General features: G+C 41.3%; 5 protein-coding genes and 1 long non-coding RNA gene across 18 annotated transcripts; 3 read left to right on the forward strand and 3 right to left on the reverse strand.

Moving 5' to 3' along the window:
* Positions 1-3,909: 3,909 nt before the first annotated feature.
* LOC119888992 (gamma-aminobutyric acid type A receptor subunit pi) lies at positions 3,910-9,264 on the forward strand. The gene is made up of 10 exons (XM_038699821.1): positions 3,910-4,206; positions 5,376-5,455; positions 5,588-5,700; positions 5,833-5,900; positions 5,994-6,211; positions 7,063-7,145; positions 7,310-7,447; positions 7,566-7,718; positions 8,318-8,511; positions 8,606-9,264. Exons 2-10 carry the CDS (start codon positions 5,403-5,405, stop codon positions 8,936-8,938), a joined length of 1,353 nt encoding a protein of 450 aa, XP_038555749.1. The 5' UTR covers positions 3,910-4,206; positions 5,376-5,402; the 3' UTR covers positions 8,939-9,264.
* A 137-nt stretch (positions 9,265-9,401) lies between these two features.
* On the reverse strand, positions 9,402-35,254 carry afap1l1a (actin filament associated protein 1-like 1a). Of its 3 annotated transcripts, none has more exons than XM_038699819.1 (19): positions 34,865-35,254; positions 20,577-20,702; positions 20,073-20,150; positions 19,877-19,956; positions 19,296-19,500; positions 19,089-19,184; positions 18,788-19,002; positions 18,502-18,681; positions 18,280-18,363; positions 17,714-17,789; positions 17,130-17,249; positions 16,835-17,046; positions 16,595-16,740; positions 16,422-16,494; positions 15,786-15,900; positions 14,064-14,231; positions 13,037-13,212; positions 12,823-12,948; positions 9,402-10,493 (listed from the first exon to the last, which is right to left on the reverse strand). In XM_038699819.1, exons 1-19 carry the CDS (start codon positions 34,884-34,886, stop codon positions 10,467-10,469), a joined length of 2,325 nt encoding a protein of 774 aa, XP_038555747.1. In that variant the 5' UTR covers positions 34,887-35,254; the 3' UTR covers positions 9,402-10,466. The 3 variants fall into 3 exon arrangements, with proteins under 3 accessions (XP_038555747.1, XP_038555746.1, XP_038555748.1); XM_038699818.1 differs by lacking the exon at positions 34,865-35,254 and adding an exon at positions 24,071-24,245; XM_038699820.1 differs by lacking the exon at positions 34,865-35,254 and adding an exon at positions 24,071-24,244 and having other exon boundaries at positions 19,362-19,500.
* Positions 35,255-36,760: 1,506 nt separating this feature from the next.
* Positions 36,761-38,363, forward strand: LOC119889175. Its single transcript, XR_005442022.1, has 2 exons — positions 36,761-37,827; positions 38,122-38,363. It is a non-coding gene; the product is annotated as an uncharacterized LOC119889175 (long non-coding RNA).
* ablim3 (actin binding LIM protein family, member 3) lies at positions 38,287-84,800 on the reverse strand. Of its 8 annotated transcripts, none has more exons than XM_038700076.1 (23): positions 84,333-84,800; positions 77,006-77,140; positions 63,238-63,421; positions 59,842-59,957; positions 57,226-57,352; positions 57,015-57,108; positions 50,564-50,651; positions 50,368-50,426; positions 50,187-50,258; positions 48,561-48,722; positions 47,792-47,821; positions 47,548-47,674; positions 46,458-46,553; positions 46,083-46,133; positions 43,012-43,128; positions 42,756-42,826; positions 42,383-42,551; positions 41,193-41,222; positions 40,783-40,838; positions 40,461-40,527; positions 40,353-40,363; positions 40,175-40,255; positions 38,287-39,566 (listed from the first exon to the last, which is right to left on the reverse strand). In XM_038700076.1, the coding sequence occupies exons 1-23, from the start codon at positions 84,343-84,345 to the stop codon at positions 39,453-39,455; spliced, it is 2,070 nt and encodes a 689-aa protein (XP_038556004.1). In that variant the 5' UTR covers positions 84,346-84,800; the 3' UTR covers positions 38,287-39,452. The 8 variants fall into 8 exon arrangements, with proteins under 8 accessions (XP_038556004.1, XP_038556005.1, XP_038556003.1 ...); XM_038700077.1 differs by having other exon boundaries at positions 40,353-40,360; positions 77,006-77,143; XM_038700075.1 differs by having other exon boundaries at positions 77,006-77,143.
* Positions 84,801-88,769: 3,969 nt separating this feature from the next.
* Positions 88,770-109,815, forward strand: sh3tc2 (SH3 domain and tetratricopeptide repeats 2). Of its 4 annotated transcripts, XM_038699790.1 has the most exons (23): positions 88,770-89,022; positions 93,490-93,606; positions 94,389-94,487; positions 96,025-96,156; positions 96,856-96,983; positions 97,202-97,307; positions 97,548-97,691; positions 98,744-98,945; positions 99,085-99,158; positions 101,361-101,556; positions 101,796-101,932; positions 102,156-102,206; positions 102,340-102,644; positions 103,471-103,665; positions 104,023-104,883; positions 104,998-105,218; positions 105,315-105,481; positions 106,382-106,559; positions 106,676-106,826; positions 107,042-107,164; positions 107,343-107,493; positions 107,636-107,841; positions 108,599-109,815. In XM_038699790.1, the coding sequence occupies exons 2-23, from the start codon at positions 93,582-93,584 to the stop codon at positions 109,529-109,531; spliced, it is 4,785 nt and encodes a 1,594-aa protein (XP_038555718.1). In that variant the 5' UTR covers positions 88,770-89,022; positions 93,490-93,581; the 3' UTR covers positions 109,532-109,815. The 4 variants fall into 4 exon arrangements, with proteins under 4 accessions (XP_038555718.1, XP_038555717.1, XP_038555714.1 ...); XM_038699789.1 differs by lacking the exon at positions 93,490-93,606; XM_038699786.1 differs by lacking the exons at positions 88,770-89,022; positions 93,490-93,606 and adding an exon at positions 93,047-93,489.
* A 16,944-nt stretch (positions 109,816-126,759) lies between these two features.
* On the reverse strand, positions 126,760-132,727 carry adrb2a (adrenoceptor beta 2, surface a). Its single transcript, XM_038699406.1, has 2 exons — positions 132,568-132,727; positions 126,760-132,215 (listed from the first exon to the last, which is right to left on the reverse strand). Exon 2 carries the CDS (start codon positions 132,213-132,215, stop codon positions 130,962-130,964), a length of 1,254 nt encoding a protein of 417 aa, XP_038555334.1. The 5' UTR covers positions 132,568-132,727; the 3' UTR covers positions 126,760-130,961.
* Between the last annotated feature and the right edge of the window lie 11,452 nt (positions 132,728-144,179).

A 144,179-nucleotide genomic window follows, 5' to 3' on the forward strand; every position in this document is an offset into this window, starting at 1 on the left:
CTAGAAAGCTCATACATAAGCCACGTTTCCACCAAAAGACCTCTTTTTAAGGAACTAAAAGGTTCCTTCAGCCTATTGTTGTGTGCGTTTCCACCGTGGACTAAAGACCTGCGAAGATTAGGCAAATTAACCAGTTGACGTAGGCTGTTGGCCTATACTCCGTACAAAGCGATGGACTGGACATCATTATTTAGTGACCACTATCCATGAGCAAAATTCATAAATGAACATCAGATTTAAAAGGAAAATAATGAAAAACTAGCTTTGCTTGACCATTAAAAACAGCCTTTTTGTGTGGGAGTACAATGAAGAGATCTGTTGAACACTGACGCCTCCGGTAACAAACTGGATAAAGCCATCAAGTTCATAAAACAACTTCAGCACAGAGAAAGAAACACAAACATAAAATTGCGGCAGTTTGGAAGGTTATTAAAACGTTTACAGCCAACAAGAGCTGCAGATCAGCTGCAGCACTCACGTCTGTGTCCTCCTGAGTGTCGGGATTTTTAACGAGATTTATCACCTGTTGTAATCAGCTGTTCCGCTTGTTCTGGAGAAGAGGAGACTTCGGCTCCATGTAAAAACTTTCTGTATAACTTTGGACCCAGTATTAAACGTAACTCCATCAGCTGTTAGCTGTAAACACACCGCTGCATACTGGCTGCTATTCCTGAGCAATACATTTAATGCTGACGCACGATCTCAGGCGGACATCAGCGAGACTTGTGTGACTATTTGACTGTTGATTGTGATTTACTGGTTTGCAAACAAAGGTGGAAAACAAGAACAGTAGAAAAAGAACAGACGACAACCTCGATTTAAACCCCGTAGCCTCAACTCACCCATACAGAAATTCACTGAAAGGCAAGCCCCACCCCAAGTACGGGTACTTTCGGAAAGTACAACCCTGGTAAAATAAAGACCCTAGAACTAAATTTAGACCCTGGTGCATGCAGTGGAAATTTTGGAATTTTGAGTGTGTTCCTCCAAAGATTCCTAGTTCCAGGGTATAGTTCCTGTATACTGTACTAATGTACACTCACACACCTAATGCTGGCGCTGCATCCAAATGGGTATATAATGATGTGGACTAGGTTGTACCAGTCATTCATAAACCCATTTGTGTGTAAAGTCGCTTGTAAGTTCTCAGTAACTACTAGCTAGTTTCTAGCTGGTGGTATTTATTAAATCAGGTTGCACCATTAAAGCTTATTTAAGCAATATTTTAGAAGTATAGGCTACATGTCCATAATATATAAAACTACAGCCAGCTGTCAGTTATATTAGCGTAGCATAAAAAGGCAATGGGGAAACAACTCGCCTAAAACATTTGAGATCCTTCTGTTTCTGTGGCTGTTACCTTCAACATCTCAATTTTGGGATGTGTTGCAGAGCTACAGTATGTACATGTCATGGTTGTAATTTCAATAGCTTGCTCATTTCTGAATATATTGACATCAAACCACCTGTCGAGTGTCTTGGACATCCTCCCACAACTTCAAAATTAATTTGTCTCTAAAAAACCCTTTTGCAAATCCTTTAACACCATAATATGTGAACTATTGCCTAAAATATGTTTAGCTTACAACCTTGAAATGTGTGTGGTTGGGTAATAGGTGACTGGAAAGCTGTTTGGGAAAAAGCCCTTAGCAAATCTATTAACACAGTTATCAGTCACCTATTACCCAACTACACACATTTCAAGGTTGTAATTTCAATTGCTAAACATATTTTAGGCAATAGGTCACCCATAATGGTGTTAAGGTATTTCCTAAGGGCTTTTTCAGAAATTAACAGCTGTGAAAGTTGTGGAAGGGTGTCCAAGACAAATGAGATGTGGTTTGATGTCAATATATTCAGAAATGAGCAAGCTATGGGATTTACAACCTTTAAATGTGCATAATTAAAGATATGGGTAATTGATAACCATGATTTTTGGATTTAAAAAAATGTAAACTTTATTTTACAAATATTGAGGGCTGTGTTTCTGATGCCTATGTTTAAAAAACGAAAAAGTTATTCAAGATTCAGATCCGGTCGTATTGCACTTTTGCAACGGTCCCTAACTATGCCTGTGTTGGACAGTTAACTGTGCTCAACTGCATCGTTATCTCTGGTCATTTCAAAACTGTCAAACATCTGCCTAAATTAGCTCTCCAACATATCCCAAAACTGGGAGACAGGGCTTTGACATGAAGCTAGTGAAGGTAACAGTCATTCACTCCGGTTCACAAATCCTATTATGTTGTTTTTTTATAACCTATACAAAAACCAATGGGACTTAAAAAACTTCAATGTTAACATCTTTATTAAACAGCATTTTAATCAAGTGTGGGACAGTTGTGTTGACAAAATCCCATTTTCTCTTTTACTCCTCACTCCTGGTCCAGAAGGGTTTGAGGAACCAGCAGATGCCAGTTGTGTCTCAGCCAGGCTCATCAGCCAATTTGGCATGTTTATACCTGGCCATTTGGATTTAACCTCAGCCACCACCAAACTAGTATATGAAGCATCTATGCTTATATATGAATATGGGACTGGCAGATAAATAGTCAGATGGCAAGGTAATATAAAAAGTGAGCTAGCTAATAAACAAGTTAGAGGAATGGACAGGTAGACAGGATTTCGTGGGCATTTAAGCAGTGAGAGAAATAAAAAGGAAAACAAACCTAATCACAGGCAGGTAGGCAGAGGCAGGCATGTGGATCCTGACTAACTCTGACTTGTCTGCCACTCCAACAGTCCTGCCTGCAATTATTCATTCGCCCCCTGGCTCACAGATTAGACATTTGCATCCTCGCCCTCAGGTGCTTCACAGACGTCTCCATTTGTCTCTCTCACTGTCAGGGACTGTGAGAGCTCTCTGGTTTGTATGATTCCTCAAGTTGGATGCACATCTGATCATGTTCGATACACAGTGCTCCTCATCGTTATCATTAGGGTAAAAATTATTGTTATTCAAGAATATATTGCCATCAGAGTGACTACAGTGAGTTTAATGATGCAGTAAATTACCCAGGATAGCAACATATTGGCTTGTTAGTGACCAGTTAACATTAGTAGACAGTACTGGGGAATACAGGCTGGGAAAGCAATAGGCTGCAGCGCCTGCACTGGAATCTCATTAAGTTGTATACCCTCAAGGCCTTCTCACATACACTGGAACTCCTACCATAATTAGTGATATTGGTCATGTCTTTCGTGTTGTGATTGACTGCAGTGTTTGTGGATAAATCATCACCATCATCATCATCACCACCATCACCATTATCAATACCAGGATTCTGCGCCTGGTTATTTTTTCCCCCAGTAATCATCAGCAGCAAAATCAAGTGCAACACATTTCCAGTGGCCAAAATGTAGACAAGAGCAGCTCTTGACGCGAGGGATGGAAAAGTAAAATCATCAGTCACAAGCTACAGTAGGGGGAAAAAGGACAAGAATGCATTTTCAATAAACTTTTATGAAAAGTAGTCCAAAATAGTCCCTTTATCTCGTATGGGAGCCGCACAAGTATTTTAAGGAAGTGAAGATGGAGATAGGAGACAGAGCTGAGAGGACACTAATTCAGATGATGACACTGATGCAAGGGAACGGAGTTGGAGGTGAGGAGGGAGAGGGCATGAGGGAACAAGACAGAGGAGAGCTTCAAAGCCCAGAAGGAGGTGCGGTGTCAGTGTTAATTGGTGGAGAAAGAGGTAGATGGAGATTAAGGGCAAGAAGAATAAGACCGTGCGGGAGGAGGAGAATGAGCGGAAGATAAAGAAGTGATATGGCTGGATCAAACTGGATGCTAATGTATGTGTGTGTGTGTTTGTGTGTGTGTGTGTGGAGGTGCAGGGGCAGTGGGGAAAAAAAGGGAAGAGATGCAGCGCAAATGAGAGTGGCAAAAACAGAGAGGGAGGGAGGGGGGTGCACAGAGGCTGTGTGTGGAGATGAATACAGCTGTGCAGAGACCCAGAGGGAGATGCAGAGACGGTAAAACATCCAACAGGAGCCCACACTCCAGGAGCAAATAACACAAGCAACTGCTAGACGGTAGATGGAAGAAAACTGGGATATAATCATAGATAACCGAGGAAGAAGACCAGTCTCAGCCTCTCACAGCATTTGAGGCGGAAGAGTGGGGGGCAGGAACAAAAGAAAGCGTGGAAAGAGAAGAGGAGTGACCTGAGGTGGGAAAAGAAAAGCAGAAGACTGAAACAGGTAGGAGAAAGAGAGAAACACGCGATGACTCCAAACATGAAGAAAACTGTGTGTATGTTGAAGAAATACTTACAGTATAAATAGATGAATTGTAAAGCCAAATATCTCTTTGGAGAAAAATGAAAAGAAAGGAAAAGAAAGAGATATTCTATCAACTAATATGTTATTCTGTAGTTAGACAAAGTGTGGCTTAAGGGAAAGAGGTGACGGGGGAAGTGTGGACTCAAAGAGGAATGAGTGGAGGAAGGGAGCAAAACAATGCAAATAATCAACTGAGCCTTAAGCTGCAGCACTGTAAACAAGAAAAAGAATGAGAACTGAGAAATATGGTGGCATGCGTAGAAAAACAAGTAGGTTCTAATAACATTCTACAACTCTTTCATTTTGGCCGACAGAAAAGGAAATGAATGGTGTTCATGCGCATCATGATTTATAACGGCAGTGCCATGTAAATAATACATGGAATATTTAATGGAAAATGCTTTTCTGAGGTTTTGGCAATATGTCAATATAATGTTTACAAACATTGCCTGGTGTATAGCTGCAAACACAAACACACGCAAGAGTGATTAAGATTATTTGGATGGAAGTTAAGAAGGGAAGGAGGGCTGAAGTCTATTACTGACTGAGGTTAATCTTCAAGAGGAGGAAGGAGGGAAGTGATGGCAAATAACAACTAGACAGCGGGGGGGATCCTCAATGAGTTAGACAGGATTTTTTACGTGGCTTTGTGAATAAACCATGAGGTCGTAGCCACATCAATCAGCAGGCGACTGTGTACAACACAGAAACACATAAATGCAAGAATGTCAATATGCAGGTGCACCCATGTAGCCTTATCTAGACACTGCCTTTATCTCTTTCTGTGTTCTTAGAGCCGAATGGAGCAGCAACTAATATATTCATGGAACAGGGAGGCGGAGATCAATACAAGTTTCCCCTGCGTTTTACAAGTTTGAGGGCAGGGAGGAGACAGTTTATTACATCAAAGGGTGAGAATGGCTGCTGTGGGCACATCTCCCCCTGAGGTGTGTGATCAATTTGGTCAGGTGCTGCCACCCTATGGTGAAACAGTGTTATCCCATAAAATGTAAATGTGTAGGAGAATGATTTGTGGTTCAGCGGTTTAAGTGTTCCTGTTTTGGTTTGTCACATCTCCCTGAGCACAGTTGCTGACCTCTGCCTGCTGATCCGCCATGTCTGTCCAGCTGCACGTGCTACTGACCCTCTGCATGACCTTCACACAGGGGTGAGAGACCCGCTGTCAGATGCTGATGCTGATATTCATATTGATTGGAAGCGCAATCCCTTAGCTTGTGCTCTGCACTGACTTTTATGGTCCAATTCCCATCTCTGTGTCATCTCTTTTCATTGTTTGCAGTAGTTGTATGTATCCTAACCACCACTGGGGGGAATGGAACGACTCACAGCTTCTGCCAACAATTCAGAAGCTGATGAAAGGATACAACCGCTACCTCAGACCTAATTTCAATGGTAGGAATGATTGTTTCAGTTGAAATTGACTGTTAGAAGAGGCTGCTCTACAGCGGTCGTTTGTGTACGTGTCTATCCCCTAATTGAAAACAGACTTATTTCCCCAATCTTCCTGTGATCTGTCTTTGACAGAGGGCCCTGTGGAAATTGGAATGAGTCTTGACATCGCCAGCATTGACGCCATCTCAGAAATCAATATGGTACACCACTCTCCTTACTATTTTTTTGGCAGTGGCTGAATGAATTTAGAATGGAAGAATTGAAGCTTTATCTTCTATATGTCAACTTTTTAGGACTACACTGCAACTATCTTCCTCCGTCAGCGGTGGCGTGATTCCCGGTTGGTGTTCCCGGGCAATGAGAGTGTCAGCGTGGACGGACGCCTTGTGTCACTGCTCTGGATCCCTGACACCTTCATCCCCGACTCCAAGCGTTCCTTCTTGCATGATGTCACGGTGGAAAACCGCCTCATCCGCATCTTCAGCAATGGAACCGTTCTCTACGCCCTCCGGTACATATTTGGTGAAATGTTTAGGTTGTTTTTCTATTTTTTTTTTCTTAACTTCAAGCTGTTTTCATGATTGTCGTGGTAATCAACCGTTAATTGGCCTAAGGTTATACTAAAAAAAGAAAGCATGTATGTATCATCACTTAGTCATGTAACTTACGAGAATGCCACCAAATTTCTGTATTTCTCCTGCCCTTCAAATAGTTCAAATTCTGTTAATGAAGATTCGTAGTCCCCTACGGCCACAGTAAAAGTGTTTCCTGATGTCTAATCTACCATGTCACACTGATGCAGAACGTTATTATGACCAGACAGGTTTGTTAGTGACAGATAGGGCAGCATTGCACGGGGTAGTCTGGGTATTACTAATTTATTATTAGGAACACATTTTGATTCATGACTGTTGACATTGCATATACGTTGTATGGTAGAGCCATGTTGTCCATATCTGTGTTTGTCAATGAAAAATCTGCCATGTGCCTTGGTTTTCATATTAAAATTTGCATATTTTGCTATAGCTAGGCCCCATATACAGAATGGGACACTTTAATGTCCTTAGCAATAGCAGCATTGTTAAAACCTATTCTATTTCTAATGCTCAGAGACTGTCACTGAATTCCAATATAATATAATATAATATATATATATATAAATTCCATAATTCCAATATGTCAGCCACTTCTACATAATAAATGCATCAAATACAGTGGTCTTTTATTCTTTTGATAGATTCTCAGGGGGAGAGTTCTTTGTTTATTCATTATTAATTGCCTTGTCCTACATCAAAACCTTAACAACGTTTCATGCGGGAGTTTTCGTACGGTTCTAATGATCTTGCTATGAATTCACAACAGCATCACAGCTACGATTGCCTGCAACATGGACCTGACTAAGTACCCCATGGACAGACAAGTGTGCACCCTGCAGCTGGAGAGCTGTGAGTAACCCCTCCCCCTCCCCTCCACCATCAAACATCCAAATCATCATCATCACCATCATCATCAGTGTAGTGAGTACAACTAACTGAAGAGACAATGTTGTCTTAAGCAGGTTGTATTCATCAAACCTTAATTGCGTGATTGTGAATGTGTGTGTGATCAGGGGGCTACAACCTGCAGGACGTGGTGTTCTACTGGACCAGAGGGAATGACTCAGTGAAAGGTCTAGACACACTGCGGTTGGCCCAGTACAGTGTAGAGAGCTACTACACCTCAGTGTCAGAGGCTGTGTATGAGACAGGTAAGACACTTCAGCTCCCAGAATTCCCCTTCCCTTGTGCAGTAGTAAAGGGGAAACTTCTTGTCGAGCACAAATACAACACATTGTCTTTAGGATCTTTTTTTGTGCCTCTTCACAGGACAATACCCCAAGCTGGTGTTGCATTTTGCACTGCGCAGAAATGTGTTGTTCTTTATCTTGGAGACGTATGTTCCCTCCATTCTGCTGGTGGTTCTCTCCTGGGTCTCTTTCTGGATCAGCCAATCCTCTGTCCCCGCTAGGACCTGTATTGGTCAGTATCATATGTCTAACTGCATTTGTTAAAGCATTATGATGTTGGTACATTTCAGTGCATCCACTTAAATTAAAAATTTTAATTATTATAAAAATTCATCATTATATATTGATTCCATGTATGACCTTATACTTTTTAAAATACCATCTCACCAACATCATATGGTATATATATAATATAAAACCCCTTTTTCATTTAAAATTGCATGTTTATACTGGTTAAAGTTTATGTGAAACACATTTTGCGTTTTGGTGGTGTTTTCACTTCAGGACAATAGGAAGACCTGCAGTAGTCAGCTGTGCATTACAACTGCCCTGCTGTATCTATAAAAATATAAATATCAGTATATCATCATTGCTTTAGCACCAGTGAAACACATATTTTGATCCTTAGCTATATGGTTGACTGAGGTCAGTACCCAATGAGATCAGACAAGAGCAAACGTTAAGAAAAAACAGCCAATGAAGGGAAGAAGGACTGATGAAGGGCTGGACTGACACACATTTTTACACTTTAATTCATTACCGATACATGGATTATTGATTCAACCCCTATCATGCATTATGAACACAGCAACACTGTGATCTGCTTTCCAGGCGTGACAACAGTCCTGACAATGACAACACTGATGATGGGCGCCCGCACTTCCCTGCCAAACGCCAACTGCTTCATCAAGGCCATAGACGTTTACCTGGGAATCTGCTTCACCTTCATCTTTGGTGCACTGCTGGAGTATGCCTGTGCCCACTTCTGTACCATGCAGCACCACACCTTAGAGGATTTTCACAGGGTGAGGAACATGTTAGTATCATAAATATAGGCTAAGTAGTGTTTTAAAAACACGTTAGATAATGAAAACATCTGTCTATCTATCTATCTATCAGGATCTCCTGAGGGAGTTCAATGAATCCAATGGAAATGGTTCTATCCCCATCGCCAGCTCCACCCAACCAAACCAGTCTGTGGAGATTGGCTCCACTGCAGAGGAGCCCACAGAGCAGTCAGCGAACAGTGACACTCGGAACAATGATGGAACGAAAGAGAAGACGCCTGGGCAGGGCTGCGGCCTGTCTTCAGTGAAGGATGCGTCGCGTAGGGCAGCATCCGTCTTCCATGTGGAAAATCCACACAACATTGATCGCCACGCTCGCACTGTTTTCCCCACTGCGTTCCTTTTCGTTAATATCCTCTACTGGCTTTATTACCTCTTTCTCTGAGAGCCCGTTCCAAACTGCTGCATTAATTCACCATCCTGAAGCTGCTCTACCTCTTCAATTGAGACCCAATACCAGTTGCCACTGCCTGGATCTATACTGATCATAGAACCATTTTGTATCACATATAAGAAACCTTGTTGTCCCACAGACAGGGCGACAAAGTTATGAAAAGCAGTGGAATTTCCTCTTTGTATCACACTCTGAATTATAAGCTAGTATTGATCACATATGAATGGATTGCTACTAACATATTAACAATTAGGATTGCATTAACTAGCTGTAAACAATAGGCTGCCTGAACTGCATCACACTATACTGTGCTGCTCTGAATTGCCTTCATTTAGTGACTGATGTAGATGTAGATTTTGTTTTCTTGTTTTGGCTTTCATACATTGTTTGTATGAGACCATTTACTGTATATTTACTTCACAGCATATCATGTGAAATTAAAAGAATAAATCAGTTACTGAGAATTCATTTTAATGAGGAATAAATTCAGTGTCTGCATTGTAACAAATGATTAAATGTTTGAGAATAAGACACACATTTATTATTCCCTTATCCAGGTAGGAGAACAGTAAAGTGCAAAAGTCAACCACAGGTTCAGCAGAACAGTTGTTAAAATGACATATAGTGGAGATTTCCCCCACTCAGAAAGAGATTGGTTTGTATCACTGAATAGCACCACCTTGTCACTCGTTCAGTTCTCTCTAGCAGGACTAGTTAACTACTTTATTTGCATGCGTGCCAAAGAGGGTCAAGTGGATGTAGGATCCAACCAAATGATTCAGCAGATGCCAGATAGCACAACTTCAACCTCAGAGGAGAAGCTAATAAGTGCAGTCAATAAATGATAATACACTCCATGGCACATAGCAAGTAAATTAGGCACGTCTTGTGGCGATATTGAGAAATGAATCATTGAATGGTATAAAAGTATAAAACAGAACAAAACAGTAGTCATGGCTCACTCTGTACAGGCAGAATAAAACACCATTATATTTTATAAAAGTAACATCACGGCTTGAACTGCCTCCATCCTATTTTTCAAACACATCCCATTTCTCACATGACACCTTAGCAATCAAACATTCCACCATATGCAACACCGGATGAGAATGCAATCCTGCGTTGCCTTTCCATTACAACACTTGTTGTGCTTTCCAGTACACTTTTTCTTGCGTCTTTTCTTTCATAAACTCTGCTCTCTCTGTTTTCCGTTTACCACATTTGAATCTGTGTCACCAAAGACAATAAAAAATACTTGGATACAGAGAGTGAGCAGTTGTTGGATTCCTCACATATGGAGTAGTCCTTTTAGGAAGGCAGAAAAGTAAATATTCAGTGAGATGTACCTCCACCTAGTGGCAATGTTCTTTCATAACAGTTTATTTCCTCTAATCCAAAATGAAGCAAGGCTGTGCTTTGGGTTGCAGATGGAAGGTTATCCTTAGTAGGACTGAATGTCACGATAGTCGGATCCTGACATCCATACATTCTATCTCCAGTCCTGTCCATGGCACTGCTCTTAGGTTCCTTTCTTTGACTCCCATTCCTGTACAAACAGAAAACGTATAGGTGATTTAGTAACAACGTGAAAATAAGGTCACGTTTCCAGATTACAGTTTTTCGCGTGCATTTCTCACATCACTATTAACATTTGCACAACAGTTAGTTCACCCTCCACAACATTTAGTCATTTGTGCACATCATAGTAGCAGTTTCTCATTCCTTCCAACAAATTGCAAATGCTTTTGGACATGCATCAATTGCTTTCATACAACTCTCTGCTGTTTTATAACATTATCATTTGCTTATGTCATGTCAGTCAAAATGAACTATACTTGTGAATGCTGAATAGTCATTCCATATAAAACTAATAGTCCTCATTTCATTGCTTGAATCATTACATACAAAAATGTTGAACTAGTTGTCAAAATTTGTCAAGCAAATTTTACACATTTTTTAAAATCTTTTTTTTCCTGAACAATTTCTTTCAGGTGAACCTCAGCTTTCACTGATGAGAAGGGGCGTGTGAAGCATTAGTTGCAACCGATGATAAGCCACTTCTCTACAATCACTCAGAGCTGAATCCCATAAACCCCCACTTTACAAGCATATATGAACAAAGCAGGACATAGTGTGTACCATTTCTACCCCCTCGTGGAAGAGGGGTGAGGGTGCGGGGAGGAAGGGGAAGAGGAAGAAGAGGCCAAGTACATAGGCGGATTCCTGATGAAATCAGGGCTATAATTGTGGATCATGTTGTCAATCATGGCCTCACAATGGCTGAGGCTGGTCGAAGGGTGCAGCCAAATGTTGGGAGAACTAAACTAAACTAAACTGTTTACTTTGTGTAGTGTCATGCACTACACTTACATGACAGTTCTGTGTATGTGTATTCACAGTGCATACTGTACAATATGTTGTCCAAAATGCATTATGTTACACAGGAAAAGTTGTTATAGTTTTTCTCGCTCCCTCTTCTGTAATAAAGCATGTACTGAAGCTGGAGGCCAGCGAACCGCTGCACACATTCATATACCTTGATGAGGCGGGTTTCAATCTGGCAAAAGGTAGAAGATGTGGCAGGAATTGCATTGGACAGAGAGCAACCATTGATGTCCCTGGCCAACGAGGAGGGAATATTACTATGTGTGCAGCCATCTCAGAAAACGGCGTCCTCACCCATATCCCCAGTCTTGGTCCATACAACACACAACATCTGCTGACTTTTTTTAGACACTCTTTACAGGGACATAATCCCTGAGAATGAGAGAGGTCTAACTGGAGACCATCTGAACAAGCATGTTGTTGTTTGGGATAATGTGCGTTTTCACCACTCAGATGTCGTCAGACAGTGGTTTGCAGCACATGATAGGATACTGGTGGAATATCTCCCTCTCTACTCACCATTCCTAAATCCAATAGAGGAGTTTTTCTCTTCCTGGAGTTGGAAGGTATATGACCGGCATCCAATACACAAATGGCCCTGCTAGAGGCCATGGATGTAGCATGTGATGACATCACAGCAGAGTCCTGCAGAGGGTGGATTCTCCACTCGAGGAGATACTTTCCTCTCTGCATTGCAAGAGATGATATTCGCTGTGATGTAGATGAAACTATGTGGCCGGACAGAGAGGAACGTCTGGATGTCCATGAATGATTTACAGTACTATGTATGTTGTATGTTCAGTTCCAATATGTACTGCAATATTGTTTACAGTTGTGCACAGCTCTACCCAAAGGGAGTTTATATTTGTTGTAAATAAGGGTGTGTTTTTTCTTTTGCACAATGCTGTGAACAAATTAGAATTGCAAAGATCATATGCAGTAAAAACATGAAACATACATATTCAGTGTCTTGTACTCAGTTACCTAACTAAATACAATAATGTGTAACTTTACTATAGTTTTCAAATGGCTGTGCAAATAGTATATAGTGCTGTCTTGAGCATTTTCAGGTAGTGTCACCAAGATCTGACTTTTTTGCAATGGAAAACACTACACTGTCATAATGAAAACATGACAAAGCCATTTGACTATCTTGTTCATAAACAATGGTGTCAGGACTTTTTTTTATCTTGATGACACTGACACTTTCAGTGACATGAATACTTGCTTTTGAGGAATGACCTATATAACCCATTTTGAGCAAGTGACACGCTTTTGCAGGTTATCAACTAGGTTTTGCAGTTTGTACTAACTGTTTTGAGAACTGCATTAACTGTTGTGCAAATGTAAATAGTGATGTGAGAAATGCACCAAAGCGACTGAGAAAAACTGTGTTACTGTAACTGTGAAAAGCCATTTGATGATGACACAGGACCTGAACTCTGAGAATGAGGGAATCAGTTAGTTAATTGGTTAGTTAGAGTTTTTACCTTTGCCTTCTGCATGACAGTTCCTGCAGAAGAAGCATAAACAGATGGAGGTCTCCTACGCATCTCTAAGGCACAGTTCACTGGTAAAGACTCACAGTAGATATTCTGTGTCTTTTTGCTGGAGCCCTACATAGAAAGAAAAAGTAAATAAAAAAATGTGTATGCAGGCAGATATTTACTTGTGCAGCCTTCTACATACAAGCAACAAATATACCTTAACAGGGGGTTTAGTCTCAACAGGTGCACCCAGTGCTCCGCCAGCCAGGCTCTTCTTGAGGTTTTCTTGGACCTGAGTCAGCCGGAGCTCCAAGTCCACCCTCTCCGCCTCTTTACCTCGACAGGCGTCCTCCAGCTGGGACACACGCTTGTTCAGGGAGGATTTCCTCCTCTCTGCTCCACAGAAACACAGATGGTGTTAAAATTCAGCATAACTCTCAAAACAAAGTACAGTTATTTAAGTACTGTCCTTACTGGAGTACTTTTACTTGACTTGTGTGTTTTCTTCTTATGCTGCTTTATACGAATATTGTACCTTTTACTCTACTACAGATAAATATAATATTCTTATAGATTAAACAACCCAAAAGTAGTTGATGCCTGATTCTGATCTACTTGAGTACTTTTACTTATTTTATACAATCTAGTAGGGCGGCACGGTGTTGCAGTGGTTAACACTGTCGCCTCACAGCAAGAAGGTCGTGAGTGGTTGTTTGTCTATGTGTGGCCTTGCCCAGGGTGTACCCCGCCTTTCGCCCAATGTCAGCAACCCTGTACACAGGATAAGCGGTTGACGATGGATAGATACAATCTAGTATGTTCTGGTAAAAAAAATAAATCTGAATACTTCTTCCACCACTGCTGGCAGCATACAGTACTATGTGAAACTACAGGAAATTAATTACATTTTGAAGGAATTATCATAAACATGTTTTTAGTTAAATAATAAAAGCAATTAGATTTTTTAATTATCCCTGTAGGGTAATTCTTTTCTCACATGGCCCTCTAATAATGGAGGTCAGAGTGCAGGGTCAGATACAGAGCAGGGATACAGAATGTGCACTTACAGTATAGTGCAAGCCTTCTGGTCAATACTCGTCTATCCAGCAGGCAAAAATAACTTATTAATACTTTTGCTTAGAAAGACTTAGTGCCCCGATGTCTCTCAATAGCAATCAAGCTATATATACACATTAGATGTATGTTCTAGCCCTGCTTTTTTCAAGACTCTGCTCTGTCCTTACCAGAGGCAGTCTTCAGCTCTTCCTTCAGCAATTTCTTCTCCTGTCGGAGGGTCACTAGTGCATTTCGTATCCCATCCCTCTCTCTTTCCAGCTCCTCTTTCTCTTTCAGGTAACGCTTGGCGTCCTCTTCAGCTCGCGTTTTCCCATACTTTCCATATTGGTTGGCGTCTGGGTGGAGAGAGCAAAAGGTGAGGGGTCAAATGTTCAGGGGTTATGGGAAACAGACAAAAAACATCTCACAGCGATATTTCTGCCTGTCTTTATTAATGTCATGCTCCTCACATGAGGAGAATGACGCCAATTCTACAACTCACACAAAAGCGTAGCCCACAAATTTGACATTTTTCCTAACTTTAAACAAAGATTTTTGGGAGGGAACACTTGATGTGATGCACAAATAAAAGATAAACACACACACCCCTGCAGAGGGAGAGGTCAGGAGACAAGACAGCGAATCTAATGTGAGTGTCCAATAAATCTCAAGTTACATCCTTAAGCTCTCAGCCATGGAGAGCGCTGCCTCTTTGATGTGTCAGAACGTCACATTGAAGGCCTGTGAAACAGCACTGAGAAGAGCACTGAGGCAGCCGACCACACCAATATCTCTTTCCTAAACTCAGGATACTCATCTCATTTATTCGTATGGCAGAGACCGTCTGACACAACGGATCAAATGGGAGAGGGGAGGGGAGAGGGAAGAGATTATGAATGGAAAGTGAGAAGAGAGAGGAAAAATGTAATATTGAGCTTGATAAAAGCTCCAGTTTTATGACTGTCAATGGATTGTTACACCACTGAAAGGACTGAAAGAGTGTAAGCTCCAACAAAACTAGACCATTGCAATCTAACTCCTGTGTGACAACATTATTAAGAGGGTTGCCATCTGTATTATTCTCACTGCAGGCAGCTAACCTTATTTTTTTATTTTATTTTTTTGAGAGCGACAGATGGGTAGCAGAGAGGGGCCTAAAGATGAAAAGACACAGGAGGGAAGCCTCTAAAATATTTGGTCTTAAGGTACATTATACTCCTCAGCTGTCTGGTTGGTTGTGAAACAGCTGAAATAAAAATTAAAATTGTGCAGCTCTGTTATTGATTGATCTGTCATAATGCCTTTGATACAGTATGCATCACAACATGTGCGTTACAGATTTTGGCTTGGTCAGAAATTACTTACTTAACAATTAAGTGTGTGCTGACACAGTTCAGCATGCACATTTACACTCTGAGATTATAAAGTCATTAATTTGCAAGAGAAAGGCGTGTTAGTTAGTGGGTGAATTGAACACAGCACTGGGCTCCTTTTTATTTTTACTGATTCAAAAGCTGTCTACATATCTCAACAACCTCAATAGCCTCAATAACCTGCAAACCCCACATATGCACAGTGCAGTCTGCTTTTTGAAGTCCCTATAATTAAGACCATCCTTGGGAAATCAGCTTTTAGTTTCTCTGCACCTTTCAAATAGAATAACATTCCGAAAACTTTGGACATAGCACACTAATAAGTTTCTCACAGTTTGTCTCTGTCATTGAAATACCATTTGATGTGAATGTTGTATTTGATAACTTTGCCCTTATCATCACTTAATTCTCTCTAAAACAAGGCACTTCTGCAAAAGAGAACTTTCTCTCAGTGAGTTTCTGCATAAATTAAGGTTTCAATCAACCTGTCAGTATAGTTCATGAGAAGAGACTCAGTATCCCTGGAGGTACACTTACTTGAACCTGTTCGTTTTAGGGAGACTAAAGGCTTGGTTCTGTCAGAGTCGCTGCTGGAGAAACTTGAGCGCCGCTTGCCCTGATTCCCAGACTGCTGTCTGCGGTTCTCCTCTGACTGGGTGGAGTAGAGAGGGGGTGGGGGAACATGACAGATGTGGAAGTATGCAAAAAGAAGGATGAGGACATGGGGAAAAAAAGAAGGCAACGTTTATATATTATGCTAAGCAATAAATTAACCTTCAGATTAATTAGTTTGAGATGATGGAGGTGTGTGTTTGGGGCTAGAGGTGGTGAGAGGTATTTGTTTAAGTACATGTCAGTGGGGTCAAGAAAGGAGTTTACAGGCTGTAAAACTGCCATGACCTCTTGCCTCCCTGTCACCAGATTGATCACTTTTTCTTTTTTTGGTCTGTTTTTCCTTTCTCCCATGCCCACACACTGGCCTACAAAAAGCCGTCATTGATAGACGTGCAACAGAGCGCTGTCTGTCTGTTCGGCTAACTGATATGGGGTGTCGTATTCAGACAGTGACAGTCCCCAACAGCTGCACACACACAGACATCTAGCCACATCAAAGTAAACCATTATGCATGAGGTTTAAAATTATGTGTGTGCGTCTGAGCACTTGCGTCCCACCTGCATGTCCTCATTGGGGACCTCATCATATGTTCTGGAGTCTGTGGAGGTACTGCTGGAGGATGTGACCCACCTAGGATCAGAGTAAAAGGAGAAATGAAATCTGTGTGAGGGCTAAACATCACCGCATTGGTCAGTGGCCTTTGGCCTTGCTTTGACCTCGTCTCACTCACAGGAAGGAATGCCGAGCAGCGTCGCGGATGTTTGCGATGGTTTCCACGTCAACATAGTCGTAATGCAGTGACTCTGGATCTGTCGCGGAGCCTGTCTCTGCCAAGAGGACTCCGAGCCACCTTCCAAGTTCCTCAGAGCTGCTAGCCTATATAAAATGTGATTATTAATAATAATTATTAATATAAAAGTACTGATAAGTGCAGCTTAAAAATAAAAAGAACAAATGCTCATTATTTTACCTCCAGAGCTGCCACCTCTGTGCTGTTCCGTAGGATTCGGAAGGCAAAGGGATGTTTTGGTCCCAGCCCCGGGACCACCTCACAGCCGTGCAGAGGAAGTGAAGGCAGGGAGGTCCGAGGGTCTCCTTTGTCGTGGTAGAAGTGCAGGGAGCCTCTGCACACACAGCACCACTGTTCCCGCCACACCTGATTCACCAACAACGACAGGTAGCCTACATGGTGAGAAGGAAAAAAGAAAAAGTGACACGTCTGCAAACCTGAAGAACACAACAGTGATAGTGAAGTGAGGTCTGACCTTGTCGAGGGTCGCTGTAGGATGTCCTGGGATCTTCTGGCCGAGGGGGCTTCTTCTTGGAGAAGCTGATGATACGTGTGATTTTACGGCCTGCAGCGAAAGCACCCCGTTTCACCTTGCCTACATCAAAAAATTAAGGACTAAACAGTTGCTTTGGGTCCAAATGTATCTTAAACGGTTTAAACTGAAAAGACTGTAAACAGTGGTTTGACAAACAATATCTTAACTCAAGGCCCAATTACTAGTTTTATTTTTAGAGAGCTATCAACTGCATCTTGTAGTCTTGTAGTCTAATACGTATCTGTGTTATATTGTAAGTATTTTTTAACACTCACATGTCCATCTCTGCAATCACACAATTGTCTTAAGTTGTCAATACACATGAGTCGTCCCTGCAACATCCATCCCGCATAACATGAATGCAATAGTATTGAAATTAAGCCGAATGATGACAACTGAGCAAACTCCATCCACAGCTGAAGATAAGTGCATTTGAAAAAGCATGTATCTTGGTGGACTTTGAGATAATATTCTTTTGTCAAACAGCTGCTGTATTGATTTGAGGCTGGGTGTCTCTGTCTCACCGTTCTCTCTGCAGTTCTCTGCAGTTGACACACCCACACTGTCTGAATCTGACGTGTTCCTCTCTGCAGATAACCTCTGAGGAAGAGGCACAAAAACACAGGTTTAGATTTTTCCTACACAGGATCTGTCTGTCCGCCAATATCAAACTACAGCTGGGCTTTTCTACACTTTTCTTTATGAATGAGACAAACAGTCTCATCCTCTGCCCTTTTCCCTACCACCTCATTACTGGCTCTTCTCCCTTCCTCCTGCACTTTAATATAAGGCAGTGTCTTTTGCAGTTTATGTTCTGACAGGTTGGTAACTTGTTAAAGAGGATGTGTCTGTTCCAACACTGTCTTAACACCCAATTACGCTACATATCTCCTCTTTGTTCTGCAAGCCAAATACAGGTATTACGGTGTACTATGTTGAGCCAAGCAATTGTTTAGGAAAATTGATGGTGACAACACAATTGCTGCCTGTCAACGACTTTTCCTCACCTCAGCTGTGAAGATAAATTATGTCTTGAGGATAAAAACAAACAGGGACGTGCTGACACAAACATCCTCTCTTCTACACTTACCTTATCAACTTCAGGTTTTCTTGGAAGGACGGGAGACGCAGATTCCTCAGGCCCTGCGCTCTGACCGCTCACCTCTCTAACAACCTGTGGGGATATTTTACACGTGTCACTCTCGACTGTATGGTTCCTTTTGAGATTTGTTTTTGCACTGTGATTGTCAACTAGATTGATGGCCTGTCTCCATGCCTGCATTCACAGATATAATTTCAAAGTGCAGCTTACTCTAAGCCATCTGTGGGCCTGCTCCTTGCTTTGTACAGCCAGCACCAGTGTATCTCCATTGGGTAAGGTGAACCGGAGTTCATGGTGCTTCCTCTTGCTGTCTTTGGGTGCGTAGACCGCAGTGCACTGGGGCAGCAGCAGGTCAACATAGGGGCATGTGTCCTTAGAACTCTTATAGCACTACAGAAAGGAGTACGAACACAGGATACTGTAAGATGCAAAGGAAAAGAACAATAGCAATATGTATCCTGAATGTGTGAGTGTATGCTTTCCTGAAACTTTTCACCTGTAGTCTGTTCTCCCGTATGACAGTGAGCTGTTTCGCCCACTGGCCGAATCGCTTCTTGCGTAGCAGGAAGGCACAGATGCGACAGTCCCTGGCAGGAGGCATGGAGCTCTCATCCGAGGGCCACTGATGAGTGAGTTGGACGCTGGGGCTCCTCTCTTCTTCATCCTCCTCGTAGGACTCATAGGAACTGCTCAGAGCGTCAGAGTCGTTGTCTGAGAGAGCAATGACAGAGAAGATAGCATGTTTTATTTTTTGTTATTTGTAATCTTGTTTTGGGGTAACTTTATTCTCAACTCACATGAGTTTTTGCGGCGTGAGTTTATGCAGGTAGTTGGGTAGTTGTTTTCAGCATCTTCATACCCATCCTCTATAGAGTTGGGGGGACTAGGCCTGACTGAAAATGGAAGAAAAACCCTAATTAGTCCTTATGTTCCATCATGCACTTTAATGTAACTTGTACTTTGTAATTATGGAAGGTCTGTTAGATTAAGTGCTTAGTACTGACTTAGAGGTTTTTGGAGCAAAATGACATTAAGGGCACTGAGTTCATCAGAGGTAGGAAGACGCTGACCTCGTGTAATGATATATTCGGGCATCATGCCCGGACTGAGTGGCACTGCCTCCTCATAGTAGTCCTCAGGAGGAGGCGTTGTGGGCAGAGGGGGTGGAGAGTCAGCTGAGTGCGGGGCAGGGGAGTCTGCACAGTTCTCCTGAGGGAGACACACAAAAACAAAGCTCTCAAATTTCCTCCATAACCACGAAATATTTTTTTATTCACAGCCCAGGAACTACATCATCAAAGACATACAGAGCATAACCCTCAAAATGATATCCATAAATTAGACACATGGGCTCAGGGCGTGTCTCTAAATCTTTACTCTTCCAACAGCCTGCAGATTGATGAGCATGTGTGAATGGGAAACCCCCACAACATGGAACACAATCCCTGTTTTTCCTTTCTAGATTTTGCAAAGTTGAATTTGGATAGTGAATGCTGAAAAGGACTGAAAAGTCAATGCCTTCACATGCAATTGATATTTCTGAAACGGGGATACATCAACAGTTTGTTATAAATTGTCCACATGCCTGTTTTAGAGTGTCATTTTGTGTGTTCTTGTCTTCTTTCAGATCATCTGTGACATCCTTCAGGTCCCCAAGCTCACAGTCTATAAACAAAACATACATTTAAACTCACACTCTTGTACATAAAGACAACATGGTATTTGCAGCTCATAAATATAGATAGGTTCACCCATGCACCCATGTTGAAGCTCAAACTCACCAAATGTCTCAAAGAGGGACTCTACAAAGCTGGTGCCATTTCTGTACACTGATGAGTTCATGTAGATGTAGTCCGTTCCTGAGGTGGGGAAAGAGAAAACAGACACACTTACAGCATGGTAAGAAACATTACTTTGGATCTCTGATATTTTAGGTTTAAGCTTGGGGTGGTGATGGCGCAATGGATAGGACACATGCCTTTGGTGTGAGAGACGTGGGTTCAACTCCCCACTGTAACCCATCTACAATTGTGTCCCTGAGCAAGACACTTAACCCTAGTTGCTCCAGAGGCGTGCGACCTCTGACACGTATGCAATTGTAAGTCGCTTTGGATAAATGTTAACTGCAATCTAGAGAAGTGGTTCCATTACCTCTGTCCCACAATATAGGCCTATACCTGAAATGAGTGCATTCTACATTTTTATTATGTGGAAAATCTCTCCTGGGGGTCTGAAATAAAACACAGACAAAAATCACTTCATTTGTCTTTCCTCCTCTCACTGACCTGATGGCTGTATCTGCTGCAGGAGGTTCCACACGGAGGTCTTCTTCTCCTGCGTGGAAGAGCTGAGGTTCTCCTGGTCCAGCATCTTCAGCAGGACGCCCAGCTCACTCACCAACACATCCATCGCTGCACAGAGTGGGAAGGGGGCAAAGGTCAGGGGGGCATGGGTTCAGTGTAACAGCAGAGAGGGCAAAGGTCAGACTGTCTAAACAAATCCCAAGGTGTATGTCTGCTTTGCTTTCCCTGTGTCTTTCTTTCATTTTCTGTCACAGTTTGTCAATATCAATCTGCCACCTTATCACACCTCTATCCCCTTCTCCTCTCTCGCTTACTAGCCAGACTAAACAATGAAAAAAGGCAGGAGTGACAGGAAACATGTTTGCTAATTGCTCATTAACCCAGAAGTAAAGTGGAAGTGGAGGTACCAAAAATAAGAACTCTTACACAGTATTATGCAAAGAACATCCTGCACGAGGGGCAAAGTGTTGTCTTTGTGCAGCAGCTCTGAAGTGTTGCTGGCTCAAAAGACTGACAGACATCTCAATTAACTGTCACTCTCAATGCTAATTATCCATGCTGCAAGACTGTAAAGATGTTGACAGAAATATGAGATTCTGACAAGAATAACTGAAGGACCACTTTGCACAGCCAAATGTATCAGCCAGCAGAGTTTCATTCACAGGGTCCTGATCTTTATCTAAAAGTCGTGCACTACAAGCTGGCTCAGACAAGCAGACCTCCTTCAATACACACTCTTCACAGGGCTGATGATGATGTGAGGACTCAGCTTATAGGAATATATGTTTCACATCACATGTTGATCTGAGAGGCGGGACTGGTCCACTCCCTGTTTTCAGAACAGAACTTAAATAAACTGTCTCCCTCCAACAGCTGCTGGACCTCCTGAGAACAGGTCCGCGACCTGCTGCTGTGCTTGGATTCCTCCTTTATCTGATTTTCTGCCAGAAACAAGCGAGTTGCCACCAATCAGCCGACATGACTCTCCCTTCCTTGCTATGTTCATAGCTTCTTTTGTATTCTTTCCCTCTGTATTGATGTATCCTAATGCACTTTCCCCCCCCCCTCTATAATCCTAAAATCCTCCACAGAACCTGACATCTGGCTGAGTCACTGCTGGCACACTTGTTTGCCCCCCCGCCCCCCTTTTCACAATCCAGCCACATTAGACCTGCTGAACCGTGCATCTCGCTGGGTTCAGCCACGGGACAGCCGCTGAGCCAGAAAAGCTTTTGTTCAGTGGGCAGTCATGTGGCAACAAGGCCTGATGCAGTAAACAAATACAAACACACACATACCGACATGCACAAAAAACATAAAACACACTGGAACGCTTGTATGATGTGTGTTTAATAGTGAACTTTGGCACAGGCCAGCCTGTTGTGTGTGTGTGTGTCAGTTTGAGGAGAATATTAATGAGTTCAGGCAGACTGTTGGACTATTACTCAGCAATCTTGTATGTAATCACCGCTGACAAGCAGAAAGTCTTGATAAGCTGGAGATATATCTGGTGTTTGTCGATGATGTGTGCACTACATGTGAAGCTGCTCCCACTCCTTAAAGACAGGCATACTTTCCTGAGGTGGGTCTTCCTATGGGCTTAACAATGCCCTGCCAAGGCCACAGCCAAGAGTTACAAGAGCAGTAGGTGTGTTTTTGCCTGTGTCTGTTTGTCTTCTTTCCTAGTGTGGTTTCCTTGTATTGTAATAAAAGGAAGATCGCACTCGAAGTGGGCATGAGGCATTAATCCACGGAGGGACCTGGAATGTCTCCTCATTAAGATCCGATTCACTTTGGAGAAATAAGGAAGGGGAGGAAGGGGAAGGAGGGGAAACCCATGTGAGTGGGATGTCTTGGCCTGGTGAGCGCTGTCTCTCTGCCAGAGGTTCCAGCTGTTGAGATTCTGGCTTCAGTGCACCGCTGGGCTTCCCCTAACTGAGTGGAAGACAGAACCTTATCCACAGCATGAGTCATTCTCAGCAGAGAGAAACAGAAAATGTACACCAGTCAGCACTAAATAAAATATAACACAGAAATCAAGGCGTTGCTTTCAAGGAGTTTGTGTGAATTGGGTCACAACACTCATAAAACTATTTCACTATTTCACTTGGACCAGATCTCTGAAGAGCTGATTATCCAATTTGGCGATTACAGTGTTATTCTGCTTGTGCCAAAATGAGCAAAGAGGAATTACTACGTAGTGTTTGGCATGTGAGGCACATAAGACCACCCTTAAGTCCCCAGTCATGCCTTTATTATCAACACACCACACTACTCACACTACATGGTCCCCTACATCTCTGCAGTAACTGTTATTCTGTGTGTGCTTGTGTGAGTGCGTTATGTGTGCCTTTGATGTCTTTAAAAGCCAGATAAAACAGATTTTGAGTCTAGCACCTGAGGGCAACTACACACAAGCTTGTACAAGATACGAATGCTACATAAAAAAAACAGGTTGGATATGGTTTAATTAAAGCCAGGCCAGAAGCCATGGAATATCTGGAACTACTAGAAGGAGTATTTGACTTGAGAAAATTGAGACAAAACATGATGAGGGATTATTAAAAGTTTAGAAAGCACAAAAGATGGGTGCAGGAGTGCACCATGCCGGCAGGAATGTGTTTAGCCATTCAAAGCTTTGGACACACTCAAACATTTACCTCCTCACACTAGTCTGACAATTGCTGTTAAACACTAAACACATTCCTCACTTTGTTAGTGCAAGACTCTGCAGAGTGTGTTTGTGAGTGTTTGACGAAGCAGAGAGAATAGTTTGTTTAACAGTGCAGACTCAGACCTTTAAAAGAGGCTTGAATTATCAGATTTTCTTTGAGGGAGGGAGAAGGGGGGTGGGGGTTGGGGGGTTAATAATGTCAGCGAGTTGAGCACCTGTGCTAACATGTCCAACAAACCCTGATATAAAGAATAATGTGACCTCAGTCGGGTGCACGCTTTTTTTTTTTGACTCCCTCCTTTCATGCCAAAGGCTTTCTTCATACTGAGCTTACTTATCTTGCCACACATCACTCACTCACACACACACACACACACACACACACACACACATAACTTCACAGTATGTCGAAAGTGACAAAATTCAGTCATTTGGCAGCAACCTCGTTTCACAATATTGTTGCAGGCAGGCGTTCCAGCTAATCACACAAGAATTTGCAACCCACAAAGAGTCTCTAGTGACTCAAAAATTGCAGTGTTTCACTATTGAGTCTGGGTGGCAAACTGTTGCTTTCTCAACACTTCAACATTACTGCCTTTCTTGGCATTTCAGCAAGCTGGCATGATGCTTAAAGCGTAGAGTAAACATCACCTGATGCTAGCATTCAGTCTCATGCTAACAACACCTTTACTGCTTCACAGTGTTCCATATTTTAACATATCTTTACAAACCCTCACACCTTCTTTAGCTTTAGATTCCTGCCTATATTGACAAGCTATAAAGACCTTCCAAAGACACTTACCCTCGACAGCAGTGGATGAGAGTCCCACCATTTTCCAAGGTTAGGAAACCGGTTAATTCATATACATGCAGATACTGTAGGAGATATTCCAGAGTCTGTGCCTCCCTGTGTGCGCTGTCCTGTGAAGTCTTTGTAGTGGAGGTGAGCTAAAGTCGGCCTACTACTGAATTCACGCTTCCTTTACCTCTCCCTTCCTCCTTCTGATCTGTTATCTCCCTACCTCCCTCCCACCAGTCTCCCCTCCTCTCTTTTCTTTTTGGGGGGATGGGGGTGCTCTGTGTGTGTGTGTAGCCCTATTGTATCCCCCTCCCCTGTAATCCTTGGGATCGTATAGCACCTGGGAAAGACTTGCTGTTTAAACACACACAACGACTAATAGCTAACTCACATTCTTTATTTTTTCCACATTCTTTCCTTCAATACATTATTAACCTTTAACTAGTTGCACATAAAGGCTGCCATCCAGATGATGCCAGTGACATACCAGATACAGTTAAGGCATTGTACTACAACTTTATGAGAGAGCATCTTCAACACTGTTACTCACTGTTAAAGACACAAGTGAAATGTTCCCAGTGAAGCTGATGCTGCAAGTGGTAATTGCTACATTTTAAATGTATTCATTTGAAAATATAACGTAAAAGATACAGACGAGATTGAGTAAAGGCTGTGGACCGGAGGTAGAGGCAAGTTGAGACTTTTCAGAGTTACACGTGGATGACTTGTTGCCTTGAGGCAGACGCATGTGCCCCAACACGATGCAACACGCTGCCTTCAATCACACGGGCACTAACACTACACAAACAAACACACACGAACAAAACACACTGCTTAGTGTAGGCTTTTACTGCAAATCAGTTGCAGAATGAAAACAGTGTCAGCTGGCTATAGGGCTGCCTGGTGCACAAGACTGAACAATCACTGTGATATTAGATTGATACCAGCATGTAAAATATGATATCACCTGTTGTTTTGAATCTTGGTATGACCCCTTTTGACAAGGGGTACATGAACTTTGCCTAAAAGTCTAGGAATTCAATACCAACTTTTGGTACTTGAAAGTGTTCTGATACTTGATGTGGTTTGGTCAGCACCAAATACTTAGTGAGGTTTGAGACCTACTACCACCAAAACGGCTTATAAATGACTTAAAAAACTATAAAAACTCTTAGAAAAGAGACAACAGATACCTGTAATCTTGGTGAAGAACATAGCAGAAATACTACTAGACAATAAGTGACAGACAACGAATAATATAACTAGCCATACTGTGCACATATATTGTAGACAGAGGATTTAAACATTGAAATTTACACTCCCAAGGATGACAGTGTTGCTTAATTAAGTAGACAGGAAGTCCTCCTACCATCGAATTTGTGACACACCTAAGAGCTTCCCTGAGTGTTTCCCAACCTTTCCACAATCCTCTCATGACAAATACCATAGACACAGCCTGCTAGACTTGATTATGGCCAAACCGCTCCTCACTGTGACTAAATGTGAACTCTGACCTCCTCAGTAAAGCTGTGAACTCACACAGGACGTGGATGACAGAGGAGGGACGGGAAAAGCACAAAATGTTGTGAAAAAGCACATCTCTTTTCTTCACATTACAACTGGGTACTATAGCTGTCATGTGTTAAAGTAAAGCAGATGCATTCAGGGGAATTGCTAAAACATGATGGACTATTAATCTAGGAAATAGATGCATTATCCAGATTAACAGTGAGTTCCACTAATCAGTCTGCAATACAAAACATTGTTATAACCGCAAAGAGCTAAACTCCTGCTAGACAAAGCTGCTGTTAGAAACTCAAATGACTGTACCATCTGTGTCTCTGCAAGAGATCAGCATCTAATGAAAACTGCTGGGTTTTTCTTGGAAGTCTCCCCTTCCTTATTGTCTTTGGACATGTTGGATATGTAGCCATTTCCCAACCTGATCTGACATGAAAGAGTACTGCAGGTTGAAGACACAGAGGTGTCCAGAAACACAGTGTGGGAGCGTTTCTTTGTCTCATCACTAAAGCCAGCTGAACAATATGACCCAGCAACTTCTGAAAAGAAATGAAAAGCTTTTTTTGAGTGTGTGTTTGTGCGTGAAAAAGCATAATCTTATCTCATGTTAAGTGAGTCACAGGAGAGTTTTTTCACTTGAGAGACAGCAGGGTTTGAATGTTATCGTCATGCCGTGTGAGGGTTATCTAAATACCAGCACCCAACTCATAATCATCAAAGCTGGGGCAAGCATGTTTTAAAGAAAATCACCAAATCAGAATACAGAAGAATACAAAAATGTCACATCTGTAGTTAAACCCCCCCACCAATTTATTACACCAGTGTGCTCTATATAGATCACTGAGGTGTGTGTGTAGCCACACATGCCAACAAAGGGGAGGTAAACCAGATGTGCTTGAGGTTTTTAATTGCATTAAGAAGTGTGCCAACAATGTCTTCTCTCACCAGCCTGTGCCCTATCATGATGAAATCTCCTCCCACTTTACTCCTCACATTCCAGGCATTTCCCAAGACTGATGGTTCTTCTCACCCCAACACACAACATGTCTGGGCATTCACAAACTGATATCTCCGGAGCCCGCAATAGGTAAACAGAGACAGTATTGGCTCATTGGGAATATGATACAAATCAGCATGATGACTGCAACTGTGACCTAACTGTCTTTCCTTTTGCTACTGTTTGGCCTGTATTTTTGTCATTTTAGGGTAGGATTTGAGGTGGATGAACACAGCCTGATTCCTATTCATTATTATTTTATTTTTTTTTTACAGCTGCTAGAATCAACATTTTAATACTAGCATTAGTAGATCAAAATAATTAATGTATGTAAAATGTCTCAGTCGTAGTGATAACCTCACAGAGAATTTTCACCTGTCTCTGCAGTTCCCATCAGCTCTATGAAGCATTTTAGCATCTTTCAGGTTGTTTTTGCATTGTTTTTGTTTTGCAGACGCATTTTTACTGTTCTATCTCACACAGGCTCCGCCCTCTACTGGACTCAATGGGAACTATCTCCTCCAATCGTACACAAGCACTTGCCCACTAAAATTTTTATGTGCATGCAGCCAACCAATAGGACGTTGCTACCGATGCACCCTCTGTACTCATAGAGTCCAGTATAGGGTTCCGCTTGTGCTCATAAAACCAGGGTTACCATATGTAACCTTTGTTTTGGTTCAGTCTCACTGCTCTCATCAGTGTTGTTTTCAGATGCAGCAAGCTGCTGCTTTTAGGAAAAACCCACTGTATGCCACCTCCCCTGCACCAAACAACCGATAGACAAAGTTAGCAACTAATCAGTGAACAAAGTGGAATATTTACCAGCTATTTTCCACAGGAGTTGGCGGACCAATGAACTAATGTTGCTCCGTATCTGCTGAATGTGCACATAAGCAACTGCTTGCTAGCAAGTTTGACATATCAGCTTAAAAGGTGTTGAGTTCAACTTGTTTCCCAGACACACTGACACAAACCCAGACGGCAAATAACATAGAGGCTTGTCATGGTATGTCAAATATACAGTGATTAAGGGGAACTTGATCAAATTAAACATTTAAATAGCGTGCCTGCTCTGATAAACTAACTACTGAAGACCCTTACAGAAAGATTTTGATTTTTCCTGTATGCTGCCAACAAAAAAACTTTTCCTGTCCTACATTAGTTAATAGGCTGACCAACTGTAAGTGGATGCCCCATATGCCCCCTATAGAGATGGACTTCCTCCCTCTAGTGATGACATCACTTATCACCGCCAGCCTTCTGTTTCCTCTTCCTGTCAGCTGACCCACTCCCGCTTTTACTGTACTGTCTCTGGTGACCACCATTCTCAATGCACTGTCTAGATCCTACGCTAGATAGAATTGAATGTTTCTGCTTCTGCAACTGTATTTCAAATGGTTGACAATATAATGGAGCTGTTCAATATACCATTATTACAAACCTTTATTTAGCTGCTGCAGGTAGTCCTGCATGGGAACTCCTTTCTTGTGGCTTTGGGATGAACATTTGTTAAGTGGGTGGACATTTTAGACAAGCATACAATAATCAACCATGTACACACTGGTACATACCAAACGCACACTGGAAAACATGTTGAAGTTGAGCAGCAGGTGGGGGGAGCATGTGGAAAAACTTATTTGGTTTGGAGGAGTTGTAAAGGTAAAAACATGGCCTCCCCACTGTTTTTATTGTACACGGTAAGATGCTTCAGGTTATCATAAAATAAAGCAAGGATCCCACACTCTATGATACTCACACATGCACATCCAAATACACTAGAGATGGAAACAGTCCTGCAAAATAGATGCTTTGAATGTCTTTGTTCATACAGAAGGTATTATTCTGTCCTGGTTTACTTTAAATAATCAGCTGCTACATTGACTTACAGACTGACACTTAAAGTGAACTGATTGCCAACTGAAGGCTCCATGTCATGATCCCAAATTAGGTAAAACCTTTGGAGCACGCATTCCGCAGCACAATTACTTTCCAGGCTTACATCTTAGTTTAGATCTCCCTTAAGTAGACCAAGGCCTGGGTTAAATTCCCCCTATCGTTGCAAATATTTGTAGACATCATGTAAACGGTCTGTGTGTATGTTTCCTGCAGTCAATGTTTATAATAAAATTCAGGCTTGAACGTGCATCCTCACTCCTTCTAATTAGGCCGCTCTAATGAGCTCCTCACAGAGAGAAATCTACTCAGTCAAGTCATTAGGCGTCTTAAGTGCCTGGGATGTTTCCATGGTGATGGAGTGGGAGAATTATGGGTTTGTGCAGTCCCGCTCACCTGTTTAACCATTAACTGACTTTTGAAGGGCACCAATGGAGCGCTAAAGCGTTTGATGTTCAAACACACATGCACACTATACTCCCACAGCTACCTGTGGCTATACTGCAGCTGAGTTATCTGGGAAACAGCGGTGATAGCAGGAAGCTGCTATCTCAGCAGTGAGAGATGGTCCACAGCCCCAGTTACAGGTCAGGTTAGTAAAGCAATGCTGCCCGTTTCCCCATCTGACATCCAATATGTTTATGCACTGTGCTTTTGCATAGGAGTAGTGGAGCGTAAACCTGGGATCAGACTGCATGCCATCAGCCCAATAAGGGCCAAATCCACCAGATGTGTGGCATCTGGACATGTGCCACAGAAATTATTTCATGTGTATTGTGTGTAACATGGAGGAAAAAAATGGATAAAGAATATATTCAAAGTCAAAGATGGGCTTTTCCAGGATTTTTTCTTCGTGTGAGAAGAATCCAAGAAGACTGTTCACCCGTAATCCTTCACTTCCTCCTTATCATGTCAGATCTATTGTGTCTGATAGCCAATACACATCAATAGCTGATCATCACATGTGCCTGTTTTGCACTGTGAACGAGAAACTCTCAAGGGGGTTTCCCTGTCTTTCTCCAGTGCATTATGGGATAGGCTTCCCAGTGACCGTCAATGGAAAAAAGCAGGTATAGAAAATGGACAGATGGGTAGAAGTCTGATCATAGAATAGTAGCACTGGCCAGGTGGCAACAGTTGCATCTGGGTATTTCTCAGTAAAGAGTCAAGTTAAAGGTCACAGAACAGACCACGATGTAGGGGATGTCTGTCTGCTAAACCTCCTTCCCCTCTTTCCCATTTTTCATCTTCTGCTCTCTGATTTATTCAGGCCTGAGATGGCACAGAGGGCTTGACTCAGCCTGCTGCCAGACAAAGGCCCTACAGTGCAGTGAGTATTATTCAGATCCCGTATCTGCCCTGAGTCCTATGAGATCACCACAATGCTATGTCTCCCCCACAGAATAGTATTCACATTCTGAGAAAGATGCTATTCTGCAAGTGGAAGCACTGCTTTACTGATGTTGCACAGACAAGGGTAATATACACAGAACATGCATGCCTGCAAACACATCTGCGCGCACCCACCTAAACACACACACACACACACACACACACACACACACGCACAACCGGGGATTTCGCAGTCACACATTCACAAAAAGGGAAAAGGAGCTGCTTTGTCTCCATTTGGGATTTTTTCGTTTTAATGGGATTTTGACTGGAGCGGAGCTGTTTTCCGTTGTTCACCAGAAAACTAGGACACTCTCTAAGTGTCTTCTTGCTGTTGTGTGAGTCTAACCATCATGTAGAGCATATGTCCTTCATGAGGATGATCTGAGGAGCCTTGCATTCTCCTTGTATTATGTTGAGTAGTTTAATTTTGTAAATGTAACATTTCTGTAGTTTATTGTGTAAAGGTAGTCTTTAAGAAATAAACATTTATGTACAGTATATCTTTATATACTTATCAGAAGACTAAACAGCAGTTACAATAATTTTCAAATCACCATTAAATGCCTATTGTTAGTGTATGTGCTTCAGGATGAATGTAGCATGAATTAGGCCACACAGAAAAGCATTTCATATTTAAGGTTTAACATGTGAATCCTAGCTTGGAAAATGTGGTATACATTTTGTCAGTGCTATCCGTACACAGTGAACTGCTAACCTGGATTTATTCCTAAAATATTACAAAGTCTATACGTGCATATTAATAAGAATCATATTTCAGTGCTGAATAATAGCTGTTGTCAAGCAACATATAGTCAAAATGATAACAGGCTAGGCCAGCATTATTATAACTGCCAACCCTCTCTAATAAATCTGAAATGTCCCTGTGAGTATATTGCTTGTACCCGTATGCATGCACACCCCAGGCAGAATCACTTTTCACCCTCTGCAACTGGGGAAATGTTGTGCATTATTTCACTATGGTAACACAGCTGTGCAGGGAATGACCATTGCCTATACACGTCTGCACGCCCACACGTGCACAGACACACGAATACACTGCACATATCTCAGCCATATGAATCACAGTGATCTCCTCATCTCAAAGGGTTAAAGAGGGGAGTTTTTATAGGGCTAGCCCACAATTAACCATTATTTACAGCCCTTGCATGATGGGGCATATACTGTAGGCTATATGTCATTGTGTATATAATATAATGTACAGTAAGTGTGAGCATCAACATATCTACTGACTGATGTCTGACAGAGCAAACTAAAAAACAGAACGTATTGAACATGTATATTGTATAAATAAAATTTAGATGTAAGGGAGATCCTTATATATTTTATTATTATAGTGTTCCAGTTGGTTTGAATAACACTGCATTTACCAAGCACTGTAGAGAGAATAAAAAGGACCGCTCCACTGGAAAAAGCTTCACAACAGTCTAGTAAGGCCAAGGAATCCAGACAGCTATTTAACAGTCAAATCATAGTCCAATCAAAAGGTGTTATTTGGATGTTTAAATGAAGGTGAACACTGTGAAATTTGTTACCCAAACAATCTGCAATGGCTGTCTTTTGTTTTGTAAAGCTACTTCCCGATTGAACCTACAGGTTTACAGAGGGGTCTGAAACTGAGAAGTCAAACAGAATGAAAAGTAGGGTCGGCATCAAACTAAACAACAGGATGAGTTTTTTATTGCTGTGAAGGCTCCTGTTTCCTTGGCCCCATTGGACTCTACTGGAAAGCTGCTTCCAACTGACCACTGGCGTCCAAAGCCTGCACTATGACAGCATTACATTTTAGTTAAATTAGCTAAAAGTATGACTGTAAGATCCAGATTGTAAAATATTGGAAAAGTATTTTAAGAATGATATGAACCCTGGGGTTAAGTTACTTCCACAAACTCTGCTTTTGCTATGTAAAAATGCATTTTATAGCATACGTAATGAGAAACACGGCATAAATGCACACAGTGAGGTCACTGACCACTGGCTAGATGACGACAGCAAGCTGCCTTTTAATTATGCTCTTTTCCCCTGCTAACCCATACCCACTGAAACCATGTTTTAAGTCAATTTTTCACAATTCAAATCCTTGTTTACTCTCAAAGACATTCTCCACAAGCCTGAAGACTGAGATTGGTGTCAGAAAAAAATAAATTGTTACTGAGAGCCATTGGTTATTTTGTATGTGAATAACATATTGGAGGGGAACAAATCTGATTCTAAGACAAGGCACATTCACACTCCCAAACACACAGGTTCTCTTTTCATACATTTCTCAGAGGAATGTGGATATGCGGGGCACTCTAACCATCTCATTAGAGGGAAACACATGGCTGGAGTAGGGATTTCATGCGCATGCAGCAGATTCGTGCTTACATGAACAGTATGTTACATTTATGCATCATCGTAGAGTCCATGGCAGATCAAGGTTTCGGCCCACAAGTTCGTCCATATGCTCCAAAACATCCTGACAATAGCCACCATTCATCATATCTGCTTGACTAAATCACAGGCAATCCCACCACTGAAATGCATCTCTGGTGGGACAGCCTCTCCCCTCTCACACCCACCTGATGCTCTGCTTCTCACAGTGCACACTGAGGCGACTGTGGAAACCGAACCTTTGTTCCACTGCTGCTCCAGCTGGCTTGGATAGAGCATGTAACGGAGCTCCCACCATTCAAGATCATACCTGCCTCTCATTACCATCTTTACCAAGCTTGATATTTGAACTCATGAACTCTACACAGCAAGCTTTGATGGTCAAATGTTTACCAAAAGCAACCTTTGAGACAATTAGTTGATCAACTGATGAATAAAACTGCACTAATCATTCTATTTATATCAATAATGGCTAAAATTACCCATGACCTGTGATGTGGAGGGGTTCACCTGTAATGAATAATCCACAGCTCTGGGAGCTTCTTCTAGCTCATTGTTTTGATTTTATGGTCCACAACTTCACTGTTTTGGTTCACTCTCTCTCTAATCAACTTCATTTCCAACAGCAGCAGACATCTGCTTTCAGCAAAAAAGCTGTAACATGCCCACTGTACGCTACCTGCCTGGTGACAAAGCTGATATTTCCCATGGGAGTTGGTGGATAGCAAAACAGAGCTAAAAGGAGCATGACATTCATCAGGTGGACACGGCAGAGGCAGTTTGCCAATAAGTTTACCGTATCAATGTGGTTGAATGGTGATAATATGTGTCTAAGATTATCTTTACAGATTGCTTCTACTGTCCTAAACACCAGGTAATTTAGCACCAGCAATTTAGCAGTTCAGTACTGCACTACTAATTATTACTAATACGACTTTAATAATTCATTAATTACTTATAATGTAATATATCGAATTAAAACGTGTTATTTCGAGCTCCTCAAATATGAGATATTTCTCTATGTCAAATTATTATAAACTGAATCATTTTGGGATTTTTCAATTGTTCAGAGAAAATAAATGATTGGAAGGTGCCCCTTTGGAATCACTTAGCTTGTGAAGAGCATTTGTCTTTATTGACACAAACGTAACAATGAATTGATAGATTGTCATTACTTGTAGCCTTATTTAAGACAAATTGAGGAAAAGTAATTCAGCAGCAGCCAATCAGAGGATACAAACACCATATAAACAGTAGGGTGCTCCCTGGGGATCACTAGCCGTCACCGTGTGTTTTTTCCTGTGGCATTTACACAAACACAAAGCACAGATAGAAAGTCGTGGGTTGAGAGAGACACCTCCTACTTTAGATCCTTTGTGTACACACCAAACTCACTGGTAACATCCACATAATCCACACACAATGACAAGGTGAGGAAGGATGGAAACGAAGTAAATCATGGAAGGGAAAGGCAGAAAAAAAGGTTGTTGTTTTTATGGGTAAAAGTGGCTGTGATGCTGGGAATAAAATAAAGTACCATGTATGCAGATTGTACCATTTCCTTTTACCTCTGGTCAGTTAAGTAAAAATGTCCATTAAGTTCTTAATCACTATCACCTGCTGGCAACAAGTCTATGAAAAGTGCTTAAGACTCTACAGCTCTAAAAGCAGTACCATGATACGGCAACATCAGTTCAAACACATTTACATCAACTATAAACTGAAATTTATATTTGAAGTTACAACTTATATGAAGTTTTTATTTGGTGGTGACCTCGCCCTGTGAATGCTGTTACTTCTAACCTCATGCCAAAGCCCACAAGGAGGGCAAGTGTATTTGTTTTCAGTTACAATGTGGGAAAATGTTATACTGTGCAGGGGGGCCACTGCACCCCTCCCAAAAAAAAAGAACACATGGGGCGGAAACACATTTTGTATTTCTAACTATTTCAACACAAAAGCACTGTGGCACTCCAGAGCAGAAGGAATTCTTTGCTGGTGGTGTCCAATATCAAACAATGTCCGTCTAATCTCCACATCCAGATATTTGACTTGACTCAGGATGAGTGAGATTCACTTTCTATAACAACAATCAAACTTTAGACAAGCACTTGGTTTTCTGCCTCTTCAAGCAGCTGGGGAGAGACCAGAGAGACCTTATTTATATTTTCAGTGCACTACCATTCTGTCTTCTTAGATGTATTACAGGAGGGGAAGTGTCCATTGCACACCTTCATGGGTGTTCTCAGACAATAGATTCCTGGTTGTTAGGGTCACATGGAGATAATATAAATTTTGAGAAAATTATGTGCAACTAGGGCAGAAAAAGCTGTATGATAAAGTATAAATTCAAAACAATAATGTTAAACCAGTGAAGTATAGGGAGCCTGGGGGTGCTGAAGTCAGAGGTGTGAGAAGAAGGAAACACACACAGTGGGTGTCTGAAAGGGTTGAAAAATGACCAATTAACACATTAAACAAACAAGCATATCTAAATCCACCTTAGCAAACTGCACAAAGAGTCGCAGAATAACCAGCACTCATCATACCAGCCAATCTCTTTTGCAGCCCTGTTTCAGGTTGAAAAGTAAACTTACATTTGGTGGCTTTTGTGTCCATTCCGCTGGTGATGCTGTCCCGGTGAGAACTGCTGAAGTTTATTGCAGGCCCATGAGTGAGTGTGTGAGTGAGTGAGTGTGTGAAGCTATGGTGTGCAGGCGTGTGAAGCCACTGCTGACAGATACAGTCGCTACTTTACAGGTCCGCTGGTCGGGAGCTTGAGTCAGGCTGCTTCTCTGCTGGGTCCTAGCGTCAGCTTCAGTTATGAACTGCCTTTAACAGCTTTGAACAGGTATAATGATTTCTAATAGTTTTACATGTTTGGAGTAGTCTTATTCGCTTTCTTGCCGAGAAGCTAATAGTAATTAACACTTTGTATCTAGTGTGTTTAAAGGTCCAGTGTGTAATATTTAGGAGGATCTATAGACCGAAATCGATATAATATACATAACTATGTTTTCAGTGGTGTAAAAAGACCTAACATAATAAACTGTTTTGTTTCTATTACCTTTGAACCAAGCCAATTCTATCTACACACCGCACTTATTTCGGGAAAAATATTTCCAGCAGTAAATGGCGAGGGACAACAAATATTGTGATCCCGTTTGAATTACACATATGATGTTTGTGAATTTCAAAGAAAAATTTTAAATTCAAGCCGCAGTTTGATGTAAAACAGTTTAGGTATAAGACTTTAAAAATACATTACAAAGACCACAAACCCAAAAGACATGTGTGTGACATCGTAACTGTCTCTCTCAATGACTGAAGCTAACGTTTCTGAAGCTAACGTTTCTGAAGCTAAGGTCAAAAAACTTACATGAGAGGATGATGTGATAAAAGGACTAAGAGTCGTTGGATGAATCACATCAGGTGAGATATATTTCTGCGTGGAACACAGCTAAGTAATCCAGCTAATAGCAACCAAGCAATGAATGTTAACTAGCATTACCGCGCTAACATGTTGGTGACGTATATTGTGCGAGATGAGAGATGCAGTTCGTTGAACGGTTTTCACACAAAACGACATGTGCGACTTTCTCGCTTCAGTTGAAAATATTCAGCTCCCACGCAAGCCTTCGCGTCGCCTCCGCCTCGCCAGCACCGCCCCCTTCGCATCGCTTCGTGCCGCCCAACAGAGAATCGTGGCTTTGCATTGACTTTGTATGTAAACGCACCCCGACGGTCACTTCACTTTTGGTCTGAAAGCACCATTAGAATGGAAGTCAGCATGTTGCGCCGCCACGATTCTACAGTAGCCCAAACGGACAAACTGCTCTATAGAGTGTGTTTCTTCACTACATTAAATACGTACAAGAAGAAGAAGCAGTAGTAGTATTAGTCCTCTGGTGTGTTAGAAGTAATAACAGAAGTAAATTGTGGACAAACGGAGGGGTGAGCGGTAATCGAGCTATTAGTTGCAATCTGCAAACCCTACCAGCAGATGGCACTAAAACTTTAACTGAATCTTTAACTCATATAAAAACAACAAACTGTAAAAGCAATGTTTTACAGGGATTATGCAACTGCGTCAAGCAGAGCACACATGGTAGCTCCGCTTTATTCTTGCGAAGCTAGAGAGCTGCAGTCTCTCAATGACTTACACGTTACATTTACAGCTAAACGGAGGCTTAGTGTCTCCCAAATATGGTACACCACACATGCGCACTGGCACTCCCCAACTTAAGGGTGTGGGTTACAATTTTATTCACTCACTTTAAAAAGATTTATTTAATTAATTTATTTTTTCTTTTCACATTTTTATTTACAGCATTATATGTTGATATTTACTGTCCAGGGTGTACCCTGCCTTTCGCCCGATGCCAGCTGGGATTGGCTCCAGCCCCCCGTGACCCCGTACGCAGGATAAGCAGTTGACGATGGATGGATGTTGATATTTATGCCTAAAGTGTTTCACCTGTGTGTAATGATCCTGCCATCTTGTGTGTGTGTGTGTGCGTATTCCGTGCGCTGCCCTGGTCCGTCTTCATTTAGTGTCTAGTGTCCCTGCCAGCTCACTTGCATGTTTGTTTGCTGTGTATTTTGTATCTTTGATCTTGCCTGTCTACCATCCCTGGATTGCTTTCTTTTGTTTATGTACTTGGAATAATTACCTGTGCACTGTTGGATGTATTTCATTTCTGTTCTGGACTTGCCACTTGGATTGTTGGACATGTGAACCTACCACCTCACTGTAAGATTGTACCTTTGTGTTTCTTTCAATTAAATTAAGAAAACGAACTTGCTCTACCTAATGTTTCTGCATCTGGGTCCAAATCCCTGTTTTTCCCGTGTCTGCACACATGACAGTGAGGACTGACCATGATGGACCCAGCAGACTATCAGTCTGCTTCAGCTGGCCAGCGCTCCAGAAACTGTGCTAGCCAGATTCCCAGAAACATTGATGGCCAGCTCCACAGAGACTCAGGTGACCAGCGCCTCAGAGATTATGCTATTCAGCCTCCCAGAGACTAAACTGGCCATCTGAACAGCTTCACAGTAATTCAGTTGCCCTGTGTTCCAGAGAGTCAGCTGATCTGCTCTTCAGAGACTTCTCCATCCAGCTTCACATAGACTCAGCTGATTAGCAAGCGAGAGACTCAGTTGCTCTGTTCCACTGGATTGCCACCAGTTTCGTCTGGTTCTCAGACACCTGCTGGGCTGCAGCAACACCCTGACTTTGTTGAGCTACTGCTACTTCCTGTCTCTACTGAGTTTAAGCAACCCCACGTCCCTGAGCGAGAACTGCAGCCATGCCTACTCCCTCCTGCCTAACTCCCTGTTGTAGCCAATCTCCAATCCTGTTGCCCTGTCGCCGGCCTTCAGCTCTGACTCCAGATACCAGCTAACCAGCCCAGCTGCTCTGTCACTGGCCTCCAGTCCAGCAATCCTGCCTCCTGGCTGCCCTCCCTCTTGTTCTGTTCTGTTCTTTGACTCAGACTCCTGGTCCTGGTTTTCAGTCACGTTGCCGGCCTGGGAGCCATTCCTTGATGGGGGCAAGGTACTGTCATGGTTTGGTTTGGACTTCTGTTTATTTTGTGTCTTCCCCTTCTGTTTTGTTTTACTTTACTTCCTGCGTGTGTGTGTGTGTGTGTGTGTGTGTGTGTGTGTGTGTGTGTGTAGTCCGTGTGCTTCCCTGGTCCTTTGTCAGTCCGTCTTTGTTTGGTGTCTAGTGTGGACTTTGGAATAACTACCTGAATGTACTACCTGTTTTTATTTTACTTCTGTTCTGGATTTGCCACATGGAATGTTGGACATCACCTCACCATGAGAATGTACCTTTTGTTTCTTTCAGTAAAAATAAGAAAACTGAACTTGCTGGCTTGGTGTTCCTGCGTCTGGGTCCAAATCCCTGTTTTTCCCCTGTCTGCCCTCTAGTAATTCCAAAAATGTCAAACAATTCCTTTACAAAAATACAAGTGGATGGTTCCCAGCTACAAATAAAAAAGAAGAGACAGAATTTGATTAAAGTTTAATTTTCAGTGACAAAATCAAAAATAACAGTATTCAAAGGAAGTAAAGTCTTCAACAACCCTGGATCTTTGTCAGTGTGTTAAATACCTTGCAGAGCATTTCATTGTGAATGAATATAATCTCTGTAGCTACAAAATTATTGGATTATCATTCTAAAAGTAATATAAATAACAGTGAATGTGAATGTATGGACTACTACAGTCCTCATTCTAAAACATTTAGTCATTATTCTATTGCAATGAGCTGGAAAACATGGAGCAGGAGGACTGAATTTGTGTTTACTTATGTATTTAATCTACTGGATTGCACATTCTTTTAGGTTACCATACAGCTGCACAGTGACCTTGAACTATTTAACCAGAACATTAAATGAAAGTGATCTGCTAATCTGTATATTTGCATTCTCACTTTGGTTTTCATTTTCTCACACATCAATTGACTTGAAAAGCTGCGTCCAGCTCAGATTGTTTCTTGTCTCATTCTATATCAATTAGTGTAAACCAGAGGGACACAGCATTTAAATGTGAAAGAGCAAACGCAGGGAAACGGGTGAACAAAACGCATCCCTATTATAAACCAAAGCTAGGTGATGCTGTATGCTTACTCACTCATTCTCCTCATCTAATCATTCAAACTGATAAAGTGTCAGAAATAATATACTGTATCTACATTCTACTCATTCAGATTGCTGGTGCTGCACACTCATAACTAATAGAGCATAACAAATAAGGCAAAGCCAAAATTCTCCTCTTTATGTTTTAGTACTGCGGCTCTGGTCACAGACATCCCCACAAGTGGCCTTATAGGGGCGCAGTAACACCGTCCTTCATCCTTCAGGCTTAAGAAAAGCACAACACTATTGTACTATAGTCTCTATTGCTTAAACACCACTCCATCATAACGCCACAGTTGCACTGGCAACCATGTAACAGTTTTAATAGTCCAACTGTGCATAATGTTTCTGTGGCCTTCCCTCAGTATCTCAGTCCACACTGGTGTGACCAGAATTTTTTTTGTCGTATGAGGAGATCTAGAACAGGTTCTCAGCCATGGCAGTGAAACTGAGTAGAAGTCTTCCTATCTCTTTCTTTCCCCTTCTACAGCCAGTATCTCACTCTATTTATGCCAGTATCAAAGGATGTCCATATGTTATTAAAAAAGTCGGGCCTGTTTCTTGAGCTCATTTCTCTTCCACAGAGCCAGCCGGTCAAAATCTTCCATGGTCATGCCAAACACTTGGGTAAACTCCTCTGGGGAAAGGTGACGCTGAGAACACAAAGAAAGACAAAAAGACAACCCAGGTTATCACATTGTACCTGTCATTTTTTAACACTTTCCAAGGACGTCTCACATTCCTCTACTACTATTCTTTTCAACTAGGCCTTAGTTGCCATTCAGTTTCAATTAAATGTTATTTATAAAGTGTCAATTCATAACAGAAGTTGAGGACATCAAGGTTATACTGACAAAAACACACACATAAATTAAACAATTACACCCATACAGTAGTTTACTTGTTGGGTTTTCTAAGGCTGATACTAACATGTTTAGACCAAAGTCAGTCTTCTAGGCAAAAATGAAATGTATCAAAATAAATAATATAGAAATAAAGTCTGTACCAGACCACAATATTAGATCAAATTTTATAAGATATCATTTAACAGTTAAAATTGGGATGGGAATTAAATATTTATTTTTATATATGAAACAGAGTTTGATTGGTGGCTTGTCAGAAGTCTTGTAGGCGGGTGGGCTTCTACTGTGGGTATAATCTTTGTATTTCTAAAATCTTGTCTATGGCGCTAGTTTTTAACTGGACCAGGGACAACTTCTTTCCTGCACAGGTAGCCTAATGACCCCATGCATAACCTTACCTCCAGCCTGGCTCTGTCTACATCTTTGGGCAGCCTATTGCGACCTCTGGTGGTGACAATGAGCGCTTCATAGGGGTAAATCTTTAGAGAGAGAGAGGCAGCCATGCTTTACCAAATTTCAGACACCTAATTACAATATTGGAACTAATTTTTTCTAGTGATTATTTTAAAACCTTACCTTGTATTCTGCTGGGAGGACAGAGAAGGAGAATTTAAGTCAGTACAATAGAAAAAACCCATTAAATTAATCGCTTCAATCTAATAAGGGATAGGTGTTTTAAATTACCTTTGCTTCCCCAGTTGACCTCGCTGCCACTGTCATACTGGTACTGGTAGCAATCTGCACTCTGAGGCTGCAGGTGTAAAGAAGGACAACTTATACAGATACTGGCACATTATTATTATTTTTTTAAATGGAGACATATAAACAGATGGAATGAGATTTGGAATAACAACAGCCCTAACAATAATCAACTCTAGTGCCTTGATGTTGATGTAATTTTCATATAACAAATGCAATTTTAAAGATGTGAGACCAACTGAATATAAGCCCCAAGTCTGTATAATAAATACACCCAATCGTGGATTGTTGTGTCTTGTTCACTTACCCTCTGGATGCCGTTGCGTCCATATCCTGGTAGCGAGGCGGACTTACAAACAAAATCTAAAATACAGAAAACAACAGATAATAGTACCTTAATCAAGACAACAGTTTCTTACATCACCACTTATTTTCATGTAGTTTGGCAAGTTGAAATCAGTGCCAGAAGATGGCGCTCCTGACCAACCAAACAATTCCTAACTGTTCCAGATGTGTGCACATAATAATGGAGCTTTGTTGATGTAAGGTCATTGAATCCAGCACAAACACATCATTTATGATGAAATGCCAACCTCCGTTCAAAAACTAAACATAAAAACAACTTCTATTTAAATAAAACAGAAACATGAACGGAGGTGGTCTGCATTTAGACAAAGTCATTTCAGAAAATGCATGAAACATAAATGATAAACTCACCACTATCAGCGCTGTACTGAGATCTGGGAGCTGTGAAATAAAGAGATCATCTTCCTTATTACAACAAGAAAACAAATGCAGCAGCATTTTTGGTCTGCCCTGACCTAAATGCTGATTAAATTCTTCCAAAAAATATTAAGGCAAAATTTCTGTGGAGATTTGACAGCCGTCTCTCTAGTTTGAGGCATAACAAAAACAACAAAAACAGAAAAGGAGCAAGATGGGTACCCATCAAGCCCTGGGAGGAACCCAAAACATCAAAGGGGCAATAAGGCAGAAAGAGGCCAGCCAGGACTGGTTCAAGGAACAAGGGGAGAAATACAAATTAGGAAAACAACATACAAAGACACAGTGCACCATCTCATCGCACTACACAGCTTGTGTGGTTACAAAGCTTTGTTGCCTTTCAACTGTAGACAACAGAGTCCCATGCAGTTGTGTCCCCTCCCATCAGAGAAATAGTTTTAATGAGAGATCTTATTGCTCATAAATAAACCAGGATATGGGACACCAGCTGTGAGAGGGAGAGAGAGAGAGAGAGAGAGATACACATATAGATGGAAGGATAGATAGAGAGTTAACAGAGTAGAATATGGAGAGCGATATTAGGAGAGAGGAGCTGGTGAAGAAGATGGAGTAAAGAAGAGGGAATTGCTGAATGGTGATGAAGACAGGCTGGTGGTGTCTGACTGTCAGGGGCTAAAATAACAGTCCAGTGAACCAGTGAAGCGTGGTCCAAATAGAAACAACTTTGGTAGCTTCAGGTCCGGCTTTATCACATCTGGCACATTTGCACCTAGTTGAACACTTTTGGTAGCTTGAAATGTTCAGAGTCAGCGTGATCAGATACAACAATGACAGGCCACAGCTGCTCCTGCTGCTGTGCTTCCACAGGTTCGGCAGCAGCTGTTCAGCTATCTCAACATCTTTCCATCTCAATAAAACACCCTGCCTGCAGCAGCCATGACCCTCTCTGACCTGCATCCACAACTTCACCTCCCTCACCCCAAGCCCCAATGACAGCAGATATTGAGTCTCATAAAAAGATCTTTTGGCAACATATATGATCACACTGGAAAGGAATGGCTACACAGGAATACTGTCAGCAGTACAGGCATTCATGAACTTGCACAAACAGAAAGAACAAGAGACAAAGAGGGAGCTGCGAAGGGGGCAGGGTGGATCCTTACATCCGTTGACAGTGTTGTTGTACACCGTGGTGCCGTAGCCTGTAGTGTTGAGTGTTTCCTTGCTCCCACTACGAGAATTCCTCGCACTGCCCCAGGGGTCGTTGTCATAGGAACCAGATCTGGCTTTCATCTCCTCCTTTAGGATCATCCTCCCAATGCCACTCCCAATCTGAGAGGGAGCGAGGAAAGAGGCAGAAGGGGGAGGCAAAAAGAAAGAGACACAAGGGAAAACTGCTAATTTAATGTACAGTGAATGGAAAATGGGGAAAGTACCATACCATAAGGAGTGCATTATTTATGGTTGTTTCTGAGGAGGTGACTTTCTTCAACCAGATGTTGAAGAAAGAGAGAAAGAAAATAATGAAGCTCTTACTCTTTGAAGACTGTGACTCCAACTCTCTTCATCTCCTCCTGTTGAGAAGCGTCTTCTCGGCATCCGATAGGCTGAGAGAGGAAACAGATAAAAGAGATTCCCTTGTAGGAATATAGAGCTGAGAGTGGAACACATTAATAGAGTGAATAAATATGACAACACAGAGTTACAAGTACAGGAACTGTACTTATATGTCTGTGCTTGGCCCAGCAGCGAATAAAAACAAAATGCAGCTTGCCATTCAAAAACTTCCTACCCTTGGGGGAGCTGGTGTATGGGTAGTAGTCAGACTCTGACTGGGTATATGGCTCAGGTGAGTAGGTGGACAGTCTGGAGGATCTGAGGATGTCCTCGCTGGTCCTGCTTTTGGTGGCTGCATCCACATGATTGTCTGCGAAGAAATAAATAAAGTTAGGAGAGAAAAGAAAAAAAACACACGGAACCAAAGTAACTGGCAATTCTGTGAAATAAATAGTTTGACATTTTGGGAAATATGCCAATTCACTTTTTTGCCTACAGTTAGATGTCAAGATCGATACCACTTTCGTATCTGTATCCTATTGTTGTCGAAATGTAAAAAAAAAAAAAAAATCTGCCTACCAGCATCTCTAAAGCTCACTAACGTGTTAACGTTACAAGTGATTTGTATAATCCACACAAAAACCAAAGTGTAAAAATGATTTTACGGTTCTTGGCTGGGAGCGGTGACTTCCGGGAGTCTCCGCTAGCTACCTCACAACAAGATTCCTCATGGTGCTTGGTTTCTGTGTTGATTCAATAAACAAGATAGAACTTGTGAACTGGTGAACTTTAGAGGTGCTGGGTGGCAGATTTTGTTACTTTTTAAAAGAGCCAGGCTAGCTGTTTCCCCTTGCTTCAAGTCTTTATGCTAAGCTAAACTAAGCTAACTGAAGCTCCAGCGCCTCATATTGAATAGAAATACAATATACACTATACTTTTGGCCATGTAGTGTAGATATGACAGTTGTATCAATCTTCTCATCAAGCTCTCTGCAAGAAAATGAATAAGCCAAAATGTCAAACTATCACTATTAAGTGTAGTGTGCTACGGAGGAAAACGCATAAATGAATATCAGAAAGATGTACAGAGGGAGAGTACATTAAAGCTACATATCATGTCATCATATCCACCATTCCTGTCAGAGGAGATCAATATTTCAGCCAACAGCATGAAAATAACATCAAACATCAGTTACTGCTCAGCCTGAGGCACACAGCCGTTTCATGAGTGGTGTGAGGCGATGATATTGATGCCACTCTGCACCAAAGCACAGTCAATGGAAGTCAATGGGGTGACATGCAGTGTAATGTCAGATAGATCGCCCTTCACTCTGTTAGCTATTAGCCATGCCAGCCCCAATCCATGGCCCATTGAATTCCCATATACATGATGCATGAGACCAACGGCAGACATTCTCATATTTGCAACACACACTCAGATTGCCACTACACACGCGCGCGCACATTCAGAGCAAAGTTTTACAGAAAATTGCTTGACTTCTGTCAGAGGAGATATGGATATACGTTATTGACGTGGCATGACAAACACGGGAAGAGATACATATTTGTGTGTATTGTCCACACACACATACACACACACACACACGAACACACACAGACATATGCAATATCTATCTACAGACAGTGAGTGAAAGGTGAGCGAGAGGAGGGAGGTACTTACAGTGGCAAAGTCACCAGGGAAAGTGGAGCAGAAAGTGGAGGGAAGTGAATAAAAGTGATTGGATACAATAAAAAAGAGGTGAAAAGAAAAGGGAAACATTATCGGAACGTCCCCAAGGGAGATGTGACATTGTGAGAGCTTTGCTATCCACACAGAGTACAAGGACAAAGCCCAAAAACAGGGGTCAGATACAGCCTCTCTTCTATACAGGTAACAAACTTGTTAACAGAATAGTACATAACAGGCCTTTGATGTGCACAGCAGCACAACTTCACATGTGTCTGTTTTGGCTTTGGATCAATCCTGCTTAGTGTTGAAACAAGATCAAATGATAATCAATAGCTGTTTAGGAAGACATAAAGTAAAAAGATCAATATGACTGATGTTGAAGCTGAAGCTGAACGTCAGTATTCTAAAAAGGCAAGCATAAGTTTTGGTTTTAGCACAAGGTTTTTGAACTTGTAACTTAAATTAGATGCTGAAATTACTACTTACTACTATTCTACATAAACAATGGTGTGTCTGTGCACTGACACACTATGGCCAGTGATGTACTAATTAGAGCTGATAAAACATAGAAGGGTGAAAGTGTCTATACACAGATCCACACAGTTTACTAACTACCCCACAAATACCAACACATACAGTACAGAAGAACATGCAGGACAACAAAGATAAACTATCCTCCATCCAGAGATCTAAAGTCTTGTGACTCTCAGCTGAAAAGCCTTTTCCAGCATAATGTGACAAGGGGATAGTGAATCTCTTTCTTATGAATGTTTATACCGTAGCATCCAGATGGCGAAAGTGTATTTAAGTTTAACGACTTAAACGACAAAAATAGCATCTTGTGTTAACTGTGCTGCCTTGCTGTTTGCCTGAATGACAACATAAATCCACACAATTAAGAAATCAGACTTCCCCTCTCACTTGCTCCCTCTGTTTTCTATTAAACCCCCCCCCCCAAAAAAACAGCTGTCTCCGGATACTGCAGATTCCTTTCAAATAATTATGGTAACGTCTCCTTAAATCACACTGGTTAACTAGACTAGCTGCTGAAATAAAAGAAGTCTCTACAGCAAATATAAATTCTAGTTATAATACAGGTGTCCACTGTGCTTTGTTCCAATGTTCTGTTCTATTCTGGTGAATTGTGACTCCTCAGAGTCCCATGTATTCGACACTTGTCACGCCTGAGCAACCTTCACCTCATTCATGTTCTATCCCAGCCGTATTTGCCGACAAAAACTTGTCATGCTGCGGGGACCTGCGACCAAGAAGCAGGCATGCGTGTGTGGTTGTAGCATGCACGCTAAACACACACTCTTTTGCATTCAGCCACTTACTAACAATAAGTCTAATACATCTTCAATCTCAATTTTGAATAGGGTCGTACAAGTCAAACTCTATTTCCTTTGTGCATTTTCTAGCACAGTCAATCCTTTCCACCCATCTGGTTTTGTTATTGATTGACTTTAATTTCAATGATAACTGGAACATCAATACTAATAAATCACAAGGGGCTGTTGAAAAACATCAATAGGTTCGACATCTAATACTGAAACACAACATGACTAAACTGACAGGAGGTCAGGCAGGCTAAGGCGGGGCTAACTGCACTGTACCCGATCTCGTATAGATGGGAGGCTTCCTGTAGATGTTGGGGTCCCCTGTGGCTGAGGAGAGAAAGAGGAGATGGAGAGGTGAAACATGGAGGAGTAAAGGAGGAGAGGATGTGAGCTAATGTTGGGATGGTGGAGGAGATGGAGTTAAGTAGGGATGGTTGTAAAGGAAGGTAAAATAAGGTAAAGGTGCAGTATAAGTAGATAAATATACCAGAGCAATTATGTGTGGTATAAAAATACGACTTAGTCACATTTTCACACACCTCCATTCCCACGGAACTCAAAATGACTCTTCTGTATGGTTTGTATTCGTAAATAATGGCTGATGAAATCTTCCCCACGGAGTAAAAAAATCTATGAGATGAGAAGTCCTACCTGGTACATGAAAATGTTTAGGGGGCTGGATTGTGGTGGGTGTGCTTGAACGCCCCTCTTGGCCATAATAAGGTGAACTCCTGCCACTCTCAGAGCCTGCAGCCAGCCACAGCCAATCACAGCAAAGGAAACATGAGCATGAAGGAAGGCCTCTACAAAAATCTGTGACACTGGATAACTTTTCCACTTGTGTGATGACAAAGGTTATTGACATGTCTCCTTATGACAATGATTACAGTGTCAATACACATGTGTATGAGTTAAATGAAATGACAGCCAAGGAGCAACTGCAGCATATGAGATAGCCAAACAAAGACATTCAGCCCCTAAGGCTGTGAATGTGTAAATCTTTTGTCACCACTGAAATCTATGATGGCATATTAGTTAAAATGGAAATGACAGGCAATTTGATCTCAGTCTGAGATTTTGCAGAATATGCTTTTTTGTTTTCTTGCCGAGTGTCAGATGAAAAAAAGTAGACCACTGTCATGTCCGTACATTAAATATGAGGCTACAACCAGATGTTGATTAGCTTAGCTTAGCATAAAGAAACAGCTAGCTAAATCTGCCTACCCGCACCTCTGAAGATTAAGTAAAAATAAAGTATAAATGACAGTTCACCGTTTGATGTGAAGTTACATGTGGGACGATTTCTTGGCCAGGAGCAGTAAAGGCCCGCTACACCAAGAATGATAACTACAACAATTAACTTTAACGATAACTACGTGAGCATCCACACTTATGAACAAAAATGTTCAGCACAGTGTCCCCAAGCATGTGCTGCACACTCCAGCGGCGTCAGGGTTAGCAGCGTGTTTCCACTCTTTTTGTTATGCTAAGCTAAGCTAACTTACACTGCTGACGGTATTGTCCCATCTCAACATGAGCAAGAAAGCAAATACACACAGCTATTCCTTTAAATGACTTCAGTAGAATGATTCACAAAATTCAAAAAATACTCGGCTCAGAAAATCTTTAGTACTTTAACTTTGTACAAAAGTGCAAAAGACTTAATTTAATATTATTGTTCAATAGACTTATATTCTTAGGTTATAAGCAGCCAACTAGGAGTGAATACCATCTGACTCACCAGGGTAACCATAGTGCTGTGGAGAGCGAGGCATGATGGGTGACATGCCTTGACGACTATACGTCGGTGAGTCAATATAACCTGGACTGGAGCACCTCCTCTGCTTCATATCCAGGCTGTCAAAGTCCTGAAAAGACAAGGGGGATGAGGTAGAATGAAAAATGAGCAGGGGGCATTGGGGAGACAAATAGCTTAGTGACATCCTAAGTGCTCTGCTACTTACGGTGGGAGGAAGAATGCTTACCTGAGAATAAGGAGAGAGTGTCCCAAGTGACTGAAGAATAAGTAGAGAAGGAAAAGTGAGTATTTGCACAGTCAAGTACAGGATAAACGATATTTCACAAGTTAAAAAACAGACAGTCTTTTCAAATGCAATCTATGCTTGGTGCGGTTTTCTGCATGGACAGATATGAGAGTGGTATCATTCTTCTCATGTAACTCGGCACGAAAGCAAATAATGTTTAATTGTTCCTTTAAGTATGGGCACTTATAATATAATAGTAATAAGACACTGATCAGAAACAAATGTGAATTGTCTGTATGTACGCAATAAAATCCACCAATTTGTAACTTAAACTTGAAATATTATAAATGCACAAATAAGAATTTTGATTGATTTGATGATTTTTACCAAATTTCACAGAAAAATTCCCAGTATTAAAAAACAAAAATCAATCTAAATATTTTCATCTTGATTTTATGTCCCCATGCATCCAAAAATTATGTTTTACAGTAAACAAGGTCATCTTTCGACGTTGACAGCTCGGTTTCTGCTTATATACAAAGTATTTTCAAACCCAAATTTCCCTTCAAATGTCCAGTTTCTTAATCACAGTTTACCAAATCAAAACAATCCATGCAATACATTTTAGAAAAATGAAAATAACGAACACAAGACACGCACTTTTTATCAGCACAGCTCCATCTAAAAACTAAGCAAAGCGTTTTCTCCTGAAAACAGACCAATGATGAGACAAATGCTAAGTTTGGCCTGGAGTGTGTAGCAGTAGTACCTCCCCATAGTTGTAAGTGTCTAGCCTGTCATCAGAGGTGTATCTGTGGTAGGGCTGGTATGAGGAGGATATGAGGTCTGGCTGCTGGACCTCGTATATGGCCTTGACCTTTGGCAGGGCAGCTAGGTCCTTATAATCTAGGAAGTCATCCTTCACTCTGGCCTGGAGAGAGGACACACACATACACCCACCAAAGACAGAGACAACAGCAACAAAACCCAACATCAACCACGTGGACGATGCACAGGTACATAGCAGAACGGAAACTCCGACAGTAAGCAGATCGTGCAGCAGTGAGAGGAAGTGAGAAGGAGCTGATGAAGCACACAAGCCTGCACACAAGCACATCAACGTGTGTGTGCGCTCATCAAAAGTACACATGTACGATACCGGGCCTGACAGCAGTAGAAGCTGTTGACCTTCAGGAGCCCAGCATGTGTGAGAAAGAGAGCAGAGGAAGCAAAGACAGCTAGAGAGAGAGAGCGAAGGAGACAGTATGGACGACAAGCATGCTTACACTGCATTTCTCCCTCATCCATCACCTTAAACAGAAAGGTCATTGATTATGAGACGAGAGCAGAGCGGTGCAGGGCTGTGCAGAGAGCGGTGACTCCTGCTTGCATGCAGTCAACCCTTGACACTCTAATATTGCGGACATGCAGCAACACGCAGCAGACTGCCAAGCAGCACAGTTGGGGCACTGTTCCATATCTGGCTGAATGCTCGTTTTGAAATGGAACCAGTCCAATTCTGCAATGCACAGAGTAACTACCTTCAAATTAAGCTGGTTTATATATATATACATATACATACACACACACACACACACACACACACACACACACACATATATTATGGGGTTTTAACTGACCGACTAGGAAGCACTGAGTTGGCGATTTGCACATCAAAACATGTCTTGGTGTCTGGGTTAAAACTACAATGAATTTGGTTGAAATATGAACACTTTTAAGATGTCTAGGTTATATTTAACAATTTTCAAATTAAATCCACCCTGCGTCGTCTGCTGTCAGTTAGGCTGATGAAAGTTTCAATAGTTTGAGGTCATAAACCTGAAGGATTGGCCACTTAAAACTTTGACCTGATGTTCGCACTAGGATCATTAGGATTCATCCTCTAGGGACCATGAATGTCTTTACAACATTTTATGGCCATCCATCAAATATCTGTTAAAATTACACTGCCACGATGTTAGCGTTGCTGAAAATCTTTTTAGTTTTCATGCAAATTTTGCCAAGTTTTAACTTACACCTCTGGGTGTTTTTCAACTTGCAAATCTCTGTATCAGTACTTTCTGGGAACTGATGACTGAAGATGGTCATCACAGACATAACACATACTATTGTGTTGTGCTGTAACAGTAGTTCACATTGTGACAACAAGATTATAGTTTTCTCACTTCTTTTTAACTCCTTAAACATCACTAATGACAACAGAGGTTAGGACACAGACAAGTGAACAGGCCAAGGGAGTGAGCAGCCTCTCAGGATGGTGCTTAACCATACAAGCCTATGGGTTGTGCTTGTGTTTCTGGTGTGGCGATTGGGCTTTTAAACTCGGTGGCAGCTAAAAGTGACTAAGAGCTGTTATAAGGTACACGCTACTTACACATATAACCCTACTGGGAGAGCCTATGGAGGAGCCTGGTGGAGAGATGGAGGCCTCTGACAGGCGTCTGTGCTGTGAGGTACAAACAGACAGAGAAAAAAAGGAAAGGGGAGAATGCACACGTTGTAGAAATTACAGTTTTCATTTTACTTTGACATTTTTATTTCAAACTCTATCTCACCCTGAGTCTCCTCTCTGCCCTCGCCGCCTGCTTGCATAATGGGTGCCACACCTCACATCCTGAAGAAGAGCCAGAGAAGGAGAGAAGACTGATTATTGTAGGGTGTTCCCACAAGCCATGCATTCATACTGGCCAAGTGTACTCTACAGTATGTGTGTGCATGTCAGAGTGGGGAGGTATAGGCATCGAGTTTCACCTGTCAGGTACATTTCCTCTCCCTCTTTGAACATCATGTTACAGCGGGAGCATCGAGCGCAGGTCGGATGGTAATGTTTCCCTCCCGCCTGTGAGGGGGAGAGAAGAATTTGTGTGACTGAACATAAAGTATCATCATAAACTGTTTCACAGAGTGAAGGCTAATCTACAAAATGCGGCCCCACCTTGAGCAGGTTGTTATCTCCGTATGCGTGCTACTGTACATCCCCTGACCACCAATAGCAGGTACCATTAAGTCATTTATTGATGATTAAAACAGAAAGATGTACGAGGCTTGCAGTTGCTGAATAGACATTCGAGGCGTTGTGGGGAAGCTACGATAGGGAAATCCGCCGTAGTACCCGGGCACGACAGACCCCCAAAAGCTTCTAGTTACGTGAGAGCATTGGCTGATCTGAGGTCTTGAGATCTGAATGAGTGTGATGATGGTATGTTTGGGAGGATCAGCGGCGCATGATATGTATTGGTGCTCAGGAATGACGTTGTAATGGATGGGAGAAAGCATGACGAGAGAGTACTTGGCGGGAGTGGTGGTGGCACCGGTAATCGAGAGGCCACTGGAACTGACTCGGAGACAATCTGGCGTGTTGTACTCTGGAATCCCAGAGTTGCAATGGTTCACGAGGGTCTTGCAAGGAGTCAGGGTCATTGGACTCCAGAGAAAAGACAGATGTAAGCAGGCCCAATTATATGGTTTCTTTAGTAGAAAGCGGTGTTGTTTGGGTTTGAATGACGCCAAAGGTTGACATGAGGGGAGATGCAGGGAGGTGAAAACCGAGCAGGTGTGAACGTAGCTTCTAAGCTTCTTCTGATTACGTTGTGATGTGGCGGGAGCTCTTCAAGCTGGCCTCTAGTACGAGAGAAAGCTATGCTGTTAATGTTAAGGTTTTGGTGACCATTCCGCTGTGAACCATCTATCAATATAGAACCCCCAAACCGTGGACTGGGAACGCTGGTAGGCTTTGGCATCCTGGAGCCGGAAGCCCCTTCTAATTGTAACAACTGTTCCCTCGAAATAACTTTAGTGTGAAACTTCTGTTCACCTGACCAGTGGCACAGTTGGGTTGGCAATGACTGGGAATGAGCCGTGGTGGGCTCCGGCATCCCGGTGCTGAAAGCCCATTTTAGTTTCGAACAACTGTTGACTCAAAATGATTTTAGCTCGAAATGACTATTAAAGGTCTGTTTGCTTGAACGACTTAGTTGAAGAGACTGCTCGCTCGAGACAATTTTAAGCTCGAAACGACTTTAGCTCGAAATGACTTTGCTTGAACACTTAGTTTAAAACACTTGTTAGCTTGAAAGACTGTTCGCTCGAATGATTTTGGATTGAATGAAATGACTTTTTGCTCGTGATAGCTCAAAAGCTGTTAGTCTGATGTTCGCTCGAAACGACTATACTCGACGTAAGCTCGAAGCGACTAAGCGTTTAAAGAGACTTTTGTGCGAAGCAACTTTAGCGCAAAACGACTTAACACGACGTAAGTGACTTAGCTTGGATTGACTTAGGTTAAAGACGACTGTTAGCTTGACCTAAGCTCGAAACGACGTTACCTCGACGTAAGCTTGAAGCGAGCGAGTTCAAAGCGACTGAGACAACTTTGGTTTACAATGACTTGTTTGTTGGAACGACAGCTCAATGTTTGCTCGAAACAACTGTATGCTTGATGTGAGCTCGAAGCAACTGAGAGGTCGAAGTGGCTGGGAGCTCAAGCGGCTGATAGCTTGAAGCTACTTTAATGCAAAAGACTGTAATGCAAAACGACTTTAACGCTAAACGACTTTCTTGACGTAGGATGGAAGCGGCTGAGCTCGTAGGGACTTTAACTAAGGGTGACTTGGTTTAAAAAGACTGTTAGCTCAATGTTCTCTCGAAACGACTGTTAGCTCGAAACGACTGTGAGCCGGATGTTAGCACGAAGTGGCTGTGACCGGATGTTGGGTCGAAACAACTGTTAGCCGGATGTTAGTTTGAAACAAATGTGAGCTCGAAACGAATGTGAGCCGGATGTTAGCTGAAACGATAGTTGGCTTGAAACTATTTTGGTTTAACGACGGTTGGGTTGAAGGACTGTTAAAGCTCGACATTCGCTCAAGGCGACTGTTAGCTCGACGTTTTCTCGAAACGACTTACCTTGAAGACGACTTAACTGGAAACTACTGTTTGCTTGATATGATTATAACGATTTAGGTAAAGACGACTCTGAACGCCTTAGCTAGAAAATGCTGTTGGCTCAAAATGACTGAGTTCGAAATGACTGTTAGCTGAATGTTAGTTAGATCCAACTGTGAGCTCGAACGACTATTTGCCGGATGATGGCACAAAATGATTGTGAGCGGAATTTAGTTTGAAACAACAGAGCTTGGAGCGACAGTGAGCTTGAGATGACTGTTAGCCGGATACTAGCTGGAGATGACTGTTAGCCAGATATTAGCTCGAGACAGCTGTTAGCCGATAATAGCTTGAGACGGATGTTAGCACGAAACGACTGGGATCCGGACGATAGTGCGAAGTGACGCTGGCATCCCGGTGCCTGGAGCCCCGACTGAAGTCAGTTGATGGTAGGCGGCCGGGGGCACTAGCATCCCGGTGCCCCGGCTGCAGCCGGTTGCTGAAATCACTGCTGTGGTTCCTAGAAGTGTATGACTGGAGGTGATGGCATCTCGGTGCCAGTAGCCCCTATTGGGACTGGCTGCTGTATAATGTAAGCTGCTGGTGCTGTTGCTGTAAGCACTGATGCGAGGTGGAGGCTCCGGAATTCAGTTGTTGGAATTTTCCTGTGATACAGACGTTTACTATCTTGACCTGGAGGAAATACTATATGTGAACTGTCCCTTTAACAGTGGCGCTGACGTCACGGCGTGCGTAATGCGTCACACGGAAGGGAGCAGGAGTTGACGGAACTGTGGGCATGCCATGCTGACATGATAGCATTGAAAAGTTTGTTGTATTGTCTGTTCTGTAAACGGGATTCTTTCATCTTTGACAGTTTTCTAAAGAGTGACTCTAGTCCGTTTCAAAATCCTTTATAAAGACTGTTCGATGCAGGACCTCACTGGAGCAGGGTAACGCTGTGATGGGCTGTTCTTGTGAGGCGGAGGATTCTCGGGTGAAATGTTCCCGATTGTTGAGATGAAGCGGATAATGGAAGAGATGGAGTTAAGCTGAACTCACCCACTTCCAGGCCGGCTTTACGATTGTGGAAAACGGGGTCTCAGCATGGAGACGGAAGAGAAGAGTTCGTCTTCTGGCGCAGGGTCTGCTGCCGTGGACGTTGAAAATGACGTTGTGATGATGTTGTGAGTTCGTCAGAATAATTCATCGCCTGATGGCGATTTACCAACATTTCTCGAAGAGGTAAGTGAATGGATGGAGTAGCTTGTGATGATTCATCGTATGGTATAGCGTTAGCATAGCGTGCTTGACAAGCTGTTGCTTGGTCTGAGTTCGGGTGGGGAATGCGAGAGCCGTGCAGGATACGAGAGCAAAGAAGAGGAGTCAGGACGTGTGGGTATTTATGGAAATGCTGACGATGATGTGGTTGATGTGTGGTCCCGCTCCTGAAACTCTGCTAATTAGCACCTAATGTATTGAGACATCATTGCATAGCCTGGAATGGTTACATCAGCATACAGTGACTCACGTGACAGCCACCACCCATTTTACTCCATGCCATAATTAGAGCAAAGATACCTGTAGGTCAGACACATGAAGATGGGAGTGTGTGTGTGTGTGTGTTTGTGTGTGTATGTCTACGCTACAGAGAGAAAGAGGGAAGTAGGTGGCCATGTAAGTGAAGGACACGTGTCCTTGGACAATCAGAGCTCCCCGAGGGAACACATCCAAACACACATGGTGCAGGTGAAATGGACACATGAAATGATGCAGTATGATGTCACTCCATTAATCCAGCCCAGTTCAGGGCACCGATGTTTCTCACATGTGTCTCGGCAGGGGCCGATGGATCCCGTCACCTCCGCCTTTCTGAAACACCATTAGAGAGTTTCTATTTATAGAAGCACTGCTGACATGTGGCCCGTGTCAAGGAGACCTGAACTGTTCCTTCTGAACACATCCAGTATGTGCGTGGTGGGGTATCATGTCATTTTATGCTGCCCTGCTTTTCATAAAACGGATACTTTTATGTGATGTACGGAAATCGGGCTGGTTCTTAATTGTATCTATGCTGCATTTGAACCAATCCCTGCACTGCTTGTCTGTCTCAGGTTACTCTGAAAGGAAAGGATGCAGCATTTCCGTCTTGTGCTTTCCGAGCAGCCGAGCGTTTACCGTCTGTGGTCAAACGGTATCAGTTCAACAACTGGTGTTACCATTTCTAATGACGCTCCCATTCTCTCCAGTGGCATTAACAGGCTGCTATATTGATTAGCTTTCAGGGGAAGGAAAGAAGTGAAATTGAAGAAAGGAGGTTTTATGGTTCTCTTTCCTCTGCTTCCTGTCTTTATTTCTCCACTTCTCCATCTATTCTAAACTACTCATTAAATTAACCACCCCTGGCTCTGGAAAGTTGGACTGAAGAGAGGTTCCAAGCCTATTCATTAAAACAGATGAAAACATAGGCAGATTAGTCTGGGTTTTCAGTGTCGGAAAGTAAAGAAATCAATACGGCAACTCCACCAACATTATAATAAAATTATACTTTTAAACAGATAAACAGATGATAGATGGCAAATGATGTGTGCTACTGATTGAAATGGTTAATGTGAAAACCAGGTTTTTAGAAAGCTGTAGGAGACCATATAGGCACAATATAATTTGCTTGGAAACAAAGGCGGTGAGTGTAAAGTTAGCTTGGCCCATAGAGTCACAATGGCCACATTTGGGAAAAATGGCAGGTTAAAATATACCCGATTTTTCCTTTAAATTTATGTTGACTAAACAAAATTTAAATGGCTAAAATTTTACTAAAACTAATATTTTTGTCAAAAGAATAAAAGTCACTTCAAGTCAATTTTATATAGCTTGTATTACAAATCACAATTTTTAAAGGGGCTTTACAATCTGTACAATATCTGTCCTTAAATCAGTGGTTCACAGACTGGGGGGCACAAACCCCTGGGGGGGGCATAGAAACACTACGAGAATGGCAGAAAGTTTGAGAACCACTGCCTTAGACCCTCGATTCTGATAAAACACTCAAGAAGAGCAACAGAGCAGGGATATGTACAGAATGGGCCGCTGTAAAATTATAGTATGAACAATCAGGATGACAAAATGATCAACAATCAGATTTATAGATAAAACTAAATTAAAATCAGGTGCAGTTAAATGGAATTACTATGTTATTCCTATCCTAAATACATACTGTATGTTTGGAGAGTTAGTGTTACTGCGTCAGACTTTCTGTGAGTTGCACGCTGCAACTTAAAGGAGTAAATCATTATAATATCAAAATTCGACAGGTGAAAGGGATGAGCGACATGCATGCAAGCGCACACAAATGTTCAGAGAGTGAGAGAAGAAGACATGGAGGGAAAGGAGGGAGAGAGGGAGACTCACAGATAAAAGCTGACATGTCCCCATATCTATAAATAGCCCAGAGAGGCTGATAGTCAGGAACAAAGCACTTTACACCAGCCATTCTGACAACCAAAGGAGCGCAGGGACAACAAGGCCCAGTGTGTGTGTGTGTGTGTGTGTGTGTGTGAATGTGTCCCTGCGCGTATCTGACAAAGTTTTACTACGTCTGCTCACTTTCCTCAGCTCCCAACAGACACAAGACACCCTCCAGAGCCTCCTCCAAAACATTTAATTAGCATCTGCACTTTATCACTTTTATTATTTTCCCTTCACTTCTTTCTGAAACCCATCTTCATCTGTCCGCCTCAGCTCCTTCTCCTCTGCTCTCCTCTCGTCACTGTTGACTCCTTCGTCTGTCTCTTTTTAAAATTGCTTCAGAAAAAGGGCATGGAAAGCTAAAATGTGCATTTCAGTCACTGTTGGATTTGTGTTCTCTCCTCCTTCCATCTTTTCCCTTCACTCTCTACCCTCTGATCTTTTTATAACTCCCCTTTCCCTCTCAACTCCACGTACATGGTTATGATTCCATCTAGCTTTTTGCCTCTTGCTTGTGTTCTGCTTAACTGTGCCTTTAGACAGTGGAAATGGTGAAAAAATACATACACACCAATGTTTGACCAGGCTTGACCAGGCACTGCAGAAGAATTTGTTTTGGTTTAGAAAAGCAGAACAAAATTCTTATCGCCCCCCAATCTTAAATTGCTCACTCCCTAAAGCACAGCGGGCTTAAATGGAGCCGAGGATACAACACAACTGTTCAGTTCTGATAATGCTGAACACTCAGTTAGCACAGTCAACTCCCGATTTGGATTTCTGGATCGCTGCAGAATTCTGTGCTGATAAATCTCCGTTAACACCACCTCATTTTGAAATCTGGTCCAGTTCTTACCTCCAGAACCCTTCCACTGATGTATCTGCTGCAGGTTTCACATTTCACCCCATACTGGGCGTGGTAATCTGCCTCACAGTATGGCACTCCATCCCTGCAATATAGAGAATCAAAAAAAAACAAACAACTGTATGTCTTTTTGAATGTCTTTTCTGAGTGAGACAGGAGAATCAAATGCTTTGAAATGTTCTTTTTCTCTTTACACACTCACTTGCTGATGTACTCTCCGGTGAGGACCATGTTGCAGGTACGACATCTGAAGCAGCTGACATGCCACTGTTTCTCCAACGCCAGGAGAGACTGACCCTGCTTGATCTCATCTCCACACCCGGCACAGTCTGGAGACAAATAGTGTGTCAGGGAAAAAACAAAGAAGAAGGGTAAAAGAAATAGGAAGAGGGAAGGATGCAGATAGAGAAGAGAGGAAGAGACAGGGAATGACAAAGTGAGCCATGGTGTTATTGTACATCTTTAAACACTGCTCCTAAATGCAGTTTTCTACCCCTGTGGCACAGCCACCTCCTTAATCAATAGCCGTACTAATGCGGGATATTGCAGAGCTGTGAGGCTTGTTCTTTCAACTGTAAGCACTGTTAAACATGATTGAATACAGACAGGAAGCAAGTATCACTGAAATAGCCTCAGGGCTAAAACAGTTGCATAAAATCCCCCTCACATGAGACATGTATGAATCTCCCTCTGTCTATTTCTCGCTCACACACACACAAGCATGCATTCCACTTCCCGCAGTAAGACGTCTCAGCAGGCATTACTGACCGCCACTAACAGTGCAAGAAAGAAGCAGGACAGCCAAGAGCCTGCAAATGATATATGGCTACAGAGAGTCGAAATGCTGAAAAAAGGTCAATGCTCCATTTGTTTCCATTTGGAAGGCGTTCGGCTTAGCTTAACCTTTTCTGACCCGGTCCACTGCCCCTGAGAGAAGCCTAGCGTCACAAGGGACCACTACACTCTGCCCTGTCGGCCAAGACAAACTGTGTTTTGTAGTAAAAAACTGCAGTGTATTGAGTCATCTGCAGAGTGGGTTTCTGCAGTCCAGATAAATCTTAACTGTCATTAGGTGGTGATTGTGCTGAGTCTATAGTGCCAGGATTTTAGCCCCAGACTGTAACTGTGCACAGCTGAATTTCTTCTGAGTCATGATACATTTCCTATTTTAGCCAACAAATGAAATCGGTATTAGATCATGTAAAAATGATGTAACAGAGCTTGTGACAAGAAATTTTTAGGTATGGTTACATAAACTTCACACTGAATGACAGAGGAAAGAAAACAGCTTCTGTTATTGCATTTCTGGCCACACCCCAGTCTGTGATGTCACAGCAGGTGTTTTCATCAGCTGTCAAAAGAAAAATATGACATTACTAATTGGGGCATAGCCAGATGTGCAACAGCACAGACATGAGTGCAACAACAACAGCCTCATGCTCTCTGGGATAAAGTGCTTTTTTTTTTAAAGGAATAGTTTGACATTTTGGGAAAGAAGCTCATGAGCTCTCTTGAGTAAATGAGAGTTAGATGAGAAGATCGATTCCACTCTCATATCTGTCCATTCAGTATGAAACTACGATAGCAGAAAGTTAGCTTAGCTTAGCATAAAGACTGGAAACAGGGAGAAACATCTGACTCTGACTGAAAAAATCCACCCAACAGCACTGAGAAGCTCGCCAATTAACACATTATATCTTTTTTGTTTAATCACAAAAAAAAGAAAGTTGGGGCTGATAGGCAGATCTTATTTTTAGACAGAGCTAGCAACTGTGCTTAGCTAGCAGCCTGCTGATGATTGTAGTGGCATATTTTGAGAGATTTGAATGTTGGAAGAAAGCGAATAAGCGTATTTCCAAAATGTTTAACTATTGCTTTAAGGAGAAAAAAATAAGTATTAAGACAGGCAACTAACACTTTGATTAAGGTTAGACAAATTTTCAGGGTAAAGGTTTGGTCAGTGATGCATAAATAAGGGAACACCCACTGGTAACACCATGTTATTTAATGCCTGTTCCTAGCCTTTCCCCCTAAAATAATCATTTTGCACAGCCTAAAAGCATTCTTACCACTTTTGCACACAGAGCATGTACTTGCATTCTTAAATATCAAAATAAAGAGGAACAGTCTGTAAAAGCCAGTGCATTACATTTAGTGTCTGCACTCTGTGTCCCGTCTCAGAGACTGCCTCCTCATAAGACAGTGATGAACATGTAACTGGGGAGCCATTTGGATTTTATTCTCCTGAATGGAGCGATCTGGGGAGGACAGTTATTCACTGCCTCTCCACCATCTGTTATTACTGCACAGCTAGTGAGCAGCGGCCTGCTGTCTGTGTGCCACGCTGCTGTCTGTATGCCACACTTAACAAATGATTCACTATCAATCCCTATCACTCTTTTGTGGGATCGTAATTTGTCATTTTCCTGCTTTATATTGAAAAGGAGGGGGCTACGTTCACTCTTCCCACATAATGTTTACCAGTGTAATAATACACAGGAAATCCAGTTCATTATTTGCTTATGTAAACTATATAGTACATGTGTGAAAGATGTATGTGCCTATGCAGATGCACAGTGAAGACATAAATTCCTCTATGCCCTGCTTGTTGACAGTAATAAATGAATGAATGTCTGTTTGTGTTGCATAATTCTCAGCTGGCAGATCAGCACGACAGGTCAGACCACTGATTTGACAGACACTGCATTAGCTAAATGAGCTAAATGGGCCTCATGGACACATTGCATTAGACTCGGCGCACTCCAGCACCTGGTGGCCCTAAGCAGAACGGACAGAGCAAGGCGGATGCTGGACTTACGGCTGGGTCCGTGGATCTTGATCGGTTCATTTGGCTTGACGAGTGTGTGCGAGCACTGCTGGCACACGCAGTCCTTTCCGCTGAACGTCACTCTGTCTCCAATGGGGAAGGGTTTACTGTGGTTGAGTGGGAGAGAATTAGAATAAAAGCACACAATAGAAATAGAAATAAAATGCCTGCAGTGATTGTGTGTTTACATTACATCCAAGTGTACATATGTGAATAACAAATGGGTGCTGGCAGAAACATGATTGGGTGAAAGTCAGGCCATAATCCTGCTGACACAAGTTTAATACAGTCTGACATCCTCTATGAACCTGAAAACATATTTCCAAACAGTTGAGGCGGCGAGTTAAAAAGTTGTTGCAGGAGCACCTGGCTGCTCTGTGATTAAAGAGCTGATAATGTGACGCTGCCACAGGCTTCCAAAAGGAGAACTGGCTCTCTCAGAGAGAATGAAAACTTATTAGGGAGACTGCGTGGAGTGAATACTGATCTTAAGTGCCTCGTTCTCTCTCAGCCTGTCTGCCCAGTTCGCTCTGCCTAGCTCACTCCCTACACAGCTGGTGCCACCAGGTCACTGATTTCTTCCCCGCCTTCAAAGCTAAACTAAGATTAAGAAGAGTAAATACACACGCACACAGACAAGCAGAATACATGACAGCAAAACAGCACCTACTAAATTAAATTTACCATATCATGATGGTCTTTTTTGTCTCTCTTTCCTCTTCTATAGCATTTTCGTACGGATTTATGACTGGGGAGGCTGCGAGAATGAATGGGGATCTAAAAGGCTTAGGAAAGGCTGTTTAAAAGACATAGACAGCAGTAATCCTTTTACTCACCCGCTGAGGCCTGGAGCCCAAGCAAAGACTCAGAGGGAGGCTAGGGTCTCAAGCACAGCTCACAGTCAGCACACAAGAGTGCAGTACATCCATGTTAGAGATATACAGAGGCCAGCGTGAATAAAGGCTTATGTATACACGCAGCTGCGGAGTTTGTGAGCCCTAGAAATCATGTTTCTAGGAAGCTAGGAGTATTTTACAACTGTTTCTCTCTGAATATGTGTGTGTGTGGAGGGAAACGGCACATACGGTATTGTAGGTTTGCTCCTTTGTGCTTTTATATTATTCAAAGAATGACCGTTTCCATACATAAAACAGAAAGTATGCAGAACAGAGGAGACATTTCACCACACAAATAATTCAGTAAATTCACAGGTAAATATTGAAAGTCAATGAAAACTGATAATGTGTATTATTCATTTAAACATAATGTTAATTTCACCCTTCAGTTGGTCCCAAGGTTAACCATCTGTTCAGAAACTCAAATGATTTACAGTTACTGACAGGCCACACTGAGCAAATTGCTAAACACAGAAAACTAGTCTGTGTTTGACATAAAGCCTGTTTTCGAGGTTTGTATGTGTCCACTTCCAGACATGACAGGCTAAATCTTTCACACGTGTAAGTGCCTGACCATAGCTACCCGAATAATAGTCCAACTTAAGCACACGAAATTTAGTGGTAGTGCACAGAAGAGTGCGTTTGACCTTGTCTTTACCTGTGCGTTGCTCTTCCTCCCTCAAGACACGCTTGCCTTGTCAGCCTTTCTCAGCACTTTAAAAATTTACTCTGTTTACATATTTAATGCATGTTTCTTTTCCCCATTTGAAAAAAGAAAAAAAGAAAAATGCCCACAGAAGTAAAGCTATTTCTGGCTTCAGCGACACGCCCTCTAGTTTCGATCACCGCCGCTTCTTTAAAAACACCAGCACGGAAAAGTGAAACTTGCAGTCCGCCTTCATTAGAGCTGAGGGACGATGAGGAAGACATAAAGGAAGACGATGTGATGCGGATGATGATTTAGAGCAGGATGATGGTAATGATGAGGATGAGGAGGAGGGTGGTGTGGCGAAGACAGACAGGATGGGAGGATGAGGAAAAACAGACGAGGTACAAGAAAGGACTGTGAGCAATGTGACAGAGGGCAGACGGGGCAGGAAAGAAGAGATACATCCTTCGGCTTCTCACTGTCTCTTCCAGTTAACTCCACATACACTGACACACACACACACACACACACACACACACACACACACACACACTTCCCTGTCACTGCCAGGACTGCTCCACTAACTGTCTCCGGCCAGTTGGTGTCAGTTCTGTTTTTTTGCCCACGGCTACTGGGCATGACCGCATGTTTATCAACCAATGTCAAGCAGATATACGACAACAGACAAACACTACCCTCCTGGAGGGAGGTGGGGAAAGATCGCCCTTATGTAAACCCTATAATGCATCAAAACAGATGGTGAGGGAGGAAGAGCAAAATGAGATGGGCGTTCCAACGAATACAGCCGTGTACATGCGAAACAAATAGACAGAAAGGAGCATGAAAGAGGAGACAGAGTGACAAGAAGAGTGAAATGGTGAAATAAAAAGAAGGAAAAAAGCCAAGAGGGATGCTGACTCTTCGTTCGTTCAAGAGGAGCTTAACATGAACACTGATGGAGGTCAGAGGAGAGATGGCCTACTTTTACTAAATCTAACAGCATGAAACACCAGGTCAGCTCTCTTTTGGAAGCGTGTCTCGACTAAGCAAGACGACTGCTGGAGCATTTATTGACATTCAGGAGGTGAGATAAGACTGAATCATATAAGCTGATTGGCATTTTAAAAACTCTACTATGAAGAAATGAGTCACCTTTGCATTTCTCATTTTGCGTAGCATCGTTTAAGGAACGATTGCATGGTCATGGGGCAAAAAACAGTGACTCATGGCAGAGTCATACATTTCTTAGTCAGTAACAGGCTGCTTTCTTTATGGATAAAATAACACGACTTGATGTTTGTTTTTGGCTAATCCTGAATTTTTAAGCTGCTCCAACAAATATTTTTATGTTAATAATGGATTAAATTGCTGTGCATAAAGGTGCCTGTCATGACAAACTCACAGATAATTATCACCCAACTGCAGTTCCTCTCAGCTCAGTGGTGCTATTAGCATTTTTCAGCTGATGTGATTTACGCCCATTTCTCTGTTGCTTCGGAACTGCTCTGATGAACCTTATTTCAGCAAACAGGTGTTTGATTTTGTCCAGTCAATTCTAAAGTCATCAATTTGTGACTCGAGTCTGACTCGAGTCTAAGTCACGTGACTCGAGCCCACACCTCTGCTGTCTTATACCAAATGGCAGACAGAAACTAGCTGGTGAACATAGTGAGGCATTTAGCAGCTTACAGCCAGATATTTTTTGTCAGGGACTGGAGACAAAACAAAGCTTAAAGTAAGAAACACTACTCCAAATCAATAATGTTGATGCATTATTGCCCAATCATATGTATTATTGTAAGCTTGTATATACAGTAGGAGATTGTGTGTGTGTGTGTGTACCTGCAGAGACTGCAGACAAAGCACTTGGGGTGGTACGTGCGCCCCAGAGCGGAGACCACCTCTCCTGTGATGAAGCTGTCACAGCGGTCGCAGCGTGTGCCGTACAGACGCTGATAGTCTGCCGTGCAGATGTACTCGCCCTTCTTCTGGAAGAAGCCAGATCGCGCCAGATCACAGTTGCACACTGTGGAGAGAACAGGTTAGAGAAAATGGGAAATCCGGACAGTCAAACACTAAAGCATATGTCTATGAAGATTCTCAGTCATCCAGGTCATAGTTATCCAACGAGGGTTAAAATCAAGGGCAACTGGACTTGGTTGAAGATACTGGAAGACGTTTCGTCCCTCATCCAAAGGACTTCTTCAGTTCTGATTTTAACCTTCGTTGGATATCTAAAGCATATGGAATTACCTGTGGATGAAGAAGAAGTAGAAATGCTATTTTTTGACTTCCATTCCAAAAAAACATTGGGGTTTCCATTTTCTGTCATGTACTCTTAAAATGAAATGAAATTACAAAACACTCAGCAGTATTAAGTATTTTACAAGTCCTATTTTTCAGTTGTTCCATATTTTGTTTAATTACACGTGTGTTTGCATTTAGTATGAGCACCCTCCTTTGTACCTGTTTGGGTATGCATGTGTGCTTGTTTGTACTGCGTGTGTATGTTTGTCTTTACACATGACTGCTAGGGAAGTTATTCGATTCTAGACAGTGGTGAGCCAATTTACTCTGATGGGAATATAATGATATAATCAGTGGAAAAGTCATTTTGTGCTAAACAATGTGAAGAAGGAGACAAAACAACAGACCGCAAGTTCCCAGCGTCATCAGAAAATCGACTCATTAAATACCAATGGGGAAGACACCGAAACCATTTGCTTTGTATGCAGAAGGTGAGTGCTCAGTTTGTGTACGCATGTGTGTCTCTGTACTGTGTACCCTAAGCAGAGAATATGTGCTGCAGCACTTTGCCATGTAACTGAGAGTGAATTCCAGTGGGTGTAACAATATAGCTAAGAGGCGTTTTCACAGATCAGTGGCTAGTGTGGTTGCTGGTCTCTGGTTTCTACTAGTTTGAGGTTTACCACCAGTTATTGTAAACACTGGCTGGAAAAAAATGCTGTGACCTGACACACATGGTACTGATGAGGGTCACATGTGCTGTAAAATTAATCCCAAGATTTTGCACATGTACATGTATAAAAAAAAATGTATTAAGCCAGTAAGAATTTCTTGAAATTAGCATAAAGAGAACGTAAACCTTCACCACTATTGAACTCTATTCAACTACAATTTCAACTAACACAACTACCACTGGAGCTATTTAGCAGATTCTCAGGAGCCAGATCACACCTCAATCATGCCACTCCCAGCTTTTCCATAATTACCCACCTAACCCATCTCCTTTTCTTCGCTCTCATATTGTGCACCCCATTCCTTTCTCTATCTGGTTTCCTCATCTCCTTCTTCCTCCCCGTAGGGTTCAGAGGGGGATCTGTCATGGGTGCTATGGTGGATTCCCCACATAAGCTTCCTCACAACGCAGTAGCAAACCAAAGCTGCACAGCAAGTCCAAGGCCCGCAGTCTTTTTGTGTCATCAATAAATAATTTAAACACATCTGTTGATGGTGTGGTCTTTGCTAGTGAACCATCATCTAATAGCTCAGCTGGTAATGATACAGGTGAACCAATCAACCATTTCTGCCCAACAGAATACAGGGGTGAGGGTTGGCTTTTCGTGAAAATATCCAGCAGCTGGTTAGCTTAGCTTAGCATAAAGACTGGGGACACAGCTAGTGTGACTCTGTCAAATTGCAACCAAATCTGCCAAAATTCACAAAATTCACCTATAAGCTAGAGCTGAACGATTAATTGCATTTGTGATATTATTGCAATTTGATAAAATGAGATTTTCTGATTGCAAAGGCTGCGATTACACATAAAGCAGTGTGCAGACAAAGCATCAACTTTGCACGTTATGCTGTACCTTGACTTGTACAATGGCCTTAAGCTTGACAGAGGCAGACACTACAGAAACTTTAGTGTCACACAGGGAATGAAAGTAGCACCTGCCACCTGCAGGTAACTTGGTGGTGTTGGTGGGTGAAATCGTTGGGCTGTCCGCCGCTTTGGCGAGAGGAAAAATGCACAACAGAAAGACACATGTAGTAAGGTAAGCGTATTATGACAATCGGCGCCTGCGTCACCCACACAGCCACCAGTCAGCTCAGGAAATATATTCCGAAAGAGGCCCAGTCTATCCTGAGTCACAGCCTGGTTACAGCCAGTACGCCGCTTACCAGCATCGGAGGCAAGTGGGGGCGGGGAACTCCGGTGTTGCCGGAGAATTACTAAGCATACCTATTAAACGTCACTTGGTTTTATTTTCAGTGGCCAACTTTTTTTGCTTACTGGGATATAGAAAAGGAGGTTTTTGATGAGAGATGGACTCCTAGGAGATGTGATAAGGGCTCATTAATTGGTTGAACTGTGGGTTTTGTATTGAGTGCTTACTGTACTGTGTACTGTGGTGAACTTGTGGACTGTAGATAGGCCGACCTGATGGTTTTTATATCATATTATTTAATGCAATCACTTGACTCAAATTATCTTTCTCATATTATTAAAATTCAACCTGTCCAGGGTGTACACCGCCTTTCGCCCGATGTCAGCTAGGATTGGCTCTAGCCCCCAGCGACTCAGGATAAGCGGTTGACGATGGATGGATATTATTAAAACTTGATACTCCTTCTCAACCAGTGTTCATAATAATAATATTATTATGAGGGTGTGTCCTTAAATTCTGTATGCAGAAACAATGAGGCAGAAACTTTAGCTTGCGTTCAGCTCGGCTGCAGTATTTATTCTGCAGCGCTTGCCTCCTACGGGTTTTAAGTTCCTCCCACGCACTATGCGCCACCTAGTGACCTCTTTAAGTATCGCCCCACCAAAGTACAATACAATGAAATTGGCCTTTTAGTAACTATTTAATACACAATATCATGAAAATAATTATATGGGTGTCATTTAGCGATGAATGGTAGTATAATGAACTGAACTAATTAAATTAAATTTTTCTCTCTAATGCCTAACTGTGAACACATTTTTTAACCCTTTACACTACCTCCATTACATATTTATTGTGCAGACATGAGAGAGTAGTATCAATCTTCTGCCTTTTTTCCCAAAATGTCAAAACTACTTCTTTAATGCTACTTCCTGCATCTAGATCTACAAGAATATTAAAAAATTGCCAAACCGTTCCTGTCCACCAGAAAGTGGTCCAACACCCTACTCTACTGAAGACAGAGACTCTAACCTAAATGATGAATGGACTTTGGTTTTCTTAGAGAGTGGTGTCTTGCTAGAGAAAGTGTCTTGCTCAGGGACACATTGGTGTCTCACAGGGGATTTGAACCCAGATCCACTGCCCCATCACCACCCCAATACCACAACTCAATATTGTGCACATTCTTGTACCTGGGAGCACTGGAGCACCAAAACACCAGAAATACAGACAATCTGAAGGAAATATTTATATTTGATCAAACCTGAGTCTGTATGCATTTTTTCAACTGCTTTAACCAAAGTCTTTTCTAAAATTGGTTATTCATATGACTGTAGGAGGTTTTAAAAAAGAAATCACATGCAGCAACAATTACCCCTGAAAACATATTCTATTTCTCCACTGAAGCCAAAACTACTGACCATTATCATAGCATGAAAAAGTGGAAATATAATCTACGAGGAAAAACTGCCACTCATGAGGTTAACTACTGTATATCAGGTCCAACTGACAATGCTCAAAACAGCTTCCAACACACTGCCAGTAAATGAAGGATTGTGCCACAGTTAATGAAGCTGTATATGCTAATAAATCGCTTCATCCTGGCAATTCTATAGTGAGACTTGCTTCTACAGGCTAAATTTGGCTCCCTTTAGCCACCAGTTTTCAGTGTATGCCGACAGGCTGAGGGTTCACAGACACAGACAGACACAGACACAAGCACATAAACCCTTCAAAGGGGCTCATTTAATCTCAAGCTGTTTATGAGTGAAGCGTATTGACTTAATGGTGTAATAAAAGATCAATGAGCCCCCATTTAAAAACAAAACAATCTCGGCTCCCACAGGAGGATGGAAACACATAAATCCATCCCCGATGAGATGGCACTGTGCGTATGCAGTGATAGGATGATGAAATGGGACAGTGTGGAGAGGTATGATGATGGATCTTTATCATTGTGACAGGTCATTGGAATCAAGGCAAGGCGGCTGCAGAAGAAGGGAGGAACGCAAAGAATGAGGGAAAGGGGATGCATTAGGAAGACCAGAACCAGAAGATTTAAAATAGCCTGTTCATAAAAATGTGTGTGTGTGTGTGTGTGTGTGTGCAAACCACATTTCCAGAACCACTGAATAATGGCACAAAGCTTGAAAAAGTGTCCCTGCTGCATTTTCAACCAGACTAACTAAGGCTCCTACCAGAAACCCAAATCACAGGCTATCTGGTGCCTTCATGGAAAAGGGGAATGGGAGAGTAAATATTTCCACATCTAAACTATTCGCAATAGCAATTAAATCATTGTGTCGTGAAATGAAAAGTCCATTGCATTATTTAATAAAATCATTCTCTTTCTCACTATCTCTTCTGCCTTGCTCTTTTTTTTTCAAACTGACTTGCTTTTCAATCTGCGCCCAGATTGATTTTCAAATTACTGGAATCTGCTTAATTAGCCTAATGTATTTCATTAGCATATGGACACCTGACAAAATCGGCTGACTGGATCTGCTCAGACTGGATTGGATGGGCTGGCTGAATGGTTCACCGGTTCTGGCTAATCATGTTGTTTTCTTCTGACTGGACGATTGGCTGCATGCATTGTAAAGGACGTCCCCCTTCCTCAGTTGCCATTGGAGACATAAACCTTCCACAGTTGCCCTAGAGACAGCTATGTCCCTAGTCTGAGTGATGTGGGGCTGGTGATGGCACATGTGGTTTTGTTGTGGTTGAACTGGTGGCTGTCAATAACAAATCATGTCAGTGATGAAACTATAAGTTTTAATCAGTTTGAAGCAAAAACATTTAGCTGAAACATTAGAAATCAAGTTTTCACTTAAATGGGATGAAAACTAAATGCTCACTCATATTTAATTTGTTGGGTTCTCAATATACTAGCAATAGTGTAAGTAAAATGTACTAAAGCTGATTAAAGGTATCATCAGTAAGACGTTGTAAACTACACTAAGTATATAGCTGTGATGTACTGCAGTGTTTGCAGACATTACAGACATAAACAAACCGTTTAAAGTCTAAAATAACATTAACTGAGATTTAGTTACTGTTTTCCTTGTATTTATAAACCTGTCAATCAATTGGAGAGTTACAACCATACTTTCACAACCGCAGTCTTCACTTCAACCACCATTTGACAAGTACACACATACTGCATATTCATAGACTAAAACACACAGACCATACACACTTATATATATTTCAGGTGACTGTCCAAAGAAAACTATGTATTCTTAAGATAAATAAACCATTTATAAATCCAAGGGATTAGCTAAAGAAATTGCATTGCATTATCAGAGCTCATGAAATCGGAAGGTCGGCGGTTCAATCCCTGGCTCCCCCTGGTTGCGTGTCGAAGTGTCCTTGGGCAAGATACTGAACCCCGAATTGCCCCTGGCGGCTATTCCGCCAGTGTATGAGTGAGTGTGAATGTTAGTTTCCATTTGAGCACTTAGGCTCAGTGTATGAATGTAGTGTAAAAGACTAGAAAGGCGCTATACAAGTACAGAGCATTTACGTTGGAGATACATAACGGAGATATGTATAGGACGGTGATTTGTTTCCAATCACAACTATTGGTATTGTTACAAATGTACAAATCAGATTTCGTAATTTTACACAAAACATAAAGTTATATTTTGTATATTTTTAAATTATTTTAGCAGACCACACTATCTTGAATGACAAGACTGTATTTCATTTTATGACAATAAATTAACTAAATAGAATTAAGTCATCGCAAACTCTACTTTAATGCTCAGATTAAACTACAGATTGCATCATTGAAAACTTGGTGTTAATACATAAATTAAGTGTGTCCTACCAAAAGTACAATAAAATAAAGTAAAGTTAGGAATCTTCTTTTGCATCTGTTTAAGGGGACTGTGATAGACCCATAGGTAAATACAATTTTTAGAGCTATGAAAAATTACCATTTTCAAACTTGTCTTAAAGACCCTTCCTTTTTCACAGCTTACTTTCAAGCAGGCCCTCTACTTTTCAAGTTCTTTCATTTTAGTTGTAAGCATTAAGCAGAACTTCCCTCCACATCTTGTAGTTGCAAGCACAGTGGGTGGAGTTGGGTCAGAGCTTGGTGCCTCTGCTGCTGCAGAGACGTGGCTTAGCTTGGCTCTGAGAAGAAAGGCTTTGGTTACAGCTGCACAACCAGCACCACATGGTGTAGACACCCACCCATAAAAACAACATCCCAATACAACCAAAGTAGAACCGGCCTGGTCTGTTTAACTGTCCTATGAATTTTTATACTGTAGCTACTCATGGGAAAGCACATACAGTTGGAAATAACAGTCATGTAGAATTCCTAAGATAATGAAAAGTTTTGTTTATATGAGAACTATGTATTTTTCATGGAGACACAGTCAGATTTATCATACATTAGCTTGCTAAACCAAACATAATCCGCTTTGCGAGACTAAACTACATCAAAGACTTCATTTCATCTATTTGCTCATTTTATGACCTTTCCCTGAGTGGCGCTCTAATGAGGGAAACTATAAGATGCTGCTTCTCTCCATCCTATAGCTCTTTTTGGCAACGCAGGAAGTTAGCATCTAAAGATCACAAGTCTAGTGATTAGAGGTTAGCATTTAGGCTGGTGTCTGCAGCTGTGGTCATTAGAACCGCACTGATTAGGCACCCACAGGGGGTCCACATGATTAGGTATTTATCTGCAGCCAACAGACGCAATTAAAATTCCCTTCTCAAAGTCAGCCCAGGCCGGAACCCCAAAATAGGGCTGACACCCCCGCCTCCTACTTTTCTTTTTCTCTGTCTTTCTGAAAGACGCTTTCAAATCTTTGTGGCTCAGAGCACAAGGTCTCCACTTTATCTCAATTTGCACCTTCTTTATCTCACTACAGGACTGTACTTCCATGCAACCTTCCCTTCTTTCACAGTGCCCCCCCCCCAACCCCAGCCTCACTCACTCTGACTCTTCCCTGAGCTCATTATGCTACTGGTCTTCATAATGTGCTATTAAGTAAATGGACATGCTTTGTACAGTATGTCAAAGTAGCCCCGCTGCACACTCTAATTGTTTTAGTGCTGCTGCCCATATAATGCTCTTTTTCAAAGCTTTTTCAAGATAATAGAGGCAGCCACTGTTTAGCAGAGACTCGTGTATGTATGTAGTGGGGCAGTGACACGTTTCAGCAGGGGAGGTGCTCACCTATTCACCTCCACATCTGTGCTACCAACGTGGGGCCCAAGCTAATCTGCCCTCCCCTGTCCCCTGGAACTGAGCCCCTCTGACAGGAGGATACACTTCAAGAGTAAATAATGTGTTTTCTCAAGTTGTGCCAAATCCCAGGGTGGGAGAGGAGGCGATCAGACAGACAGGAAGACAAGTGCAGCAAAAACACACACATCCACACAAGCAGCTTTATGAGGCATGCTGCTTTCAGCTGTGTTAACATTCTGATATTTATCGGATGTGCAGTGTTCATCATGTCACTATTTTAGTTTTGTGTGTTAGCATGCTAAAATTTGCTAATCAACACTAAACTCACAAGGTCGACCAATACAGGATTTTTAAACCAACACCAATTTTGGTATTTGGGGATTTTAAAATCTGATATTACGTAAGTATTATTTTTTTTCCTCTTTTCAGAAACACATAACATAAGCAAAGACTTTCCCTAGAATGTGTTATGTGTAGTTATGACACCTCACCAAGACAACATGACATAATGCAATTTAAAAATATTAAATATTTTTTCTGTTATAAATACTATTTTGAACAAAACTGCACCTGGTTATTTCAGCTGATTGCTGTGTTTTGTGGTGGATTTGTGGGTGTGTTGCCAACAAGGGAATTGCGGCGTACCCTCTAGTGGACAAAGTATGCAACGACAACACTCCTCTCTCCATTTATTTTTTAATTGTCATTTATCGTTATAAACAATAAATTGCTGTTATAAACATGCAATTAGCTCATATCGGCCGATAATATCGGCACACCAACTTATCGGGCTCTATTAAACAAAAGCTGAGGCTGATGGGAATATCATTAGTTCTGGTCATAAACCAAAGCCTTGAAACATTCTGACCTGGTGATGGCACTAGATTCCTTCAATTCATCCACTGGGGACCTTGAATATCTGTATCAAATTTTCATGGAAATCCAACCTCAGAGTTGTTAAGATATTTCAGTTCAAACCAAAAATATAAGAAAAAGTCAGACTATATCAAATTTCATGGCAATTCATAGTTGTTGAGATATTTCACATTGCCATCCCTAGAGCAAAGAAAAACAGTAACAGACAACAGAAGAAGGTAGTCATAGAAATAGGCAAGAGGAGAGAGAGGCAGCTAAAGGCTAAAGCAGAGAGAAATCGTGCATGAGTGACAGGATTCCCCTAGCATTTGGCTGCAGTAGTTGATGGAGACAGATGGTGGCCCAGTGGAGTCCCTTCATACCAGCAGACCAGCCCAGCTGCTGAGGCCTTCAGCTTTTAACCCTCTGAGGGCTGATAAGACACTCAGCTGAGGGGAAAATAGGTGTGAATGAGATCTCAGACACACAGATATAACCAAAGTGCTACAGACGGGGCATTGTATTAAGCAATAAAAAAGCAGCTCATCTATATGTACAGATGCACTGGTTTAGTGTGCGTATGTGTGTGTTTGTGTAACGCAGCAGGGTTTTCCGCTTAACGATCCTCTTTATCATTCAGATATCAATCCTTCACTAAGCACTGACATTTGCACACTTAAGCAGCTCCACTTCACTATTGTATACACACATAATTTTACACACACATACACACAAACACTTTAAGACAATAAGCTGGGCATCAGTGTGTGAAATTCCCTCCGGACGGTGACACGTGAGAGAGACGAGCAGTGGAATAATCCCTGTCATCTATCCCAGATCCTGAGAGTCGTCGGGGGAAAGCGCGGCTGCCTGCCGTGCTCCCTTCTCTCTCCGCCGGAATCTCTCCCTAGCAACCAGGCACTAGTGTGGTGATTGGACCAGCGTACCAGCGGTTGCTATAGCTACAGGAAGCTCCCCATCCCTGTCAGCCCCCACTTTTTTCCTGTGATGTGTCTCTTTTTCCGTTTCTCCTCATAACCTCTCTTTGTATTTCTCTTTATCCCTCTCGCTATTTGTCTTTTCCTCTCCCTCCTTCCCCTCTCAGCCTTTCCCATCAGAGAAAAGAACAGTAGGTTGATGTTATTGACACGGAGGTTCAGTGTTGGGGGGCTAATGGCCTCCAAAAGGAGGCTGAACTGACTTGAAACAGGTCTGCAGAGAACAAGAGAAAGATACTGCAATTTTACAAAAGCCATGGTGAGAATACCTGCTCGAAATGGAGCATTAGCAGAGCAGTCAAGTATTTATCTGACCTGCCTGTGGAAATCTGCTATTCCCTTTAGCGCTTTTTTAAGAGAAAAATCTGTTTTATCTCAGACAATAAATAACTACTGGGAGCAGCCTGACAGTTAATGTGTGTATGTGTCTGCATCTGTCTCCGTCTGCGCTTGTATATTTGTTTCTGTGCCTCTGTGTCTTTTGTTAGCATGCGAGTTGGCTGCATGGGAAAACAGTACCCATTTTGCCTTTGCGTGTGATTCATGTGTGTGTTAGCCTTGCGCTCGTGCCATTGACAGGCCCCACTGTTTCTGTTGGAATCTAAGAGTGCCAATTACCCTTCAGAGGCGGAGTAAATGTGGTCACTATGTCATTAGGCCAGTATGCACGAGTCAGCCCGTCTGCTGGTAATACAACACCACATCTTCCACATCATCCATACAGTACAATCCGCTGCTACAGCATCCACATAATGCGCACACACACACACACACACACACGCACACACACACAAACACATACACTCGCACTGCCTTCTCTATGTCTAGAGTTGATGCATCAGTCTGTGAGCTGGCTTCTTCTGTTTTCAGCATTTTCGTAGCGTTCGTTGTTGCTTCTTCATGCTATAATCAGCTGCTGTATAATGGGTTCAAATGAGAGGTTAAATGCACATGATTAGTGATCTGTTCCGCGTCTGACTAATGCATGAGGGAGGTATTATGATAATGTGGGATCCAGAAGGCAATGTGGCTTTATAAAAATGTGAGCAAAGACAGAGGGAAGATAAAAAAGAGAACAAGGGAGAAGAAATAATGGACCGGATGGATGGATGTATTTGACATGCTTAGTGAATGTGTGTGCTCACAAAATAACTCTACGTCTGACTGTTTAAGACTGCATGATCTATTCAAGGGGGTATAGTCAGCCCTTTCGAGGACAAATGAAGACAAGTAAAGAAGGAAAAAGAGGAGAATGAGGAAAAATGGGGGGGGGGGGGTAATGATGTCATGGTTTTCCAGTGGAAATGAATGGACAAAATATCATTAGTCAAGGTCAATAACCTGCTGATTCTCTAAAAAAAAACTGTCCAACAGAGAATGAAATCAAATGTTGAAACAAGCACCAGTCACTGAGTTCATAAACACACCCGACAGATAAGGCAATTGGCTGCTGACAGTGAACTGTCACTCTGGTGCAATGGTATAATACAGTTTAGCCACTAGCCTCTAAACTGCACAGCCCGCATGCCAATGTCATCCTGTTCAAAGATGAGAAATTTATTTCATGCTTGGGTGACTGTCATCAGGAAAGAAAGGGAAAAAGAAAAAGGGAGAGAGGGAGAGATAAAGCAACAGAGAGATGGAAGGGATATATAGAAATTCAATGTTAAATCATGCTACTGCATTCATGAACTTTTCAGCCTCAGAAAATGTACATGGCAGCTAATGAAAAGCGGAAGAAAAATGCAGAGACGAGAGAATGAATGAGTTTATGAAGTTCAAAAGAACATATAACATGTTTGTGTGTGAGGGGGGTTAGACACTGAACAATAAAAGCTTTAGAAAACTGCTGGCTGTGCAGAGGCCCATACAGGACAGCATATTATGGGAAGGGATGTGGCAGAGTCTGGCCGCACAATAGTGTCCCGTTGCCTCACGGGATGTGGAGAACTCTCTGGAACATGAGAGGGGAGGGCTGTCTGATAGCTGTATTCAACATGATGGTCTTTGACAGTTTTCCATTACTGTACGGCTGTTATAAGTGAGAGGGGAAACGGAAAGGAAGGCGAGCAAGTGAGAATCCAATTGGTATTACACTCAAGTGATGATGTAATGTTTAGGCGACACAGACAGCACCCCCATCCCCCTTCTTCTTCTCTTTTCTGCTTGGTTCCTGTGTTAACCCCCCTTTTTTCTCTGGGGCACAGAACAGAGCCTCTCGATTGGTTAATGGCACAACAGAGATGCTGAGAATATCCACCAACCAGGGCCCAGGGTGTCCCTTCACACCGTTACCACAGCAACCCCTTACAACCACAGTGAGCGTGCACACATGTATGGATGTGCACGCTCATATGCCCGTGTGCATGTGTGTATGTGTGCACTGTATACATGTGTTTTCATGTGCGTGATGGCTACATGTAGGGAAGATGTGAAAACAACCCTCCAATGAACAGACTTCAGTGAGTTTATCTGCAAGCACAGCTTTGTGCTGTGCAAAAGTACAGTGTAAGTGCAGCTCATACAGTAACACAACACAACTTACTCTGCTTCTTTTCCTCGACAACAGCTGCTGAAGACCTGACTTGTATAAAAAAACAGCTTTGAAAGATTGCCCAGGAAAGTACCCTACATCATCTTCAGTCATTCTAAGCACTGACTATGAAAAGTTTTTCTTCAAACAAGTGAAAAAAGCTGCCAGCAGGATGCACTAATTCACTCATTCTGTGTACATGCATATGGGACTGAATGATTTATTAAGATGGATATTGGAATGAAATGCAGTATATGTAAAACTGAACAGAAATAATCAGGAATAAATCTGTTCAAATAAAAATTAGAAAGTATGCCTATTTGATGAAATTTGGAATGTTATTAAACTAAAATGATTTAAATAGCCATTAAATTATTTCATTGTTTTCCGTTGACAATATGACACATCCATCCATCCATCCATCCATTCATCGTCAACCGCTTATCCTGCGTACAGGGTCGCGGGAGGCTGGAGCCAATCCCAGTTACATTGGGCGAAAGGCGGGGTACACCCTGGACAAGTCGCCAGTCCATTGCAGGGCAGTGACAAAACATTTTAAATTGACAGTGTTTACTGGGAACATTGTCAGGTCCTGAATATTTCACTCAAGTGGTCAAGTAGTATACTGGTGCATTTCTCATTACCTATCTCTATTCAACTTGTGTATAGATGTTTAGTAAATCAGAGAACTATTATAGGACCGCTATAGACATAATGTTAACATAACTCAATTGATCCCATGAAAGAAAACGATTCCTGGAGAAGTGGGAAAGATGTGTTGGAAATTATGTCAGATAAGTCCATAATTATGCAAAAATGGCTATGACTTGATTACTGTTGAGTACAGATTTCTTCTTAATCTAGCTGGTAGCTTTTTTAAAGTCGTGTGCAAATGACTGAAAGTAACCCATGACTGACTGTCTTTGCTTTAGAAACGGCATTATTAACATAATACAGAGAACACTTGCTCCGGGCCGTACAGCAGCATGACAAATAACATTCCTCGGTTCTTTGATTTCTAATTTCCACATGCACACATACTTATACTTATACTTGACTATCATAAGCCCCTTTCAGAACTGCACTAAACTCAGCAAATGTGCTGGCAATTTTACATGTCAGCTTCATGTATGAAAAGTACCCTGAGAGGTTGTTTTTTGCGATCTTGTCAAAGGAAAAAAAAATCTATCCCATTCGTCAGATCATCTGCTTCCTAACTTTTACACTTTTATTTTTGCGAACTGCTTGCAGCATGAAACTCCTGCAAAGTGTTTTGCACAGTCCACAACAAGTGAATAAAATGGGAATTGGAATGGAATGATTTAATTAACCTTTAAACAGATCTATAAATACCATTACAGAACCCATATATTAAAGTGGCTATTCACAAGTAGATTCCTCTTAAGACATTCCAAACATTCTAAAAGAGAAACACACGACACACTATTCCTGTTGTAAGTGAGTGTGAGATTATGTCACCACTATATCTTTTGTAGGTCACCAGTGCTCACCTGTAGAACTGAAAAGCTAGGTGAGATGGTCTTACCACAGTGTACAACCGAGGGAAAATCCACTCCAAGCTGGCAGCGCATTAACAAGCTACCTTAGCAGGAGGTTAAGTCCCCTGCAAGGCACCTCTGATCCGTTTAAATCCCCACTGTGGGCTAATAGTAGCACTCAGCATGTATACTAGGAGATGGATGAACGAGGGGATCCATCGTATATGTGACAGTGTGTGTGTGTGTGTGCATGTATATGGAAGGCAGTGACCAAGATAGGTGTCTTGTTTCTAGTGTACTACTGGAATCTGAATCCCACCTGTTTGTGTGATCCCTAAAACTGTTTGTCTGTGGTGTTGTTAAGGATTTGGTTCATGTCTTACCGGTACAGGTGAAACACTTGACGTGAAAATGGGTGTCTTGTACTCGTACCACCTCTCCTTTGCATGCTTCCCGACATCGCTGGCACCGGATTGGTCCAGAACTTCGTTCACTGCCCGCAGAACCTTGGTGATAAGCTGCTGAAGACAAAAAGGAACATTTAGGATTGTATTTCTGTGTTCAAGCTGAATTGACTGTCTGCCAAGCAACAGTTAGTGTTGCTGTGCGTGTGAAGCTTTCCATTCGTGCACATATGCAATTTAAAATGAAAACGGTGGAGGATTACCACTTGAAATCCTTAGTAATTGTTTAAACAATGGGTTCTTTCTGACAGTGGTAGACAAAAGCAAGCTTCTCATTTCTAACTAACAATAGTCTATTTTGCCAGCTGAAATGACAACTGTCTGTGGCAGATTTAAGCATATTAGATACCTAGCTAATTAAACTAATGTTAGCTTCATCAGTTGGTTGAAAATTATGTCTCTGGCTAACTATATAATATTTCAAGTTGATTTGTCTTAAAACAAAAGCTCTTTAAAACTATCTCAAATGTCCATTTGATAGCTACATACAGTAGGCCTACACACATTTTGCTAAAATAATGAGGCTAAAGCTAACAGGTCCCTATGAAAAGTCAGCATCCCCAAGTTTGAGAATTGCTGGAGCGCAAATCCACTAAATCAAATAGCCTACTACACACAGTGGATGTGCTAGTCATGCATGAGGCTTATTTTTAACAGAACTTATAACCCAATGTAAAATAAATATACATGGCTTTGGAAGTAATGCTGTGTTAGGTTACTACTGTAGGTAGTATTCTATTTAGCTGTTAACACACTGTTTGATCCATTCCAATTCTATTCTTCTCTTGTGTTGTAGAGAGACTTAAAAAAAACACTATCCAAACTCTTTATACACTCAATATTGCTTTGACTAGAGCTCCATGTACACCGTTTCAACATGCAGAGAAGGCCAAAGCTTGACAGGCCTGCGGTTGCTAAGCTATGTTTGGACAATCATAGCACAAATAGATTCACCTTATTTTAACTGGTACACAATAAAAATATAATTGGCCAATCATGTAGACTGAAACAAATACAGTATCTTGCCTACTAATGAAGTTAAACATCAGCATTGTAATAACATAGACACGACCCGACAAACCATAATCAACATTTCTAAATAGCACAGAATGAAGTCTCCAACCACAGTGAGTGTAGCCCCACTTTACTGGACATAATAACATTGCATTAATTCAAAATGGATTTCAGCATTAAGCTCGACACAACTTTTCATATTCAAAGGCTTCTCCAATGTATGCAGCAATCTATCACTGGAACAGGGGCTCTGAGTACACTACAGACTGTACTGTATGCAGTTCACACAATAAGATCAGTGTGTAGCTCTGTCAACACTTGTTCTGAAGCTGCGAGGTCTGACACCTATGTAAGCTCCAGGCTTTCTCTCCCACTGTCTCTCTTTTTCACACACTCATACAGGCTGACACACACACACACACACTGCTGCGTCAGGTTAGAAAGTGAATGGATCCCCTTACCTTATTATGCATTAGCTTCCATGTCAGGCTCCTTCAAGCCCGACAGCTATTTCACATTGTCAGGAAGGCAAGTTCTCACAGATGGCCTTCACACTAATGGAATAAACGCTTTCACGAGCAAAAAGGTCAAAACGATACATTAATTTGATCTTAAATGAGTTGAGAAAATGAATTTATCTAAGACCTCTTAGGCTATTACAGGCTCGTTAATGGTCCATCTTCTCCTCAAGGCTATAAACAGATTCGCTGGCATCCACGAGCAGAGACAACTAGCCTCCAAATACTCAGACTGTGCCAGAGCAGCTGGGTTCTTATTTTGCTCCATCTTTCTCAAGGAGCATCTGAGTGGTCCTACACTCTGTGGAAGGGGTATAATGGCAGGGTAACCAGCTGGCCTTACTGCCTACCTGACTAGCTGACTGAAGGACTTTGCTTCTTCAGTCAGAGCCACACCAGCATATGTGCTGGTATGACAGAGATACTGATTCCATTTCACTGGATGAAGCCCAATGGACACGCAGCACTTAAAAAGTCTAACAGCCTTACACGCTTCACAGCCCGAGCACCCTTTGCGTGCTCCGAGTTTGATGACAGTATATGCAGTGTAGGCTGCAGTATGTACTGAGTATGAAGCACGGATGCAAAAAGTCATAATGTATGTTTATTTTCCTGCTCAGGACAGGAGTGTGGGTACTGGAAATATGCAAGCATGATTATGTCCCACTCCCAATCTCCCACACTCAAGTCTCTGTTAGTTCATTGTTTCCATCACAATGCTGGCAGCACCAGCGGGACCCACTACCCTGCCTGATAAATTCCCAGCTACTGCTTCAAATAAAGACACTCCCTTGGAAATGGGGTTTTGTATGGGTATGTGTGTGTGTGTGTTTGAGAGAGACCAGGCAAAGGAAAGCAATCTTTCTTTGTCGTAAAAAAACAAATGAGCACCACTGATCCCATCAGGTGTGAATGAGAGATAATGGGAACTAATGACAGTACATGCAAGCCTGTGCCAACTGGAAACACACAGGACATTTATTTACAACGCTGACCTTCTCAAATTGAGCCAAAATAAAACTCTGGCACAGTACATCATCTGCTTTCACAGCCCAGCCAAGAAAAGTTGTACACGAAACAACATATATTATAATTCAATTGAAATGTATTTATATAGTGGCAGTTCATTGCAGAAGTATATTTTTCCACTTTTCATATAGAGCACATCTAGGCTGTACTCTTTGTATTATTATTAATATTTACAAACAACCCCCCACCAAAAAAAACTAAACTAAACAAAACAAAAAAAACAAGCAAGCTGCTGAAGTAGGATTATTAGACAGGGGTGCAGTGCATATATGAGGTGCTTACTAAACTTGTTGAATGTGCATTACAAAAAGCTCCACCTCAGCAGAGAATCCAGGTACTCTGAACTGAAGCATTATGTAACTCTATCAAATTGTGTCAGAGCGTTCATTCTCATTGAACGCAGCCAAGCCCTCCCTGTCTAAACCCATTACAGAGTTCTTGAACAATCCTCCATCCTCTCACATGCTGAGGTGTTGAGTCATTCTTCTAATGATAGCCACAAGACTACAGGTGTAATCCACTGACTGCAAATCAGTGGAGAGCGCCTCGGGAAAATAAGGCCTCCAGCAGACAGGTGATAAGAACAGGGCCAGGGTCAGAGAGGCCGACAACATCCCTAGGGACTGAGAGGCTGCAACTATTTCTGCCCCTGACCTGACAGCCCCGGGAAAGAACATGCTGGGAGCTCAGTCACAAGGGATGCTGGGAAATCAGTGAGTGACGAGTAGGAATCAAAGAGAAGCAATGCAAAGATGATATGGATTTAAAATGAATTATTAAGAGTAAGTAAAAAAATTGTTTTACAATCAAAGTTGACTTTTGTTTTACTTTTGCTTGTAGTTTTATGTTCTTTTTGACACACGTGTGCTTATCGGTTGTATTATTTCATTACATAGATTTTGGGACAACTTTAAATCAGCATGTTGTGTGCAGAGACCACAGGTCTAAGTCAGGTTTAAAGCAAGCCTAATTCAACCCAGTCACACCAAGCCACTTATATGTAGCTTACATTTTCACAAGGTAATGCGAAGAGAATCATCAGTATTACTACATTCGTGTTTCCCTATAAATTAACATGCATTAAAACAACCTTTGTATTTTATGGGAACAATACACTATAAAATCAGCACTGTATACTATACATTGTCACAACAAAGCAACACCATGTCTTCCCTGCCCGTAATCAAATGCAGCCAATGATCAGGTGTCTCCTTGCCGTTCCCCTTCCCCATCCCCTCTCTTTATCTCTCTTTGTCTCTGTCAGACCGTGGCCAGGAGCATTCATCAGAGCAAAGAAGGTATCCAGTGGTATCAAAAATATTCTGTCACTCTATGGAAAGAGAGAAAGGTCAGACTGCTACTGACAATCTGAATGATCACTCAGTCCTACCAGAAGCCAAGGTCACGGAGATGGCAACCTTGAGGATATATCCACAATGGTGTAACTTTAGGCAGATTGAGTGCTCTTTTTATTCTATTAATTAAAATTAGATTTTTTTAAAGAGCTTAGAGATTAAATGGCCACTGAATGATATTTCCATGCAGTATCCTGTTCAAATCCAAGTGAACACCAGTGTAGTAACCACAATAACTGTAGCTGCAGATGAACAAGAAAAACATGTGCCTCATATTGTGTTGGGCTGTAAATACATAGCAGTTGTGCATGACTGTGTACGTGAATATTCAGGTGCACATCCCAGCATCTGTGTTTGCATCTGTGCATCTTTGTCTCCCACCTTTGTTCTTGAGTGATAAATGGTATTTGGCTCTGGTTTGGACTGTTCACCAGATGAGGCAAAAGAGCAGGAATCATATATGATACGGAACCCCTCCCTGTCTACCCTTGTTCTGACTCATACCTCCCCCAAAACACAACTGACATCGAAGCAGCACAGAAAATATCCATCATTTAATCTAGTACTGTCCTTTATATTTAAACACTTATTTGTTGCCTATGTAGGACACTGCCAGTGGTTCACTGGATCATTCTGTCCATACATAAACACTTTGGTCCAGACCAAGATGTTGTATCTTTATAACTACTTGCCCCCGCCTGGCTTAACTATTCCTGTATTCTGCTTCTGGACCTGCTCGGCTCAGCTTCCCACACTCTGGACTCTCAGCTACAGTTCCCCCCTGCTCTGCAAAGCAGCCACCAACCCGGTTCTGCACACATCTAGTTTTCCGCTGTGCCTCACTCTTCCCGGCTGAATATCTCATCCCTTCAACCCTGCAATAAATATTCGTCTTTTATCTAACTCCAGTCTCCTCTCTTAGTCCTGCACTTGGGCACCCCCTTCACACACACACACACACCATGCTGCTGCTGCTTACTAACGAAGCTTCGAAGCTCAAAAAATGGCATTAGGACCAGCCCTACAATATACATGAGACTAGCTCAGCAAAAAGGACCAAACTTCAGGGAGACTGTAACTACAGCTGGTGTTGATTTCCATACTTATCATGCATTCATACCATATGTCTTAATCATTAGGTTGCATGAGATGCAACATGTCTTTTTAAAGACAAAATGGAAATGCCTTTCAGGTGTATTTTATCTAATCTAGAACTCTCTGCTACTCAGAGAGAATGAGAGAGAATGAGAGAGAAGGAGAGAAGGTGTCGGTGCTGCCTGTGATGTATGGCTCTGCAGATCCCCTCAGGTCCCTGAGCTCAATGATCAGTATATTGATCAACATGTGTTTTATCACTCCCCTGAAACACACAAACTGTATCTCAGAAATCTCATTTATCAGTTAGGCAAATTTAGCAAAACTGTGTCTTTACTCTGAGGGAATTAGCATCATCAGTATTTCTTAGTGAGCATTTAATACATATACAGCAAGGTCTTTTCCACCAGGAACGTATCTGCTACACCCACAGTCCTGCCTTATCCGCCAGCCAGGCAGAAAACAGGAGTCTGACCAAACACACACACTCACACACACACACACACAAACATAAAAAACCCAGTGACCATGAGAGATTGAAGGCCCACAAGATGAAGACAGACAGTCAGAGCTGTGTGTAATTACTCTGTGTGTGTTGATGGCCTCTGGGCTATCACACCCAATGCACACACAGCGCACACAGCACAGCCTAACAGGCCCATGCATGTCCAGACATTAAGAGTGTTGAGAGCGGGAGGGGAACATATGTTTGACTTACTGCAGGCATGGGAGAGAGGAGAGGAGTGGAGAGCTCTGATGCCTGCTGTGTTTTTATGCCTAGAGCCGGACTACAGACACATGTCACCCCACTGTCTGCCTGCTGTGACAATGCTGACACGCGCAAACACACAGTTAAATGCAGGCACACACAGGTTCCCACATACTCACGCACAGACGGTATACCACTGGTTGACATGTTGTTGATGTGTGTGTTTGCGTGAGTTCCTGCCAGAGTGCATTCTTTTAAATCACAAGAGCTTGTGACATCTCTCCACATGTTGGCTGCCTGTGCTCATCCCCCCTCTGCATCAGCTGAGAAAAGCCTCTTGAAGCTTAACAAAAGAATTTTACACATTTTCTCAGCAAGCGAGGAGCCACGGCACCACTCCTCGAACGGGAACTGGCAGCCACGGCACCACTCCTCGAACGGGAACTGGCAGCCAGGCAAGGCTTGGTAGGTACCAGAGAGTTAAGAGCACTGGATGAATAATGTAGAGCCACACAATGACAGGCTAGATTATGAATGTTGCAGTAAAACCCGGACCCTAGTGTAGACACAGAGGACAAGGGGAGGAAGGACAGGAGGCACATGACAGCAACAGATCACAGAACACCTAGTGCGCGTCAACTTCAAATGGCCTTACTGACAGCTAAGGGACGGGTTCTTAAAAAGTCTTGGAGAGCCATGCGGTCTGCCTTACGGAATCAGCCGGTGATAACTTGTAAACAAAGTCACACAGGCATGCACGAGTCCACAGCTGACCAGCAAGCGTACAGGGAAAGCCCTGATTCAGCTGACAGAGGATCAGGGTCACACTCAGCTGACACAAGGTCAGCTTAGCATCATGGTAGCCCCCGGGCCAGTCTAGAGTAAGTATGACAGAAGCCCTCAGGCTGTCAGACTTATTTGTCATCATGTGCTGCATCACAGTGAGCTAAACTCCACCAGACCAACAGCAGTTCAGGTCAGAGACCTCTACCTCAAGGGTCTCCTGCTCCTGCAGTCAATGTGCTAGAACTAACAGGTTGACTTTTATGAAGAGGCAACAGCTGACGAGCCTGGGTGGTCTCCCAAGAGAGGTCAAATGTGCTACTGGTGGTGGTGAAGGAGGATAAGGAAGGCAAGAGGACGACGAAAGAGGAGTGACAGAGAAGAGAAGCAGACACTGGGAAGGCCCAAGCAACAGCTGTTATTTGGATGAAGAATCCCTAAAATGTTCCTCTATGGGTGAACTCAGGGCAAATGCTACTTTGACCTCCAGCTCTCCTATCCTCTCCAAACCTGCTCCAAATATACAATATGAGCTTGGTTCATATGATTTTCAAAGGCATGTTTCATATCATTTCCATCCCCCTTGGTGTATATCTTATTAAAGTTGGCACTTTCTATAGCTTCTACCATCACATACATGCTACTATTGCATTGCTTAATGGTAGTTCAAATCTCTGCTCTCATTTATAGGCATTGTCCTTGCGCTTCAAGTGGAGAGATAAAGCGCGCAAGGATGGACTTACCACTGGAACTCATGATGCCCAATGTGTTCTTATCTGAAACAAAGCTTCTTCGTCGAGAATAATCCCATAAAGCGAGAGGAAATCTTCAGATCAGGACAGTTTACTCCTTCCTAATGGTGTAGTTATAAAAAAAAAACAACCGAACATCCAGTAAACGTAAACGATGCTCCTCACTCTCCGCAACACTGCCTCCAGTTAATTTCTGAGAAGGAAGACAGAGCCAGAAAGAGAGGCACAAAAATGCAATAGAAAAGGGGGAAAAATAAAGAGGGGTTATTTCCAGTGATGATTTAATCCAAATAAAGCTCCTGTTCTTGCTGTGTGGGAATTTCGGTTGAGTTGGGTTTTTTTTTATTCTCTCCCCAAAGAGAAACAGCTGCCAGTTACAACACAATGCCGCTCAAACGGATTCCACCTTCACATTTTCGCTCCTGGCTGATTCCAGCTCCGCTCCCTGGCGGTGTGCTGCTGCTGTCACCGCGCGCCTCTCACACACTGTCAACACAGCCACGGCGCACCTGTTCCGGCCGGTACTTTCAAAATAAAGTGACTCTTTTGTGAAGCGATTTACTGTGTCTATGCATTCAAATCATTTGCCTACTTATCGTAGCCCGCACACCTTAATGCCAAACACCTTAATCTAAATCAAGTGTTGATTAAGATCCCTTAATGTGTCCATTTATCTGAAAGTATCAAATTCTTAACTAACTATTTAAATAGATTTTAAGGGTTACACAACTTTTCCCTTAACTTGCACATTGACTTGATATATTTGAAACACCTATTAATTCCAGGTAGCCTATTATTAGGGTATAAGGGCTTATAAAAAGACTAAAACAAAACCCCTTATAAACAACTTAATTTCAATAGCTCTTTCGATATAAAGTAGATTATCTCACACCAAACAGGCTGTATACTGTAGAACAATGGTTCTAAAACTTTTTCGCATCAAGGACCCATAACCTGACACAAATTAGACCCCAGACCCAATTTGATTTGATTTATGAAACCCATGATCAAAATAGCCATATATTCTATGTACTTTTTGTGTTTTGTGTTACTTATGGATGGAATTATAACGAAAGTAAATTATTCCCATTTTTGCAGGTGACATGGAACCCCCTCAACGATCCATTGGGGGTCTCTGGACCCCACTTTGAGAACCACTGCTGTAGAACATATTCCTGTATAAAAGTGACATTAAGCAGCCTACTTGATGTCGCTTGGCTCTAGAGGCCGATTAACAATTAACAAAATGTCTATGATTGCATTATTTAAGCAACGATGCTTTATTTCCGGTATTGCTCTGCCTCTTTGCGGGGGACTTGACTGCTCTCATGCTCATCCTGGGTGAAGCGACGTCACTCTGGGCCGCCGTGAACTCTATGGGGAAACTATAGTATCCATCACACTGAAAGAAGTGTTAAGAGTTCAAAAGTCATTATTCTCAGTCATAATTCATTTTTCACACGAGTAGGTAAGGGCTGAGACAGAGAGTCACAATGTCTGAAGCATTTTAAATTAATTTAAGAATTAGTGGAGTCATTTTGAAATTGGGCAGAACAATACGGATCACTAATCTTTCAATAGAGCATTTGAAGCAAATCGATTCAAAGACTCTGGGGAGGCTTTATGAAACGACTTGTTGGGTGTTTTGTTTTTTTGCAGCTAGTCAAGGCTTGTTGCTAAAACTGTTATGACACCGCCCTCTTCTGGAAAGTCGACGTAAGCAAATTAGTTAATTGGATTATTTACGGAGGAGCTGTTGTTGTGGAGAGGTTAATTGTTTAACTGTTGACGCACATAGTCTATTTTCATAGTTGTGAAATCACAGTAATTGCCCTAACTGGCACGTAAACTTGTGGCAGACGCTTGAGTTGGCCCCAACGCTTTGACTTTGTATGATGACTAGCAGAACTGTTGTGCAGTCTGACTCAGCCTTGTGTTTGCATTCAATAGGTTCAGTGGTATTCATGTAGAAAGATCTCCATCTAATGGCGAAACACCCAACTGCTGTTTTCCAAGCAGCCTCAGTCATTAGTCAACTTAAACCACCTTTAAAATCAGCTGAAGTTGGTCAAATGCAACAAGTCAACGGCTTCATAAAAAATAAAGGTCTAAACGACTACAGAGAAAACAATTAAAACTTATTAGACTTTAAAACAGAAGAAAATTACTATTTAAAGCAGGAACAAACAGGCAGTTGAAGTGCATTTTAGTACCTCACTGTTGTAGAGGGTCAGGTCTGACTGTGTAGATAATTTTTTTGGTATATAAGGTCATTGTGTGTGTATTTGTGTGCTGTTTTTATTAAAGTAACCAACTGCCTTGTGCCATGTCCTGAGGAAGCCCTGGTTCTGGAGGAAGCTGGACAATGGCGGGATGTGAGAGGCGCCTCTCTCTCTCTTTCTCTCTCTGCCCCCTACAGTCTTTGGTTCTGGAGTTGAATGGTTTTACATGATGTTCTCTCTTTGTCTTTTAATCTTTGTAAAACAACATGGAGGTAATCGCTGAAAGAGAAATGGATTACAAATGATTAAAAACAATGTAAAAACTCCTTCATCGTGCGCTGCCATGGTGGCAGAGAGAGTTTGTACCATGTAACCTCAGTGTCCCAAATTTGAATCCTCTTTTTTTTCAATTTGTCCAGCAAACTCACATTGTAAGCTTGTAGCAGGATTTGTGTTCACATTTATATAAAGAACTCTTAATGTTGCGTGTATGGTAAATCAAATACGACATGCCGCATTTTTAGTGTCCTGGACTCCCTGGAGTGATATTATTTATTGCATCATGTACTGACCTGGCCCAGGTCAACGCTGATTATGATCAGTATCAGAGGTATATGTGTGGGTGTGACACTATGTAGGTGGGTGCCCTGTGTGCTTGACGTGTGCCGGGTGCTGATTGTGCTCCTGTGTCAATCCTGGTTTGTGCTTTTGTCCTCCAAACTGATGGGGTAGAAAAACAGGAAGCTGGCCTTCCTGTACACTGAAGTCAGAGGGGAAGGAGGCCGTCAGGTCAACGCAGTGTTGTCACTGTCTGCAAAGGTGCCAGTGCCCCCTAATCTACAATAAAGGCAAACATCCCGTGATATGTGTTATTACTGGAATGAACCTGCACACTGCTGACATCACTCTGGGCCTGCTGATGTAAACAGTTTCCTTAATGAAGCTGCAATACTAAACTCAAATTCTGTTTTTTATGAGCTGCTAAACATATGATCATGTTTGACTTGCGGTCCCATATTATTGCCACATTGTATGGCCTAATCATCCACTCAGCATTTTTCTGTTGGAGGTAATGTGTCTTTTGTTTGTCAGACACACTTGGACCATGTGTCCACTATCAGTAGCTCTGATCAGCAGAATGCAGCATTCTCCGCTAATCCTCACAATCCTTGCTCTTTGTCCAACCACATGGCCAAGGGAAAGTACACACATAGACAGACACACACAGTCACACAATCTACCATCCAGCCACCCTGTAACACTACGCTGCTATCTCCACCCATTCCTGTCTATTTCTTATTTGTTGCTATACACCCACATTCCCTCTGTTTCTATGCCTCTCTCACGCACACACACACACACACAAACACAAACACATACTTTTGCAAACAGAGCAGAATAAATGGCCTGTGTCCTGCAGCCTTGCATAGCCAATTGCATGATCACATGTGCAGTGCAGGGCTGATATCCTGTGTTCAGGGTGACTTTGTCATGTTACACTGGGGGCTGTGGATACACAATCAACTCCAGAGTTTATATTTAACTAAGCAGAGAAAAAAACACTCAAGAAACCAATGCAACGCTGGCCTGGGGATTGTTATCTCCTCTTACACAGATAGGGACAGACATGACCCAGAAAGGGGAAAAGTGTCAGTGATAAAGAGAGGTCACTTTGCATTGTCATGCAGCACATGAGGGTAAATACTTCAGTTCATTTCATTTCCAGGCAATACAGTACACTTTGTGGAATTCTGGAAGTGTGCGTGAAGTGATACCTCTATACCTCTGGAATGAAGACGAGTGATTTCTCAGGTATGGACTCAACGATTGTACAAACCAGCTGATCTTTTGTTTCTTTAACCTGCTGTCATCTTCCGACTGGGTGGGTCAACCCAAACTGGTGTGACTGGTGTTGTAGAATGAGGAAATAGACTGCGCTTCTTATCTTATTATACTTTCAATTTTAAATAAGAAAAGGTGTCACAAAGTTGCCAGGGTTTAATAGCTTTTATGATATATTATACATAAAATTATGTATAAATATTATATATAAAATAATAACCTGCCCTCTTTTCCACTGTGAGAAGATAGAGAGAGAGAGTGCGTGTGTGTGTGTAGGGGGGGCTGTACCCTTGTATCTAAGAAATGATGGGTGGAGTTAACAGCAAAAAAAAACAACTTCCTCAGTCAGTGACATGCCGTCTGGGAAAGCCTCTGTAGTGCTCAAAGGCACACACACTCACTCTCAGTGACTTACACACTTGTACTTCCTTTTTCTGTTTTTCCTCTCCTGTGCATTTGGGCTGACAGTGGAGAATGACGGCAGTTTTGGCAGCTGTCATGAGACGCAATTCACCGGTTAAATGGTGAAACCGCACAAACAGATACATAGATACAGACCCTTTCTGCCACACACATGAGGAATGAATTGAGAGAGGAGAGCTGGCAGCAACACAGAGGTAAGAGTTGTTTTTAATATGTCTAACTGCTCTGTATGTCTCCCTATGTCATAAACTTTCTTCTGCTTAGCAGGTTTAACACTGCTGCACTTTGTACTTAGTCACATAACCATAAAGTTGTTGTCAGTCCACAGGGTATAGGATGGACAGTGGAGCTTTAAATGGACTGTAACTGTATTGTAGTGATTGCAGTTTCTCAATCCGTTCACTAGTGACTTGATCTTGTATGCAGAAAGTATTTGTATGTCTCTATTCTATTTCTAATAAATGAAAGAACGTCAGAGTGTGGAAATGAAAACAATCTATCCACAATGCCGGAAGAATTTGTAACTATACTTAAAGAAAGTTTCAGTTTTGTACAAATGCTGCTATGCAACAGTGTGGGAATCTCCCTGCAGGGAGCTCTGTCCTGGACACACAGGCATGTGAGTGAGCTAACAGGGGGTTAGTCTAAACTTAGAGATCATAGCACCTGTCTCATATTACTCTCCGCTAACTGCTGTACCAGATTTTCCAAATCTACAAACCCAGATTGTATATACACAGTCACAAACACCGCACACAACCCCGGCTTGGCATACATTTGAACACAGCCAGATACTGCTGACACCATATGTTTGTTATTAGTGTGAATGCTATCGTCATGGACTGCCGAGTGTCACGATTGCAGTTGAGGCATTTGCTGTGTGGAGATTATAATGTAATTTATGGTATGTTGTCATCGTATATGTCAATCCCTGTCATTACAGGCAATGCATACTGTTTTTGCGGCATAACATGCATATAATCACATGCGTTGTTTATACAAGAGTTTATGTAATGCTGTCTACGCTGTGCAATGTGCAGTCATTCAGAGGAGGGAGGGTTTTGACTCTCCAGCTATGAGGAAACAACAAACAATATCTTGATCAACCAGTGTGCAGTAAAGAGGATAATGATTGACATACAGTATCACCAGAAATCAGGTTCCATTGTTTGACATTTTTTGTACGTTTTAAAGTGTGCTTCACCGGAGACAACTGCTGCCCTCTGTGCACTATTTGGTGCTAACAAAGTCCTAGCATGTGACCGTGCATATCAGCCTTGAGCAGTCAGCGTTTATTAGATTAGACAGAATCTGTTTCACTATGAGAAACAAGCAGGGGAGCCTAAATAGTGTCAGTATATGCCTTGACATGCCTTCGGCCTGTTTACAGCTCTCTGCCTCACAAGACACACATAAAAATTCAATCATGACCATTCAGCCTCATAAACAAGATTAAAAGACTGGTCTCAGACACGGGTATCAGCATCCTCGTCTCAAGCATGTCCATGCAGTGGAATGATCAAGGCACAAAGGGGGAATAAACTTTATGTATTTGTTGACGGTGATCAGTGATCATATCCAGTGGTAGCTGACAGAAATCTCATGATGCATCACTGTTACAGCATCTCAATGTTTCCATCACAACATCTAATCAGTTGGTTTGCCCTCTTGCTGTGTGTACTTAGCCGCGATATGTCAGTCGTGAACAAGTCGGCTCTATGAGCAGGCTCTTTTAAGTAAGCAATGGAAGCCGGCCCCTGTCTGAGAGAGCTGATTTTGCCTCCGCCTCAGTGTATTGCAGATCAAGTATCTGGCATATTTCTTTTTTTGCAACAAATAAGAATGTAACTTAGGCAGTGACCAGCAGAAGTGGTACTAAATGAAGAGGCGTTTGGGAGCCGAAAGAGCCGGCTCTTTCAAATGAACGGTGCCATAAGATCCTTCTCCTGTCAAAGAGCCATAATTCCTGTTACACCCCACCCTTTGGTGGCTACATGGGGCGAACACTCCACCGCTGACCCGAACTTAGCACAGATAAACGCCCTTAGAACAACCAAATCAGTGGAATTAATTAACATGAGACAATAAATCAAGACCACCGAACACAAGAACATAACACAAAATGCCCCAGCTGAGAGGCAGCAAGACCAGCAGTCCCAAATCAAAACACAGGAGCTTTTGAAGAACGCCTTCCAAGGCCAGGTGGACCTCGTTCAGCAATTGGCTGGAGCACTCCTGGAGCAGAACAACAGGACAGAAAAGAACATGGACACAGCACAGGGAACACATGCAGCTGTAACAGTTCCCATCACTAGTAATTAGTAGTGTATAGTATTTCTAGACCGGTCATCAATTTTCATGTTTCAAAATCTCTTACATGGCATCCAGTCTGAGAATTGTAGCATTACACATTATGCAAGGTGTTGCAAACTTGAGGTGTGGAGTTTATTAGACGGTGAGGGTCTATTGAAAGATGCTATCAAGTAGCATTATGGGAAATAGGATTTTGGGGGCATTACTCATACTGGATCATATCTCGGCCTTACTACTGCATTTTAGCTTTTAGCTAATTTGTTTTTTTCCCAAACCAAGCAAGCAACCTTAAGGAGGTGCAATACTAAATTGCTGGAGAAATCCCTTTTCATACCAGTGAAGTGAATGTTACTAAGTACATTTACTCAAGTACTCTACTTAAGTGCAATTTTGGTGTACTTGTACTTTACATGAGTATTTCTATTTTATTCTACCTTCTACTTCTACTCCACAACAGTTTGGAGGCAAATATTGTCTTGAAATGGACAATTCACCAAAATCTGAACACTTTAAGTTTACCTGAGCGTAGGCTACAGCTCCTGAGCAGAAATATGTGGGGAAACACTGATAGTGACATCCTCATGAAAATCTAAAAGCAATGTCTCAACTACTTTCAACTGACTACTACTTCAACTTTCTGACTACAGTATTTCGTACTAAACTGGAGTATTCATGCAAATTCATTTTCATTTCCTTTTACATGTAATTTAACATAGCTTGAAATTCAGCGTGCATTACAGCAAGAAAAAAGCAGTTTTATTCAGAAATACAACTTTATTTTATCATCAGCAATCTGTCCACTTGATAACATGCTGGTTCAGTTTGATTCAAGCTTTATGGTTGTGGGAAAAAGTTCTGTAATATTTCAGAACATACACTTTCCCTTAATAGATAATTATGTTCCAATACTCTTCCTATACCGACTTATGATGTAAATTAGATAAGTGACTATATAGGTTAGCTACACTAATGTTGTATTAGCCTGTTCTAATTCATAACATTATTATATTTTAAAATATATTACAGTATTATTTGAATTAAGTAGTATTTAGTATATTGGATTTTATCCAACTTTATTTATCCTATTTTATAGTAACATGCTTTCTCTTGTTGCCCCTCATCAGTGAGATCATGGTATTCCCAGTACAATATTGTAAGAACTGTTTGATTGATATGGCAGCTATCCTCTTGTATTTATTGCAGAAATCATTCTGTGCATCCTACTGAGAGTTTCTCTCTAGAAAGACATTTGTTTGCCAGTTTGCTTCTACAGATTGTAATACATTATCATGGCACACCAAGATCAGAAGCAACACATACCCAACATAACTTAAAAATCGGTCGCTATCGGGGCATTTTGTTACCGACTGAGTGAACATGTTGTCAGTTTTATTTTACTCCTCTTTTAACAAACACTTAAAGAAATCCCCAGTCTAAAGGGAGACACTGGGTCACATGAGGTCAGTGATTTTGACTGAATGGAGCCTTGAACAGTCAAATTCGCCATCGATATCCTCACCCTCCAATCTCCATACTGGATCTCTATTCTCTTCTTCACGGTGACTTTACAGTGTAGGTAATGAGAGCAGAGTTGTGTTGAAGTGTGTGATGTGGATAAAGTGTTGTTCAATCTATGCCACTGGGCAACTCTCACCCCCCTGGCTATGACCTTGCAGCCTGTGTCCCTGTGTGGCATTGCCTTACAGTGGCTCAGCAGTACATTCTCCCAGCAACACACACAAAAAGACACACACATTGTCTTTGTGGTACACATTCTGTGCATATTTTCACTGACCCGGACACACATATGGGGAACACATAGGGAAACTCTCACTGAGGCCTGCCACCCACCGACACACACACACACACACACACACACACACACACACACATACTCATACCAATCGCACAGAGTGCTTTGTGCATTCACTGACTGACTGGGCAGCTACTGGAGAGAGAGAGAGACGCTGGTGGGAGGAGGGAGATGGAGACAGCAAGAGACAGAGGGATTACAAAGAGAAGCAGACCCAGACAGATAGAGAAGAAGAAGAGATAAGGCTTGCAGGGGGACAGAAGAGACACATCCAGTAAACACTTAGAGGTGGGAAGACAAAGAAGAGTGGACAGGGCAGGAAAGGGAATACAGAAATAGGAAGAGAAGCAGGGCTTGTCCAACAGAGAGGAAGAGAGTTAGTTGTTGTTAAAGAGGCTGGGAGGAACTGATGGGATGGCATTGATCTCTGGGAGCTGCCGGCTCATGGGCCGGATGGCGTCTTGTTGCTGCAGACCGCTGCTCAACTCCTCCTGCTGTGGACCGTTCATCAAAGTCTGCTTCTCCTCCTTCACAGGTCTGTCCCAGCCCACTCTCTGTGCTACTACTGTACCGTCATGAGATGGACTGCTACATTCAGATAGACAGGAGCATAGGTCCATACACAACATGGGTAACACACTTAGCCAAGAAGGTAAACAGGGCATGGTATGCTTCTGTACTGTAGCAGCATGACTTTGCTTGTGTTGACTCAAGCAGTCCTGTTGGTGCTAACTGTGCTCTGTGTTGTAGGATGGAAAAGAATAGGCTGTTGTCCTCTTTGGCCTACTGTCATGTTGCATTGTGTGCGAAGTTGTGCACCCCATTGTGTTGTTGTGAATGCTTTGCATCAAGATAATACTGTTCTGTTTCGTTTTTGCACTGACAAAGCATGGAAGAAAAGTAGCATTTTAATCAAAATGATTACTTTGTTTGTCATTATTTGGTTAACGGTATCTTCCTTTTGTCTGACTGTATGTTTGAGAACACGTGACCACACTAACTGATGGAGGAGTTAGGAGCAGGGCAGCTGTGTGAGCCTGGAGGTTTTTCTGATGTCAATGCAGCTGTGTGTCCATGCCGGGACTGTTTGTGTTCAACGTCATTGCCCCAAACCCTGATAACTCCTCAGACTAACCAGTGGCTTGGACTTGGCATTTCCAATATAAACTGCCTCACCCATCTCCCCCAGTGACATTAACCCTGTGACAGATGCGAGAGTGGTAGCAATCTTCTCTTCTAACTCTTGGCAAGAAAGCGAATATGTGTACAGCTCAAACTGACAAACTATTCCTTTAAGATGCATTGATATGATGTTTGAAATGTATAAACATTTTTGAAAAAGACGATCATTAATTGACTAAAACTGAGCAAAAGGGGACAAAATGTGATTTTTCTGGTTCAGGTCAATTAATTGATTTGTTAACCTATTTACAGATATCTCACCTGCTGAGCTGGATGCCCTTTGGAGGGAACCACCATATACTCTTGGGGGAACAAATGAACACTTCTCAGGAAATGACATTATGACAGAAGGTAGACTATTGTGCACATTTATTAATCTGAAATCATATTATTATATTCATTTTTACTGTATTAGTTTGAAGCACAAACATCATGGGGCTCATTTGGGCTGTGCTGATGTCTGTGTGGTAAAACTGAGGAAGTGTTTGGGACATCCTCCCTGCACAATGGAACAAATCAGCGGAAGCCCGTCACCATTTTACTGCAATAGCCAGCTGTTATACGTGTCCCTCTGGCTGATGTTTACATCTTTTGACACTATGAAGATCCTGTTTATGTGCTCACATAAAGCTAACTTACTAACTACTCAAAGTCGGTGATTCCCAAGGTGCACTTGTGCAGTTGCCAGGGGGTTTTGTGGGAAAAGCGTGGAGTAGCTCAACCAATTAAAAAAATGTAAAAAATGTACATGTTTATCCACATATTGAGTAAGCTGTAACACCTGAATTAAAGCAATAAAGTTAGAAAGTAATAACGTTAGACAAACAGTTGAAATAGTGAGCTATTTGGGATAAATGGCTGAAACGTCTAGCTTCTGCGACCCGTATACTGTAGTATGAATGCAAACTTGATCAAATCAACCTAAATTGACAGTTCAGTTACTTGGCTTAGGACCAAAATACACCTCTGACTATCTTTTATTGACTATTATTAACCTTCTCGGCTTCTCAGATCATCACCTAACTGTTCCCAGAGTGCAAACTAAACACGGAGAAGCGACATTTAGTTACTGTGAACCACAGAGCTTGCACCAAATTTGCACCAACCTCCTTTAAATCCAGTTTTAAAACTTCTATGTTCTGCAATGCCTTTGACTGAACTTTAAATTCATTTTTATTTATGTTATATCTCTGTTCTTACATTTTTAATTTCCTTTTCTAATTTCCTGTCTATTCTGTATTATTATGTAAAACACTTTTCTTTGTGTATGAAATGTGTCTTTGTGTAAAAAATGACCTTGCCTTGCCTATAAAAGACATATTGTAACAATATCTTCTTTTATATAATTAATAGTTAAATAACGTCAAGTTTAAATATGATTATAATGAACACATTTGGAGTATATGACAGGTGAAGGAATATTTGAGTTTGTTGAGGGCTGTTGTGGTAGACTACATCTGGCAACAAAGACTGGGAACCACTGCTCTAATTCAGATGTTCAGCCTGTACCATATTACTACTCACTGACCACAAATGTATTTTCTTAAATGGCAAAACAGTGATTTCCATCTTGTGTCATCTGGTAACATTTCCAGCAAAATATCCACAATTCCATGCTTTGTAATTGCAGCTCGCTTTGTACAGCCCTATTGATGACCCTTTTGATTAAAGTCTTTCCACATACTAGACACAAGTCTTTATCACACAAAAACCCTAAATACAACATCCTGCTTAGGAAACACTGGCTTAACCAACAATGGATTGAGTTTTCCAGCTTAGAGTGCATAAAGAAAAGTCATGTATGCGCTTCTTTTTGGCACTGAATCAGAAAGATGACAATCTACACCTGATCTAGCAGCTTTTTCCCCTGACTTTGTTTCTCCTTTAGGTGCAGGTGAAGAGGAGGACGGTCCCCTGGTGGAATCAGGTGAAGGAGGGGTGGAGCCGGAGAGCTACTGGAAGAAGAAAGAGGCCTTCCTTAGAGGGAGTACTGTGTCCCTTGGAGAGAAATTCTCCTCAGGTACATTAAATGATGCTTTCGCCATAGTCCATTGCCTAACTTGTAGTATGCTTCTACTGAAAAACTAGCTTTCACTTTAGCCAATCTAAACTACTCATCTTTTATAAACATTCCCATGCATATTATATTTATGCATACTGATGATGCACATTTCCCTGTCCACTAATGTTTTACTAACTCTGCAGTTTAGCTCCATCCATCACATTCCCCCCAGGTTCTTCCTCTCAAATGGATTTAAATTGCCACACTGAGAGTCCAATAAGATGCCTTAATAGCTTTGTTATTCCTCCAGGGAATTACATTGTGCTCACTGAGCATCTTGCTGAAACATGAGCTCTCGTAGAAATCTTTAATGAACTCTTGGAAAGTTTTGTCTCTCCTGCTTTTAGAGATCAGACTGTCTCAGTCTTAGTTTGGTGTTCCTTTTAGTCAGTGACTACACCCCAAAATACAGTATACAGCCATTTATTTGTGCAAGTGTGATAAATTAGCATAAAGATTATGAATACATTAATGTTTATTTCGTTACTGGTTAATTCTGGCAGACAATGGATGATGCGTCCTCTCTCCTGTTCTCTAAGCTCATTTTTCTTTTAAGCTTATTTGCATTGGATTTGTTTATATTCCATCGTATTCCACTAGAAGAAACAATCGAGCCCAAGAGTGATTACCACAGCAATCACCTTGTATCTTGCCTAGAAATTGTGCTGCTGTTCACTGGTCGGAGGCGCTCCAGTGTGGGTCCTGACCGGGCCCTGCAGGAGGCACTGCGCACCCGGCTCCGAGTGGTGGAGAGCAACAGCCAGGACGTCATCCAGCTCTTTAAAGTGAGTGACAGTCAGACCTGACTATGCAGATATTTCAGTGGCAGTACTCCACTACTCAAACCTTCTAACATCATATTGAAATATAAGGTCCTTCATGATGTGATAAGAGTCCATTTAATGCAATATGATGTATTATTCTATGTATGCATTGAACACTTTATGGCCATGGATGGTGGATGGATGTTCTGTTACTGAAACATGAGACTTTGTCTCTACAGGACTTGTCTGCACGCTTAGTGTCTGTCTGCGCTGAGAAGGATAGCTTCGTGCTCACATTCAAGACTGTGGAGGAAATCTGGAAGTTTTCAACTTACCTAGCATTAGGTAAAAAACGATGATGTTTAATATCTTAAAGGCCCTGAAAACATATTTCCTCAATCAGGTCCTACAGCAACATATATTTATATTCCAAATTTAACACATGAATGGCTTTTTATTTTAGCCTTTTTCCTATTAGTGGAATTATTGTACTGTATAAGAAGGTTTTGTTGTTGAGGATGCAGTGATATTAGCATAAGGAGTACCAGTAGTATTTGTTTCTCAGTTGCATGTTCTGTGTCACAGGTTATGTTGCTCGCTGCTTGGAAAATTTCCTGTGTGATCAGTCCATCTGGCTGGATCCAGTGTTGCTCAATGACCTGGAGATCAATGTGACAGTGGATGAGGAACATCTGGCCACCCTCTACCTGGGACTTTTACTACAGGAGGGTCAGTAATGTCATTTTATGGATGCTCAGTGTGCCTTTTATTTTAACAGTTTTGTTATTAAAACAAATGTTAAGAGGGTGACAATTATGATCTGTCAAATTACGTATGGTCTTCTAAGCATTGTAAACAGGAATGAAATCTAGTTTATGAATCTGTAATCCAAAATTTACACCGTGGTAGTTAAAACTGTACTTTCCTCCAAACTCTAAATTGAACAGTATGCTTTGCCATTGATTCAAGATGAACACATACTATTACACCACAGTATATGAGATTTTCTTCCCTGAATATTCAAGGTGCCTTTTGTCAGAAGTGTCTTGAATATCACTGTAATTATACATCACTGTAATTATATCTCACCTAACCACAGCTGCTATTTGATCCCATTACTATAAATCCATTTTAAGTGACCCCAATTAACCCTACGAAGCCTGAGGAATATGCTGCCACACATGACTTTGTACAAATTGTAGCATTGGACGGCTTATTGTTATTAGAAGAACTTACGTGCCTTGCTGTGAACAGCCAATGTCTAAAGTATAATGAACTTCTAATTACAAGTCAGAATTATGTTCTCATTTCTATTTATGGTCAGAGCTTCCATATTGTACAAGTGAATTATGTTAGAACTGGACATCACTGAATTGTAGCAATTTCTGTATGCACTATGAAATAAGTCTGATAAAGCAAATGAATTACACCACTTCCCTCCAAGAAACTATATTGATTTCTTCTGACCTGGTCTAAACAGACTTTCTCCTGAACACTCCCCTAGGCAAAAAGCTTCCCGGGAATGTATAATAAGACTGCAGTGCTGAGAATTACATTAACGTAATAGGGGGAGATACAGCATCCATAATTTGTCAGTGACTGAATGGGGGTGTGCTGGCTGAAGCACATTTACTGATCTTTAGCTTAATTTTTCATCAACAACAAAATTGCTGACTGAAAACACTTTGCATGTCTGGACTCACAAATTTGTACTGTACACTTGTTCATGTGGGGGTGTGGAGAGTTTGAAGCTGTCTACTAAAGAATCATTCACCCTGCAGGATCCTTCTTTGCGAAGGCACTATTCACAAGAAGTGAGCAGGATGAGGAAGATGAAGAGCGGCTATCATTCAAAAAGAATGACTTGCTGATGGTGAAGGACACAGGGCAGGACAACATGTGGGAGGGCACCATGCTCTCCACAGGAAACCACGGCCTGGTGCCATTTAATGCCATGCAACCGCTGCCTTACCCCTTTTACCAGTGAGTCACTCTGCGTTCCTCAAATTAGCCACTTCTGTTACAAATTCCAAAGCAAAGTCTCATTAACACGTTCTGCTGTCAAAACATTTTTCACATGAACTGGCATGGTTTTGTTAAACCGTACTTTCTGTTTGGTCAGGTGGTTCCTGAGGAGGTACCCGGGCAATGCTGGATGTTCGCCAACAGAAAAGGAAGCCTTTGAACATTCTATCGGTAAAGCCACTGCACATATAACATATGTTCACACAAACAGACAACAAAAAGTACAGTGTTGTATACTCACTGAACTCAGGCACAGATACTCAAATCCAACTCCCCCAATGGGAGATGAATTGGCTGAAAGCACCACAAAGACTACACAACTGGTAAATTTTACCAATTAAACCATGAAATGAAAAATTAAAGATTCAGCAATCACATCATTTTACTTTAAAGTAGCTATAACTGAAATTTATTTATATTTACAATGTATCAAATGACAATGTGACTATGTGAAAAGGTTCGCTTGTAGAGATTAACCTACAGAGAATTATCACCAAAATCTGCAAAACTCCGCTTTACTGAGCATTATAGTTTCAGGTCATTGTTTTGCTGTCCAAACCACAGTTTTACTGTTTTGGTTCACACTCACCGCTCTCATAGCGTTTTTTAGGGACACAACCTGTTTTCAGTGAAAAAGCTCTAAAACCCACTGTAGACTTCCTGCTCTGCACCAAACAGCAGACAGACACAGCTGCTGGTGAACAGACATTAGTAGCATAAGAGTCAGAGATTTTTCTCAGTAGTTTTTGAAGACCAAATCAGAGCAAAAAGGAGTGTGAATATTGGACTCCAATGGACTCCAAAGAAATGCTAACGTTGCCTGATGTCTGCTAGATGTGTAAATAAGCAACACTTTATAACAAGAAAATATTTGTTGTAAATGTCTTTAAATAGATAGTTGTAGTTGTAGAAGTGTTTGTTTCTGAAGGAACTAAAATAAGTCAGACACACTCATGGATGCCTTTTACGACTCTGCACGCAGGGTGATGGACAAGTATATTGAATGGTGAGGTATTGGAGCCCTAGGCGAGATTTGAAATTGCCCCTCCCCACACCCTGCCCAATCCTACAAAGTCCACCCCAGGGGTTGGGGTCATCAATTCTCTATCCTGAGTAATTGTTTAAAAAGTTCATCGGCCAAACTCACAGTTTTAGCACTATAGATAAACAGCCAAGTCAATAATCATGGTCCATAATGAAGAAGTGTGATCAGCCTCCACATAGCCTTGTCAACCTCCATGTCATAGCCTAAACTGGGAGACCAAACCTAACGTGGGATCTGGGACTGTCCCCCCATAAACTGTGTGTCAACCCAGATACTATTTTCTTGCATTGTAGTAAATTTATGGGGTAATTTTTCTGAAATGCAGGAGTATTGGTTTAGTTTAAATGGTGGAGGGCACAAATAAAGAGGAGGGTCTGGGGTCTTAATTTCCTGTATTCTGGTGAATATTTCTGCATCAATTTATGGTTCATCTTCATCTATATAAAGGGAAACACAATATTCAGGCGGTGGGTGACAATTCAAAATATTAAAATTTAATAGAATATAATGATAAATTAATTAATTTTAATTCAGTTATAAACTCCTGGACTTTAATAGCTCCTGTGTTTCAGCAGGTTTTCCGCTCATGTTCAAAACTTTTTGCACATTCAGAATCTCTCCCAAATATCTGTGTTCTCTGACATGTCCAGAAAAAAATCACAATATTATGAGACTAACATCATCATTTAATGAGAATTCATAATATTTTTAATTCTATCTGGCCTCTACTCTGCTGTGCATTACATTATTGATCAACTATCCTCTTTAGACCATTTGATCAATACAGTTTGGGACTGCATGCTGCATGTGAAACTGAAACCAAAAATCTCACCACAAATCCACACGTTAACTTCAGCAGCTCCAGAGTTAGCTTCAGAGCAGAAAACTTTCTCTTGCGGCGCCCCCTGACATTTTGCACCCTAGGCGACCGCCTACACCACGGGCGGTCCTGTTCCTGGATGTCTTTTGTATGAGATCAAATAAAAGATCCTCACATGAAGTCAGGAAATGCACGCATTCAGACTACACTAGTATCTAATGTAACTTAACCTTACACTGTGTCAGCCATTTTACTGTTTACAAAACAAAGAAGATACTATCAAACTCATCCACTTCATATTTACCGGAACAATCAGCAGTGCACACCCACAATGGATCAATACTAACATGATTATACTTATAAAGCTCCATCCTGAATGCATTTATGAAACACCTTTCAACTTTTAAAATGTTTCATATTCTGTCAATTTCATACCATCAGTAATCAGTCAGTGTTCTCACATATTGACCTCAATACTAAATCTCATACTCCTCATCAATTACCTCAGTGACAGGTTCCTGTGTAGCATTGGTTGACTACAGTCCAGTGGGCCAAGATGAGCTTCAGCTGAGTGAAGGTGACATTGTGGAGATCCAGGGTCTATTAGTCCGAGGCCTGGCTGTGTTTATAGGAACACACACTTCCACGGGTCACACTGGTTTCGTACACAAGGCCCATGTCAAGCCTCTGGACACCATACCCCTGTAAGTTTTTTTTTTGTTATATAATGCATGGCGTGACTTCAACTTTACTGGTCTGATGATGTTGTGCGTCATTTCAGCTTTAAAGCCCTTTATCTTGTTCAAATCCTCACGAGTTACCTTGTTTGTTGTGTTGTGCTAATCTTTTATTTAGTGTATCTGCAGTCTGGACAGGGTAGGTAGGGTGAGGAGGCTGGGGAGACAGCAGAAGGGATAATGCTGCCTTTGTTTCACTCGCACAGAGACGGACAATTGGTCTTTCTGACCGAGGAGGAGAGGGCCAGTCTGGCTCAAGTTAACCCGTGTGGCTCTGAGCCAAGTGACAGCAGCCTGCTGGAAAGACTTTTCTCGTCCAACATCAGCTCTGTGTACAGACTAGGTAAAGGAACGACTGGGGTGATTGAGAGATATTGTACTCTTTGTTGGTTAGGGGAAGGGGAGGGTTTGTGCCACAGAGCCATAACTGAAGTATAGTTGGTTTGGCTCCTTGTTTGTTTCTTAAATAATGGCACTGTAAGTGATTCATTCTGTGAAATAAATTTAATTTTGTATCCCCAACTGGAAAATTGAGGCTTCAATTGATTTATCTTGTGTGTCTCCAGACAGACTGGATGAGACTGACTTCATGTACATCAGGAATCGGCCAAAACATGGTGATGCTTTACAATATATTGTGGAAATCAGCTGTTAATGAGCTTAGTGCATTCAAACCGCTGTAAAAACTAAATGTGTTTATCAACATCCTCGCTCTGATATACTAAACTACTATATCTGTCTTCTTCCCAGATCATAATGTTCCTACAAGCGCCCGTCAGAGCGTTATTTCAGAGAGAAGTGGAGGGACACCACCGTACCACTCCTCTCCCCGCCCCTCTTTCTCTCACTCCTATCCTCGTCTGTCCCTCTATCACTCCCACAGTCCTCTGCCACACGACGGAGAGCGCCTGTCATTCACTCTGGAAGACACGTTCAGAGAACTGGACGAGTTCCAGGAAGACCCACCTCTCTTCTTGGAGGACAACAGCTGGGAGGGGGAGGAGTCCGAGCTCAGTGACCCGACACTGACCCTGCTCAACCGCGAACACTTCCAGGTCAGAGTCCAAGTTTATTCACTGATTTATTTATTACAGGACCAAGCGCAGACAGCTAATAGAAGCAATAACTGTTTTGTCAACATTTTCTGGTCTATTAAACAATCACGATAGCAAAGATGCAAAAGCAGGAAGTGAACATTTTCTCTTGCATGTTGATTAGACATAGATTAGATTAGAAGTATATAAATGATCAATCAACTCTGAATCTGAATCTTTTCATGGATCAAAAAGTTCTTTGGGGCAATACATGTTTAACAAATATTATGTATCATTTGATGGATTTAGCTGCTGTTTTGATTTTTGTCAGGACTCCAGTCACCACCATGCATGAAAAGACAGATCTCTGGCATGCCTTTAATGTGTCATGACTCATCAACAAAATCCTGCTTACTTTTGGTTGTAATGATTTGCCATATCTAATCTCTATATGTAAGTGAGCCATATCTGGGCCTTGGGTTGACCAGTCTTGCTCAAAATGTCCCAGCAGATAAGAAGTTCCTTTACTATTTATGATCATCTTTCAAGCACCACTATCAAACCACGATTCAGGTTGCTCTTTCCTTTTAACATATAACTTTCACTTTACTTAAAGAAACCTTTCATTTTATAGGTCAATTTAATCAATTTATGTTGCCATGACTTGAGAAAGACATTATTAGTCAGATGGTAATGGATCAGAAAAGGTTTGACCTGTTGGTTTGAAGACAGTCCACATAAAAATATAACAGCAGTAGGATAATTTACATTTGTGTCTGTCCCATTAACTCTTTTTGCCAAACACATACAGGCTCTTCCTAATTCTATTGTTTGTTGTTTCTTCCAGGAGGACTTCCTGCCCCTGTATGACCTGCAGTATTCCTTCCTGTGGGTGACCTTCGGTGGTAAGACTGATGACAAGCTATCAGGGCACCTAGAGAGCATCAGGGAGTGCGCCAAGAGGATGGGCATGCACTGGGCACATCGACGGGCATGCTTCCTCCTGGGAAGACTTTGTGCCAGGAAGCTAAAGCTCTCCCAGGTTTGTACTTCGTTTCTAGCATTAGTATGTATGTTGTGTGTATGTTAACATGCATTATTCTTCCATAAAGAGACAATTTAAGGCACCACAATATACAGAGCATTATCATTCATATCACAGAACATAATAGTAATAAAATGGTTGCTGTGTTTTTAATGGCGTCTGAAGGGTTATTTGAAGGAATAATACAGTGAAATGAAGTGAACATTATAATAATGTGCAATAGGCATTAAATAAAAGGTTATAATACTTTCATTCTACCTGCTGAGACCTTCTTAAATCGTTGATAAATTGTAATTACAGTCTACATGTGTTTGAAATCAGCTCCTTCACGTGTATGTTTCCTACTCTCCTCAGGCACGCGTGTACTATGAGGAGGCTCTCAGTGTTTGCGTGGACAGTTTCTCTGACACGCCGCTCCTCGTCGCTCTCTTCACAAACCTCACTGCTATCTACCTGAAGCAGCGCATGACAGACAAACTGCCCCAGACTCTGGAGAAGGCCAGTGCCCTGCTCCTCTGTCTACCGTGCCACACCTTCACCTCCACGGAGGAGGTCGAACTGCTCATGCTGCTCTTGAGGAGATCAGTGGTGATGGGGGACAAACACCTGGAGGCTCGTATCTGCTACCTCATGTCCAGCCTTTTCCTGCTCCTGAAGAAGACTGACGATGCCCTTCCCTTTGTGGAGCGACTCCAGTTCCTCTCAGTGACTCTCTCTTCCTCCGAGGGGCGCCCCATAGTTCCTGTGGACCTCAACTGGCTCTTGAGCTGGCTCTATCATCGTAAATACATGCCTTACTTAGCACTGGCCTCTCTGAGCCTGGACTCAAGACAAGATCACTCCCTCCACGATGCTTTCCAGAGGATTGAGTTGTTTATCAGGAACTCTGTTCGCCTGAACCCATGCTGGAAGGAAGGAACCTCCTTGCTCCCTGCCCAGATTGTGGTTTACCTTCAGCAGGCCCTGGTTATAGCTGAGCAAGGGGAAGACATGAAGACCCAGAAGGACCTGTGTCAGGGCTTGGCCTCAGTCTACCAGCAGTATGATGCTCTAGATAAGGCAGTGCACTGCGCTCAACGAGCCGTGGAGACAGGAGGCCACATCAATGAGGAGGAGGGCTTTGAAGCTTCTGTGCTGCTTGGGTGGCTGCTGGTGTTGAGGGGCCAGGCTGAGAGGGCCCAGAGTGTCCTGCAGCCACTGCTAACATCACTCCAGGTAGAGCAAACAATGTTATTCACCTGGATAACTAAAAATCTTTTGTAGAAGCACTTAGTTTAAAATGTATGTTTCACCGGTTCCCCTATTTGATGTGTGTACATCTCTCTCCAGGGCACAGACAGTCCAACACAGCGAGGAGTGATCCACAACCTCTTAGCTTTGTCTCTGAGGCAGCAGGGTCGCATCCCAGAGGCAGGCTGGCATCTCTACTCTGCCTTGGTAATCTCCAGGGAAAGTGGAAACCAGAGGAACCAGGCACTGGCACTGGCCAATCTGGGCTGCCTGGCACTGGATGTAGGGGCATCTTGGGTAGCAGAACGCTTCCTGGTCAGGTCAGATATCTGTCTTATCATTTCTCCCAGGGAACCTCTAACTAAACAAAAAGAGTTTACAAAAACTTATTCATTGGGATGTTCTTGTATTACCAGATCCCTGTGTCTTTTTCTGGAGCTCTGGGAAAGCCCCACAGACGAGGAGCATGTTCAGACCTACCTTTGGTTGGGGCGGAGCTACAAAGACAGGGGCAGGAGTCAGGACATCCGGGCATGTTATGAAATGGGGCTACTAATTGCACTACATGCCAGAAACTTACACAGTAAGTACAAATTAACACATTAAAGGGATAGTATGACTTCTTGGGTAATACCCTTATACCCCCTTCTTTGTTTAATCCATACAAACATTTAAGTGGAAAACAATGAGTTGGATTTGGGCAGAGCCAGGTGAGTTTTCCCCCCTGCTTCCAATCATTTTTAGTTAATCAAAGTCAAGAAAGCGAATAAGCGCATTTTCCTAAAATGTTGAACTATTCCTTTAAATAAGTAAAGTAATTTCCAATCTCTGTATAGATATTAACTCCTTTTCATCTGACTAAATAAGAGTATGACCAATACTGGATTATTGATGCTGATATCTGATATTTTTGAGTTAAAAAAATCAGAGGCATATCTTCTTATTCGAGACTTAAGACTTGTACAGTATCTCACAAAAGTGACATGACACCGGGGAGGGAAAATGGCTAATTGGCCTCAATTTGGACATTTTCACTGGCTGAGTGATGTGTTATTTTGCGGGGACAGCAAATTTACATTGTTACAAGCTGTACACTCTCTACTTTACATTGTATCAAAGTGTAATTTCTTCAGTGTTGTCACATTAAAAGATTTAATCAAATATTTACAGAAATGTGAGGGGTGTACTCACTTATAACTTGCTTTTATACTGTATGTGCTGAGGTGGCATTTTACATTTGACAAATTATGTAATGACAAACTAAACAATCTCAAACACATCATATTTGTACTATAATTTCTTTCTTAAATGCCAATACCAATATATCTGTGATAAGGTAAAACTATTAGCTAATATCAGCCATGCCAATGTACAGCAAAGGTCAGGCTCTAATTTAAATAGTTCTTATTCAATATCATAAATGTATCACTGTGTGTTTAGTCTCAGGAGCAACAGGTAACATATTTGCTGTATTTTCTCACAGGTCAGATGGTGGTGGCCAAGGTGCTGAGTCGACTGTATGCTGACGTGCTGCTTTATGGCCAGAGCATCGTCTACTATGAGCACTGTGTGTTGGTGTCCAGAGAGCTGAAGGACAAGAGGCTGGAGGGAGAGTATCTGGAAATCCTCAGCAGCCTTTATCTCTCACTCAACACTGAAAGGCGAGTTTCTGCTTCTCCATTCTCACTCACTCTTTTTCTCCATCCATGGTTTTCTATGATATATTTGTTTTTTGAGTAAGACGGAAACATGCTCAATTCTGGATTGTGGATTTCAGATCATCTCGAAAATCTCTGGACTATACCAAGCAGAGCCTGAGGATTTCTATTGATTTGGGCAAGAAAGAGGAAGAGTCAGAGACCTGGCTACAGGTGGGACGCATCTATTACCTCATCCAGGAGGACGAGCTAGCTGACATGTACCTGCAGGTGAGGAGCAGGGAATATTTGACAGTGTGAACGGCGAAGTGGTTACATTTTTCTTGTTCTGCAAAGACACAGGCTTTATCACGATCAACTGATATACAAGTTCAAATAAAAACAATTTCCTGACAATCACAAACATTACAAATAGCATTCTAATGTTAGATATAAAACGAAATACTGATTGAAATTAATAATAGATATGGTAATTTAATTGATAGGCAGCGGTGAAGACAGCACTGAGGATGAATGACCCTCACTTTGCCATGTGCATCTACGAGGAAGCAGGAGATGTCTACTTTAAAGGCCACAGGAACCGGATGGCTTCCCTGCCTTTCTACAGGGTAAGATGATGCAAAATAAAATGCATTGTGTTTTGTTGGTCTTAAAGCTACAATGTCTGTCATGAGGCAGTGTTATGATAAACCTCAGTAAGTTTTATTTTGATTCCGTTAATTTTTTTTTTCCCGTTCTTGGCACAACTGATCTCATTCAACTAGAATTATTCATATTTGGTTTCAGGATGGCAGTCTGCCATTTGCACGGAGCATCAACGACATCCATTCTGAGTACCGTTTGTTGAGTAAACTGACAGAGCTGTTGATGAACGAGGGAGAGCAGGAGGAGGCTCTGCAGTACGCAACACTGGCTATTGAGATTGCTGGCAAAACAGGCATGTATGAGGAGGCTCTAAGTGTTCAGGTGGACAGTTTCTATAGCATAGCATGGCCTATGGCAGAATCAGTGCCTTATGACTGTTAAAGATGACTTTTAAAGAGTATTGTAAAACAAGCTCCATTGTTGTCTTTCCTCAGGTGTGCATGTGAATGAGAGGACAGCCTACCACCGGTTGGCCACAGTCTATTACAGTCTGCAGCAGTATGAGATGGCAGAAAACTACTACCTCAAGTCACTGTCCTTCTGTCCGCCCGTCCTGCAGCACTCTATGGAGGCTCGCTACTACACCAAGGTCTACTGTCGACTGGGTAATCTCACTCTACACAAACTGAAGGTAAAGGAGGTGAATATATTTCTGTTAGCCTTTTTTAAAGAAATGTATACAGTATGTTCCTCAAATTAACATCCTGCTGAAATCTCTAGCTCATAATCTGTAACACAAATGTCCTCCACCAAAATCAAAAACACAGTGAAACCTGTATTTACTTACAAATTTTCAAACCTTGAATATATGGGCCAATTTAAGAAATTGACTAAATCTCATTTATCTGAGGTATTCATGTTTGTGACGAAGCCAAGTGCATATCCTTGGTTGCATGTCATTCCCTCTCTCGCCTCATTTCCTGACATCTATTTAATGTCCACACGCTAATTAAGGAATGTTAAATCGCAACAAAAAAACTAACAAATCCTTTCTGACAAACACTGCAGTGAAACAGACTTACATTTCTAAATATGATTAGATGTGAAACACATAATGTATTATTGGATCATTCAATATATGTTTCTGAGAAAATTTATTAATGTGTAATCTGTAATTTTCATATGAATAAACTTTATTTTTAAACATAAAGTGAAAAGTAACTGAAAAGTTTGGCTTGAGAAAATTATACATTTTTTGTGTTTCTAAAATAAAACAAGAGGAAGTGGCTGTCTTGATAAACAAGATTTTTTTTTGGCAGAGCAACAGTAACATGTCTGTGCCTTTATCTGGTGGTCTTTTCACAGTACATGGTGTCGATCAAGCCTTCAAATGTAAAGACAATATGTTTAATTTAGATGAGACCTGTTGTGACCTCTTCTCTGTGCACCCTCTCCAGGATGCTTTTGATGCGGTGGGCTATTTCCAGTTGGCTCTGGCAGCGGCCCTGGAGGACCAAGCTAACCCTGAGGCTCTGTATGTGGTGTACATGAAGCTGGCCGAGATCCATGGCAATCATTTGCCTGATGCTCAACTGTGCCAAGTTTACAGACACAGAGCCCAGAGTTTGAGGAGAGTTCTGGCTGGCAAGGAAGGCGCTGCTCTTGGAGAGGAAAATGTGGACGATGCAGACGCAGAGCCTGGCCAAAAGAAGGAAAAGGACTTTGAGGCTGATGTGGAACGTACTGAATGTTTGGTTGAGAGAAACGGCATTTTCACATTAACACCTGAAAACGAAAACTTTGAAGATAGCTCATTTCCAAGGAATTATACAATCCATAGAGAAACAGAGGACCAATACACTGACAGTAATATCGGAGATAATAACGGGAAAGAAGATCACAACATTAATCTTCCTGATACAGATGGCCCTTTTGCGGACGGCCCTGGGTCTGAGACAGAAACCATCGTCAGTCAGTCATACAGTGACAGTATTTTTACTGAGTCCTTTGATACAGCGAAGGAGCAGATCTCAGACTCCAGCAGTTCCACTGACACTTTACAAACTTGCCAGAATCAAACAAACGGCAAAGATTTTGATTTTGATACTGACCACAGCACACCCAGTCAAATACCTGTCAATCACACAAGTGATGTCACAGGACACACAGAAGGCCAAAACACAGACTCTGTTATTCAGGACGAACAGCACACCTCCACCAAAGAAACAGATGCTCATGCAGATCCTATACAAAAAGATGTCAGTCAGTCTGATACTAGGCAAACAGAGACTGTTAGCCCGAACACTGATAAAGCTGTAAGCATGGACAACACTTGCAACTACACAGAGAAAGACAAATCTGAGACTGGTGACACACACACGTGGACTTAGACGACGTCTACACAGAACCTCTTAGTGGCACTTTATGTTCTTCTCTGACATTTCCTTCGTCTGGTCACATGTTTCTTGACCAGCAGTCCAACGTTCCAGCCACATGGCACTTACTGTAGGAAAGATGAAGTTTTCAGAGATTTAGTGACTTAAAAGCATGGGCCTTTTATATAATATATTCTGTGGTTATTACAGTGCACTGTGCTTGTAAGATATGTTTTTCTAAATGTATTTTGTGTATCTCTGGAAGATGACTCAAAATATAAAGAATACTATTTTGTGTGCTGAGTGTTTATTTGTGCTTTTTTCCCATTCACATATGGTGGACTTGAGGTGCAAGCACCAAAAACTGGTACAAAACACATGTACTAATGAACTAATCAGAGCACAAAATGGATCCGAAAAATGATCTTTTAGTCAGTCTCTCATTGCATTACTTCTCAGTAATTTCCCCAAACAGCTGCCCATAGTAGACTTTAGCAATATTACTTAAAAACGAGGACATTTTTGTGTTTACTACAGCAAGGCGGTATATGTGGTATTGACTCAAAACAAATATACCATCCCTGTGTTAGAGTAATAAAGTAATAAAGGAATGTGTCACCCATTGCAACGGTGTGGCTCACTTTATTACACTTTTTTAATAGTTTTTGGACAGCAATCGAGGTCGATAGCATAGCGGGATAAAATACATCAGGTATATCAGCTTTGGATACACAAACAATACTTGCTAGTAGGATCATTTTATTGTTGATTTTGGTCTTTTCATTGGTTGCAGTCAACATTGTCAGTATGTCAACCTCCCTAAATACCAACTACTATAGGGGATTATTTTGTGTCGCGAATTAATACACATTGGTGCTTTAGTGAGTATTTATGCCACCAGGACTACCACCATGGTGTCTATGACTCAAAATAAACTTTACTGTAACTCTATTGTAATGAAGGCACATGGCACGCATATTTAATTTATTTGTAAAATAGCAAGTTGGGTGATATTTATTCTAACTCTTGTGCAACTCAGCTGGGCTGCTGTGGTGCTACAGGAACAAAGCTGCTAGAGGCATGGTTTCAAACGAAGGAATTAATACATAAAACCCCTGGAGAGCATCTAGGCAAGGATGGCACTGACAGCAAGCAGAAGCATAGACGCAACAATCCACAAGTGGCTCACTGATTTTGAGTCACCTTAAAATTATTTTTTACAGGAAAAATTTGGAAGGGACTTGGATTTCTGCTCACAGCACACACACTCACTACACATCATTTCTCCAGTGTTTGTACAGCCATGTGGCGCTGCAGTCACAGGGGAAGAGGGAATCTATTTCCAATGTTTAGGTAATTTTTCATGTGTTTTGTCCAATGTTGTTTTTGTGCTTTGTGTGTCTGAGCTGTAATAGAGAAGGGAAGCAGTAAATTTGTTTGGACAATATATTGCCGTTTCTTGAAAGCGCCACGAGAGAGAGCTATCATGTTGATTTTGGGCTTTCTTGTAAAAGCCATCATGATGGTGTTGTTCCTCGTTTTAGCCAGAGGTAGGCAGTGAAAGACAAGTTATATCGCTGCAGATTGCGTAGCATCAGCTTTTACAGCCACTTGGAACAGGTGAGACAGACAAGAGAAAAAGATTTCTGTCTTCTGCCTTGAAATGGCAGCAATCCAAGCTGAGCATAACAGATAGTGGCCTCTCAGTCACATGTTGGGCTTGGGTTCACCTAAAGTCCAATAATGACGTCCAGTCTACGCGGGGGGGGGGGGGGGGATCCTTGAATGACACTGTGAGAAATAAACTATTAAACTATAAAAAAAGAAAACATTTCCTGACCGGATGAGTTTAAAAAACAGACATTAATATATAGTGATTTGGTCAGTACACATGGTGCTGCTTGAATTTAACCACACATTTGGAGAGAATAGTGTGTCTAATGGCATTTCTTGAATTACAGTATTAAGATATTAACTAGCCTACATTTTATGGAACTGGCAAAAGTAAGAGTTACAGTCCAGGCAAGGCCAAACAAAGGGGAACCGCTAAGGATTAAGTTGTTGTAAAGCAAGGAGCAAAAGGAAGCAATGTTTGCATACATGGTCTGACTGCTGAATACTGTTTCAGGGCTTCTTCCTTCCCCCCACAGCCATGTTTAAAACACGTCCAATTGTGCCAAAACAAGCAGTGAATTGTTCTTCCTTTTTAAGTATTCCCAGGGTTACTTTCAAATGATCTTTAGGGACCTAACAAGTTTACGCCCTTCACTTCATTGAAGACTCACTATATGTGGAAGTACAGAAGCTTGTTAATATCACCAACAGAAAAACACAAGGTTGAATAATCTCATGTGACCCAAAAACCCTGAGTGCATAAAATGTAGACTTGTTACAGTGGAATTTCTTTGGAGAGAGCGAAGAAACCCAACAAAATAAATTGGTAACTGGGCCGGTATTTATCATGCTTCTCAAAGTGCCATTTCAGTCTTAAGTGCTGAGAATTCATGAAATTTACTCCTAGTTTTAAACTTAAGAATAAAAGCAAGTTATAAAATTTCTCAAAGCTAAGAATCACTCTTACTCTCCCAGTTATTTAAGACAGCTCGAGAGGTCTCTCAAGTGGTTGCCTGATGATTTTGGCCCGTCACAACCATCAATAAGCCGAATAGTCATGGAAACAATTATAGCACATGCGTTTCATCAACTTCTCAACAACACCCACAGTAATCCGACAGAAGCAAACACAGTTCATGCAAATAGCCGGCAATACAGGAGCACAAGGCGCATTTGATGGTGCTCATATAAAGATAAACTTTTTAAAAATCTTTTATTTATTAATGTGTAGACCCATATCATAATGTATTATCTTGAAAATTCTTTATTGTTAAATGTGTGTTGAATACAAATTCCTCTTAGGAATTTCACCATTCATTGTGAATTTATCTGAGAGTATTCTTAAAGAAGGAAATCTATTTAGTGATTGGTCCTTGCCGACATCGTCATCCAAAATCCTGTGTCATAAATGTGCACTAAGACTGACACTTAAGATTTAGTCCTACAATTCAAACAAATTAGGACTATGATGCTTGATAACTAACTTTTAAGCACAGCTTTGAGCCATGAATGTTTTTACTCTTAAGTCAGTTTTTAGCAGTGTTCTTATAAGTAATTCTGAAAAGCTTGATAAATATGGGCCCTGGTGTTTAACTGGTCCTCCAAGCCTTCGATAAGGTAGTTTATAGCTCATGACAGCATGTGACTTCATGAATAGTCTCTTTCATGAAATAACCTTTCTAATGACTTCCTTCTAAAACAAGGGGATTGTCAGTGATCCTTCGTCATTCTCAGATTCAAAGACAACAGTTTCAAAAATCTAACCTCTAACTAGTCTCAAGAACATTCAGGAATATCCTAAAGACATTAGTCAACAGGGAGCATGTAAGGCCAAACACTTTTTTTATATATATCTATAAAATAATAGAAACTTGCTTTCTTGTCATGTCCCTTCTGAACAACAATTTGTCTGAAGCTCTTGTGACAAAAAAGTGCATTGAAAAGTAAAGCCTAGAAACTATTGAACTTTAAGCACTTTATACATCTATACCCATGTTTGCATATTCACCTGGAAGTCATGAGGACCCATTGACCTAAAACAACTGAGGACATAGCAAGGAAAAGCTGTTTTGAGTTAAATTGAAATAAACTGAGCAGTCAGTAGTTGAAACATATATATTCAATTCAATTCAATCCAATTTTATTTATATAGCGCCAAATCACAACAACAGTTATCTCACTTTTCATAAAAGAGCAGGTCTAGACTGTACTCTGTGGTGTTATTTACAGAAGCCCAACAATTCCCACCAAGAGCAAGGGGAGGGAGGCAGCCTATATAATATACACACAGCGGTACAGACAGTAAAGGTGATGTTGCTATAGACTAAATGTATAGATATTTATAGTAGTGTTAATGATAATAATTGTAATGTTAATGATTATAATAACAATAGGACTAGTAACAATAGTTGTTGTAGCAGAGGGTGTCGAGCAGGAACACGGGGGCAGCAGGTGACCCGCAGCCACAGATCCAGACTCCACAGCTCCAGAGCCAGAAACACCTGCAGGAAGTGACAGGAGGAGAGAGGAGAGGGACGAGAAAGCACAAGACTACCGGAAAGGGAGAAGTTGTGTTAGTAAAATGCAATAATGGGATGAGGTTGCATACAGAGGGAGAGAAATAGAGGAGAGAGGAGCTCAGTGCATCATAGGAAATCCCCTGGCAGTCTAGGCCTATAGCAGCATAACTAAGGGATGATTCAGGACTCACCTGAGCCAGCCCTAACTATAAGCTTTATCAAAGAGGAAAGTCTTAAGCCTACTCTTAAATGTGAAGATGGTGTCTGCCTCCTGAACCCAAACTGGAACCTGGTTCCACAGGAGAGGAGCTTGATAGCTGATCGCTCTGGCTCCTAGTCTACTTTTGGAGACTCTAGGAACCACAAGTAACCCTGGATACTGGGAGCGCAGTGCTCTGGTGAGGTAGTAAGGTACTATGAGCTCTTTAAGATAAGATGGTGCCTGACCATTAAGAGCTTTGTAGGTAAGAAGAATGATTTTAAATTCTATTCTCAGAGAAGCTAAGACAGGAGAAATGTGATCTCTTTTCCTGGTTCCTGTCAGAACACGTGCTGCAGCATTCTGGATCAGCTGAAGAGTCTTAATGGACTTTTTCGAGCAGCCTGATAATAAAGAATTGCAGTAATCCAGCCTAGAAGCAACAAATGCATGGACTAGTTTTTCTGCGTCATTTTTAGACAGAATATTCCTGATTTTCGCAATATTACGTCATCGCAGCATTATTGTTCGGACACCACAGTGAAAAAAGGCGGTCCTTGAAATTTGCTTAATGTGAGACTTAAACGACATGTCCTGATCAAAGATAACACCAAGATTCCTCACAGTGGTGCTGGAGGCCAGGGCGCTGCCATCAAGGGAAACTATATCTTTAGATAATGCGTCACGGAGTTGCTTAGGCCCCAGAACAATAACTTCAGTTTTATCTGAGTTTAACATTAGAAAATTACAGGTCATCCAGGTTTTAACATCCTGAAGGCACATTTGAAGTTTAGCTAACTGATAAGTTTCATCTGGCTTGATCGATAGATATAACTGAGTATCATCTGCATAAAAATGAAAGTTTATGGAATATTTCCTGATAATATTGCCTAAGGGAAGCATATATAAAGTGAAGAGGATTGGTCTGAGGACAGATCCTTGAGGAACTCCATGACTAACTTTGGCGTGCATGGTGGACTCATCGTTAACATGTACAAACTGTAATCGGTCTGATAAATAGGACTTAAACCAACTTAGAGTGTTTCCTTTAATGCCAATGAAATGTTCCAGTCTCTCTAGTAGGATCTGATGGTCAATGGTATCAAATGCAGCACTAAGATCTAATAAAACCAGTACAGAGACAAGTCCTTTGTCTGATGCAATAAGGAGGTTGTTAGTAATTTTCACCAGTGCTGTCTCTGTGCTATGATGAACTCTAAATCCTGACTGAAAATCCTCAAATAAACTATTGCTCTGTAGAAAGTCTCACAGCTGTTTAGCAACTGCTTTCTCCAGGATTTTAGAGAGAAATGTTAGATATAGGTCTATAGTTGGCTAAAACATCTGGATCAAGTTTGGGCTTTTTCAGAAGAGGTTTAATTACAGCTACTTTAAAGTATTGTGGTACATAGCCTGTTGATAAAGATAGATTGATCATATCTAGTATAGAAGTCCTGACTAAGGGTAAAACTTCTTTAAGCAGCCTAGTCGGGATGGGGTCTAAGAGGCAGGTTGATGGTTTAGATGAAGAAATTATTGAAGTTAGTTGGTAAAGATTGAGGGAAGCAAAGCAGTCTAAACATATATCTTGTTCTACAGCTGTTTCTAAGGTTCCTGAGTTTAGAGATAAGTCTGTGCCAGTTGAGGGCAGGTCTTGGTGAATTTTGTTTATAATAGTTAGAATTTTATCATTAAAGAAGCTCATGAAGTCGTAACTACTGAGAGCTATGGGAATACCTGGCTCAATAGAGCTGTGACTCTTCTTAAAACACTGTCAGACAGACATCTTGTATCTTGTTGCCCAATGGCGTGTAGTTCAGCAATACAAACTCAAAAGTTATCAAACAGTGGTCAGATAAAGAGGGATTCTGTGGGAACACTATTAAATATTCAATTTCAATACCGTATACAAAAACAAGGTCGAGGGTGTGGTTAAAACAGTGAGTCGGTTCATGAACACTCTGAGAGAAGCCAATGGAATCTAACAGAGAGATAAACGCAGTACTGAAGCTGTCATTCTCGACGTCCAAATGAATATTAAAATCCCCTACAATAATAACTTTGTCCGTTTTAAGGACTAAAGTTGAGAAAAACTCAGATAAGAATTCAGAGTACGGACCAGGTGCTCGGTACACTATAACGAAGAGAATTGGTTGCAGTGATTTCCAACTTGGGTGTGAAAGACTACAAGGCTTTCAGATGACTTATAATTTAGTTTAGGTTTAGAGCTGATTAGTAGGCTAGAGTCGAAGATAGCTGCAACTCCACCTCCTCGGCCTGTGCCTTGAGGAATGTGAGTATTAATATGACTGGGAGGGGTGGATTCATTTAGGCTAACATATTCTCCATCACCCAGCCAGGTTTCAGTAAGACAAAATAAATCAATATCATAATCTGATATTAGTTAATTTACTAGTACACCTTTAGAAGAGAGAGATCTGATGTTTAAGTCCACATTTAATTTTCCTATTGTTTTGCACTATTGCTCTTGTGGTTTTAATTTTTATGAGGTTTTTATGCACAGCTCCTCTTCTGTTTACCTTTGATTTAAATAATTTTGATGGTCGGGGGGCAGACACCGTCACTATGGGGTTTTCACTAAGTAACTCCTGAAATGGAGAAGCAGAGAAGTGTGTTAGACTGCGTCTCTGTGTAGGGATTTGGGTGGGTAACTGCTGAATAAGAAGGGCAGAGAAGTGTGTTAGACTGCGTCTCTGTGTAGGGTTTTGGGTGGGTAACTGCTGAATAAGAAGGGCAGAGAAGTGTGTTAGACTGTGACTCTGACTCCTGGTCTCAACTCTGGGTTGTCATGGATTTGGTCCACTAATAAACTTGGCCAGATTTCAAGAAATGAGAGCTGCTCCTTCCCAAGTGGGATGGATGCCGTCTCTCCAAATCAGACCAGGTCTTCCCCAGAAAGTCTGCCAATTATCTACAAAGCCCACATCGTTTGCTGGACACCACCTCGACAACCAGCGGCGGAATGACGACATGCGGCTATACATGTCATCACTGGTCAGATTTGGCAGGGGTCCAGAGAAAACTACGGTGTCCGACATTGTTTTTGCACACCGACTCAACATTAATCTTAGTGACCTCCGATTGGAATAACCGGGAGTCATTAAATTGTTATTCATTGAATAACAATCTTACTGTATTTACGTTTATCCTTAGCCAGCAGTTTCAAATAAGACTCAATGTCACCCGCTCTGGCCCCAGGGATGCACTTAACTATGGCCGCTGGCCTAGCTAACTTCACTTTTCTCAAAATGGAGCTGCCAATGATCAGAGTTGGTTTCTCAGCGGGTGTGTCGCTGAGTGGGGAAAATCTTTTAGAAACGTGAACAGGTTGATGGTACCCCGTGGGCTTTGAATGCTTACGACTATTCCTCCTTCGGACAGTCACCCAACCACCCCTTCCTGGCTGCACAGGGGATGCCGGGGGACGGCTACCACAGGCTAACTCAGGCCGTTCCGTTGGCTAGCTACAGTAGCTAAAGACTGATCTACCAAGGTGCGGAGCCAGACTTCAAAATCACTGAGCCTCGCCTCCATGTCTAAAAATAAATGGAACATGGAAAATGCAGGTAGAGAAGGAGATGTGGGTGAGGATGGAAAAAAACAAATACAATCAATCAATCAATTGAACAAAATATTTCAAAAGATGGTGAGAAATCAGCTAATTAACTAGTTTGTTCATTTGTGTAGCAAATTTACTTTAAATCAGTGTAATACATTCATAGTATAGGCTACATGCAAACATACTAGTAAAAATATGTATATACATACACACATACCACATATGTGCACATACAGGTAATACAGCAACTCAAACGGCAAGAAAAAGTGATTTTCAGATCATGGTTCTCAGGGGCACGTCATGCCTCTTAGACCCATTTATCTTTATTTGAGAAGTTACTTTTTCTAGATACAATTTATGTGCTATTTCTGCGTTATCAGGTTGCAAAAATAACCAGAAAAGATATCAGAGAGACCAACACCTTTGAACAGAGATGACTTTGATGTCAATCCTCTTGTCAGGTACCAAAAATGAGGACCTATCGTGTTTCAAACACATTCACAGCATTTCTGCAGTCCTTTAATGCAAAAATGGAGGCACGTGGTAACAATTTGATGTTCTAGTTTAAGATAAATGCCAATGCTCACTTAAAGACCTTCGCAAAAATCGTTACATCTCTTTGGGAACATACCTGGTTTGTCACAGTCCTGATTTGAAGAACATGCTGCATGCTTTACTATACAGGGTAAGACATGCTGTCTGCCTCACTTAGTTACATTGCCCTGTCCTTCACACCTATCACCACCTATCCCCAGGATAATAAGTGTCTTTTCTGGCTACATTATCCTTCAGTGTTGTACCCAGATGAATGAGTTCATTACATCACCACCACCACACAGACACACACACACACACACACACACACACACACACACACACACACACCATCCATTTTCAGCTTGTTCCATCATGGGTGATTGCAGAGTGTGTGCTCTCTATAATATTACAGAAAGGTTAGCAGGTTGACTGCTCCAGTTAACACAGCAAACTGTAACATAATCCATGCTGTCAGTGTCTTCCTGTAACCTCATTAAGGTCAAGGTGACTACAACTATAGCAGCTCGTGATGAAGGTTTGGCCATGCAAGATTTACTCTGGTTTCACTCTATCTGTACAGATTTTCATTAGAGGAGGTTCATGTTGACAGGAACTGTCTCTTCTCACTGGTCATGACCTAAATACGAAGTTGCAAATGTCTGGGATGGAATATTGTTTTGATAACAGTTTGTTTTAAGTTCCTTGCACTTGAACTAGTTAGAATTTAAAAAAGAAATCTTCACACTTAAAGCACAACATGGGGTTTGTCACCCTCAAGTCTTTAGTTCTTTTATTTTCCATGTACAATTTGGTCATTAATGCAAAATGCTTTTGATCTTCTTAACTCACTACACTGAACGCATTTTTGATTTATAGAGCCTTAAGATTCATGCTGTTGGTCTACCTTTATAATGAAAATATTTAATAAATTGTGTCTTTTGCCTTACCTGGACAGCAAACAAAGTCTAGGATGTCCACTTTCCTGTTAAAGCAGCAGCGACTGATGTGGATATAATGGACTTCCCATGCTAAGTATTTACTATTGGCCTGGAGGAGTGTTTTAAATACAATTCATAGCTTCCATTTCACACACTGTGCCCCTCTGTTTAGTTAGGGTTTACTCTTAGATACTTCTTTGCCACCAGACATTAACCATAAGCCTATTAAACCACATATACACTTGTTAGTTTCCTCTGCACTCCGGCACTTTATCCATATCTTTAGCACCTTATTAGGCATGTGTTCACTCAACTGACAAGCATCTTTGTCTCTCATTTACTGGAATACTGGGGGAGATCACTCTGGTGTCAAAGGGATAAAGACGCCTGACAAGTCTGGCTGTGACGGGTCCAAACAAGGAATTTCTGCTCTCATGTGACAATCATTCCTTCCTTTGTTTGTGTTTCTTTGGGATGATTTAAAACCAGTGAGATTTCCCATTACTTAAAAAGAGGAACATTTTCTTACAGAAGTCGACCATTTACGCACATCCACCAGTGAGTGACAACCGGAATTTTGTTAAACTACTCGCTAACAAAGAGGTGCCTGGTTAATGTAACATTTCTATTTCAACAGTCTTGCTGATGAGTGTACAACAGTTGAGGGAGCTGGGAGATACATATGTTCTTCAAAAGTAATTTCCTGCAGTTTAGAGCATGCTATACCATACTACACTTCATAATCCAATCTCCCTCCAGGACTTTGTATTTAAGCCAAGCAGAACTACACTGTAGTATTACCTAAGGCACCGGGGCACTTAAGGCCATCAACAATTACAATTGCTAACCATTAAGAATACAATATACTGAAGCTAGTTCAGAGTCAAATTGATTACTTGGAAGCAAATTGTGACTGTTATTTTGTCAGATAATTGAGCCATTAGGAGAAAAAGACATATCTTAGGCACATTTTAAATGGTATTATTACACTGCACCCTCTTTGGCCTGCGTCAATGTGCCAATTAATTCAAATTTAAACCAAGTCAGCCACTATCAGCAGCAACATGAAGAAACTAGAAATATGAGGCTGACACTTGAAATTAAATAGTACAACACTCTCTGCTTCCTGGAAGCAGTTATGTTATTGTGTGTGACCACCAAAAACTTTCTTGACCTTCTGTAAACCAAAGCCAGAATGCATTTTTCATCACAGAAAACCACAAATAGATGTATGCAGTTTGTAGCCAGTCTTCATTGTGTGCACAAATGCACTGGGCAGTGTCTGTTATCCTCCTTTGGTCTCTGCGAGAAACATGCACCTTTTGTCTAATGATGGATAGTTAACTGCTCCCCAAAGTAGGAATACAAAAGTGGAAAACAGCTTGTTTGACAAGTAAATTTCTTTTGTAATTGTTTGCATTTTCTTTGCAAGCGAGGTTTCTAACTGCCTGTTAGCTGACAGTAACATTTGTGTTAGCTCAGGCTTTTCTCTCTTTTCTAACTTTTTATTAAAGTAAATGATGAGTCCTGAGAACACAATTTCTGCGGGGAATCAAAGCCATATCAAAAGAAAACAATGACACTTAGTATGCTGTTGTGACTGACTAGCGCTAGCATGTTCCCGGCTTGCTAGACGTTAAACGCTACGTCACAAGGTACAGTTCACCTAGTAGCTCAATGAGTTCCCTATGATCTTTTGATCACATAGGCTCTACAGACCTGTGTATGTCGCGAAGACTGAGATGACTTATTGTGCCACTTTCTGGTGTGAATGGCCCTTAAGAAGTAGTAGAAGAATAGAAAAAAATAAGGAACACAATAAAGAACACATGTGGCTGCTGTGTCTATACATAAACGCTCATGTGTCCCAAAGAGCCTTTGAGTTAGTATTCATTATGTGATTAACTATTGACCCCTACATTACATTTGTTTCACACCACTAATGGCACATCTATCCCATTGATATCTTGGTAATTTGCTGATTGATTTGGACTACATGTCATATGAACATGGATTTGTTTCTTTAACAATGATCTATTGTGTTGCCAAAGGCTTCATTATTTATAAAGGGGAAAGAGCGAACACAGCACAATCCATCTCCATCTTCAATATTTGAGTCTTAGAGAGCAGAGCATAAATCAGCTGTCAAAGTAAACATTCTCTTATATTCTGAATTTACATATAGCTGACTGCACACATTAAATTAAAAATTGTTTGTCACAGACTGAGAAAATGTACAGGATGACTGTACTTAGTATGTGATTGTGACTAGCAAACATGTTAGTGGAATACAGCATGTTTGAGAAGCAAATTATTTTAAAGACGTGTTTTATTGCATTTTCTTTGGCCTTGAAAACAGAATGAAGCACATCTTTGGAGTTCATATTTGTTTTTATAACCTCAGGTCGGGTGGAGCAAGTTTTTCAGATTTGGACAAGCTATCATTTGAGATGCGCATACATTCACTTGCTCTCAAATACACACACAGACATACACGCGAACATGCTAGTAAGGCCCTTGGGAGTGAGGGGACTGCAGACATTGTGGTGCCTTGGTCTGTATTCACCAAAGAGCCAGGGGACTTATCAGAGACAACGTTGCTCACACTGTATGCAGAATGTCAGTTCCATGATTAACATATCTGAGAAAATAGTCATCCTGTACCAAAACAGAACTTGCCCAGTGCTTTTTAATATATATATATATATATATATATATATATATATATATAATATTTTTTTTACAACTGTGTCAACAGTAGGTCTAGATATGGGAAAATTGCCTTTTTATCTTGTTCTAAAGGATCTCAGGCTTGAGGCCGGATGATGGATATTACCATGCATGGACTTAATATTTGAGCAGACTGTTAAATACATCGGGTATGAGTTCTTCAAGTTTCTCTGTCAGAATTGAACATCATCAAGCTCCAAGAGAACACGTGGCAGATCTCCCCAACTTATGTCTGTACACGTTCCTGTGGATCGCCCTCAGTGCACATCTAAACCAATGAAAGACATGGAGCATTTGACACGATTTAAACTGAAATTACAGTCTGACACTGTAGTCTGACTACTGGTGGATAGTGTTACTTTTGTCAGACAAAACTAAATGAAATATATTCATCAACAACCTTTTTCCGTGACTAAAATGAGACGATGACGAGACAATGTACTTAAATCTGTCTTTCTTTTTTGTCAGTATAATGAGGAGACAATGTATTACTGGCCATATTTTCTCCCTCTAAATTTTCACTTGAACAGTGTTCATTCAGTGGTATTTTTTTCTTCCTGTGCTTTGAATGCTGGCCGACCGGGGCAACGCCTGGTGCGCGAGGAAAACGTTACTGTACTGTGGAGGATGCAGACTCTGGTGAGGAACGCAACATGCTAGGGAGAAAGAGGTGTTTAGATATTTGGCCCCATTTCAAATACAGTGAGGCAGACAAAAAACACAGTGCCTAATCATATCCGACGGCAAGCAATGTGGTTATAAGATTTTTGGAAAAAACACTGCGAACTTGAAGCGGCATATCAAGGCTAACCACCGGGAACTGAAGTAATGTCTCCTTTGCAATAAAAATGAGAACAACGCTAACATTCAAAACTTACAAAACAATTTATGTGAGATGAGTGAAATAAAGAATAAATGATAAATATCTCTACTTTGGTTAGAGCAGATTGACCAAAATGCTAATCAAAATTATACTAATGAGTTAGAAAAGACTAAAATGATGGTTAATGACTAAAACTAGACTAAAATACTTTTGATTTGCTTTTGACTAAAATCAGACTAAAATACCCAGACTTTACTCAACTAAAACTTGATTTAAAAAATAGTACACAGTGGACTAAATATGACAACATTTGACTCAGGACTAAAACTAAGACTAAATTTTAAAATGGCTGACAAAATTAACAATAGTGGTGAAGTGCTCTTGTGTGCAAAAGTGGATGTATTTACACTGAAGATGCCTATGCAAAAACACTGATATTCAACTGTGAATATCTGCTGCAATGATGCATGAGAAAGGCATAATGAGCTGCTAAATAGCTTTCAGACTGTTTATATAGTCATACGTAGTAGGTCTAAGGCTGGTACTTCAGTTTTAGTTTAGAGTTTACAGTAGGTTATAGGCACAGCATGGCTGTCGTAATTGATTGTTCTCTAGGCCTGCTCTTCCTTTGTTACTTTTGTTAACCTTGTTACCTGAATTAATGGGTCCTTGAATTCAGATAAAACTAGACAAACGCAAGCTTCTCATTTGTAGCTCACAACCACAGATTTTACTGGCTGAAATGCAACTGTTGCTAGCAGATTTTATCAGTTGTAGCCTAGCTAGCTAATTAAGCCAAGATTAGCTCCATGAGTTGGTTTAAAACACACTCTCACTGGCTGACTTATTAATCTTTCCAGCTGACTCAATTTAAAATGAGAACCCTTAATATGGAGTTAATTAAATTAAATTCAAACTTTATTGTCCCACCAAAAGAAATTTGATTTGCAATAGGGTTAAAACAAGCATACATGAGACATAAACAAAGATAAGAACAGTCGTTGCCGTATACAACATCTATTTGTTCATCTAAAAGTACTCCAAAAGAAAGGGTAGCTTCAATACTGTTGGATGCTTCTAAGCAGCAGCTCAGGCTAAGTGCAGATTTAGGGCATTAATTGCTGTGGGTGCAAAGGAAAATTTATATCTGTTAGTTTTTGTTTTGGGGAATCTGTATCTTCACCCAGATGGGAGAAGAACAAACTCCTTCAAAAGAGGGTGGTCAGAGCTGGCTGTGATAGTCCGAGCCTTACGTATAACTTGTTTTTTTATAGATGTCTGCCAAGGAAAGCTATTGAGTGACAGTTATTTTACTGGCTGTCTTAACAATGTTAGTAACACATTAAGATTACCAAGATTGCATACCAAGCTATGCAATAAAAAGTTCAAATTGATTCAATAAAATATTTATAAAATAGAGTCATCAAAGTTTTGTCCATATTAAAGGTATTCAGTTTGCGCAGAAAATGAAGCCTCTGAATACCCTTCTTGTAGACAGCAGAAGTGTTAAGGTCAAAGTTCAAGTTTTTGTCAATAACTGTTCCTAGATACTTGTAACACTCCATTGTCTCAATAGGTGAGCCCTTGATTATTGTTGGAGAGGTAGAGTGGGGAGTTTTCCTGAAGTCTATGGCTATGTTTTTAGTTTTAAGAACATTTATCTTCAAGAAGTGGTAATTGCACCATTCACTCCTACAGTCATTTGTATATAGGAGATACAATAGTGGGGACAGGACACACCCCTGGGGTGAGCCTGTGGATGACATCTGCTTCTGAGATAGACTGACTGACTGGGTCCTAAATGTTATAAAATCCAGTACCCATTTTACTATACCTGGATCAAGGTTAAAGTGGACAGAAGTTTCCTAACTACACTGCAAAAACCGAGCTCTCTGAAACAAGGGGAAAAAAGCAATAAATGGGGGAAATATTATTTAAAATAAGCAAAATTATCTGCCAACAGAACAAGAACATTTCACTTGCTACTTAAGGACAAAAAAACTTGAAACAAGTGAAATTCTCTAACATCAAAGCCGCCTGGTAAGAGGAAATATCTTGTCAGACAAAAAACAAGTATATTTTGCCTTCAATTATGATAATTAATCTTTTGCAGTGATAAGATGTGTGTTTTAAAAGCTGATGAGAAATTGACAAATAAAAGCCTTGCATGGGATTTTCCCCCTCAAGATGCCTATACAGATTAAATAGATTAAGATGTTTAATAGATTAAGATTATGTTAGGTAGTAGTAGCATCATCTACTCCTCTATTAACCTGATATACAAATTGCATTGGGTGAACCTTATCAGTCAGGATTTACTTGATCGGTCGCTCAAAGGTCTTCATCACTATTCATGTGAGGGCTACAGGCCTAAGGTCATTAAGCTCTTTTGGATATCTGTTTTTGGCCACAGAGACAACTACAAATTCCTTCCACAGTCTTGGGACCTTATGTTGGGTAAGTGACATGTTAAAAATATCGGTAAAAATGTCACGTAATTGATCTGACTTTTTTTTTACCAGTTTACCAGTTATTCTGTCATGACCAGGGCTCTTTCTAATATTACATTTGTAAAACATAGATCTGACAGCATAGGCACTGATTGTAGGTTGAGATGCCGCTGCACACTAATTCAAAACATCAAACAGATCACTCTGCACATTTGTAAAATCATGTTTGTCATTAAAATGTAAATAAAAACCATTCAGGGCATTTGCAAGCTCTATGTTTAATTCAAAACCATCAATAGTGATTGATCTATTATTTTTATTGTGCTGGGACGTCATGGCTTTCATGCCATCCCATACAGCTTTTAAGTTGTTACTGTGAAACTTATCCTCTATTCTGCTCTTAAATTGGAGCTTATCTTTAAGCTCAGTAGGTGAGTTGATAAAAACATGCCAGTCTGTGCTTTTAAGGGCTCCTCTGAGTTCCTCAACAGCATTTTCAGTCCACATCTCCACTTCTCTGGTTGAGGAGTGGCTTGTAGGTTGGGATAAGAGAGATAGTGTTGTGATCAGAGGATGCAGAGCTACAGATTTGTATGTACCTTTAACCGGACCAATGAACCAACTGAACTAAATGACTACATACATGATATCACACTAAACGACAGGCAAAGCTAAGTCCCACGTTAAAAGTCACCATCCCCACCAGTTGAGGATCCATGTTGAAGGAAGTTCAGTGTTTAGTATTGCAGTAAAGAGCTAGTTAGTATGATAAGGAAAATGTAAGATCAGACACTTATTTCACTGTTATGACCCTGTTTGGCTTGCAGCACAGAAATTTATGCTTTACTGTGTATATTTTCAAGCAGAATGTTTTATTTTTGTTACAAGAGAAAGCTTTAAAATGAGGACTAATTTTACCAGTGTGTTTGGAGAATGTAACCCCAGTACTCCAATAATGAGCAGGACAGAGAGTATGGTTAGCCTTCACTCTGTTGCATCCAAAACTGCTCCCACACTGTGGAGAAATACCACACAGTGGATGTTGAGACAAACTAATGTGCTGTAGCATTAAAGTTTTCCTTGGAAAGGGAAGTGACGGTTGGTTACGTCTGTAGTAAGCTAGTTAGCTTAACATTTGCAGCAGTGTCATTAATCCTCACAGCGAACAATTATCAATTTACAATTCTTTTTCCACTCTTGTTAATAACAGTGGAAATTGTAGACAGAATGAAAGCGTGAATGAAAACAAGATGCAGCAAGCATTACTTAAGATATGTGATGATACTCACATGAAGAGCAGAGAATAAAGCATTGCAGCTGATGAAAGCACATTATCTCTTATTTCAAAACACAGAAAGTATCCAATGTTTTTGTTCACTATGAAATCCAAAGGTATTAACTGATTTACATAGCTAACTGTAGCCTATGCAGTTCTGGTCTTGGTTTTCTGCATTCCTAACCATGATATCTACTCTTAGGGTATTTAATCTTCAAACATATTTTATGCTTGAAAGAAACATGAAAATGCTTTCCACTCTGACTAAGTGCCAAATATCAAGACATTTTAATGGCTCTATATATCTCTGCTGTCCTCCTCCCTTGGATTTCTGGGAGAGAATAAGGTGGTCTGTAATATATGATTACTTGGAGCATTGATCAGACATGCAGTTTCAAAAGGAGAATGGAAACATTTTTATAATATCACAGACTCCCTCCTGTCCATCATTCCATCAGGAACATGTGCTGATGACTGTTTTTTCCCATACATAAATAGACTTAACTGCTGTCAGCGTGAAGTCTTGATTTCCTCCACTCACTGGCTTTTAGTTGAATGATCACAAAGGATGCATAAATGAGGACATTACATGCAACATGGACACAATTTATTTAAATACAGTTGATACAGCACGTACACTTGCTTTTTCATAAATACCACAGGACACCACGTGTTGCAACAGGCTTCATTACCTTAACAGTGACAAAAAGTAGTGCGAAAATAGCTTGCAAACATTTAGTAAACATTCAGCTGAGTGATGACTTTTTTCACTCCATGAAAAAGGGTTCACATGTAATAGGTTTACTTTTCATAAGATGGCTAACGCACTATTTAAGTTTAATAGAAAATTCACATTCACATACATCAATTCACAAGAATAGTCCACTTTCAACAACATCTGTGCTGAGATTCTGAAGCAATTGTTTCTCATGACTTTGCATTTTTAGTCGCAAACAGGAACGAGAACTTTCACAACAAAATATTAAGGTACAAGTGAACAGGCATAACTCTCCACTTATATAGTTCATGAACTCAAACGTTGATTTAAAATTCTACGCATGTTTCTTGAAAGTGCTATACAGTGCTGCTTTAAAGGGATAGTTTGGGTTTTTCGAAGTGGGGCTGTATGAGGTACTTATCCACAGTCAGTGTAATACCTGTAATAGATGAGGTCAGCATGTCCACAGTTTGGAGAAAAGAGAAAAAAGGAAAAGAGAGTGTACTGGCAAGAAAGCTAGGCAATGTATTGCTGTAGACAGGGTCAGCAGCAAAACAGACTGATTGTGCAACAATACTTTCTGACCAAAACAGCTGATGTCAGTTCTACGGCTGAGATAATGTAATTTCAAAGGAAATGGCTGTCCGAAGGCAAGGTAAAGTGCGGAAAATATTAAACACATAGCGTACACTAAACCTGATTTTTATTTTCTGTGGGCCCTATTTTAGGTGGCTCAAACACATTTTGCAGCTGACCCTGTCAACTGCAGTACATTGCTTAGCTTCAGTACCGGTAACACTCTCTGATCTTCAAACTGGGGACACGTCAACCTCAATCTACTGCACGTAGTACACTGACTACTGATGAATACCTCATACAGCCCCACTTCAAAAATCCTGAATTATCCCTCTATGTAAGTGACCAACCTAATCTAAATCATGGGAGCTGCTTGTGTGCGGCAAAATTACTTGTATAAATAGGGACAATAATGGATCAGTAATGACAGCTTTAACATTGGCCCCCTGAGTCAGTCCATGACATATATTATATTCTTTTGAATTGAAAATATACAGTATGTGCCACATTGTAACACATCCTATAAGACCTTTAAATAGACTTTTATGTTAGCAGAGTTGGTATAACCATACCAGTGAATAGTACGGTTAACCAAACGTCTGGGGGAGAACTGAAAGTTCATTCTCTGCATCAGTAGACTTGGTTTATGGTTCCAAACCATCAGCTGTACTTGGAATGTTTGTAGTGTCAGCTAATCATTCAAGACTCATTGCACATAACTGTTTGAGGAGGTGAAGACATGAATTAGATTCCTACTTATACAGGCGTATTGATGAAACAGTAACCATTAATATCTCTGAGACAGCTGAGGTGCAAGGAGAGGTCACTGCCAGGAGGGAGCAGTGTGGATATATAGTTCACAACACTTAGAAAGGAAATGGCACCACTGTCCACAAACACATCACCACACATCATCATACATAGCAGATATGCAAATGTTCATTTGTGAAGTGCTTCTAAAAATTACAGATGCTTTAAATACAGATCTTGTTCAGTCCAGCAGGGACTCATTCATTTAGCATCAATGCATGAATTAAATGTTATTTATTAAATATTATCATATATCAAAATCTTGGTCTAGAATCTATATCTGGTTTGTGCTTTGCACATGCTGTACAGTGAAAAAGTTGGGGCAAAAAATCTGGAGAACATTTTTTATGACATTCAACCCCTGCATTTACTTTGCTGTAAATCCATGAAAAGGAAAAACAGAAAAAAAAAACACATACTGGAAAGCTTGTTTTTCACATGGCAAATATTGACGTATGATGACACCGTGTTTACGTCTGTCCCTATGGTCTATGACAACAGTGCTGACCAAACCTAGCGATACAGTACACAGAGATTCCTCTGAGGGAACAAAGTTCACAGTTTAGACAGTGTCAGCTGACCTTACTCCAGAGGCAACGCTACATGCACTAAAACACAGGTCACTAACACCGATTTAGACTGGCAGAGAATCCCTGCAACAGCCCCCCTCCCCCCTCCACTGCCTTCAGTAGCCACATTTAGCATGCTGTCACTTTGATCAGAACATACTAGAGATAGCCAAACTGACTGCAGAAAGGGGGTTACATCTGCATCAACAGCTCAATTTCTCCTCTTGAGAGCAGTGGTCTCGCCAGCCATTTAGTGTGGGAAAAGCGGGTGAAATCTCCAATTCAAGCCTTGCTTGCTAAGTGCGTCTTTTCCATTAGTGCTTGCGTAAGTCAAAAAGGGACATTTTCAGGAGCCTGTGATTAGAAAGAGAGTCTCATTTCAGGTTGGCCCTTTGGATCCCATCACAACCTGCAAATTGGGAACTTTGTAATCTACTAAGCTATTTCAGCGTTGTTTTTAAGAGGAAATTATTTGATTCCCCAGCTAAATGGCAGAGATAATGGATTTACTCATGTTTATTGGGCTGGGTCAGCTGGATTGGGGCATTTCCTGGAGAATGCAAACCAAGCAGCGTCTAAAGGATACTGACGGAAACAACTGCGTGAGTGTCTTATCCAAATATTAGACTGATTTCATAAAGATCTAGACATCCGTTTACAGTGAGGAGACTCTGGGAATTGTCAGGGAGCAGTGACCAAGGTGCACTGCTCAGGAGTGCTGGAGTGCAGGAGTTTTTCTCATCTCCGTTTATCTGCCCGAGTAGTCCCTGCCACTACGTCTCAGGCCTGGAACTTCGTTATCACTTGGCTATTTTGACTGCACTGTTTATTATTGTGTGGTTTGTACCCTTGTGCCATGCCTAAGGAAACGGCTTCAGTTTCAGTAAACCCTGTACATGCTGAAACACAGCAACCACAAAATGTAATAAACAAACAGGGCTTGTGCAACAAAAGGGACAACTGTTATTGTTGCTACTGTGGCCTGAATGCAAGACATGTCTGGTAGGCTGTGCAGTAGCAAAACAAGTGCATTTGATTGTATGCATATAACAGCTGCAAGCTTTAAAGGTCAATACACAGGATTAACCACATTAACCATAATGCCATGTGCTTTGCACTGAAAGATATGAGATACCTTTAGGGCTGATAACGGAATCATGGTGTATACAAACTAGCAATCATTTATCATATGACTAAGAGAGGATGGCCCTAGGCGTTTCTAAGCTTGAGCTAGTGAGATGAAGATAACTTCATGTCTCTGGTGCTATCTGCTGGCAACAGAAACTCCATGCAAAAGGCTGTAAAACACTAGAGCAGGGATCAGAGCCTCACAACATTGCTGAGCAATGAGGAGAGAGAGAGAGAGAGAGAGAGAGAGAGAGATCCTGCCACACCTGTTGTTGATCATCTATCATACTGAGACAATCCATAAAAAAAGACTGAAAGAGAAATGAAAAATGAAGCCAAAATTTCAAATTTTGCTTGATGCGGAATGTATTTCTTCAAACAAAACACCAAAGAGGGATTAAATTAGATCCTTCCATACTTCTTGTCCATTTTCTAATGGATATAAGAACTCACTATTCATGCTGAATTGGCATGCCTGAATGCAATTTACAGCCTCCAGCATATTTACTTTGAATTTCAAAAACTTTTTATGCTGGTAAATTGTGAGATCACTGATCAGTGAAACATGCTCACAAGTTCAACTGGAGCCAGATAATTAGCAATTATACAATACACAGACCATTTAGTAGAGTAAATAAACAGCTGAGATCCTGCTCTGGTGTAACTCCTGTGGACAGTAAGTTTATGTGAAATTGTTTTAATAGTCAGTTAAGACAGAAATATTGAAAAAGATATGACGAGGTAGATTGAAATTAAAAATGCTAAATGTAACAAAAGGACAAGTGATCTATTTATTGTTTTGAGGAAGAGAAATTCTTTCCTCAGCAGAACATGATTAATGATTACTTTAAAGCAGTCTCCAGAGACTACCAGTCAATTTGGCTGGCCTTACCTTCATCAGTCAGTTGGAAAAAGATAGTGATAGCAGTGTAAACATGTTTGGATCGCCGTGTTGATGCAAATCTCAGGGATCCCAGTTTAAAGGACAGTTGTTACAGTCATTAGGCCTTTGTTGCAATTCCCGTTGGGGTCTACTGCTCTGTCCACACTGCAAACCCTCGCTCCCTTCCCCACACACCCTTCATTGGCATCACTGTCTTCTGAGCTGCCCTTACTCCTCCCTTGCTGTTCGCTCTGCCAGCTATGCCTGCTGTAGGTGTATCCATTCACGGGTGCAGGGTTCCTGAGGTGGTTCATCTTCATGCAGAGGAGTTCCTTGAAGGCATACCTGAACTCAGGGCTGCGGCAGTAAATGAGCGGGTTGAAGGCAGAGTTCGCATAACCTATCCAGTTGAGTATCCTGAAGGTGAGGTCGATGTTATCCACCTTCCATATGGCCACCACCACGTTGAGCAGAAAGAAGGGCAGCCAGCACAGAGTGAAGATCCCCATGATGATGCCCAGTGTCTTTAGGGCTTTGTGTTCCCGCAGGCAAAACTTGGCCTTCTTGTTGCCTCGCCCGTTGTTGGCCTCCAGAGATTTGAGGTTGATGTTGTTGCTGTTATGAAAACGTCCAACACTTTGGTCAATCTTCTTCAGTTGCTGCTTGGCCTCCTGGAAAACGCGACTGTAGACAAAAACCATTATGACCAGAGGGATGTAGAAGGAGATGATAGAGGAGGTGATGGCGTAAGCCATGTTGGTGTTGAACTCGCAGCAGTTACTGTCCTCAATGCACTTCTTAGCTTCCTTATCATCTGATATCCACCACTTCATGTGGATGGGCAGGAAAGATATCAAGGCGGCAATCACCCACACCAGAACAACCACAATACGAGCTTTGCCCTTGGTCAGCATCGACTGGTAGCGGAAGGGAGAAGTGATGGCCAAATAACGGTCTATAGCTATGACACACAGGGTCTCAATGCTTGCAGTCACACAGAGCACATCAGTGGCAGTCCAGAACTCACACCAAAAACTACCAAAGTGCCAGGTCTTAAAGATAATGTAACAGGCACCAAAAGGAACCACAATGAGACCCATGACCAGGTCAGCACAGGCAAGGGATGTGATGAAACAGTTGGTGACATTTTGGAGACGCTGGAAGCGGCCAATCGCTGTTATTACTAGGATGTTGCCAAAGACAATACACAAGACGAGTAAGGACATAATCATGCCCAGCAGGATCATTGTTGCCTCACTGTAACTCTCTTCATTCTCAGGTGGGACTGCTGACATGTTGGTCGTCGCTGTACTCACATTGAGGTACCCTGTGGGGGTCGTGCTTCCCATCTGAAGAGACCATATGTGGATAACACACACACACACACAGCACACACACACACACACACACACACACACACACACACACACACACACACACACACACATATCACAATTTTAATCTAAAAGTGGCATGTTAACAACAGAAAACAAGAAACTAACGCTGTTAAAAAAATCTGCATATAATATGTCAATAAAACTAGTACTAACAAAAATGCACTGATGTGTGCTTTATTTTCACAAAAAAAAAACAGAAAGTACAGAACCAACTCCACAAAACACACTTATCACATCCTGTTAGGCTTCAGCAAACACAGCTTAAAAACATGCTAAACAAGCCAAAAGTTTAAAAAAAACAAACCTCCACAAGTAGATGTCTTGTCTCCTGCCTCCCATACAAAGTAAAAATGTCACTGTTCAGGTAGTTCCAGTATTCACTGTCACATGTCCTTCTTTCTACTGTTTTTCTTAATCTCCATGTGTCTCACTCACTCGGTCCCTCGGTTGTGCAGTGTTTCTTCTAATGTGACTCCCAGGCTATTTGTCAGAGCCCTTATAACGTGCAGTGATGACATCATGGTCAGTGCTCAGCCAATCAGACAGCCAGCCTGCGGAGGGTGCTAAGAGCTACTGAGAGTTTGAACACATTGTCCCCGCAGCAGCGGCTGCATGAGACAAAAGCAGCAAACACAAGCAAAGACTTTTTCTGACTTTTAGCTCTTGCTTTATATCTTAAAAATATGCATAAAATAGCTTAACAGTCCTACATATATATTGCTAATTTTAGAATGCAGGCATTTTGTTAAGAGATGAGATAAAACATTTGGTTCAGTTGTGCAGTCCAAGCACTGAGGGGGTATTAGAGCTCTTGCCTGTTAGTCTGGAACATATTGAAAACAGGTGAAACTTTCTTTGACTCTTTGTAAAGTGAGGAGAAAGTTGGCAGCACAAGTCATCCAACTGGCAAGTTAAACCAACTTCATTGTATAATCTATGATTTATTGAGGTTTGACTATTACAGCTACACTTGTCCTGACTAAAAATTTAATGTTTGAGTCCTTGCAGATGCATAAAATAAAAGACATTTGTGTTTATGCAATGCTACATTGATAATGGTTAAACAGAAAATTCCCTTGTATTTCTTGTATGACTCTGCAACCAACTGTACCCTGCAGCACACGAACAAGCTCTCAGGCTGTAGTACATTAAAATAGAAAGAAAAGGCGGTTCAGAAAAAAATTTGCATTTATGTAAGTTTTCAAAGTATATGCAAAGACTGTGCTATTCATTCTAGTGTTACTGTTCATGTATTGGAAATACTAATCAAATTTGGAGACAGAATGGTCTGTGTTATGGATGTATTAGCTAAACAAACATAGAGCTCTCCATTGGAACCGAAATGCTATCAGTGACAGATGAAACATGCACGGAACAGATCAGCCACTGTGGGGTCCAGTTTGTGCCTCAGCCATGAGTCAACATGATGCAGTCACACTAAATAACTTTCACTATGAATATGTATAGAAATAAATAATAATAATAATAAAAATAATAATAATACTTTTTATTTCTATAGAGATTTTCAATGCTCAAAGACACTACAATAAAACCAGCATATTAAGTACATTAAAAATAGATGACACAAATAGAACTGATAAAATACATGAAACCAAGTGAAACAATAAAACTAGTTACTAACAGCAGGTGAAATGTAATTTTATTAGAGGGTTAAGGCTAATATAAAGATGTAGGTTTTGATAAGTAATCTGACTGTGTCCAGGTCAGTGCAGTCTGTGAGGAAGGTAGTTCTGGTGATTTGGTTGATGTCATGTTCAAAGGGGAGGTTGCTGTCAAAAATGACTTAAGGTTACAGATATGTGGAGATGGAGACAGGTTGGAGTTGTTGACGGAGGGTTGAAGTTATGGGTATTTTTTGTGAGAGATTTGGGACCGATAATAATCATGTCAGATTTATTAAATTGAGGAAGTTGGTTTGCATCCAGGTTGTATATCAGTGAGGCAGTGGGTCTGTGTGGAAGAAGTAACTGGGGTGATGGATATGGTGGACATGTAGATATGGACGTCGTCGGCATAGCAGTGGAAGGGGAGACCATGTTTACGTATGATATTTCAGAGTGGCAGGACCAAGCACCGAACCTTGGGGGACGCCTTGTGACAGAGTGCAGTGCCAGTGATGTTGGAGTAGTTTTCCAGTCAGGAGAGGAGTGGTTGATGGTGTCAAAGGCTGCAATGAGGTAAAGCATGATGAGGACAGTGAGGTGGCAAGAATCAGAGAGGAGGAGGAGGTCATTGCTGACTTTGAGGAGGGCTGTTTCAGTGTTGTGTTATGGGTTTTTATACAAGCATAAGCTGTTTTAAAGTGAGGGCCCTGATAACCATTTGGATTGGGGATGCACTTGAGAACTAAACAGTCAGTGGAAAGACTGCATCCCCAGATTTATTCTGTGAATAAATGTTTTACAGGACTTGGACACCAAGTTAAGTACACCAGGTCTGACACCACACAACTCTCCAAAATCTGGCTTGTGCTGTAGATGGAGCATTTTTCATTTAATAACTGTCCATGTCATCTTTCAACTGACTTTGCCTTTGGCTGCCACAAATCAGAATTTAGTTCCTGTCACAGTCGCACCAGATTACTGCAGAAGAATAATCAGTGCTCATTCTGATGTCTGTCATCAATAGATAAAATAATTATTGCAGGCATTTCTTGTTGTGTAATGATTATGCTTTCTTTGACGAAAATCCAGAAAATCACAAGTCCAGGCAATTTCGTTCAAGTACAGTATTGTGGAAGGTCGGGCTTGCTTTGTGAATAATCCATTATGATAGAACAGGGACTATAAACAGGCCTTTGAGTTGTGTTTAGTTCTCTATAGGTGCTTGCAAGTGTGTTTGTGTGTGTCAAGGTCTATTCTAACCTCGCTGGGGGGAAGTGATGAGAGTTTCCAGAGCTCTGACCTTCAATGACGCCACAGGCACTGTGCTTTATCCATGTGCTATACTTGACAATGAGCTTTCTCACAAAAGTCCATATGACTAATGATGGATGCAATAACAAATCCGACACGTAAATCCATGTTTGGATCAAAACTCTCGGCATTCATGCAGATGTTACGACACACTTTTTAACATGAAACAACAAAGCTCAGATGCATGCATTGCCTCCTGCTATGATTTCTTATATTGCTCTTGGGCCTTAAATATTTTGTTCTTATGTTGCCCCCCTAGTGTAGGTCCATCTTTCTAGCTCTTTAGTCCATATCAAAATCTCATTATCTTCAGGGCAGATTACCATAAAATGTGTAATTAATATTCATGGAATCCTTAGACAGATTTATACTGATTTTGGTGACCCTCTAACCTTTTTTCTAGTTAAACACTTTGTTGAATGACAAACTATCTTGGCAGGTTCCCATGAACATGGATATTCATGATCTCAGACTGAATTCAAATGTTGTGATGACCCGCTGATCTTTCTTCTAGCGCTACCATTGGGCTGACATTTCCACTTGCCCAAGAAATATCAAAGTCTTATGCACACATTGCTCTGAATTTGACAGAGCACAGAAGATAAACCCTTGAACACTGCTTGAGCTTTCCTCTTGCATCAATGAGATGAAAATATCAACACCGCACCAAAGATAAACATGAAAGTTTGCTGAGCACATGGATGAACCCCATGGCCTTATCTCATGTGCAACCTACAGGACAAACCCAACATGTTTAGGCTCACTGTTGGTAAGGTCAGCATGTTGTCTTCACCCTCAAATATTCAAATATAGTAGGCTTAGTTGCACTCAGTCATTTAACAAGATTTTTCATGTCTCTGGTTATAAACAAAAGCAGATTTTAGAAATAATGAAAAGGCTATCAATTTCTTGCCAACCTGTATGATCACATGATAATTCTATTTTCACATAGTAATGGGTATTATCTGGGGATGTTGGCTTTGAGCCCCTAGCTCCTTAAAGGTAGGGTAGGTAAGTTTGAGAAACTAGCAAGAAACTGCTGGATTTTGAAAGTATCCAACAGAGAAACTCCCACCCCCTCCCTTCTGGGCTCCTTCCAAAGCCACGCCACCAAAACAAGTGAACGCGCTTTGGAAGGAAGATCTGCCGGGGTCTGAGGAAGAAGAAGCAGGACGGAGAAGACGAGGTGCAAGCTAAGCAGCACATATTCTAGGAGCTGCATCGAGCTTCACACTCCAGCAACGGCATATGAACAGGTATATATATATATATATTATAATATTAGTCTATTATCTCCCAGTGTACTTGTCTCAAAGTTTCTCTGGTGTTTCCCCCTAAGCCCTTTGGGTGTCAAAAATAAAGTGCTATATAAATATTGTTATTACTTTTTTATTATTGTTTACTGATTAAATGTAAATGCTCCGTACTTGTATAGCGCCTTTCTAGTCTTTTCGACCACTCAAAGCGCTTTTACACTACATCTGCATTCACCAGTCACACACATTCATACACTGAGCCTAAGTGCTCAAACGGAAACTAACATTCACACTCACTCATACACTGGCGGAATAGCCACCAGGGGCAATTCGGGGTTCAGTATCTTGCCCAAGGACACTTCGACTTGCAACAGGGGGAGCCAGGATTGAACCGCCGACCTTCCGATTAACGGCTAACCCGCTCTACCTCCTGAGCCACAGCCGCGATTGCAACAACTAACTACAGCTCTGCTTCAGCCATCGGCTCATCTGTGTCATGTACATTGACCTGGTGTGTAATGTGAACACAGAAGTCCTGTTAGAGAACAACAAACCCCTGTTCAATAAAAATATCTAATAATGTTGATAAATGTTACAACTATATATTCCTTTACAGGCCAGAATCTGAGGACTGTGGACAACATCCAGACTACAGTATTTCCATGCACCACACATGGCTGATCTTCCAGACCCAGGACAGAATAATAGACAGTTAAGTCAGGCAGCATACAGACAGTTTGTAGTGTGGCAGTGTGGAGCATTCGGACGGGCTCACAGAGTCGTGATACTGAGTTGGAGTTTCTGGAAGATATGCAACTGTTATCCTGATCCACCAGGAAAGTACAGAGGTTTAATCCTAGCAGGGTGTAAGATGTAATGTCACTAACTGCTATACAAATAATTCCCTCAACACAAAGATTTTTCCCTGTTCCGGATAATATTTTTATTCTTTTTTAAATAAAACATTGAAAATGATAAATGCCTTTTCTTTACACTTGCAGCATAAACAATCAAGCAACTACATTTATGTCTTATGTCTGAAATAATGACATCCAAATGTGGTAAAACACTTGTTTATTGTTATCATATACTACTAAAACTACAACCTATATCACAAATAGATAATTTTAAACATCATTAAAAGTAGGTATATACAGGAAGAGACAAGGTGTGTCCAGAGGTATGTTGACTGATTATGAAGACAGTTCAGACTTGTATGCAGCATCGTATCGCTGCTGTGGAGATGATTTAATATATCACAGTCACCTCTCTGACATGATTACCACATTTCAAAACCAACCATATTGCTTTTTGTTTTATATTTTGCTGTATCTAGCAATACAGTTGGGGCAGGGACACCTGACTGAACACCATGTTGACGGGGCTCATCTGGTCTCCTGGTTCTGCTTCTAGGCTTCTCCTCAGTAGTAGACAACCGTCGGAGGAGGAGGAGGATGGCACTCTGGATGTCTGCGATGTAACTGTAGTCCTTCTCCACCTTCAATGAGTACAAGCTCCACTTCCTGGAGTTTTTGTTGTACACCTTGCTGTACCTGATAATACAGAGAGGAGGATCAGCTTAGTGAAAAGTTTGTAACACCATTGTTCTCTTATAGAGTAGTTAGCATTTCCACTTAAAAGGCAATCAGTTACAACAATAAATCAGCACAATCTATCTGTATTCCTCATTCTGTATTATATATTATATAATATTTTTGGACTCATCACTTATAAATGTATTGAGTAAAATGCACAAGAGTACTCATATTGCAACGTACTGAACTGTGTCATCAGCTTTTCTCCTGGCTGGACTGTGGACATGGTGGTTGTAATCCAGGCCAGCCAGCGTGGTCCATTCAGCGTATACTGGTGAGAAGTACAGGGCTATGAAAGACTCCAAATCTGCAGGTGACCTGGAGGCACAGTAGAAATAAAACATACAGGAATTTTTACTTCTGGTAAAATAAGTAATGGCATAACAGCAATTACAGTAAAAGGTTTTCACACTGTAGGTTTAGTTACGAACAAAGTCAAACTAAATTATAGGTAGCTTATATACCAGAAATCCAGATACTTGGGGACCTTTAGCCATCATTGTTTATGTATACTAACATTGAAATGTCTTTCTCATAACTACAAACACACTGCTACATCACCACATTTGTAAAAGAGTAACATTCAGTCAAACAATGCAGACACAACATAATCACACAAACAGATTAGATAGAAGGTGTAAAGATAGGTGTAAACATAGTATAACAGTAAACCTAGATGGTGAATAACTAAACCAGCGTAGTCTACACCTGCATTGTCTTACCTAATGTAAGTGTCGGAAAACACAGCTTGTCCTGCTGTTTTCCAGCTCACCGACAGCTAGATAGAATTCATCATCTCTACTCTGGCTCCTACACCAGCCTGCACTCGAAGCTACCGTTAGCTGTATGCTAAGTAGGTAGCTACGTTTGCTAGTGATGAATGTAATCATTACCATCAAAATGATGAAAGCCAGATTACCTGTCCAGCAGAAATGAAGCGACCACGGTGTAACTTTTCAGCCCCTCGGGGTACCTCAGTTGTCACCATCATTGAAAAGCCACGCAGATATTAACTCCGGTTTGACCGCTTCGCTCGTCAGGTGTGAGAGCTGACCGGGTGCGTGCATGTGAGCAGCTCCTGTAGCAGCAGGGCCGGTAGCCATGGCAGCGAGGGAGAGTGACAGTCAGCCAGCCAATCATTGCATTCGGTACGAAAGGAACGAGTGGCTGTGTTTACTGCGGCCCTGAGAGGACTACAGACAACCGATTTTTATACTCTTTTTCAGAGCACCTAACTTTTAATATGCATTGGTGTATGAAGGCAGTTTCAACAAATATGACAAAAAGTGTTTTAGAAGCAACTCGCCTACCCTGCCTTTAATATTGCCTACTTTTTCTAAACCTCCTTCGACTACTGCACTTGTTAAACTTCACACTGCTTTCTGTCTTAGAAAGTGGGAGTCTCCACGTTCGATTAATCCTCACTGGTTTCATCCGTCTGTTACATCTGTCTCCCTGTATCCTGTCACTTCTAGGCAGAGTCAATTCAAATCTGGATAACCTAACTGTCTGTGATCCTGTCGCCAGTAAGATACAGTACATCTCTCTGTTTAGTCAAACACTGATACAATAAATCTTCTTCCCCTCCACACAATGTCTTCTTGAATTCACACTTTTCTTCTTCATAGAAAGTTGTGATGCTGATTCCCATCCTGCCAACTATACTGTATTTTTTTCCTGGACTCATTGTTCCTCTAAGGAAAGGTTTCAGGAGCGAGAGAGGTGTGTGGACTCATTTCCAGAGAGGAAATGAGTCCACACACTCTTTTGTTGTTCTCTTAAATGTCAAATGACTTTTATGGTATTCCATTTTTTGTAAAAATAAACAAAACCAAAGAAACGCTTATTCTGCTCCTTGCTGAGAGATAGATGAGAAGATCTCATGAATGTACTTTAATTATGAAACTAGGGTCAGCAGCTGATTAGTTTAGATTAGCATAAAGACTGGAAGCAGTGGGAAACAACTAGCCTGGCTCTGTTACAGAGCACAGATGTAAGAACAAGATGTAGATTTACGGGGAGTTACATGCTAGTTCTGTTTCTTCACCAGGCAGAGCTAGCTGTTTCCCCTCCAGTTTGCTATGATAAGTTAATCATCTTTAGCATACTGACATTGGAGTGGTATTGATCTTCTTATCTAACTCTCGATAAGATACTGAATAAGAGTATTTCCCCGAATGTTGGACAGTGCATTTAAATATCAACTAAATTCTTACACAGTACAGTACAAAATAGTGACAAGCAGCAGAGTTCATTTAACACATCTAGGCAGTGCTGAACACCAGAGTCCTATCAGACATTATGAGTGAACAGACTTTAAAAAAAAAAAAAGTCATTAAATATCAACACTGAAAAATCGGTGGAACATTTGTAGTTTGGCAGATTAGAATTTGAAATAAACTATTAGCTTAATTATATGACAAATGTATTTGTTGATGTATGACAAGCACACACATACATTCATCTCTGTCATACCCACCTGCAAACACACAAACACACACACACACACACACACACATGAATCCACAAACACACAAGATTTTACTTGTACACACATGCAAATACAGAAATTTCCTCACCCCTACACTTCTTCTACAGGAGACAAATCAAATGAATGAAAACATCAAAACATTTATTTCAAATCAAATATGATGATGATAAAAAAAATCTATTCTAATAGTCAATAAATAATCTATTTAATCTCTGTCTGACTCAAGGAATTAATGTCCAGGCCAGTCATGTCCTTATTTAACTCACTGGAACAAAGACATTCCCCTTGGGATTAATCCAGAGAGTGAACCACTAATTGAGTCTGTGGTAATGGCCCCTAGGGGACTGTGGGTGAGGTCCACCCAAAAACAAACGAGTGTATGACCATCAAAGACCAAAAAATCCAACACTATTTGCACTACGCTGCAACTACAGAGGCAGAGCATGTTTTTGTTGCAAGTGGAAAGTATCCAAGTTGGTATTACGTGTGGTTCAGACAGAAACAGAAACAGAAGGACAAAACAATTTTGTATATCTCAAATGGATCAGACTAAGCAGTTATTTACCGGGTGTATGACTCATTGTTCATTCAGTTTGCATCTGATAAACAAGTTTGGGCTGTGGCGTCCAGACAGAGCTCAATGTATAAGATAAATAAATAAAAAGTTATATATATCACATACAGTACATTACACAGTTAGTTTCACACACTCACTGCGGCTCTTATTTTTACAAGCAGGAATTTCCTAACATTTCACTAGCATACATCAACAAATGTCTGCCTGTATGGCATTAATGGTAATAAAAATAATGTCCCAGTTATCGTTAACTCAACTGTACTCAATGAAAGAGGGCAGAAAGGCTTCCCAAAGCCTTTCTTCACTTGGCAGAAAAATTGCCACTCTCATGAGAGCCACTTTAATTGTCGTGACACACAAAGAGAAGCACTCACAGAGGGTATTAGATTTATTATTAGACATGTTTGAGGAGGTTTAAGGTTAAATGCCTGGATTGACCCAATGACCTAGCCTAACCAGAATTTCCTGTTGGAGAACATGGATTCTGCCTTAACTCTGGGACTTGAAGCAGGATTTACCGTGTGAATTAGGTAGTCAAGGTCTGAGCTGAACTATTACCTTTGTTTAACCCTATGGTAAGAACAGTAATGAATAACTGTCCTTGTGAATTAAGTAGTGTAAAAATCTGGACCATTCAGCTAAAAAGTCCCCATAGATCTACGGTCAGTACAGAAGGGATTTATAATCCATCCTTGGGGTTGGGCCACTATTTTTTTTAAAGCAAACTACTTATATTAATTAGATTAATATAAAGAAAAAGATATCAAAACTAAATGTTCCTCTCCTGAGACATTTATACAGCATCCTATGCTGTTTCTGCTGAAATCTGATTATAGTGTTGTCTCATTTACTGTTAATGGCCAAAGGCAGTGATAAATATGATGGCAGTACAGTAAATAGAGATATCAATAAATGAACAGCTACCATTTCTGTCTCCCAAACAGACTGAATGAAAGTGATGGACTGGAGGCATCTGAGGTCCAATCCTGGAGCTTCCAACAATATTAACCATCTACATAAATTCTTGGACACCAGTTAGTTTTAATGGAATGGAAATAAGGATGCAAGCCATTTTCTCTCCATGCCTAAATTAGTTTTTAGCCCTCTTTCGCATGCTTTGAGCACTCTCTATCGCTTTATCCTTTACCCTACAGAAAATGGATTTATAATTTCTGACCTGTTGTAACCTACCACTTATAACTTAGACACCTGGGAATAAGGTTGACCCGTGAAATTAAAGTCCTTTGTTCTTCCAACTTCTTGATTCTTGATTGCTTTCTCTTTGCCACTTAAGGAAACAATTCATCCTCTAACAACTCTCTAGCTAGATCCTGCCCACCTTCCAAGCTCTAATTCAGTGATTAATTGCAGAAAAATGTCAACTTTTGACCTGCTCCACACCAAGAAAGAAAGGGATGTGAAACCAATGAGTATCTCTGGTTTTGTTTTTGTCATGACTTTGGCAGACATCCAACTTGTACAAATAGCTGCAGTCTTTCCACTGAAGCCACGAGTTATGAGACCTATTCACAAGATGCATTTATTGTGAAAGAGACAGTTGTGATGTGTGCCTTATGGTTCAACGATAATACTTGGGGAGGAGAGCTTACCATTCCTTTGGCAGTGGGTAAACTGAAAACAGATGAATGGAATCACACAACACAAGCTCAGTCATTTATTACTTATTTATCACTCATTTATCAAACTGTTAGAATGTACCACCCTTCCACACACACATATACATGGAAATGTACAAAATGGCTAGCAGTGACAATTAACTAACTGTTGTTTACAGCCTCTAATTATTAAAACCAGAGCGCATTGACAGACCACAACAATCTCAGAAAAAGTGATAAAGGAAAAGCCACATTTAAATGAACTTTGAGATATTTTATAATACCTCTCGACATGACCCAACGTTCTCTTCTGATGCTCTGTGTGTGTGTGTGGACCTCACGCCCCACCTTAACTGCATGCAGCTGGATGGTACCCCCTCCATTAGAATTCATAAAGAAATATATGGTGTCTGAAAATAATCGGGATGTGCATCTCTATTACTGAGGCAGTGCATCTCGATGCACTGCAAACGGTCCAATACATTGAAGATACATACGAAGCGACTACTAATGTGGTACGATCCAGTTCACCCCTATTACAATTCAATACAATTTTATCCAACACAACACGATACAACACAATATCGCAATGTAATAGATTAAGCATATGCTATGCAACTTAATATGGTACTGAGAGTTTATTTTTTATTTTTTATTGCATTAATGATTTGTGTCGCTACTACTGCAACTATGTAAGCATCTCATTTATGCAGTTTATTTTTAACCTCTAAAAAAATGTATCTGACAAAAGATAAAATAAAACCTTGCCTTGAACCAGTCCTTTTTCTCTATCTCCAGTTAATCTTTTATAAGCAATCACACACTTAACAGTTTTAGGAAGTTGCAATACTTGCTCACCAGTCTTGCTTGCGGTACTGCTGGAGATAGCCAGAGCTGAATCTGATGGGGAGGGCAAGGCAGACGTCTCCGCACTCACACCATGTCGCAGCTTCAGTCTCTCTTGAAAAACTCCAATGTGTATCCAAACATTTGATTTGTAGGAATTTGGACGAACATGTTGCTCTTCCTCCTCCATGTTAATCAAACATGACACACATCGGCCTTCGTAGTGGCTGACAGACTACTGGCAGCAGTGGAGGTGAGAAACAGTTTAGGAGGAATCAATCTGAATGTAATGCATCCAATTTGATACCAAATGATTGGTCACATTTCTAAATAATAAAGGCATATGGACTCTACTAATAAGTGTATTTAAATAAATCAAAAATTACTGACGCAAAGATGTACACCTCGAGTTCATCCTAAATTGTAACTGATACACACTTTTTTAACAATCGCATCTTCAACTTTTTATGCTGGTGCACCGATGCGAATCAGTGAATCTTACCATCCCTAGAAAATAATGTCAGAGACTATGCGGGACTATGGTTAATGTTGGCTGTGTGCATGCTATGATGTATAGGCTTATTAAATTTACTTGGTTT

Source organism: Micropterus salmoides, unplaced genomic scaffold, assembly GCF_014851395.1.
Source record: "Micropterus salmoides isolate LMB-PRFRI ecotype aquatic unplaced genomic scaffold, ASM1485139v1 Ms_hic_scaffold_5, whole genome shotgun sequence".
Classification (NCBI taxonomy): domain Eukaryota; kingdom Metazoa; phylum Chordata; class Actinopteri; order Centrarchiformes; family Centrarchidae; genus Micropterus; species Micropterus salmoides.

Excerpts from the sequence above, each read along its gene's own strand:
- LOC119888992 (XM_038699821.1), top strand. The coding sequence starts at position 5,403 with ATGTCTGTCCAGCTGCACGTGCTACTGACCCTCTGCATGACCTTCACA. Across the intron at positions 6,212-7,062 it reads ACCGTTCTCTACGCCCTCCG|CATCACAGCTACGATTGCCT; the intron begins GTACATATTTGG and ends AATTCACAACAG. Across the intron at positions 8,512-8,605 it reads CCTTAGAGGATTTTCACAGG|GATCTCCTGAGGGAGTTCAA; the intron begins GTGAGGAACATG and ends TCTATCTATCAG.
- afap1l1a (XM_038699818.1), bottom strand. The coding sequence starts at position 24,101 with ATGGTGGGACTCTCATCCACTGCTGTCGAGG. Across the intron at positions 19,957-20,072 it reads GTCCCTCTTTGAGACATTTG|ACTGTGAGCTTGGGGACCTG; the intron begins GTGAGTTTGAGC and ends TTTTGTTTATAG. Across the intron at positions 17,047-17,129 it reads CTACAGCGACCCTCGACAAG|GCTACCTGTCGTTGTTGGTG; the intron begins GTCAGACCTCAC and ends CTCACCATGTAG.
- ablim3 (XM_038700075.1), bottom strand. Across the intron at positions 59,958-63,237 it reads TTTGTCTGCAGTCTCTGCAG|TAAACCCTTCCCCATTGGAG; the intron begins GTACACACACAC and ends ACTCAACCACAG. Across the intron at positions 57,353-59,841 it reads CAAGATCCACGGACCCAGCC|ACTGTGCCGGGTGTGGAGAT; the intron begins GTAAGTCCAGCA and ends ATTTGTCTCCAG.
- sh3tc2 (XM_038699786.1), top strand. The coding sequence starts at position 93,369 with ATGGCATTGATCTCTGGGAGCTGCCGGCTCATGGGCCGGATGGCGTCT. Across the intron at positions 99,159-101,360 it reads AGCCTTTGAACATTCTATCG|TGACAGGTTCCTGTGTAGCA; the intron begins GTAAAGCCACTG and ends CAATTACCTCAG. Across the intron at positions 103,666-104,022 it reads GGAAGCTAAAGCTCTCCCAG|GCACGCGTGTACTATGAGGA; the intron begins GTTTGTACTTCG and ends TACTCTCCTCAG.
- adrb2a (XM_038699406.1), bottom strand. The coding sequence starts at position 132,215 with ATGGGAAGCACGACCCCCACAGGGTACCTCAATGTGAGTACAGCGACG.